We start from the raw sequence: 144,179 nt of genomic DNA, 5'->3' as shown, positions 1-144,179 counted from the left end.
TCACATTTCTTAATGTACTGATAAGGGGTAAGAATGGTAATCTATTCATGCCTTCCAATTATGATTTTACCTCTCTTATTCACACAATGGGATTTACACGACGGGATAATAGGTAAAATATATCAAATTGTCTTTTTATGTTTTTTTGGAGGATTTTTTTGGTGAGGAAGATTGGCCCTGAGCTAACATCCATTGCCAATCTTCATCTTTTCCTTGAGGAAGAGTGTCTTCAAGCCAACATCTGTGCCAACCTTCCTCTTATTTTGTATGTGGGACACGGCCACAGCATGGCTTGATAAGTGGTGTAAAGGTCTCTGCCCAGGACCTGAATCCATGAATTCCAGGCCACCAAAGTGGAGTGCACAAACTTAACCACTACACCACCAGGCTGGTCCCACAAATTGCCTTCTGTCTTTGCATTTGTGTATTCACAATTTGTATCTAGTCAATTTAAGGCATCTGTCTGCCCTCGGATGAGTAGAGAGCATTGGAAAGGGATAAGGATTGTTCTAGCAAGTTACAAAGAGAAGAGTTACAATTTCTGACATTCACAAAGAATATCTCAATTATGCAGAAATACAATAGGCTTTAAAACAGGATTTTTGAGATAAAATTCTTATTCTGATTTTTTACCACGTTGCAAAATATCACAAAACAAATTTGCCAGAAGATGAAAAGGGAATATCATGGAGATAAAATATAAAACCTCTAATCCATCATTTCTGGATTAGAGACTTGTGTCAGAGAGAAAGCAGAGACTGGTAGAGGAGGCAGGCCCTCACAGAGAAACCTCACAGAAGAAACTCCAAGTTTCTCCTTCCTATGTCCAAACTTGGTGGACTGTCACATAGATTTAGCTCAAGCTACTCTTTCTTTTATTATGTCATGGAAGGGATTTAAAAATTCCATATACCTGGAGAGTGATGCAGTAAATATCCAAATTGAGAGCATGGTGAGGGTCAAGTTAACTGAAGCCATGGTCCAAATGGACAATAAGGCAAAACTCAAGAAGTCTCAGAACCATATAGAGGTATGATGAGGCCAATCAGCCAGAGAGCACCATAGATCCAAGAAAAATGAGAGTCATCAAAACAGGTGTATATGTGTTACATCAGTCACAGATTTCAGCAGCAGATGCAAGGTGAATGCCCAAGGATGGGACTAGTTGCACATCAGAATTCTCCCTAAATAAAGATTCCACATCAGAGGCCAAAAGGATCTCTGGGTACATCACACAGATCCAGTGATGATGGGCCTCATAAATTGTTTAAATCCATACCCTTTCTCCAGACAAGGAGATACTTTTAGAAAGACTCATTTAAGAGACCTAAAATTTTTACCTAAAGAGATTGAGAATTCAGTCTGAAATCTCAACCTCTGATTGAAATTGAATCTGAAAAGACTGAGTTACTATACAGATAGGACTAAAATTCAGTTCTCCCCACTACCTAGAGGAAAGTGGCTCATGAAGCTGTTTATATCAATTTTAGAGAAAATAAAGCATGATTTTGCACATATAAAATTTTCTAAATATGTTATTCCATTATTGATACATTATCTTATTATTCTTCGCACTCTAGTATCTGTTTTTCTGTTGTTTTTACCATGTTATTTCCAGAGCTCAGCTACTTGCAAAGTTAGGGCACTTAACTTTGATGGCTTTTGTTGAATCTCTTAGAACAATGGTTTTCAAAGTGTGGCCTCTAGATGAGTAGTATCGGCATCACCTAGGAGCTGGGTGAACGTGCAAAATATTAGGCTGCCTTTTGTACCCCTGAGTCAGAAACTCGTTGTGGCAGGAACCCAGGTCTCTGCGTTTAATGTGTCCTCCAGACGATTCCCATAACTTTTCAAGTTTGAGAACCACGACCTTAGGAAAAGTGAAATTTCATTTCGGTACAGTATCTTCAAAGTTTCCACAATTATGGTCTCCTTCGGTGACTGTCATGTGTACCTGCTTTGCTAAAATATGAAAATTAACTTTTAACATTCACATTTTGGAGTTTCAAATGTGCTACTATCCCTTAGCTGATTTAATTAACATTCTTCAAATTAGCCTATGCTTGACTAATTTGGGAGAAAATGCCAAGCGGCTAATTTCTGTTTTCTCAGATGTCTCTTTCAGTTGCTGTTTTGCTCCTTTCCATATAACCCTGCTCAAGTTCTTTTCCTATTTGTTTTACACTGAGGCTTCTTAACAAATGGTAGCTTGTGTTTTCGTCCTATTTCTTTGTCCTATTATCTTTGTCCTATTTCTATCCTCTCCTAAACACCCTGAAATCCCAACTCTGACTCCATCATGCCACATAATCTTTTAAATTTTCCGGCGTCTTACTTAAATGATAAACCGACATAAAAATTTTTGCCCATATTTAATCAGCTCCTATATGGCATTTGATATTTTTCCCATATTGTTGAAAGGGGTACTTTTCCTAGCCTTTCCCTTACAGTTTGGGTCTCAGGGTCCCAGATGGGTTCTCTTTCTTGCTCCACTTATGAAATGGCATCTCTTCAGTCTATCTTCTTAGCTTCCTCGTTTTCTTCTTTTATACTAACACCACTGAGTCATCTCTTAAACCTATAGTTTTATATTTATGCAGCGATGACTCCAAAGTCTGTATTTCTGAAACTGATCTCACCTCTAAGATTCTAAGATTCAGATCCAAATATCCAAAGCCTACATTTTCTCGTGAAATATCCACAGATTTTCTCAGTCTAAAAATATTCATGTACTATTTCTGATTATAAGAGTATCTAATAGTTATTATAGAAATATATTTCTTAAAATAACACAAAAGTGAAAACATGTCACTCATAATACTACCACCCAGAAATAACCAGTATGTATACACACATCCCCCCTCCATATTCCTTGCTTTGAAAGCATAATGTTATATTTTCCTCACCTGAAATATGATTATTCAGAGTATTTTTTGTTACCTACATGCAAAATGCTGTAACTACTCATGCATAAGGTTTAAACCAAGTAAATTAGATCACTTTTGCATAAGAATCTAACTCTTTGACTGTCATACGCAGTTGGTTGCATTTCAATTACAAAGGGGAATGTGCAGCCTGATAGAGATCCTTCAGGTTAAAAGCCAGCACAACATTACCCTTGAATTACTGGGTATGGTTTTCCATAAATATATTTTTCTTCTGGGAACCAATATACTCACTCTAGAAAAACAACAGAGAGCTGCACTATGACATTTAGTGAAAATTCAGTTTTGAAATGGACATGTGGTTTCACTATTATGTGACTTCCATGCATCTTAGATCAAGACCATTGAAAAACTATTTGTTCAAAAGTCCAAATGTCAGCATAAAGTGTTCTGGGAGTAATGTTATACTGAGGGGTATGTGTGAGTGTGTGTGTGTGTCTGTGTGTTTATATTTTTTTAAAAACTGCAAAAATATTTTTTGACTATGAAGTAGGCATTTTTATTACTTCTAAATTTTTGACTTAGTAGAATATTTAGGTCCAAATATAAATCATCTCAATGTAATAAATGATTTCAAAAACAAAAAGCCAACATGTAACTAAATAACTTGAGATATGAAAGTAAATGACAAAAGAATCAGCTAAATGAAGTGTGAGTCATTGAAGAAGGAGAGGTGTTCTGGAGACCATTGTTTGTTTTAAAAAGCTTTGTAAAAGTAGGTACTTCTTAAAAGTATGTGCATAAGTAACTTCGATTTAAAATAAAAGTCATCCTCTAAATAGTGCAAAATTTTTTTTTTTTTTAAAGATTTTATTTTTTCCTTTTTCTCCCCAAAGCCCCCGGTACATAGTTGTATATTCTTTGTTGTGGGTTCTTCTAGTTGTGGTATGTGGGACGCTGCCTCAGCGTGGTTTGATGAGCAGTGCCATGTCCGCGCCCAGGATTCGAACCAACGAAACACTGGGCCGCCTGCAGCGGAGCGCGCGAACTTAACCACTCGGCCACGGGGCCAGCCCCCTAAATAGTGCAAAATTTTAAATAGGGAGCATTGATAGCATGTAATCTCTATGTCTCCTACCTAATTCAGTACAAAGTTGTTTTTTGCATGCTTCTTGAAGAGCAGGCAAAGTGCACAGCAGAAAGATAAATGTCTGCTCACTGTCCTAAAGAAGTTGAGTACTCTCTGAAGAAGTTGAGACAATGTGTAAGGCAAATACAGTGACAGATATATGATAGAATGTAAGCGACAAGAGAACAAGAGAAGCTCCTCTCTGTCCCATGACTCCATGTTGCATGAAGAGGCAGCCATCTGTGAGTGAAGTCTGGGTGTATAACTCTCCTGAATGCTGCTATTACGTAGGGTAAATCATTAGCACCCACAGAACCAGAGCTGACCACCCAGCTTCAATGGAGACCAGGCCTGATCCCAAGAAGTTGCATACTCCTGTTTCCCCATTCTTCAAGACGTTCGTTATGACCCCAGTTCTCGTCTCACAACTTTCCTCTACCTGCCCTAATCTGACCCAGTTCCTAATCCCTACCTCCTAAACTATGGTCTTTTGTTCTATGGAATTTAACATCAGTGATAAGCAAACTTCCTGGCATCCTGAAACTCTTCTCAGAATGTTTACTTTACCTCTTTGCCCTTAGAGAAACTTGAGCGTGCCCTGAATTCTCTACGTCTTTTGTGGCCATCTCAATCTGGTGGTGTTTATTTTATTTTCTTTCATGCCGCAATTCCATAGGAAACCATAGTAAAACCATTTTACTCAATTATAATTATCAGATGATTAAGTCCCTTCTATCTTCCAAAGCTAAAACATATTTGTTTCTTTAAGACATACACCCTTCAGACGAAGTACTTACTCATCTAATGTGTTTCAATGATATACCAATCTCTTGCCGACTTCATTCATTTGGTGAAAATTTAGCCCTTGATTCAAAGTTTTACTTTCCCACAGTTGCTGTTAGAATTCTTGGCAACATCAATCTCCACCTAGATAATTACCTCACATAACAGTTAATCTTTCTGTTTCTTCACTTTCTTGTCTCTCATAAAATTTTCTCCACCTATCTTTTCTTATAAAAACACTCAGAACAAATATAATCCTCAAAAGCTTGACCTCATTTTCAAAATTTTAAGCGCCAAAATCTAGCCTTCAAAAAAAACCCTCTTTCCTTTTAGTTTGCTGTTTCAAGTACTCTCGGTTCAGCTCTTCCATGGCTCTGCCGCAGTATATCCTTCCACCCATTATCATACCACTCGCTGATAATCCATTTCCTCACTTTACTTTCTTGATTGAGCAGCTTAGAGTATATGGTGCATAAATATAATTACTCCTGGATGAGTGTTTTGAATTGATCCCCTGTCCCCACCCCATCCTCCTGTCTTCATAATATTTGCCTTCCAAGATCCCAACTCTGAATGGACTTGAAAGAAACAAGAATATTTCACAAAACATGCCACTTTAGCATATTGATTATTCTAAATTAAAGGCAATGAAGAAACAGCAGTTGCAAGAAAGACACTCTGACCCTCCTTTTTTTTTCCTGAAAGCAGAAAATAAAAGTCCCATGTGAAAAGTACCCTCCTTCTACCAGGGGGAAGACATTCTTGTCACCAGAGATGGGGAATCTGGAGCCCAAAACTCTGTAAAAATACCTTGTTAAACTAACCCTTATCTTCCTAGTTACTTCATCATTTACTACTCCTAGCCTAAACCAATTTTTCTTATCAATTCATCACAAATTTATTGTTCCTTTTTCTAAAAATTACAAAAGCTTCCTGATCTGGTCACTTCTTCAGGTCTTCATTTGCTTGTGAAGGCTCCTATGTACATGTAAAAATTAATAAAATGTGTATGTTCTACTGTTAATCTGTCTTATGTCAGTTTAATTCGTAGGCCCAGCTGGAGACCTTAAAAGGGTGGAGGAGAATTTTTTCCCCCTCACATACTCAAAACATGCCTTCCCTGGGCCTAAGACAAAGCACCTGAATCCTACATCCAAGCAAACACACTGGTTTTATTTAACGTCCAATGTCTCCGGATTCAAACAGGCCGCAACACTGTCTGATCATTCTACTATTCCAGTAGTATACTCATTTTCTCACTCCTGAGATTATATCATATCTTCTTCTTTCTCCATGTACTTGTTATCCTACCATGCTCCTGCCATCTCAGCTGATGAGCTTGCCTCACACATGATTGAGAAAAGAGAAATTATTAGATACTAAACCTTTACCTTTTACCTACAAAAAACCATCCAGGCAAGGAAACCAGTGATTTTCCAGTTGCCAAATCCAGAGTTCTCCTTTCTCCCTACACATTACACAGATGCATTGTTCAATCTTGTTGACCAATTCCTCCTGAAAACATATCTTCTGTCTTGAATTCTGTACCAACAGACTCTCCTTGTTGTTCTTCTCTGAGTCTTTTCCCTCTCTTTTTATAAGCTTTATATATTAAAATTCTCTAGGGTTCTGTCCCATATCACAGCATACTTTTCATTTTCTTCATAGCACACAGTTTTCAAACATCCTTTGGATTTTGACCTGTTCGCTGTCTGTCACCATAATGTCAGACACTAGTGTTGCATGCACCTCACTTAAAGTGGTTCTCATGTTCTTATATTTTCTGATCACTTTGTTTCTATTTGCATTTCATTGCATAGGGCATTACTATAGAATATATATTTGTTTGTTAAATGCATGAATAAACAGAACTACTGTGACCTTATTACAACAGTAAAATTTGTATCTGCATGGGCAAAAGCATAGAGGAGAGGTCAATAATTTATCTCCTCCGTGTTTTCACAATTTTTAGAAACAGCAGGTTTTCAGCTGTTCCTTTCTCTCATCGAAAGTGATCATAACCTGCTATTACACTCTTGTTCCTGCTTGAAAGCTGTCACTGACAGCTTTTTCTTGTCTTTTTGAGATATTGTGCCTATGCTACAGCTAAAGAGGTCTTTACCTGCTTGCAGCTACAAGTGGGAGGCTCTGCTCCAAGGGAGAACCTGCTTTCACTTTGGTGCCTACAGGGCATCTGCCATCATTCATTTTGATCAGGCTACTTTCTACCTTATTAGTGATGCTACATGCTTCACGGTGCAGGTTAATTTCCTCTTACAAATCTGCATAAATTGTCAACGTTATCCTATATCTCAGCTACATATTCCTTCAGGGAATTGATCAGCATACCTTCTCCCTCTTGAATACTATATTTAAATTCCTCACATATCTGCATTGGAATATGCCCGAAAAAAAATACAGTATCTAGAGTATGTCTGATTATAGACATTACCTGAATTATAGTTAAGCAATGTGATTTGATATATCAACAGTTGAAATATTGACCTAGTTTATCTACTATTTTTGAAGAAAATGTTGACAGCTTTCTATTTATTTAGGCAGGATCTCCCTTTTCTATATCTTCGCTGTCACTTTTAAATACACCATGTAGAGTCAGAGACAGATAAATATGAATTAATTTAATTTAATTTATAATTTTATGTCCTAGACATTTGAGATTTTAGGCACTAAACTCTATGTTAATATAAAAAAGAATGTATCTGTTGTTTGGTAAGGCATGCAGAGTCTGGCATAACCACTCTCTAAGAAATGGAGAAAATAAAAGATGGATCAACTAAAATGAAATGATTCACTGCGATAAACAAGCTCCCAGATTCATAACTTAAACTAATTTCGCCTCCAGGTAGAACCACATTAAATGTGTTCTGTTTGTCTCTGTTATTGATCTTCATTTGAACTGGTGTGTGCGAATAGTTTACTCAAGGAATTGTTTACTAGGTCTTGGTTTACAGCAGTATACTGGGTTGAATTCATGTGGAAAACAGAAACCACTGTAAGTTATTTTAAGAAGAGAGTATTTTCATATGGATTATTATATGCTTATGAAACTGTTGGACGGGCTGGAAGAAATGATAGAAGAATAGCCTTCTCAGATGGACACTAAGGAAAGATCCTGCTTTCCAGGGGAGCTACAACCTCTGTCCAGGAAGAACATAGGTTATTAGGAAGTTGCCATTGGATTTACTGTTTTCCAAAGCACGTCTTCTATGTACTCATGGGGAAGCTGGGATCAGAAAGCCACTGACACCACAGCAGTGGTGTGGTGTCTCTTGACACACACAAGCTGGTGATAGACACTGGACACTGACTCTGGCCCACTGACACGATCACCTCTTAACACTGAAAACCTAGCCACAATACATTGGAAAACAACTTTAGACAAAACTAACTCCACATTCTTGCTTTCCAGGAGAAAATATCTAAGCTACAGGAAGATGGCTTCTGTTCCATTTCTGCCTTCCAAAGCCCAAGTGACAATGTTGGGTTTAACGTTACGACATTCAGAGTAGGAAATGTGAGTAGATTCTACGTGACATTGACCCATTCCACCTTAAATATTTTTGTGAAGAAAACCAATACTAAAAGGGAGAGGGTGTAAGAAATCCATTAAACAAGTTAATCACAAATATCCCACTTCACAGATAGTAGGATTTTGAAATAATTCATACACCATGCAAAGTAGAGAACTGGTTCTCTATTCTTTGAACTCCTCCTATACTGGAATATTTGAATTTCCTGAACTTCCTAGGCTTTCTCTTGTCTCTTACCTTGCACATTAAACTCTTAATACAGGCACCGTCATTCTCTCCCTACTTTCTGTTTATGGGCCTACCTATCTGCTTCAGAAAGCCTTATTTTATCTCCAGATTCACTTGCATTTACTCCCTACTATATGCTCCCAAAGCTCGTGATGCAAATCTTTATTATAAAATGATCATCTATTAACCTACCTATATATTCCAACAGATCATAAAGTTTTAAGGATAGTCTTCTTCTGTGCCCAATGTTCATAGCAGGTGCCCCATAAAGTTATTTGAATTTATGTTCAAATGGCATATTCCGGCTTCCTACTCTTTGAGGAAATTGCAACAAAATCATTTTACTTTGTATGTACTAAAACTCCAATGATTCGTTTTCTCATGATGAGATATTCTTAATAAAATTATAGACTGAAAAGTTTCTGATATGGATGGTAGGTTTTATAGGCTGAGTTTTCAAAGCAAAGATATTATTTATAGTGAACTGCTTATATTTAGGAATTACTTATCTCTATTTTTCCAAAAATTTAAATTCCAAAAACGGCAGAAGAAAATTTAAGAAGATCAGTAATATAGAGTTGGTATCTGGAGAAAGAGACACAATCATAATAATTATGATATTATCATTATGGTTTTGTATATTAAAATCTCAAAAATAAGTGTTGGTACAGGGAACCAAAATCAAGATGCGATAGCAAACATCCTTATAGCAGAGAATAGACCAAAAAATATACAACCATTCTATCAGCTACTTACATCTAAATATAGTGATTGTTAATAATTGAAGGGCATTAGGAAAGAGAAAAAAACTGTGAATTATCCCTCTGTCTGCTTTTAATAACCAAGTCATTAAAATAGCAAAAAGTTTTGTCCAGGTACTGAAAATGAGAAGTTGGCACGGGGGAGGGATGAGGAAAAGGAAAAGAAAACAGAATACGTATGGATGAAAGTCGGGTGGGAGTAAGTTTTTTTTAAGTAAATTCCAATAATTGCTTTCCAGTTTAAATAAATGAAAACGAGAACTTCATCATAAATAAAACAATGTCATTAAGTGGTCTAAATTATACAAAGGTTGTAAAAATTCCCGAAGTATACCTTCCAGAGTAAACGGACAGAGGCCAGCCTCCGGTAATTGGCACTGTGGACACATCACAAAAGTTCACTAGGATCCTCTTTGAAAAATGTAAACACAAATTTTTAAAAAAGAAATGCAGAGGGTCCCACGATAATTATGAATTTATGGTGTTATCTATACCGGCGATTGTTTTTTAAGTCACAGATTTCTTTGATTAAGACAAAAAAAGAGTGAGATTCCATGAACCTAAGTGTTGCACAACAAATTAACATCCCTTATATACAAATAAAATGGTCTTTAGGTATCTCACTTTTATTCTTTTTTTCTTCTCTTCCTAAAACTCCCTTCCCCACCTCTTTTCTTCCCTTTTTTATTATTAATCTGCATTAATAATGCAATGAAATAATGAAAGTAAACTGCATTTTTGAAGAAGTAAATGCTACTGATGCAAATTGCTGGTATTATACTTAATCTATATCCTAATTCCGCAGATTTCAGGAATTTGGATTATGTTTCCTATTCCCTTGCTTCCAGTACCAAGTGACAGCACTGTGCAACTGTGCCTCTCCTACTGCTTTCAATGAAACTTATTGATTGAATAAATGAGCATGTGTTCATCAAGAAACAACGGCCTCTTTTCCTTGTGAAGCTTTCTCACTGTATTCGTTTCTTTCTTTCTTTCTTTTTTTCTTTGCTGCCTTAGCAATTTCCCACAAATTGAGCATCTTAAAACAATGCAAATTTATTATCTTACAGGACTGGAGACCAGAAGTTCAACACAGGCCTCAATGGGCTAAAGTTAAGTTATTAGTAAGGCTGTATTTATTACTGGAGGCTTTGGGAAAAAAGTCTACTTCCAGACTCACTCAAGTTGTCTGACAAATCCAGTTCCTTGCAGTTGGAGGACTTAAGCCCTTGTTTTCTGAAGGGCTGTCAGCTGGCAGCTGTCCTTAGCTCCCGGAGGCCTCTCTCTGTCCTTGCGTGTGGACCCCTTCATCTCAAAGCCAGCAGCAGTGCACTGAATCCTTTTGTTCTACTGCATCTCTCTTCTGCTTGCAAATGGAGACGGTTACTTACTTTTAACAACTCATGTGATTATTCTGAACCCACTTGGATGATCCAGGGTAACCTCCCTATTTTAAGATCTGTAAGCTTAATTGCACAACAAAGTCCCGTTGCCATGTAATGCAACATATTCGCAGATTCCAGAGATTGGAGCATGCACATCTCTGAGGCGCTATTATTCTGCCAACCATACTCATGTTTTCTTTACTACTCATTTGATTATTTAAGTGACCAATGTCAAAACAATAAATAGCTCAAACTTTGTGTGTTTTAGAATATTTTAAACAAAGCCAAAATGACCCTTAGAATCTTGGGAGGAGCTTCTTTGCTCCTCAAGCATTTTATTTGCTGATAGGTACAGTAAATATCTATCTAACTTGCAGTAAGAAAATAAGTGCTTCACAGTCACTTCTTAAAGTCACATAAATGTGTCCCTTTGACATTGTTTTTCCCTGAAATTTTGTGGGAATACTACACAGAGAACTGGGAATAACCAAGCTCAAGTATCAGAATAGTCTACAAACAAGACTTAACGTTGATAAGACATAGCATGGAGCTCCCTGTGAAGAGTGGGTTTCAATAAATGGTGAATCAACTTGTGAGTAACTAGCAAGATCATCTCTAGTTGATTGATACATGATTGTTGTAGTCCATGGCTTGGTTTGCATACATTAAAGGGGATAAACATACCATCGTAAACATAAGAGACTAGTATAAACATTGTAATTTCATGAGCTTATGTTTAGTAAATACAACTTTAATAACAATGCCTTATATTTATACTGAGCTTTATAGTTCAGAAAAGGTTTTTCTTTATATTAACAAATATAGTCCTCACAACTCTCTAAATTTGTTATGACAAAGTATATAATCTCTATTCAATGACATGTTCACCATGTGGCCATGATCATAAACTGGATTTTTCAGTTTCTAATTTTTCGTGTGTTTGTATGTATGTGTTAGTAAAAATGTTATTCAAAGAGAAGATATAAGACTGCATCGTGATAAAAATAACATAAAATCCTCCTAAAAGCAAAAGGATGGTATAAATGGATTCTGGAAGGTCTCTCCCTCCAGCTCTGTTTTTCAGATCTCTATTGGGGGTTAGGGAGAGGCTAAGCGTATTTTAGGTAAGATGTTGGTCACTTCAAACTTTAGTTACTTAACACTATTAACAACATCTGACGATTTAAAAAGTTTTATTTGTTTTATTTCAAGGCAATGTTTATTTATTTGATGCCTATATCCACACAAGTTGTATAACTTCACCACAAAAACAGTTAAAATAATTAAAGTCAATAACATACTCAAAGGTAATCATTTGTCAGCCACTATATGTCATAGTCCTGTATATGAGTTATTGCTTATTTACTTACAGCAGCCTGAATTCCTTGAATTATGGCTACCCAAACTCTAAAAATTCTAATTATTTTTATTTGCTTAACCTAAGCAGCGAAAGAACAGTTAGATAAAAAAATAAAAATATCAAGAGCTCCTCAGAACATTCCTCTAACATAGAAGTGGTAGATCTATTCCAAATCTAAAAATCTTTAAATAATTTTGTGTCAACTGTATATCCTATTTTATTTTACAAAAATTAATCTCTTATGCCATTTAAATTTTAATTTATATTGCACAAATGAACTGTCTTAATAGTCCACTAAATATTTGAAATTTAATGTGATAATTATTTCCTATTGTATGTTTGTTTAGTAATTCGCAATCCTTGAGATTCTGATTGATATTGAACATGCATCCCATCATAATTTACTAGATCTTTTCAATAGCAAAGAATCGTGACAGCCCATAAAATTCTCTGCATAACCTTGTTTATTTCAAAAACGTTTTTCAGATTCAGAACAAAAGGAAATCAAATGAAGACAAGCCAAACTTTAGAGAGTGCTATTTGATTTTGTGAACTGCATTCTGTGAGAGGTGCAAATAAAATGACTGTCCAGAGTATAACAAATATAATGAATTAGAAAAGATGTCTGAGTCTTTAGGATTTCCTACCAAATAATTTCTTTAATCACTAAAGACTGACCTGGTCTAGGAAGGAAGTTAATGAAATGTAGCTGGAAATCTATTGCACCTGACCAAAATGGCCTTGACATTCCCCTGAGCTTGACTAAACTCTAGACAAGCTTCTTCCTGATTTTTAGCCCCTGACCTTCCTTTACTTAAAGCACTTACTAATTTAGAAAACTTGTAATTGTCAATCCTTTCTCTGCCCCTTTGTGATATAGATCTTTTTAAAAACCTCTTGCCAGTTTTACAACCCAGGACTGTATTTCTCACGGACCTGGGAGCCATTCTTTTGAAATATAAACTCACGGGAGGTAGCACCTCTATTTCTCTGATTCTGTGCGAGGACAGTGGCCTAAATTTTGGATGGATCTTAATCTATTACTTCAATTCATGACTACCTGTCAAGAAGACAGCAGAAAGTTTACTTTTCTTTTGGGTAAAGCCATTAGCAAGCATAGATGGCCTGTGACCCCATTCCCCACCCCAGTTCTTAAAATCTTTCCCACCTTTTGTTTTAGCAGGATTGTGTTCAGACTCAGCTCTGGCCTTACTCCCCTATTGCGATGGGCTTGAATAAAGTCTTCCTTCCCTGTTTAACTGTTTTCAGTGCAATGTTTGCTTTGAAACACTCTGGGAGAGAACTTATCCATGAACATCAGAAAATGAGAAAGGAAAATTCTCTTTGAGTTACAACATATAGCATTAAAATTAGGTATAGTAAAGCATTTTTAGCTGCTGGCAAAGGTTAAGCACATTTAAGCATACGTATTTGCCTTCCTACTTACTGAAAACTGCACTAAAATGAAATTTTAAGGTGTAGAAAGAAAGATATTACTAATCATGTAGAGAAGATATTGACTGGATGGGGGGGCGATGTTAGTCAACAATTTGAGAGAATTCAGCAAATTTCATGAAGAGTGTAGATGGCAGAGGGATGTGAAAAACTACAAAGCTGAGATTCCCAGTATATCCTTTGAGTATCCCTGGAGTATATGGCAGTACACATCAATGGGGCTCTGGCTCGCATCAGAAATGTCTTCAGAGCACTGAGCTGAGAAGCAGGGCTGCACAGTGAGAGCTCATGGAAGGATGCAAACCCAGGTAACTGAATCGTTCTGCTCTCCCATCCTTCCCTCGTCCCCAAGCAGAACAGAGGTTATATATGCAGACCAGGCAAAACTTAGATATCTTTTCTCCACACTGAAAAACAAAAAACAACAACTCTCCCGACAACCAAACAAGAGCAACAACAATCCAAGAGGCTTCGTTCCATACTAAGGTTCCTGAGAAAACTCTTCCCAGTCAAACATTCAGAGAGTCCTCAGTTCTGGAGGGAAGCCTGTCCTCTCCGGCCTTCCCTTTTTTAGACAGTGAATAGACAATTAAATATCACCAGATATACAAGAAGAACTAAAAGCATAAAAACTGAAACAATAAATAAATAATCTCCTTTAAAAAAATCTATATAAAACTCATGGTCCAAATATGAAACAAAACAATTGATAGACTGTAAGAGAAGAAAATCCATTGTCTACATTTCATGTTTAGTTCTTCTTTGTTACTTTTGCTGACTCTCGTGAAAATTCTGTATACCTGTTGGCATTAAATATGTTTTTAATTGTTCATCTGCTGGGTATGTTACTTTTTTTTATAAACTTTTTTTTTTTAAAGATTGGCACCTGGGCTAACAACTGTTGCCAATCATTTTTTTTTTTTTTTCTGCTTTACCTCCCCAAAGCCCCCATGTACACAGTTGTATATCTTAGTTGCCGGTCCTTCTAGTTGTGGGATGTGGGACACCGCCTCAACGTGGCCTGACGAGCGGTGCCATGTCTGCGCCCAGGATCCGAACCCTGGGCCACCACAGTGCAGTGCGTGAACTTAACCACTCGGCCACGGAGCCAGCCCCTATGTTAATTTTTTATGGAGTCCTACATGTACAGAACCGTTTAAAATTCTTAAGTGTCTGGAGTGAATTCACATTTGCCTCTGCCAAGAACTTTATTGTGTGGACAGAAACAAAGATCACCCAAATGAGAACAAGCAAAGGCTACGTACTCAGGGCTTGGTGTTGCAAAGGAGTCAGCCACCATCTCTTGCATTTGGCAAAGACTCAAAGGCAAACGGGAGAGTGGGAAAGCTTTAGAGTGAAAAAAGGCAAAGCTTCAGGTTTGCCCTGAGTGGACATTGTTTGCAGGGACAACCTGGAGGCTGGCCATCTCACATCATTGGTTTGGGGAATATATTTGGCTTGCTCTAGTTGGTTCTGAGTTGTAAACGGAGGAACAAAAATTCTGAAAGCTGGTAATTATTGACCAAATCTTGACTGTTTGGGGATGACTGGGATGGTTGCTGCAAATGTTGTGGGTGGAGTTCTAATTTTCTATTTGTTCTGGCCATGGTCCTTTTGTACACTCTGTCAAGGATTTTACTTCCCCCTCATGCACGAGTCTTGCAGTTTTGACACCACTCCCTCTCCCTAAGCACACACACACACACATGCAATGAAAGCATTAACACTCCGAAACACAAGATGGACTGCCTGTTGTGGTGTTGCCGTGGACTGATCAGTTTACTTGTGCTTACCATGCTGGCTTTGTGTTGTTATCGGTGTCTTCTCCTCCTCTGCCTCCTCTTCCTCCTCTTCCTCCTCTTCCTCCTCCTCCTCCTCCTCCCTCTTTTGCTTCTTTCCCTTTGATGTCTAAGGATTTTCATTTATTTTCTTTCTTATTTTTAAATTTTATTCTTTTATGCTCAGTTGTGTAGTTAATTTTCTTGTTACATTTCAAACTGCCTTTCTATGAATTTGGAGTAGAAGTACTTTGCATATTAGCTCATCCTTCCACTTTACCCAGAAGTGTTTGCTTATTATATTTTTGAAAATAAGAATTAAAAGATGAGGACACTTAGGAAGAAAGTAATTAAAAAAAAGAGGCATAGTCTGACACTGATGTTTAACTTTAAGAAGTGGGAAATCCGGGAAGTACTATGTCTCTGAAGAGCAGTATTAAGCTGCAATCTCTAAGTGTTAATTATGAAAGTGCAATTGATAGGGCTAGTGCTGTGGGAGAAATATGGTAAAGAGCTTTCTCTTTGGGACACCACATCCTCAGTTTTCTGTAATTATTCACCATTATGGGGATCTTTTAGCTCTAAAGTGTTCAGTTTTTAGATGTTGTCCTCTACGTAATTATGACCTCTTTCCACTGAACAGCTCATTCTGCCCCCTTCGAAAATCGTCTATTTACTACACTTGCTCACAAAAAAATACACAGTTTTTATTCAATATTGTTCTACTTTTCCTTTTTCAAAACTTACCCTGTAAGGGCGAATGCAAATTAAAAGTAAGAGGCTTAGCTTCCATGTTGAAAATAAAAAAAAAAAACCTCCCATTTTCTTAGAACATTTACATTAGAAAACTTTTGTCATTTGAAGTGCTTTCTCTCTTTGAAATATATGCAAGTATTTTTAAGAGCTAAATAAACCTCTTGCCAGGACCAAGAAATGTGTTTTTCAGGAACCCAAGAATCATCTCTTTCAAATGTGATTAATGGGAAGAATCTCCCCTTACCTGGAAGATTCTGTGGGAAGCTAGGAGCCTAACTTAGGTGGGCCTCTCCCTCAAGTTGTAAACTACCTATTATCATAAAGACATGAGAAGCTGATTTTTTCCTTTGAATGAAGACAGTTAACAGACATAGATAGGCACCTGAATAAGTAGGTGAATCTGGGATGGATATGTGTGACAAATGGTGCTGCCAATCCTCTTACTTGAGAAGTAGCTGTTATTTGAGAACATATGTGTAATGGCTTGTGTCTCCTTGGCTTTATAAAAGGGTGAGATTTCTTACTACCTGTGCAATCTCTTAGTGGATTGCCTGTGATGAGTGTCACATTCTGGCTGACTGATTATTCAGTAATGAAATTGTTTTCTTCCACCTTTGTGGAGCGTTTTCTGGATTGGCAGGAGATTTCTGTTTTTATCTCCTCAATAACTTCCTCTGGATTTAAGTTTCTACTTCTGGATGAAAAGTTTCAGAATATACATTATGTAAAACTCAGAAAATGTTGCAACTTGGGGCCGGCCCTGTGGCGCAGTGGTTAAGTTCACACGTTCCGCTCCTCAGCAGGCGGGGGGTTCGCCAGTTCGGATCCCGGGTGCAGACATGGCACTGCTTGGCAAGCCATGCTGTGGTAGACATCCCACGTATAAAGTAGAGAAAAATGGGCACTGATGTTAGCTCAGGGCCAGTCTTCTTCAGCAAAAAGAGAAGGATTGGCAGCAGATGTTAGCTCAGGGCTAATCTTCCTCAAAAAAAAAAAAAGAAAAAATATTTTATTTGGCTTTTTCATTGTATACTCTTTTAGTAATAATATTTGGTCAGAGTAACTAATATGTTGTCCCTATACATCCTTGGCATCATGATTGTTTTCTCATTCTGGCCGCTTGAGATTCAGATCTGTTGACTCAGAGGTTGGATAACACCTCAAAAAGAAATGCCTATTAAAAAGCTAGGGTTTGGGTGCCAGCCCAGTGGCATAGTAGTTAAGTTCACGTGCTTCACTTCAGCAGCCTGGGGTTCATGGGTTCAGATCCCAGGCAGAGACCTACACACTGCTTGTCAAACCATGCTGTGGCAGCATCACACACACAAAATAGAGGGAGATGGGCACAGATGTTAGCTCAGGACCAATCTTCCTCACCAAAAAAAAAGAAAGGGATTGATTTGGACTGGTAGACAAAGCTTCCTTTAGGGTTATTGGTAATGCTTTATCTTTTTACAAGGAGAAGATACTATGAATTAATTTTAGTGACTAAAATTAATTTTACATGTTATAGAAAAAATACATTTGTGACCAGTACAAATTTTGGGAACTCTTTATTTACCTTTTGCTTATCTCGCTTAACTTTGTGACAGGAAACGACCCTGAAGTCAAAGCACAGAACACTGAAACACTTAATTAGTGAGATAAGATTAACCCAGAAAACTGCCAGCCCCCTGATCCTCCAAAATAAAAAACAAAGCAAAAGAAAAAGAAACACAGACATTGTGTTGGATTATTTTGAAGAAACGCTTATTGTAATACAAAATCAAAAAGTTGATTTTAGTTTGCTTGTTTTTCATCTTTAAGCCTTTAAAGGATCAATTACTTTCATTGTAATTTTTATGGTAGCATGGTTATTTTTAAATGTATACGTGTAAGTAATGAAAATCCCAAATGTGCTGCCTAAGTAGGGTTATCGAGGGGCATCTTATCCAGAGCCTGCAACGATCAAATCTTCCGTTAATGATCGAGCCTTGCCTTTGAGGTCTGAGTCAGTCTCCCACAATCAAACAGGGGATGTTTAATTGCAATTTAGAAAGTCACCTCTAAGTTAAAAATATTTGTCATGCATCCTTCCTTCTCTTTCTAAATGTATTGCTCATATTTTTAATCCCTGTTTTGTCTAGTTTATAATTTAAACATATTACGCAGTACCTATTTTGTTTAAATCTATAAAATCAATTGAGAAACAGTTTTCATCCTTTTAGACTTGCTCTTTAGTCTCAAAAAGTGCAATATAGAGCTTGTGTTTGATTGCTGCCAGCCTGTTATATCAATGATTAACTCCTACAATTTATATTTTCATCCTCCCAAAGCTTTTCATTGTAAGGAAAATATCTGGGGGTAAAAAACACTCACAATTGTCTGCTGATTAGCAGTAGTGAAACTTGACATTAAAATGACAAGAGCATTTGTTGATGTGGAATAAAAATCTCATTTTGATGATATTATATCCTATCTTCCCCAAAGTGTTTCTTCTTTATATCACTGAATGAAAAAATAGGTCAAATTCATTCATATGAAGGTCTAAATAATAACTCCACTGTAATATGAATATATTATACATATCTGTATGAATATCTTCTAATCCCCATATCAACATATTCGTATGGCTATAGAATTCACATAATAAATTCAAAGTAATATAATTAATTCATATATACTATCCCTTGTACCATCTGCCCCAGCGCAAATTCTGAGTAAGAAACGTCATGGTTAACTTTCTGAATCTATTTCACCCACCACCCCAATTGGCTAGTGACAATGTGGTTTTTGGAACTGTACCCAGTTCCAGACTGACTCTGATTAGGTTAAGCCAGAAGTTAGCCAACTTCTTTTGTAAAGAACCAAGTAGTAAATATGTTAGGCTTTGTTAGCCACGTGGCAAAATCAAAGATATTACATAGGTACTTATAAAACAAGAGAGAAAACAATTTTTCATATATTTTATATTGCCAAAATTGAAAATTTTATTTGTGAATACTGAAATTTGAAGTTCCTACACTTTTAATGGGTCAAAAATATTATTCTCTTTTTGATTTTTCTTTGAAACATTTCAAAATATAAAATTAATTCCTAGCTCCTGAGGAGTGCGAATGCAGGTTGTGGGCCCGATTTGGTCTGAGGGTGCAGTTTCCTGAGCCTGGATTGAAGGAACCTTAACCCTTTTCCCCCTCGCTTACTGATTGCTGGGCGCTTAGGGAATCCAGGAGTAAACTAATCAGCACAGTTTTAAATTTCATCCAAATATATAAACTTCCTTGTTCACCTCCCATTTTAATCACAGTAGTCTCTCCTCTTTTTTCACTCTTTGGGTGTTTTGTCCATTTCAAATTACCACGGCTAAAATACTAGTTCTTATTATACGCGTAGGATTAACTCTGAACTTTCTGTTACAGACCACAGCACACTTTGCGTCGTCTTAACAACACCACCTGTAAGTCTTCTGCCCATTCCTCTCACCCCAGACAAATGTGTAATTCTTCCTCCTGACATCTCTCTCTTCAAAGGCCTCCTTTACTTATTTCTCATACTATACATCTATCGTTACACCTATTTGGAAAAAGAAAATCCCCCTCCTTTAAAGGAAAGCTTGTGATTGTATAAGATGAATTAAAGGGTAGGATTATATGGCCACAGAACTCTGAGTAGATCATGAGATGGCATAACTTCATGTTGAAATTATAGAAATTACTGCCATAGCTTTCTCTCTGAGCGCCTGAAAAAAAAATGCCAACACTGCGGTTCTCCCACAAGGCCCTCCGGCAACGATATTAACAACTGCTTGCTAGCACGGCAACTGTAAGCAGATAGCAGGGGAGAAAGAGAATTAAGATGTGGACACAGAGGAGTACCTGGTGAGTCAGGGGGTTTGATTACATAAAGAAATAGGGTAACCACTTATTTATATACTAACTTGCTGAAGATTGCCACATAAGGTAATTGTTTTGGAAGGAGACCTATTTTCATCAATAAGTTTTAAACAGAGAAGGAAAGATGCTCTTGTAAGTGTCTGTATGTGAAAAAGCCTGATTGTTCATAATCTTTTCTGAATTCGTTATTAAAATCACTACCTCTGTTTTCAGCACCCAAGGCTGATGTTAAATATAGAAACTCAAGTTAATATCCAGCCAAGATTAGAAACATCAAGAGGGATGCATCATGGGAAGAGAATTGAGAAGACATTGACCATCAGGGCAGGCTTATTCAGAGATGAACCCAAAAGTCCTTGAGTGAAATAAGTTGGGTTGAAAGTCTGGTTCATAGCTGAGCGAGCTGTGTGATCATGGACAAGTCACTTACCTTTCATGTGACTTAACTACTCATCTGTCAGGTAATGGACTTGTTTAGAGAATAATTGAGATAATTTATGTGTGTACCGTTCGAACATAATGCATGTATTTGTTCAATATATGTTCATTATATTGTTAGACAAGTCCTAGCTACTGAGTGCTCACAGTTTCTGAATTTCAGAAAGGGTAAGACAATAGCAAGAAAAATAGGCACTCATAATAAAGAAGCCCTTTCCTTTCACACCCATGGTTGGATTTGGCAGACAGGTTTAAGCAAACAAGCAACCTCCTCTAAAAGTCCTCCCCTCTTGATAACATGGGAGCTTTGCAATATGATTACAAATAAAGCCACATGTTTTTATTTAAATTGAGTTTAACTCTGATTTAAATTGCAACAAATGCCTAACACAAGGAGAAATCTAAATGAGGAAAATGATTATAGAATAACTTTTGTGGAGGCTGGCCCAGTGGCAGAGTGGTTAAGTTCTCACGTTCCACTTCAGGCAGCCCAGGGTTCACAGGTTTGGATCCCAGGTGCAGACCTAGCACCATTCATCAGGCCACGCTGTGGTGGCATCCCACACAAAGTAGAGGAAGATTGGCACACAAGTTAGCTCAGCAACAATCTTTCTCAAGCCAAAAGAAGAAGACTGGCAACAGATGTTAGCTCAGGGCCAATCGTCCTCCTAAAAAAATAAATAAATAAATAAAATAACTTCTGTATCTGTTTTTAGCTTTGAAAGTAACAGTTATTTATACTTGATTGAAAAGTTCCATGAGCAGAGAAAAAATGTCCCCTAATCAAGGAAATTAAATGACCTTTACAAATTTTCATAATCAGAATTTTTTCAGTTCTTCATTTGAAATTATTGTCTAATCGATAATGCATTTATCAAACTGTTTTGCTCAAAATATTTGTGTTCACTTAGTGAATGGTTCTCCAGCACACCCTGTTGTACAATGATTCTTCTTACATGTATGGCAGATTTTCTTGATAATTTCCTGCCATTGTCATTTGCCCTTCTCAATTGTCATCACTGCCGTGAGACATTTCCACTGCTTCTGAGCGTATTCCTCCAGGAAGAATCATTCCTCAATATTCACATCTAGAATTTAAAGTTCATTATGTTCATAGTAGGCCATTTTGTATCTTACATGCAGAAAGGTCTGTTTTTAATTGCAAAGTGTTTTGACAATTTAAGGGAAAGATAATTTAATTTTTTGCAGAAAAATTTAAATAGAGAGGGAGATAGAGAGGAGTCAGTGGAATGCTGTATTGTACAATTCATCATGATAATTAGGGAATATTTGGAAAATATACAGAAAGAGCTAAGAGCAACATTTTGTTTGTATTTTAAACCCTGTTTAATATTTTAAAAAACAAGTGTAAAATGTAAAATGAATAGTATTTTACCATTTGCAAGTTTTTGTTTGTTTATGTAAAAGCAACTTTTGAAAATTTAATTTTATGAAACCCAAAGTAGCCACTGCAGCTTTCTCAACATTATATAAGAGTGCGCAATAAGGCAAGGCCAATACTAGGAAACAGTGACATTTGTGATTCCTCGTCTGGGCATCTACAAATGTTAACTATTCCTGAGAGTACATTAATGCTGCTGCAGAGTGTGTCCTACTGATGGATTCATGGAATGACTTTCGCAGTTAGGTGTGCTATTTCTGATTTTGACTGTTTGTGCCAAAATGCATTAATTTTTGGAAAGATGCCTTTAAAAAATAAATTGTAAAATGTCTATCTGCAAAACCTATAAAAAAAGTAGAAAATTTGTATATTAAAATTAAGAGATGCTTGGTGTTGATCTTTGGAAAAACAAAATAAGAAGATAAATTTATATTTTAGTTATTTGGAACAACTTTCTATACTGATGCCAGGATTTGTTATAACATTGAGACATATGATTTCAAAGTTTCCTTGAAATATATACCCAGATTATACTGCAAAAAAAAAAGAAGACAATATATAACAAAGTTATTTATATTTAAAAATTGATTGATCTTTCTGTTCCTGCATGTTTATAGTTAAAAACCGTTTGAAATTATCCTGCTACTCTTAGGTCACATTTGGCACAGGTTTTGAATTGTGATACAAAAGAGCAGGAATAACTACTTTAGGAGAAAAGAAAAATATATAGATGCAAGGGGCAGAGATGATGGAGACGTGCTATTTTGGCAGAAAATTCTGACATTAATAGAACTGGGCTACATACTTACAAACACAGCATTCAGTAAGAAAAGCAAGTGTTAGCTCAAAGCAGTTAGAAATATTGGCATGGACAATTGTGTGAAAAAGTCGGATTACCTTTTAAAGAAGATTTAGAGTAACTAAGCAAAAGTCTATGTAAATTCAGACAATTCACTGAGATTAAGAAGAAGAAAATGAAGAAGAAGACTATCTTTATTTCAAAGGTGTGGAAGTCTCCTGTCTGTAACTTTGGAGCAGACAATGCACCTGTATAAACTACGACGTCAACTCACTCTTATGATCCATGTGACCTCGAAGAAGTTGGTTAAACTTGCTACCCTCAGCTTTTTCACCAGTCAGGTAAGAATTACATGAGATTTTATAAACCTGGTGCCTGGAACAGCATGTACTCAATGAATTAAAATCGTTATTCCTACTAGAGAATAGGCTAATTTAGCTACTCAAATATTCTGGCTAATTGGGAAATATCACATATCCCATACACAGGATTCATTTTTATGTAAAATAGATTTGAATGAGAAGTCACAAAATAAATTAGAAGAGAAGCACAAATAAAAATTCAGTGTTTCAGTTCAACATTATCATTATTAATATAAATTAACATTTTACTCTAGAGATTTAGATGTTTCATTTAATCATCTTTATGCTTTATTTTGGATATTATACTCTTTGTCTATATTTAGTAAATTATTAAATTCTTCCATGATATAATCCCTCTTTGGAAACGTGTTAATCAACATGTCAACTTGATCAATTTGTGTCTTGAACTTTCTGTACATATTATTCCATAACGCAATTAATAGGTAGAATGTACAGACATTAATTATTTTCCAGATTTATTAGAATTCCTACTGGAATGTAAGCTGCTTGTGGTCAGGCAGTGGATCTACATTATACTTTTTTGTACCTTCAATGACACAACACAATTTTGAAATATAAATGTTTAATACATAATTGACAACCTATCGCTGTATGTAAATATACATACATATTCATATGTATGATATGTTGTCAAATTGCAATCAAATCAAGGTTAATGTGAAAAAAAATCTTGCCTTTCTATGCCATTTTCTATTATTATCAGACTTTACCTTTCCTGTGTACCATTGGAAAACATGAAATTGAGGTGTTTGTGGGAGGTAATCCACATAGAGAATGAAGGGACTAGGGATCTGGAGCTTGTCCCAAATTTGTTAAATGCTGGAGATGAGGTGCCAGCAGGAAGGATTAATGGGATCTTTCCTTCAAATCTCTGGAAGGACATTCTTAAAGAATATGAGAATTCATTCGGAGCCAAGAAAGAGTGCAGCATAAGGACCAGATCCAAATATCTTTCAAGTGGGTAGTATTTTTCCTCTGAAAGAACTTCAAGATATTTATACTTTCCTTTTATAGAGAGCCATGAATCACTGTAACTGATAGGCCTGAGCTCACTAGCAGAAGTCTTCTATGAAAAGCACTTTGCATATAATATAGAATAAACTGGGGTAGCAATCACTGAATCATAGAGCTTATTTGTGAAGACTGAAGCTGATACGAAGATAAAGCTTGTGGGAATGGAAACTGTCTTCAGCAGATAAAATATAATTATAGGAAAGTCTTTTTACAAGAAGAACAGTGAGATCTTCAGTCCATCATACCATTGACATGTAAGACACGTTAGAGAGAAAAAGATAATCAGATACTCACTTTCCACATGATACCCGGAAAAAAGGACAAGAGCAATGATATTTCTCATTGAAAAAAGAGAATAAAATATCATGGCAGGGACACTAAGCAAAGCGAATGATCCAGAAACTGGAAGTAAGAGCCAGAGGCAGCTATATAGCCCCCAATCAAGACTTATTTTCTGATTTCAGTAAAGGAAATGGCAGCGGGAAACATCTTAATTACTGAACTGGCTGATAGGCCTGTATGTATGCTCTGCTTAGCCAGATGCTTTACATGAAGGTTTTTTCCATTTATTTTCTACAGGTTTAATATAGAAATAATGACGTTTGATGTATCTTCAATTTTAACTCAACTTCTCATTTCTCCACATGACCTTCTGAGGAAATTCGCTGCATTTTCAATTACCGTAACATTAGTTGTCAGTCAAATATACATATTTACATTTTTATACAGATGAAAAATAAAGTCCTTTCCTTTAAATGATAGCATTTCTTTGGCCTTTATCATCTCCCTCCTTTTTTTAAACAACCCATCGTTTGGATTTACTCTATATATGCCCTTTGATATCTCTTCTGTTTTAGCTCATAGGAAGGAAAGATGGGAGACAGTCTCTATAATATTAATAGGGTCTCTCTGGGCATAGCTATAACATACATTTTTTCTTCTTTTTTTCTATTTCTAATCAATAGGGAAAATATTATTGGCTTTAAGCATGAACTCAAGGTTGGTCATCATCATTTCTTTCTCTCTAACTTAAAGCCTTATTTCGAAATATGCTTTTCTCGATGATCTTTTTTACTTAACTGTTAAATTCCTTGGATAGGGGTTGTTTTTGCCAATATTCTTTCTTTTCCTTCTCTGAGTACATATTTCAAGCAATCATGGAAAACAATCTATTAAATATTTATTTTTCTCTCTGTTTTCCACAATTTTTTATTGAATAACCGTTATCCTAGATGGTTAAGAACCCAATAGATAAAATTTTAGGTAAAATTTCATGTTTAAAAAAAACCCCAGCAAACTCATACATTTGGCTTAATCAAAACATTTCTCTAAAATAATGTTTATTGAAACAGTCAGTTGACTAGGAAAAACATCACCAAATGTCTGTGAGGATTGCTTTGTTGTCAGTTTTCTGGAGACCTCAAACTCAACCAAGTTTGATTTAAATCATAACAAATCCAAAATGTGTGGATATCACCTGTCATAATAGATCATGTTAAACCAGTGATTTCTGGACAGCAAATGATTTGTAAATGATTTGAATGAACTTCTTAATATATCAGTATATACAGTCGGCCTACAGCCTCTAATGAAAGTGTAGCAGCTCTTCTAGATTTATATTCCCAGGAGAATGATTGAGAATTTTTTTAAATTTAATCAGTGAATATAATCAGTTGGCAGCCAGACTGTTTGGTTACCATTATTTCCCAATGTATTCACATTTATCTACATCTAAAAGAGGACTGAAAAAGGTTCATTTAAGTTAGTGATGTTAGCATGCCCCTCCTTTTGTAATTCAATTCTAAAAGTAGGCCAGAAATTTCACACTTGAGTAGATATATGAATTCTCTATTTTATTTAGGCAATATTTTTGTGGGTTGATTATGTTTTAGAAACTGTTATAAGTATTTAGGCCCAAACAAATAGCATGTTTTTAAATGGTCTCTTCACTTCCCTAAAAGAATTCACAGTACAGTAACATGTAACATGCTCTTCAAACTTGATATTGACATTTTCTGGAAAGTTTTAGAAACTACTGATGCCTGGGTTCCACTGCTAATGCCCAAGATTCTGATATAATTGGCATGGATATGGTCTCAGCTTCAAGCTTTTTAAAATCTCCAAATGATTCTAATGTGAAGGTAAGATTGAGAACCACTGATAATGAAAGATGTATAAGCAATACAGAGCTCTCATAGAAGTAATTACAATTGAAAAATAAGGCAATTTCTCCTGAGAGAATTGAAAAGGACTTCAGCAAAGAGGTTGATTTGGATCTCAAGAAAGGGGTAGTCACCACTAGTCAGCTTACAGTGGAAGATTGAGAGGATATTCCATGAGAGGAGACAGCAGATGCATTAAAGAGTGTGTTGCATTGAGTGTACTTGAACAGACTGTGTACTTGAACAGAGGGTAAACATGAAGTTGGAAAACCAGATTGAAATCAGATAATAGAGTCATATCAGAGTACATATCCTGATATGACAAGTAAAGGGCTTCTCATGTTTATATTTTCTTTGTAAAACTCGCCATATTAAAAGTAGGTCATCACATTTATATATTTTCTTTTAATAACAGCAAGCATGATAGCAGGTGAAATAGAGGAAAGAATCAGACAAAAGTAGTTAATCTAACCTGAAGTGACCTGCTAATTGCCTGAATATGGTCAGAGACAGAAAATGTTTCAGAAAATAAACCATTCATTGGTTTAATAACAAAATATTCATTGAAGGACGCTGTTCGCTGAGTAATGTGCCTGGAGATACACCAGCGAATAAAACACAGTATCTACTAATGAGGAAATTACTGTGTAATGGGAGAGATAGACTCCTTCAGTGCTGTGTGAAGACTTCTATGTTAGTTCATAAGAGGTGGATGGCTTTTTTAAGCTGTTTAAAAAGATTCAAAGTTACTGGTTGGAATAAAGGGCAGTGGAAATATAATAGCCAATATTCATTCAGTGTTGCTTATATTCTTACCCACTTACATGTCATGTTGACCATTTTGTTTGTTCTCAGATCCTTTCCTGTCGTTTCTTGCTCTCTCTGTATTGCAGTGGGCTGCCCCCTGACAATTACATTTCCCAGGCTCTCTTGTCAACTGGTTTCTAGTTAGATTCAGGTGAGGGAGACTTCAAGGGAGATGGAAGAGCCAGGAAAGGAGCCAAGTCAGTGCCTCTCCCCTCCTTTCCTTTTCTAATCTGGCAATATCTCTCTCTAGGGCAGGTTTAGCATACTCATATCAAATTCCTGCCTGGAATCTCCTCCCTCTGTGTTTCCAACTCCAGATAGGTAGTCCCAGCTCCTGAAGGACCACACCTACCCTCTGTCCTTTAGCTTTAGGGGAGATACTGTCTACCCTATATTGACCTCTGGGTTATTTTACCATCTTGTTTATCCCTTCAACTCTTATAACACTTTTGTAATCAGTGCACCATCTTAAATTCCTCCGTTGTTCTACTTGGGTTAGTTTTTATTTTTTTTCTAGAACTTCAAGTGATATACATGCACTAAGTAATTTGATTCCTGCAACAACCTTAAGAAATAGGTCCTATTCTATTTCCACTAATAGATGAGATAAGTGAGGTATAGAGAGTTAAGTAACTTGCCCAAGGTCACACCACTAGTAAGAGTGTTAATAATAGAACCCAGGTTGTATAGCTCCAAATTCTGGCTCTTCACTACTACTCTAAAGGCTTCTACTTTTTTACCAAGATCCTCAAAAAGAAATAGATTTTATATCATTCACCAGGACCACTGCACCCACCCGCACATACATACTTTTAAAATGAAAGTTTCACTAAAGAATATTTCTTCTTATGTGTAAGTCACTGTATGTGATACTAGATGCTGTAACAACTAGATTCCGTAACACAAGAAAGGTTTATTTTTTACTTTCATTATTCTGCTCCAAGTAGTCATTTAGGGCTCTAATAGCTGAACATCTTATAGGACCTCCATCCATCATTGGATCCTTCTAATCAATCCAGGGCCAAAGATAGACTACAGTATAAGGGCATACATATATTTTTAAGCTTTAGTTTGCAGGGAACAATTATTTCCACTTACATTCCACCAACCCAGAAGTAATTGCCATCCCACCTAAATGGCTGTTTTGTGTGCCCAGGGTGAAAATGAAATGGATTTGGGGCACTCATATATTGTCTTAGACAGAGTGGGCTCTGTTGATAACCTGTGTGGATTAAAGAGAACCATAAGTTCTTTGCCACTCCTCCACTTAAGAAGTGTAGTGTATTTTCCCATCTTTGTGTCTAAACTAGCCTTAGGGTTTGCTTTGACTAATAGAATGCAGGGGATTTGATTTCTTGCTATACAGTCTTTAAGAGGAAGTAAGGAGTTTATTCTTCTAGAGGGAAAGACCACATAGGGAACCCAAGGAAAATGAGACATCATGAGAAAGAAGAAAACACATGGAGCCCCAGCCTACAGCCAACACCAAGGACCCAGACATATGAAAAGCCACCTGAATGCAACTGAATTGGTGCAGTCCAGTTAATGTCATGTAGAATAGAACTGTCCTTTGAACCGATAGAATGATAAGTAATACATTGTTGCTTTTTAAGCCATAAAATTTAGAAATAGTCTGCTATGCGGCCACAGAAAACTGAAACATCACCAAATATGGATTTCACTTTTTTCCGCACACACAGAACATTCACTGCTTCCCTGAGGCAGAAAAAGCCCCATCCGAACATTGCCTCCAGCTAAAAGTCCATGATCTCCAGATAATACAGAACACTCTCCATCTTGTCCATATATGGCTCCTTGTGGTTCAGCATTGGTCTCCAAGACCCTGCATTTGCCATGAGTTTAGTAATTGTCTGCGCCGTGTTATCTTTTCTTCTACCCCATTATAGTCTATTAAATTTCATTTTATTAAAATTGTGGGTCACATGACCCACTAAATTGATTTCATGACCCACTAATATTAGATCATAAAGCTCAGCTTGAAAAACACTGCATAACACTACACTGCCTCTCATAAAACTAATTAGTTAAGTTTTGCATGTGTCTGGAAGGACAAGTGAATAGAAAGGTTACAGAATGATTTTAAGTGGGGGAATGACACAAACAGATTTTCATTTTGGAATAATCACTCTAGCAGCACTTTGGAGAACTGATCAGAAAGAAATAGGACTGGTAGAAGTTTTCTCAGGAAAGAGGCAACAGAGATGTTTAGGTGATAATTTTCATGAGAGTGAGGAAAAAGGCATAGATGTGGATGATTTCATAATTTTGAGGTCCTTTCTTGGATGTGTGCCATTAACCAGGAAGAAGAAGACAAACATATGACTGCTCTTACCAAAAGAAATGAAGGGATGCTGAAGAAATGCAGCACATCCTCTTTAGATATGTTTTTATGAGAAGACATAAACTATTTCTTATAATATTCTGAAGTACCTATATAGGCAATGGAGGCCCATGAAGATAATTCATAAAGGAATGATGATGACAAATATGAAATGAAAATAAGCAAACCAATAAACTGTCAAGTACATTTTGAGGTTGTAAGTGAAGCATCAAACAGTTGTGCGAGCCTTTAAAATCTGTGTATGCCTATATAGTAGGCTTTCAATAAGAAATCTGAGCTTATCAAAATCTTCGGAGAACTTCCTCTTTTCGTCTAGGTTATCCTTTTCGGAGAAAAAAACAAATGAAATAAATTCCTTGGGTTCTAGAGGATTTGGGTACAGTCTCCTTTACTTCGACCAAATACTCTGCTGTTCAATGAGAATTAGATTTCCTAATCCTGACTTTAGGGGCAAAATCACATAGTCACCAAAGAACTAAGAAATATGCCATCCACACTATATGTTTTTAAAGAAGGTGTGGCGCATAGTTATATTTTTAAAAAGATTTTTAACAAGGATTCTTTCCCCTAAACCTCCTTTACTCAAAGAATCATGCTTCTGGAATTTCATTTAATCAAGATTTTATGGTAGCATGATGAGAATAGCAGAATTTTATGAAGGGAAATGGGCTAGGCAATAATAACATTTTTAAATAGAATGCATCATTTAAGGTAGAATGAAAATGATGTGATTAATCCATTCAAACTCTGCACACTACGCTGAGCTACAGCGTACTTTCTGCGTAAGATAGTCAACATTATCATACCGCCTTGTTATTGCTATCATGATGATTTATGTACTGGCAACTGCTAGGCTTAGTTTGCTGTATTTGCTTTTCAAAAAGAGGTATGCTATGAATCATTTAAATACTCGGCAATGTATTTTACAATAAATGGTTGCCTTAATTCTTTTCTGTATTTTGAAGAGGCAGAAGATAGAAAGTTAAATTTTGTTAAGTTTTCCAAGATGATGGAGTGAATGACATGTCAATGAGTTGGTAGAAATGAGAAGTGGATCACATGTTATTTTAGCAATCTACTTGATGAGTGTGGAGATTTATTTTTGCTATGATTCCTTAAAGTGACTTCTTTTAGCTTTAATCCTTTTTCTCTCATGAAGTTTTCCACATTTACATGAGTCCTATATAAGTTTTACTTTAAATATCATTGTTATTAAGTGATTTAATTGAATGTATATTTCTATAAAACATCAAATACAATGCATACTTAATTTACTTATTTAATTTTGAATAGTTTGATTTCAGTCTTTTGCAAATTTCATGGCAGATACGATCTGGGATACTTGCTGATCCTGAGCGCAACCTGATACTATGATCAAAAGTTCAGTAACAATTTATTCTACATTTACAAAAAATCCTTTCTAAATTATCTCAAAACAGAAATCTATTGGGATTTATAACGAAATTCACGGACCTATTTCTTAATTTGGATATTATATGGAGTACAGAGATTGCAAAGAGGTCATACTCACCATTATTAAGTATCAGAAAATTGTGTAGAGAAATTAGAGTAATTTGAAGATGGAATTACAATCCAAACAGTCCATCTTTTACTGGGAGAGCTGAATATAAAGCATAGAGCCAAGAAAACTTGGAGATTCGAGAGATGTTAGTTTTAATTTGGGTTAGAAATAAGAAGGACTGAAAATGATAAAAGATATAAAAACTTGTTCCAAGTCTAATGAAAAATTTTGTTGCCATTAAACTTAAATAATATTCTTGGGATGATACGTACGTATGATATATATATTAAGAAGAATCATAACAGTTAACATTTATTGAGCACCGACCATATGGCTGATAGCACTGTAAGTACTTTTAATGTATTAAATTATTTAATCTTCACAAATACAACCTGAGATAAAGGCTATTATAATGCCTATTCTAGAAATGAATAGATGAAGGATCTAAGAAGTTATTCAGCAATCGCAGATATGACAGAAGGAAAGTAATAGGACCAGATGCAAATCCAGATATTCTGGCTCTCCAAATCACCTTTTAATAGTCCATCTTCAGTTGGCATGCATTAGGTTATAATAAGTCCAATGACCACAAATGACATTCGAAGCATGGCCTGATATTGTTTTTAATGATTTACAATCAAGTTTGAAAGAAAATGATTAACAAATATAGAAAAAAAATATCATGTATGTGTGTGTGTGTGTGTGTGTATGTGAGCATCTCAAGAGAAAAATAGACCTAGTTATTTTTCTCAATACACAAACTTTAGGAAAATTCAAGGGAGGAATAGATCAATGTTCTTCAGGCTAGGTGTGTGAAAACCAAGAGCATAACATACTTCCTATGTAAAAAGGAAACAATGTCCACAACCTGAATTCCAAATATATTCTTTCCTAAAAGTCATCTGCATGAAATTAAGCCTTCTGTTAAAGACTCATATTGATTCTCTTTTCCAGCCTCACCCTTAAAATTTATCTCCCAGTTGACATGCTGTAATACTTCTCAAAAACCAAAAAGAAGGGCACTATGGATTATTGGTATCCACATTAAGAAAGTGAATGATACTAATAACTGAGTAATAAATTCTTTTGAAAATCAGGTTGTTTCTAATTTTTTGATTCAAAAACATTGAAGGGTGACCTAATGGTTATAAATGATTAAAAAAATTTTTAAGTGTTGCTCACCTTGTGATCTTCAGCGTTAAAATTGAAAGAAGTTCCAAGAATTTAGTGACATTGAAAAAATAAAACATTTTCTCTTCCTATGTACTTATTTTTACAAATAAGCATCATCAAGTTTTATTTCACCAAGAATTAAAAATAAAATTATATTCTAATAATTTGGTAAAATTGTATCTCTTCTAATATGTCATAGTTCATATGGGTACACTAAATAATGGGGAAAGAAGCCTCATCCCTCTCATTTAAATAGGCATTTCTAATAGATCTCACTTATTATATTTAATAATTATTCATCAAAATCTGTAATGTGCTTATAAGTGGTTTTGATAAGTTGTGCATTAATAAAAATTTAACACTTGGGGTCTTGGAGTCTAATCAGATAAAGCATAATCTCAATGTGTACACTTATTTTACTGCAGATACACATATTTTAACCTAATTGAGGTAGACATCTCAGAAGAAAATACTCAGATGCCCACTCTTCCCATTGTCTCCAGGCTGATAACCAGAGTCTCAGAAGAGTCGGAGAGAAGTACAGATCCTGCTCTGTGAGGAAAAAATATACACAAAAGAGAATTACAGGATTTGACTATCAATGACCTTCAAGAACCAAGAGAACATTTCGTGAAGCTCAGTGGGGCCATATTCTGTTGTTTGGAGTTAACAGTGAGAGACGCTACACTTGAACTGGGCTTCCTACTATGTATAGGACTGATAGCATCGGTAGAGAATGCAGGGGAGCATCTAACTAACAGAGGCAGATGGGATGTAATTACAGAAATGGGAAGCAATGCTGAACTGGCTACCAGTGTTCTCTTGCAATGTAGACTGTAGAGGTCAAACTCTCTGATAGAAAGAGCAAGTTGAAAAATATAGAGAATGGAATGTGGAATGTAGGTGGAGAGTAAATGAGACTAACCAGCAGAGTGGACCACTCTGCTGTTTAGCATCTAATCCTGTCCTTTGGTTACAAGAAGAAACACACCCTAAACACAGGAGAAACACAAATTCCAGCCAGCCACCATTTTCCTGTGGCATGATGTCAATTCTTTTATGTGCCATTTGGAAACTATACTGTCTTATTAACCACCATCATGGCTCTTCATAGAAGGTAGCATGAAAAAGGGAGGAAAATAAGTATTAATTAACCTAAAACAGCATTTATAGTTGCCACTGTGGTAACAAGTTGTATATCTATATTGGATAATCTTTGCTTCCCTTTTGCATCACACAATTCATTTTCCCTTATCCTATGCTAGCACCCAAATTGGTATTTTCATTTAATTATATTTTTTATATCCTCGTAAGATTATCTAAATTGTCATTACCAGATCTGTTTCTATCTTTATAAAGTTGTTGTCATTTTTATTGGTATTACTGTTGAATATGGAGTACTAAGCTCCACTCCTGTGAATCCCTAAAATTCTAGCCTTAGTTCTCCTCGTCCCCACTGTGCAGCAGAAATCCCCATGGATTCCATAATACTGTTGAGTAGGGACAAATCCTCAACAGCTATAGAACCCTTGTCACATGGGACGAATTAAAGGAAGGCAACAGGGCTTCTCAGAGCACAGAGAACTAGAAAATAATTCATCAACAAATGTTCTCCCCACACCTTGACAATCCAATGTGAGAATATACTCATGACTTGAAAGGGGAAGGGAAAGGGAAAAAATGATACTGGAGTAGCCTGGGCAATATGTATTCTTTGCTTTGTTAGCAAATCTTTCCAAACAAAACTTTATTCCTAGAAGAATCTGCTGAGTGTTGAATCCAAAGTAAGCAGGATAGATACAATAGAGGGAAAAGAAAGAGGAGAGGAGGTGCCCAGAGGATGCAGATTTTTAAAGTAAAAGGAAATATATTTAACTGATCATAAAGGTAACAGAGAAGGAAGTCTGGCCCATAAACCTAGAAAAGCTTCCTAACCAATTGTCCTTTGCAAAAGTATAGAAAATCCAGATCATACAAACATGAGCAACAGAAAAGGGTTTCTGTCAAAGTGTATACAGAGTCTTATAAGAGGAAGAGAATAAGAAATATACTATCATCCCTACAGGCAATAAAATCACACCAAAAATATGCAGAAGAGGAGAAAACCATCACCTAATATTTCAAAGTGAGCTAAGATAATTTTAAAATAAAAATATATGAAAAACAGCATAAATCTGTTTTGGAACACCTGAGAAAAAATATAATTGAAGAAAATTAAATTTTGAAAAAAGAGATGAAAATTCAGTAAAGAATGAGAAATAAAAAAGGAAAATATCTCAAATGAAGAATAAAATGGAAGGAACACAAATGAATAAATATAGTAGATATTGCCTTAAGAGAAAAAGGAAGTGGACAGGACAACTTTTCTAATCAAAAGGCAATGAAGAGAGAAATTTTGAAAAATTTGAGAGAAAGAATAGATGTGAAGACAGACAAAAATCCAGCATACGTACTAGAGGACTTCCCAAAAAAGAGAACCAAAGTGATTCAGCAGTACGCATTCTAAACATTATGCTTCAAGAAAACTTTTCTGTAAAAGAAATAAGAAAGTACATATTGGAAAGACACATTGATTCCTCGGAAAATAAACCAGATAAACCAATAAATAATAAACTAATAAATATTAAACTAATAATAAACTAGAATGGCCAACATAAGAATGTATTCTAGTAAAATTATTAAATTTCAAAGAAAAAATATCTATTGGTTATTTAAGTGCAATAATAAAGCCATTTAAAAAGAAAATCAAATTGCCTTAGCTATTCGACAGCAGTGCTTTATGCCAGAAGACAAAGAAGTATCATACTTAAGAAACTCAAGGAAAAAAATATGAAGTAAAATGATCTTGAAATGCAAAAGCAACTATTATGAATATGCAAGAACTCAAGGAATGTTATTCCTGTGAACGACTCTTGAGTGGTCAACCTACAAATGAGATATTAGAACAAAAATAATTGGAGAGACAGTAACATAAGGACTGGGGAGAGCATTAAATACATATTTTTCAGGGGAACTAAAAATAAATGATGGCTACAAAACAGAAAGTATGGTCTACAATGGCCATATGATTTCCCAGTGTAGATGCAGTATATTCATCAAGAATATGCCAGGAGTTAGAATATGTAAAATACATTTCAATACCCAGGATATCGTTCCCAAAAGGAAAATATTTGTTCTTAGTGGACAAAAATATTTCACATATAACAATGTTGTTTGGCCCTCCAAAGGAGCACAGTACATAAACAGTTATACAGTGTATCAATGGTAACAAAATTTCATGGAGGGGGACACAGCTAGAAAAAAAATGCCTGAAAATTCTCCCTGAGGAGAGAGAATGCAAAACGTTTGAGATACCCTGCCCGATAGATATCAGTTGAGGAGAAAGAACTATTAGTTCAAATTACACGCTGAGAGAAAGCAAGAGGAAGGGGAAGAAGAACCCAACCACCGATTAGATATTTGAAGATATTAAGAAATTATTGTTAATTATTTTAGTGTGAAATAGTATTTTGGTCATGTTTACTTAAAAAGAAAGTACTGTTATACATGTATATCCAGAAATATTTATAGATGAAAGTAAATGCTGTCTGGGATGTTTTTAACTTAAACATAATTCATGATGTGAGAAGTGTTGTAGACATGATATACTATTGGCCATGATTTGATAATTGGTGAAGTTGTTTGATGGATCCATGGGGGATCCTTATGCTATTCTTTCTTATTTTGTATATGTTAGAAATGTACCATGAAAAAAAAGTACTAAAATTTAAATATATTACCATGGGGGACCAAGACCTACTATCACAGCTGATCCCTTGCCACCCACGGCAACCTCTGATGATGAGATTCAGTAAAATTAATGAAAATCAAATTATACTCCTTAATCCCTGTTATACCTTGTAGGCTATGAGTGAAAAGAGATCTCTCATCTCTACATTTTGGGGCGATATATTGAAGTTTATAACAGACAATTCTTTTTATTTTTTTTCCTTTTTTTTTTGCTGAGGAAGATTCACTCTGAACTAATATCTGTTGCCAATCTGCCTCTTTTTGTTTGAGGAACATTTGCCCTGAACTAACATCTGTGTTATGTGGGTTTCTGCCACAACATGGCTCCCAACGAATGGGGTGGGTGCAAGCCAGGAAACGAACCTGGAGGTGCAAGCAGAGGGTGCCAAACTTAACCACCAGGCCATGGGGCCAACCCTGGCAATTCATTTTTATCAATGTTTTATGTTGTGCATAGAAGTAAATATAGCAAGTGGTTAAGAAGATAGGCTGAAGACAATTTAATTCCTGATGATAATCATTACCAGCGTGCATCTTCATTTAGTTAAGCCTTCATTTACATTATGAAGTAAAGCCAGATGGCCCAAAATTTTTCTTAAATTTATTCCTTGATATTTTAAAATTTTATGATAGTCGTTACTGTATTACTTATTTTCAAGGTACTGCAAAGTGTTTTGCATGTATTATATTATTTAATTTCCAAGATATCCCTATGTATCCCTATTATTTTCAGTTTACTGATAATGTACCTGAGGCTGAGACAGGAAAGTAACTTGTCCAAAGATAACCTATCATGTGACAGAGTCCAATTTTGAGCATATATTAATTTAACTTTAAATATATGCTCTTAATGGCTATACTGTATTTAACTTCTCTAAATCTTTGTATCCTCTACTGAAAAAGCAGGGCATCAAGGTTATTGAAAGGAATAAATGAGGTTATGTACTTAGAGTAAGTCGTTAAATTAGTAACAATATGAAAATTATCTCCATCTGTTTCTGTTGCTATGGCATGTTCAGGTTTAGTAGGTATTACCAAATAGTTCTTTAAGGTGTTCTGTACTCTACATCCCCACCCACAGTGTAATAGGGTTCCCATTTCTCCACATCCTTATCAACTCTTGACAGATTCAGTGCTCTCATTTTTAGCTTTTCAATGGCCGTATAGTATTATACCTATATAGTTTTTATCTGTATTTGCCTGATAGATAACGGCATTACGTACCCTTCCTTTGCTTTTTGCTTATTGCTTATTTGAATATCTTCTTTTTGTGAAAGATCTGTTCACGTTTTTGCCCGTTTTCACAAAATTGGGTTGTTTGCATTTTTCTTACTGATTTGTAAGAATTCTTTATTTTCTGGATGCAAGATTCATATCACATATATATGAGTATGTGGGAGAAGAATCTACACATTCTCCTCACTCCTACCAAGTTTTAATGTGAAATGAACACGAAAAAGACATTTTATTGTGTTAATTTTTATTGTGTTTAACAGCAGTAATACTGAAACTGACTCATAGACTTTGGACAGATATGCCAGGCAGGTTGTCCACATCATTGCCCCCACAGTGCTGTCTGTTTCCCAGATCACGTGCTTACATCCTCTTTATTTATTCATCTGCACTGCTTAATAGATTGATGTCCTCAGTAGGTGTTCGCAGCATCTACATACTTCATTTGTTTTATTTTAGTATCTAGGACATAACAGCTACTGTATAAATAGTAGTTGGCTTAGTTAATTAAGTTCCCTGAAATTTGTGGTATACAAGGAACACACATCCTTAGCTTCCTGTTATTAGGACATTTTTGTTCCTGTTTATATATTTCATACTTCATTTTAAAGTACATTTGGGAAGGAACAGGATAGATATCATTGAAGTATCATTTTGCCCACGAAGCCTTCTGATCCTGACTTTCTTGTGTCCTTCATAATCTTTTTCTGCATACACTCTATATTCAAAAATGTTGACTCATTTCTAGTTCCTATTGCCAACCAGAAATCTCAATTATTAGCACCGTGTAACATATTCTCATAATCTGATCCCTGCTTATCTTTCACTAGAGTAACAAGGAAGTGATTAGAGTTTCTCTCCCATCCTGTGCTCTTTCCCACCTTCTTACTTTGGCACATCCTGCTTCCTTCAGGTGGGATGCTTTCCCCTTACCTTACTCAGTCGGCAAACCACTAATCAGAATTCACTTCCTAAGTGTCTCTTCTGTTTTACAACATTTTGCGATCTTTCTATAAAAAGAGGCCAAACCTTCCACTATGCCTTCAGAGGATTTGATATATGCCTTTATTATGGAACATATTGTGCTCAACAAATTGTTATTAAGTATATCAGTCAATTAATGAATGGCTTATAATAATACCTAAAATGTGTTTATCTCATATCTTCTAACTACTTCTCAAAATGAGGGATTTTAATCATTTAAAATATAAAAAACTAATTTTTTACACAGGGAAATTTATCATTATGACTATAATTCTTCAGAACGTTTTCGTAGGGATAGTATCATGGAATATGTGAAATTGTGAAAACATGCTAAGTTACTTTTATAGAACCTCTGTTCTTGAAAATATATACTCAGTACTCAATTTATATATCCATATATATTTTTAAGATTTTATGCTTTTCCTGCTTGTCCCCAAAGCCCCCTGATACATAGTTGTATATTTTTAGTTGTGACATGTGGGATGCTGCCTCAGCATGGCTTGACAAACAGTGCCATGTCTGCGCCCAGGATCCGAACTGGCGAAACCCTGGGCCGCCGAAGCAGAGCGTGTGAACTTAACCACTCGGTCACAGGGCTGGGCCCTCAATTTATTTTTTTAAACAATCTTTACATAAAGATGGATAATTACTCTCTGCACTTATCACTGTGATATCTTTAACACCAGCATTTTCTATGTAACCATGTATTAAAATACTGGCAGAGGTATCTTTCTATAGCTAGTATATAATGATTTTGCACATGTTGACATAGTGTCATTGTCTTCCTAATCTCAGAAAAAATATATATTGGTTAAGGTTATCTAGATTAAATGAAAAGATGGAAAGAAATCTATTCCTTTTCTTTGACTTACACTTTTGTATTATGTTTTAACTCACTAAAACACTGCCAGCACTGTTATTTTACATTTTTCTGGCAAATCCTGATTTCTCTTACTCCAAATCACTCCACAACTTTTATCTCTTCCACTTATTGCTTGAACAGCATGTTTCCACATTACTCCTTAAAAGATTAGAAACCATAGGTGGTTATAAATTAGGAACGACACCTTCTATCCAATTTACTGGTTTCATAGTTTATATCAAAGGCTATTTCTTCATAAAACCAGAGAAAAAAACTATTTCATGAACAAAATGACAGTATTGTAAATTAGAGTCCTAAAATCTGCACTGTTTTCTTCAGGCTCAATGGTCTTTTAAGGCAATGATGACTCCCTAAGGAATGCCCGTGTTTATGAGCCCCTGACAGTGTTTTTGAAGGGGAAATGCCTCTTTTACCATGGTAAAAATACTATCAACATGTACTGGAGGCAGCTCTCAACCAGCTCTAAACAGTTTCTTCGCTGACTCTCATTCGCTCTAGTTTAAGAACATTTGGCATTCTGTGAGATATGTGTGATTGCACACATTATTGATGTTGTGTTTTCAGTGACTCTGAGATACCCCATAACGCTTATTCACATTTTCATCTTCACAGATGCATGTGGTAAACCATTAAATATGCATTTATTTTGAACCAGTGAAAGGTTTCTCTAAATATTAATAATTTGTTTAGGTAGCAAAGCAAAAAACACTCATGTGCTTTCTTATTTATTTTACCTTGGCATAACCTGACATAGCTTACATTTTAGAATTTCTTATCCACATTACATAATCATACGTAAATTTGTTATTTTACTTATTTGAATATTTGTATTAAAATGGTCTTGAAATCATTTTATTTCTTTGTATATGTTTTGCATTATGAGAAAATATTAGTAATATTAACTTGCTTTAAATTTTGAATCCAATATGCTCTTATTTAACTTAACTGTCTGGTAATCAGAACTAGCCAAAATACAATATGGCACAACACAACCGATACAATAAAATGCCTTACCACATAGTACTGGTTTAATATAGATCTAGTGATAGAACAATGAAAACAATAATAATAATAATGGTAATAAATTAACTTTTAAATAAAAATTTGAACTTTATCTTATTTAAATAAGATTAGCCACAGTCCTCACCCCTCCCTATTGTATTTCAAGAGTCCCATTTTATTCATTTACAATGCTGTGTGACCTGTACTAGGTTATGTTCTTCAGCATACCCCTATGAAGCAACAACTTGGTAATGAAGATAGCATAAGTAAGCCCACTTTTATAAACAAATGAGACACTTTCAGAAGTTAAGAAAATTGTTCAAGATCATACATTTTGTATGTGAAGACGTACAGTTAGAATTTAGAAGTCATGTTTCTAACCATTTTTCATTATTGCCTCAATTTTGATGATAAAATTTCAGATGCCTACTTGAATAAATTTTTTCTGGCTTTAAAATATAAACAGGAAAATGTGTTTTTGTCACTGTAGATTATAGCTTCCACTAAAAGTACAAGACAATTATTTTGAATGAAAACAAAATGAGAAAAGTATGGTCTTTTAAAATTTTCACTTCCCCAGAATATTTTATTCATGAAAAGTATGTTTTTATGCTATAAGACAAGCCAACTGAAAGTATTTTTAAATTTAGACTTCCTTATTCAGCACACCCCTTTGATATGCAGTAATCTCCTTTATATTTCAATGAATGTTAATAATTGCATACATAACAATCTGACCAGATGTTTACATTAGATGCAAGGTAACAGAAAATAGCAAAATATGATAATAACACATTCATACAAAAATGACTTAAAATAAGCCACACTAGTCATTTATGAATGAAAAAATTTCTTTATGAAGTGAAGAAAAGGGGGATTGTGTATCTCTCCCTACCGGTTTGTTAGAGAATGTGAGTTTTGCAATCCAAATGGTTTAAGTTTTAGACATAGAGAAATTCTGAAAAGAGCAGGAATGAAAGTACTAAATGAGTATTAACAGGTGTACGTGTAACCGTGTATGTCAGTTTATACACCACACTCTTCCTTCAAAGCTATTGCTAGCATATGATAAAAAAAAATAATAAAGAACCAACAACAATCAACAGGAGAAAAGAGCTGTTAGAAAAGTCAAAAGGGCTTAAAACAAGAGAATATACAAGTCCAACAACTCTACTTTTATAAATGCCTATTTGGTTATGAAGAGTGCTGACATTAAAACTTTATCATTTTACAAAGAACAGTACAATTTCCTCTTTCATACAATCAGCCAGTATTTATTGATGTGAACCGTAAGCCAGGTTCTATGCTTGATGTTGAGACAAAGCTGAATAAAACATGACACTCTCCCTCAGAGAGCCCACAGTAAAATGAGAGGCAGGTGTGAACAAATTATTGTAAATAAAATATGGTGAGTCGAGGTACAAACCAAGATCTATAAAAACACTGAGTGAGGATATTCACAGAAAGATTCAGCAAGGAATAAGCATTTGAACTAACTTTTGAATTCGAGTAGAAGTTTATCATGCTGGTCAGGAAAGAGAGCAATTTCCAGGGAGAGAAAGCAGCATAGACAAGGATATATGAAAGAAAGGGTGAGGATGAGGAGAAGATTTCATTAAGCAGAGCACACTGTGCTTGGAGGAGGAAGAGAGGATGCATACAGAAAGATACGGCTGGACAAGGGACCGAATCAGACTGGGAAGTGCTGTGAGCATGAGCTTTATCTTTAGGCGATGAAAGCCAATAGAGGTTTTAAAAATGGAAGCAATAGTGCCAAATTTGCTTAATTAAGAAGATGCCTCTGGAATGGTAGTGGAATTCCTGCTTTTCTACCTTTACGCAAAAATTGCTTCTTAGCTCACTCTTTACATCCTTGGACAGACATAGCCGGCTCAATCACACCATTTCCAGAAGGGGCAGTAGAAAGATAGAAGGGAGTTTATGGGGTGTAATGTGTGGGGACAATGATATGGAGAGAGCACCCATTAGCCCTGTCCTTTTAGACCTCTGCTAACTTCCACATCACTGTTTCACTATCACTGAGGCAGGCTACAGGCACTCAGTCCCAGCTTTCCTCTCCTCCCTTGAATAATTCCAGCATCCTGGGTGACTTCAATCTTCTCATGGATGACTGAGACAGTCACACAGCCTGACAACACTTGACCTAAAGTCTCCGGAGACCTTCCTCCACACCATTCTTCGGGGACCATGTCTACGACCATGATAGGCACTGACAGCCCAGGGCTGGAAATCCCAGCAGCCTTCTCAGTGACAAACGCTTTATATGACATTTGCTTCTCCTCCTTAAGGAATAATCTCTCCATCCCCACTGATTATTGTCACTTTGATATTTTTCAGGGACACTGCGCTCAAGAGGATTAGTCTCATTGTGGAATAGCTACACAAATGAAAATTAAAATGTAAAAAGAAAATTCACATAATGGGAAATGATATAAAACTCAGTGGTGGCATTGATGAAAGAAGAACTTAATCTTCCCTTAAACTCAGGGAAGGCTCCATTAAAAAGACTTCGAATTGAAATTTTAGGAACAGTTTGCTGACAAACTATCTACTAGATCATCCTCAAGTCAAACTTCTAGAGATCATACATAACTCTTTCACTTATCACCCACACTTAATCACTTAACTGAAATCTACCATTTTATCTTTTAACTTTCTCTCAGCTCAAACCTTTCCTCTGTAACCTCAATAAAACTGCTTATTTTAGGGTTTCATTCTATCTTCCTTGACCAATCTCTGCTTTAAGTGTTTCTCATTACCACTGGAAGGCCCTTAATAAATACTGTAAGATGAATAACAAGCAAAGAATATGAGTAGAAATTTAATTAGTAATATCAGCCATTGTATACTCAAACCCTAACTATTTTCCTGATATGGACTAATCATAGGTAAATGCCTAAAGCAAATAAGTAAATTGACTAACTTTAGGATGGATGCTAGGAGTAGTTGAATAGAAACAGAACCGCCATTTGTAATATTCTTGGTTTTAGTAGTTTATGGTGATTTGATTTGATTTGATTTTTTTAAAGGTATGCTTTATTTTGGTGAAGAAGATTGGTGCTGAGCTAACATCTGTTGCCAATCTTCTTCTTTTTTTTTCCTCCTCAAAGCCCCAGTACATAGTTGTATATCCTAGTCGTAAGTCATTGCAGTTCTTCCCTGTGAGATGCCTCCACAGCATGGCTTGATGAGTGGCACGTAGGTCTGTGCCCAGTATCCAAACTGGTGAACCCCAAGCCGCCAAAGCAGAACATGCAAACTTAAGCACTTGACCATGGGGCCAGCCCCTATGATGATTTTAAATTGTAGTTTAAGTTGGAGAATCCATTGACTAAGTATACACTGTCTCAATATGCAAATGATTGCATATATTTATTTATGTATAACAATATATTTAACTGTATTTAATATATTTCCTATAAAATAATATGAGTAGGTAAAAAATTCATACAACTAAAACATGATTAAGTAATTGGGAAAAACTGAAATAAAAACTCCACTCTCATATTAAACAAGCACACAGAATATTCAAAGTAAATCTCACACATGTGATAAAATGGTAAATGACAAGTAATAATGCAAGAATAGATCTTTAGCTTGATTTCCTAAAGTCAATTCTGCCAGATGTAGACCAGAGAGATCTTGTAAGTGCCTCTGAAATTGTCTAGGAACAGAACACCTTTTCTGGCAACTTTACTGGATATATATTATAGAACTATATCCTTAAGAAAATTGTGTACAATATTCTGATTTTAATCCCTGATAAGGAAAAAAATCTTTTCTACGTTGCATAAACCTCTGAATATTAAAGTAGTAGATTAAACAAAATCACAAATGATGTTTTGAATTTCAGATTAAAATGCATATTTATTGTCTTATGGCCAAATAATAGAAATATTAACAGTGACCATACTCTGAACATACATATGAATACATAATATTTAAAGTCCCTTACAATCTCAACACATTGTTAGAGTTATTGGGGAAAAATTGTATGTCGTTTTTACTATTAAGGTTCTAAATGATGAAATAAATTAATATGAAATTAAAGAAGTAGAAAATATTAACATGTATAAAATATATGGAACAATATATATGAAGATGTCATATGTATATATGAAATCCTGTACATATATCATTTAATCCTTACAACTCTGTGAGGAATTACCCACATTTTCGTAGAGGAGAAAGGAATTCACACAAGTTAAGTGACTTGTATAAAATCAAAGAGGTAATAAATGCAGGATCTCAGATTCAAACTGATGTCTTACCGATTGCAAAGATTAGGTTCTTTCCAAGAGACTGCACAAAAAGCGGGAAACACTGATTTCTTAAAATTTGCTATCTCTGGGCATCATTGTAGATAACTTTTCGTATTATTTATCATATTTTACAAATTAACAAAGTCAGCGTTATAGGAAGAAAATAAAGCAGGGTTTGTCAAACTTGTTCTGCAAAATGCCAGATAGCAAATATTTTTGCCATTGCAGGCCATACGATCTCTATAGCAACTACTTGATTCTGTTGTAGCGTGAAAGCAGCCACAAAAATACATAAACAAATGAGTGTGGTTGTTTCCAATAAAACTTCATTTAGGGATACTGACCTTTGATTTTTCCAAATGAGTTTCACATGTCACAAAATATTTTTCTCCTATTTTTTCAGTCATTTAAAAATGTAAAAAGCATTCTCAGCTTGCAGGCCGTAGAAAAACAGGTGGTGGGCTGGATTCGGCACAAGGTCTGCCAAGCCCTGAAAGAAAAGATAGTTTAGCTAGACAATTTGTACAAGATATAGAACTAAAATAATATAATTGTCAAAATGCATTTTAGATTTTCATCTGTTAAAATTATCTTTATAGTTTGGCTCTCACCCCATGTAGGAAAGCAATGAGCAGAAATTTTTAGAAAACAATGCCTCCTGAAATCTTAATGTGCTTTTTTCACTGCATTTACTTGTTAATGTGGTTTCCCTTTCTACTCCCCACCACCTCCACCCATCTATTCTGCCATATAAAACTTCCACATCTGTGTCTTCTCTTATTATTATACTCACAAGGAACATTGTCATCTTTCAAATCACATTTAAGTTAACGTCCTGTGGACACACTTAGCATGTTAATACTTGCTACTTCTTTCATTTTTATATTAATTTATTTCATGGTTTAGTACCTTAATAGTAGAAACAACACACAATTTTTCCCCAATAACTCTCACAATGTGTTAAACTTGTAGTGGATTTTAAAACAATTCTTTTCTTTTAAAAAAATTTGTCACTATAAACAACAAAATTTAGAATCACAGAACTTAGAACTAGTAGACAGGATTCTCAAAATTTAAACTGTTCCAGCCTCCTTTGGCCACATAAAGCTTTGTTAGCCCAATTTCTCTAATAGTGAAACTAAAATCGAGTTATGTGGCTTGTGCAAGACCACATGGCTAATGGCAGAATGAGGGCTACGTCTTTTTCTGATACTAGCTAATCAATTAACTGATTGATCAGAAAATGTGTTACAATGGTTTTATCAGTATAATTAAAGACAACTAATGACGCAATCCCAAAATCTCAGGGGCATAATATAATAGATGTTTATTGTTCAGTCACACAGCAGTCTAATGCAATCAAACGTCTCTCTGGAGAGTTCTCCACAAAACAATGACTCAAAGATCCTCGCATCTTCCATGTTGTAGTTTCACCATCCTGTAGGATCAGATCTTCCACTGAATCTGGCAGGTCAAGTGAAGGAAGACAATGTGGTTTCTCATGTCGAGCATTTTATGGTCAAGCATGGAAATGTCATTCATCACTTCTACTCACACTCCTTTAGCCCAAACCTAAATAATTATATGGCTGATGAGTAATGTGATCTACCAAAGAAAAGAAAACAGGATTGAGGAAATTTTGAGAGTCTGCTGCTAAGGTGAAGAGTTTTCCCTAATCGAAGGCATAATTAATGTCAGTTGTAAGTCTTTTGTAAAAATTTCAAAATGCAAAACTTATTGTATTGAAATCTCATAAAATTTAAGAGAAAGGCATGTACCCTGTATTAAAGAAACAAAGGTCATTTGTTTTACTTTGAAAGGAAAAAAAGTAAGGATTTTGTTAGCTATCTATAATAAAGACATTTTTGCAACCATCTATACTATGCTATTATGTTTAGATCTTGAATGTAGTATGTTTTAAGGCCAAATCAGTAAATGACAGATCTTTGCTTCACTAGCTTTCAGCTCTGACAAAGTGTGAGATTCTAAGTTTTACCATCCATAACGACTGTAAGTAATGTACTAAGATTCCTTGAAAATAAGATCTGAAGCTCTTTTTTTCTTCTTTGTGGGAAAGTTTCAAACAGGAAGCCTTTGAAAGAAAACTTATATCTTTCACTCTTCTCGGCGATTGAGTCCTGATTTTCTTTCTGATTGTTTCTCTTTCTCATTAACACAAAACAAGATAAATCAGTTACTAGTATTCCTGAGAGGTACAAGATCCTTGATTGATTGAACTGTAAGGCTTTTTAACTTTAAAAGAATGCATTTTTAATTTTATGTCTAGTATCCTTAATAACATTTAACCAAATTTAAACATCATTATGTGTACTTTTAGATTTGCTTAAATACATAACTACTGGTTTTATGAATTTGCATAGCAAAGGTGTAGAATTGGCACTAGTGTTCAATCTTCCAGCAGTATAATGCAAAGTTTGTCTAGGATTTCTATAAATACTGAGTGTTGATTTCACTTCTGAGATATTCTTTATTATGTTACAAGCTTCTAATCCTATAAGCTGCACTGCACTGCTCTTGGAAAGGACAAATACAAATTCCTTTGAGAATGGCTTGTAAGAGCAGAGTGAACCCTATCTTCTATGACCCCAATTCTTCAGTGGCTTTCTGCTGCAGCTGAGGGCTGATCTCCTTTCTATTATGATTCAGTTAGAGGCCAGGACTCATTGAAAACTCTCCGAATGGTAGAATTTGGACATCTGACTGTGAGTTAAAACTTTGATGATCTTTCTTATAGCCTAGCATGGTCACTCAAATAATCTCACAATTTTTAAAAAGTCTACTGGGGTACTCTAGAAATACATTGTAGCATTCTGACTAAAATATATATCCATGAATCTCTTAAACCAAATTGTAAAACATCCTAATTTGAGTAGAAAAAAATTCCAAAATTTGGAAGAGATATTTAATATTTGAGGTGGAATTTGTCTTTAATTTCCTTCTAGTTTATCTTTACTTGTCAAAATTGTACCTGACATGCCATAGAAAATATCATATTCTTAATTTGTCTGACTTCTTTCAAGATTTTCTGTTTGTCTTTGGTTTTCTGCAGTCTGGATATGGTATGCCGAGGTGTGGTTTTTTAGTATTTACACTATTTGGCATTTTCTGAGTTTTATGGGCGTATGGTTTGATGTCTGTTATTAATTTTGGAAAACTCTCAGCCTTTGTTATTTCACATATTTCTTCTTCTCTATTCTCTTTTTCTTCTCGTCTGGTATTCCAATTATGAATATACTGCACCATTTGAAATTGTCTCACAATTTTTTAATGTTATTTTCTGTTTTTTTTTCATTACTTTTTTCTTGGTATTTTAGTTTTGTAAGTTTCTATTCACATATCTTCAAGCTCACTGATTCTGTCACTGGCCAGGTCCAGTCTACTGATGAGACCATCAAAGGTATTATTCATTTTTGTTGGAGTTTTTGATTTCTACCACTTCCTTTTGATTGCCATTTTAGAATGTCCATCTCTCTAATTACATTTCCCGTCTCTTCTTGCATGTTGTCTATTTTGCCATTCAAGCCTTGATACAGTTATTTAAAACTCCTCGTCTGGTAATTCCAAAATCTGTGTCATATATGAGTCTGGTTCTGATGCTTGCTTTTTCTCTTCAGAATATATTTCTCTTGCCTTTTAACATGCTTCTAATTTTAGATGGAAGTCAGATATGATATATCAGGTAATAGGAACTGAGGTAAAAGACCTTAAGTGTGAGGTTTTGTGTTAATCTGGCCAAAAATTGGGCTGTTGGTAATGTTTTCTTTCACTGTAGTTGCCAGATGCTTCAAAGTCCTCTAGTGTCCTGTTGGAGACAATAGATTCTATGCCTTACAGATTATTCAGCTATAATCTACTGTTATTAGACTGGAGTCTTGTTGATGTGGTGATAAGATATATGTATGGGGGAGAAGAAGATGCATTGTGTAAGGTTATGAATAATTCTCAGTATTTTAGTGGATATGTGTCCCGTGGCTGTGATCTTCACAATGTTTCTTAGTTGTTTTTTTTTTTTTTTTTTCTCATCATCGAGTATGGCAGGAAGGCTAGAGGGGGCTTGAGTTGGTTAAATGGCCCTCCCTCTAGGTACGATGAGGTTCTAGTAAAGTCTTTTCCCTCTGGTGAAGGATTTGAGCATATTTCAAGATGATTACTTTCCCCTCCTTTTACCAGATCCAGGGGTGGATTTTTCTTGTCTCACCATGAGAACATGGTGGGTTTCACAGAGGTAATAAGTAAGAAGTCTTGGGCTCCCTTTAAGACCAAGGCCTCCAGGAGTTTCTGACTCTTATATTAGTCCACACTCAACCTCCAGTAATTCGTCAAAATCATTATTTAAAGGTTTCTAACAGTATCAACTTCAGCAGTTTCTACTTTAAGTAAGCAGATCTTGATTGTGAGTCTCTGTATTTACTAGTCTCTCTGGTGAACCACCAAGTGGTGGTTAGCCTTGCAGCCTCAATTCTCAAATCTAAGAAAAGTCATTGATTTTCAGTTTGTTCCTATGTTTCCTTGTTGTAAAGATGGAAGTTATAACTTCCAAACTCTTATTGGAAATCAAAAAGGAAGTCTCATATTCTTAATTTAAGTAATACCTTTTGATATATTTTTTTCATTAGAACAAACAACTCTTCATATACTAACTTTACATTTCCATAACTTTATTTTTACACTCTATGTAAATAAAATTCAGCTAAAATGAATCACTTCATGTTCTAAGATTATGAGTGAATTTCATCACTAAGCAATAAAGAGTTAAAACTAATTACAATGGCAATAGCTGCTTTAAACTAGATTCAAAAGGAAGCCTAAAGCCTGTCATTTGAAATTAGACTGTATATAAAAGAGAGCACCTAGAAATATGAAGGATTTGAGTAGCATTGGGGTGAGTCTGTGATTACTGAGCTATTTAGAGGAAATTGATATGAAATGAAGTAGACTCGTGGTTTTATTTCAAATGGCAGATTCTTCCCATGGAATGCTTAAAAATGTCTTAAATTTTCACTATATTCTAGGGTTGTTGGTGGGCAGTAGGTGTCAAGAAGCAGTGACTATAATCCATAAAATAGAATCATAATATGGATGATGTTCCTTGGCAAAAGTTTAAGGAAGCAAAAAAACCCTTTCATTTCTTATTTTTAAGTGTTAAGCTGGATAATCCATGAAGAAAATTTCTTCATGTACTTAAGACCTTTCTTTTGTTCATTTGGAAGACTAGAGTCTTCTTTGGGAATCTGTATTTTGGTAGACCTCATATTGAGTAATTTTTGCTATTAGAACTTTTTGGTTCAGTTATATCTTCCACATTCTAATTTATCTGATTTATTCTCTGAAATGTATATTGCTATTAACTACAAATTAAAGTGGGAAATGAAGGGAGAAAAATCAAGGACAGTGTTCAATATAATGTAGAAACTGGAGGCCAAATAGTCTAAATGTATATGACTATTTTTTATGTATTGATATCTATTTTAAAATTCTCAGTGAAACTATTTTCATGACACGCTTTCTACAAGACCATTATATATTAACAGTGTAAATATTTTCTTTAATTTTAAAAATTATGCAATCAAAGTAAATAGAGAATATTTTTAAAGAGATCTTTCCTTTTAAAAGCTCAAAATGTGGTGTCCTGGTGTTGGTAAATAAAAAGAGGTTGTTTTCGCTCACAAAAATTAACTCAAAATGAATTTAAGACTTAAATGTCAGAGTTAAAACCACAAAACTCCTAGAAAAAAACATAGGGAAAAAGCTCCTTTACATTGATCTTGGCAATGATTTTATGGCTATGACACCAAAAGCATAAGCAATGAAAGCAAAAATAAACAAGCGGAACTACATCAAATTAAAAAGCTTTTGAAGAGCAAAAGAAACAATTAGAAAACTGAAACGGCAAGCTATGGAATGGAAGACAATATTTGCAAGCCATGTATCTTATAAGGGGTTAATATCCAAAATATATAAGAAACTCATACAACTCAATAGCAAAAAAACAAATAATTCAATTAAAAAATGAACAAAGGACCTGAATAGGCATTGTTTCAACGAAGATATTCAACTGACCAGTAGATAAATGAAAAGATTTTCAACATCACTGATAATCAGGAAAATTCAAATCAAAACCATAATGAGCTATCACCTCATGCATGTTAGAATGGCTATTATCAAAAAGATAAGTGAGAACAAGTGCTGGTGAGGATGTGGAGAAAAGGGAACCCTGTACACTATTGGTGAGAATGTAAATTGGCAGAGTCACCATGCAAAACAGTATAGAATGTCCTCAAAAAATTAAAAATAGAACTACCCTAAGATCTAGCAAGTCTACTTCTAGGTGTATATCCAAAGGAAATGAAACCACTGTTTCAAAGATCTGCACTCCTGTGTTCATTGCAGCATTATTTACAATAGCCAAGACATGGAAACAACCTAAGTGCCCATCAATGTATAATTGCATATACACATAATTTTAATATATACTATGTATATGTATATGTATAAGAGAGAGAGAATGGAATATTAGCCATAAAAAAGGAAATCCTGCCATTTGCAATGGTATAGATGAAACTTGAGGGCATTTTGCTAAGTGAAATATGTCAGACAGAGAAAGGTAAATACCTTACTACCTTACTTATTTGGAATATTAAAAAAAGCAAGCACACAGAAACAAAGAAAAGATTGGTGGTTGCCAGAGTTAGGTGGCAGGGGGTGAAAGAAATGGTTGACGGTAGTCAAAGGACACAAACTGCCAGTGATCAGATGAATAAGTTCTGGGCATGTAATGTACAGCATAGTGACTACAGTTAACAATATTGTATTGCATATTTGAAAGTTGCTAAGAAAATAGATCTTAAAGTTCTCACTACACACACACAAAAATTACAGCTACATGGGTGATGGATGTGTTAACCTTCTTTTTGCAATCATTTTGCAATATGTACACAAATAAAATCACTATGTTTTATACCTTAAACTTACACAATATTATAAGTCAATTGCATCTCTCTAAAACTGGAAAAAACTTTTAAAAGAAGTGGTTTAGTTAGGTAGGATTTATACAGCAGAGGGGAAGAGAAAAAGGGTTAGATATTAGAGAAGCATTCTAGATAAAAACTAAAAATAGATTGATTGCATGTGTTTTATGCTCTATATAATAGTTAGAGTGACATTAACAAGAAACAGTTTATCACTAACAATTAAGAAGCTTACAGGTACAATCATCTGCAATGGTCTTCCCAAGAGAAAAGCATTTTAAGTCAGATTTGAAAACAATAATGAGCTTAAATTAGTAGAGCTAGATATATAGAAAGAGTCAAATCTAAATTTGAGTTGAGGGGAATTACTTGAGAATAGGTACAGACAAGATTGAGCAATCACATGTTGGAAGAGACTGTTGAGCAAAATAGAGTAAGACATTAATATCAGTGAGTAAAGAGAAGTAATGTAGAGTGGATTTATATGACAAAAGGAACAAGATGAATGTTTAGATATTAGAGAAGCATATTAAACAAAGAACTAGAATGATTTTATCTATTAGACATAATAAATAGTTTACTAAAGAAATATTGACCACTTAATTCCAAGTATTTACCTAGTAGCTGATAATACATATATGATAATACATATAACAAGATTTCCAAAATTTAGTTGATTTTTAATTCTTAAACATCATTCTAAGAGAATATAAAACAAAAATATTCACAAATTTATAACAAAATAATTTATGAAAAAGTTAATACTGCAGTGCAGGGGATAAAAGATATACTTTCAATCATTGAGGCTTTGTCAACTGGCTATTCATTTTTTCAAAATTATGAATTTTGATCTATCACTCAATAGACAAAAAACAACTTCATATGGGTTGTAGATTCACATATGTGAAGTAAGAAAATAAAGTTCCCAGAAGGTGGAAGATAAGAAAATCGTTATAATTATGGAGCAGGCAGATATGTTTTAAAAGTGATGCAAAGTCTGTAATAAAAAAAAACTGATAAATTTTAATGCATTAATAGGAAGAACATCTTTTCCATTAAGTTACTAGTAAGGGGGCTGGCCCCATGGCCTAGTGGTTAAACTGGGCATGCTCCCCTTTGGCAGCCAAGGTTCGAGGGTTCAGTTCCTGAGCATGGCCATAAGCCACTCATCAGCCACGTTGTGCCAGTGACCTACATACAAAATAGAGGAAGAATGGCACAGATGTTAGTTCAGGGCTAACCTTTCTCAGAAAAAAAAAGTCTTCTAAATAAATAAGTGAAGAACTTTCTAAGTAAGTAAGCAAAAGTTATCCAAGATAAGAGGAAAATGGGGAAGAGACTTAAACAAGCACTTCACAACAGAAGATATCCAAACGACCAAGTAACATTAGGAAATGTGCCCAGCTTTATTAGCCATTAGAGAAAAGGAAAACCTAAAATGAAAATCTAAAATTGATACCACTACATAATCAGTAGAATACATAATATAAGAAAGAAAATGTCAAGTACCGGCCCATATATGGAGTACCTCAAATTCTCATATGCTGTTTGGGGTGGAATAAACTGGTAAAAGCATTTCGTCAAACTGTTTAGCAGACTCTGCTAACAATGAATATACTAAACTCTTGACTCAGCAATTCTGCACCTTAGTGTAGACCAAGTAGAAACGCATCCCAAAGTCCACACAATATAGGCATAAAAACCTTATAGAACTATTATAAATATCCAAATATGGAAAGAACACAAACATTCCTCAATATTGGAATGGGTAATTATGCTACAACATATTCATTTGCTGACTGAATAAATTCTACAGCAGCAAGAGTGAACAACTACAATTACGTGCAGCAACATAGATGAGTTTCACAAATAAAACGTTGAGCAAACTAAGACAGCCACAAAAAAGCAATACTGCATAATTTCATTTATCTAAAGCAAAAAGGAGAGAGAGGAAAACATAGATATCTGGCATAAGTTAGACTAGTGATTATCTTTGCTGAACTGTAGCCTTGGAGGGGACAGGGGGATTCTGGTGCCTGTCGATGTTCTACTTCTTATCTGGTTCCTGTTTACATGGACATGTTTACAAGAGCGAATGCATCAAAGCTCATGATTGTTGTTTGTGCACTTTTCTATATGTATATGTTACTTGAATAAAAACTTTTACTAAACAAATCCTTATTGGGCAGGGCCATAGACATAAATCCCTAGGATTGCCAATATAAACACTTGTTTTAAAAGTTTTGAAATCCACTGTTTCTTGTTTTTGATTTAAGTCAATCAAAGACAAATTTTGCTTTGTATACTAGTTAAAATAAATGAGTTTGAGGCCATGTCTGTCCAAGATAACTTTAGGGAAAAGAGGCACAGGGGCTGGATGATTTAGGGTATATTTGGGAGGGAGTGTGTAGACTGGTATGATTAACTCATGAGTTTCAGAAAGAAATGATGCAAGTGGTAAAGAGGTAAAAATGGAAAGATAATTTGGTTTCAAGTGATGAAAATGGAAACGTAATTTAGATTCAATAACTGACATCATTGAATACTATGCTAAAGATTTTGAATTGCAGCTTTTAGATAATGAGGCACCACAGAAGATTTTTGAAAAGGAAAATTACAGAATTTTACCTGTTTTCATGAAGATAACTCAGATGGCACTGTGAAGAACAGATTAAAAAGGTTAGAATCTGGAGACCTAGAGATTAGTTGGATAGATATTGCAACAGATAAAGCAGATGATGAAAACCTGAGCCAAGATATTAACAAGAAGAAACTTTAGAAGAGAAGGGCAGAAGATATTGCAAAATGTAGTGGTAAGAGAACTGACAGAATTTAGCTGGTGATTAGACATGGGAAATAAGAAGCAAAGGCATGAAGTAAAATTAGCTTTAATATTTCTAACCTGTGCAAAAAGGAAGTAAAGAATTTCATTAACAGAAATAATAAATAGAAAAGGAGGACCTTTAGAGAGAAACTAATGAATTCATCTTAGAATATTGGAGTTTGGTATAATGCCAGTATGAACTGGCAATGAAGAGTTAGAGTTTAGAAGTCAGGTTTGGATGAAGATGTATATTTGGTAGTTTTGGCACAAAGGTCATCTTTGAAACTGTATAAGTGATTTCCCAGAATCTACCTGTCAGATAGAATCTTTATCACCAGAGTCTCTCATTGTGTTGATGTGTAACTTTGTTTTATACCACTTTGCGTGTAGGTTTCTGAATTCTCTATATCGAAAGCAATATTTCATATTTATTTGTATATTCTACCACAAGACCCAATGTGGTGTTAGACTGAGTGTGATAATTTACTACTAATTTTTTGATAATTTGACCTTTTGAGTATCTAATTGCCTCATGCTGCTATGTCGTGAATATTACAACTTCAAATAGTAATACTATAAAATGTATCACTCTATTCTTTAGAATGTACAAAAAGAACGATCTACATTATATAATTTATTTTTGTAGTAGCAAATAGCTTTCAGTAATAACTATGAAAAAAAAATTAGATCCTGTACACGAATAAAATTTGGTTACCATCAATACTAGAGATACTGAATTAATTTATCCCTTATTTGTCACATAGATTATTGCAGTAGCATACAACTATATCTCCCTTTCTTCAATCTGATTCTATATTCCTTTTTCCACTCTGTAGCTAATAATTTCCCTGTCTATAATTTGTACTCCTGCTTCAGGGTAGCTTTGAAGAATTTTCTCTAGACATTCTTCTTGTGATTATTTCACATCAGTGCAGTTTCTTCAGAATCCTACTATTAGGATTTACTGAATCAATTGTAAAATAAGAAATGTGACTTTAATGCAGGGAAAGTGGCTGTATTAGGTTCTCTAGAGAAATAGAACCAATAGGAGATATATATATTTATGTACATGGATAAAGATAAATATATATAAAAAGATTTATTATAAGGAACTGTTTCACGCAATTATGGAGGCTGAGAAGTCCCATGATTGCCATCTGCAAGCTGGATACCAGGAAAGCTGGTGGTATGAATCAGTGTGAGTCCAAAAGCCTGAGAACCGGAAGTAATGAGGGCAGGAGATAGATGTCCCAGGTCAAGCAATCAGACAGAATGGGCCACGTTCTTCCTTCCTTCACCTTTTTGTTCTATTCAGGCTCTCAGTGAATTGGATGATGCCCACCCCATTGGGAGGGTAAACTGCTTCACTGAATCCACTGATTCAAATGCTAATTTCACCCAGAAACAGCCTCACAGCCACACTCAGAAATAATGTTTAGCCGAATATCTAGACACTGTAATCTAGTCAAGATGAGACATAAAATTGACCTCCACAGTGGCTGTGATCCAAGGAGCTCATTGTTAGGGATGTTGTTTTATTATTTGGAAATCCTCTTTTCTCATGATTATCAGATAATGTGCTAATCTGTGAAGTGATTTTTCTCGGAATAGAAACCTACCTTTTATGATTAAACATTTAAGGTGATAGATTTTACTATTTTAAAAGAAATCCTTCCAAAATGGATTATACATGTTCTTGTCTTTTAAATAACATGTGCTGAATATAATTTAACTTTTATGTAATGACTCAAGACCATTACTATGGACACTAGTTGGCTTTAACTTCAAAATTTTCAGTGTCTAACTCTTTACATCATCCTTACCACTACCCCTCTGGCCCACACAAATATCATGTATCATCTGGCTTACTCTAACGCCTGCTATCTGATTTCTCAACTTTTCCCCATGCCCAGTGCAGCCTGTTATCTCAGAAACCAGAATGATCTTTTTAAAGTTGAAGTCAGATCATAGACTTCTTAACTCAAAACATTCCAATAGGATCTATTGATTCTTACAATTGCCTACAAAGCCTGACATGACTTGGCTCCTCATTACAGTCATGTGTAGCTCAAATAGGAGAATGAGTCCTGAGAAATGTGTCCTTAGTCAATTTCATTGTTGTGCAAATGTCATAGAGTGTACATACAGAAACCTAGGTGGTATAGCTTACTACACATCCAGGCTATATGGTACGAATCTTATGGGACCACTGTCCTATATGCCATCAGTCATTGACCAAGATGTCATTATGCGGCACTTAACTGTACTGCTCTTATCCTCTTATCTCACTTCCTACTACTCTCTTTGCAGACATCAGTTACGTTCCTACCTTAGGGCCTTTGCACTAGCTGTATCTACTTACAATTTCTTCTTCCTTTAACAATGTTTTAATACATCTCCTAACCTTTGACACACTCACAGCTAGACATGCAAACACATTCACAAAGACACAAAGACTTCTAATGTGTTACAAACTCGAATAACAGCTAAAAAATCTCATTGAAATGAGGTATTAAATTAGCATGCATAGGCTCTGAATGGCAGCCAGAAAGACTTTTCTTTAAGGAAATTGTATAATTTTTTTGTATAATTGAATGGCAGAAGTTTATTGCTTTCATGTTTTTAACTGTTGTAAATATTTGACATTACTGGAAAAGTCATCTCAACATAAGTGTGGTACTATTTTTCATGACATATAATTGGCATTGATGAAAACCGTCAATATTAACGGATAGGAAGGAAAAAAGCCTCGTGTGTTGGTGATTTAATTTTCCAGTTACAATGTTTCCATTTTTATTTTAAAAGAAACAAGCTTGTTGAATGACTGAAGTAGGGATCTGAAGGGCTACTCAAAGCATTTAGTAGATTCCCAATGATTTAAAAAATGACATTGAGAAATAACAAAGGAAATGTTTATCTTTGCCTAAAGTATCAGAATCAATCGTATTTACAAAGATGAAAACCAAATTTTAAGACATATGGAGATATTTAAGACTTAAAGAGCTATGAAAAGATGGCTCTTGTCATAATGAACACTTTCACCTCATTCTCATATTAACAGTGTTAAATATGAAAATTAAATTAGTTATGTTCTTTTCATTGGAATTCTAATGAAGTATTAACTATACCAAAGTTGTACCGTGATAATTGTTACATGGTTTACTGTAAGCAACATTTTATTATTCTAACACACAATATTATAATAATCCATTATATTTGCAGAACTCCAACATCCAGGAGAAAATCTAATATAAGTGAGACGTGTTTAGAAAATCCTTCAATAGCTGTAGAAATAAAGACATATGATAACTGAAAATACTGTGGATTGACCAAAGATCAACACTGTATGTTCTTGCTCGAGTGGTTGACTGACTTAGTCTCATTTACAGAAACCTATTTAGATTGCTTTATAATAGGGAAACCCAGATGATAGCTAGTGAATTAAGACAAACATTGCATTTTATTGGATTCTAAGATAGAGATACAATCTTACAGTGCAAAGCTAACGCAAAGGACATTTTCACACGTAATGCTTGTTACTGAATGATGCCGTGACAGACATACTCCGTGAACAGAAACCAGGTCTCTGTAATAGCCATATGATATTAATCCATTGAGGCATTATGTAGGAACCACATTTATATATCACTCACTCTTGAGAGTAACTTATGGAAAGATGAAATGAAATTTATCTTCAGCTCCTCTGAGAGATTGACTGAGGCTGAGAAAATCTCATTTTTCAGAGTGTACCTATACTGAGTCAGAATTCATCACTGGAGCTAGGCTCCCATACTTAGAGATTATGGCATAAAGTCATATCCAAAATACAAAAATTAAATGCTATTTCTTGCTGTTATTTTCATACTAAAGTATGAGGACTAAGAAACAAGTAGAATGAAAATTTTCTCTATAAAAAAGATGACAGGATTTCCAAACTAGATGACTATAAACCTCCAATTGGTCCTCCTCACTCTTCCTATAAATCAGCGTGACGTTGAAATAACGGACACTCTACGGAATCTTCATCAAAATGGTCCTGAGTTAAGATTGTGGGCAGAAGCCCTTATGTCTCCTGGGTAGATTTTTAATATGACTTTGTGGGATGAAGGAAAAAGCTACGAGATTCTGATAAGGCCAGATGACATTAGACACTTCATTAAATATCTATGCTCAGTGCTGGTTAGGTGGGAATTGCTTCTATTGTGAAGATATTAAAAAAACCAAAACACAAACCATGATTGATTCCTATATCATCTTTCTCACCATCATAGTTAACATTTATTTTGTGTATGTATTAGGCTCTGTTTTATATATACTTAACAACTTAACATGTATTACCTCCATGACCTTTTATAATAACTATATAAAATAAATACTATTGTTATCCTCATTTATGATAAAGATCCTGAGGCATGTAGAGGTTAAGTTACATGTCTAATATTACATAACTAATCAATGGTGGAGTGGAATTTCCAACATACGCATCCTTTTAATTCCCGGAAAAGGATAAAGACCAAGATTTAGTTTATCTCATAAATGAGCAGGAAAATTCCAAATTTACATTTTTTTACAAATTTATTAACATGGCCAGTGTTTAATTCAATAATTATTTCTTAAAAATACCTTATAAATATAACAAAGTAAGTTGATTGCTAAATAACGTCACCATTTGTATTCTAACCTATGTCTTTCCTCCCTCTTTTTTTTACTAATTATTTGAATTTAACTTCAATGATGATATATTTTTCCATGTTGTCACTTTTTTTTGATTTAACTAATCTATGACCCTAATAGCATGATACTGTCATTTCTAGTTTTCTACCCAAAAGTATTTTAGCAGCACAAAAAAATTGGGAACTGTTATTATTTCACTCTAGATTTATTTAAATTTGGCTTTGATTTATTATGTTTGTATAGTGTTCAGTCTAGGTTTAAAACATTATTCCTTTCCACAGGTATTTCCTACAACACAGTTGTCTTCCATTGTTTTGAAAGATTTCATTTTTAGAGCAGTTCTAGCTTCAGAGCAAAATGGAGAGTAAGGTACAGAGATTTCCCAAATACTCCCCTACCAGCACACGTGAATGGCCTCACCCGTTATCATCAACATCCCTCCCCAGAGGGTACATTTGTTACAACTGATGAATCAACATTGATACATCATAATCACCCAAAGTCCATAGTTTACCTTAAAATTCATCCTTGCTGTTGTATGTTGTTTGGGTTTGCACAAATGCATAATGACATATTTCCATCATGATAGTATCATACAAAATATTCTCACTGCCTTAAAAATCCTCTATGCTCCACTTATCCAACTATCTTCTCTCCCCAAACCCTAATATCCACTGATCTTTTTACTGTCTCCATAGTTTTACCCTTTCCAGAAAGTCATATGATTGGAATTATACAGTATGTAGCCTTTTAAGATTGCTTTCTTTCATTTACTAATATGTGGTTAAGGTCCCTCCATGTCGTTTCATGGCTCAGTAGCTCATTTCTTTTTTAGCACTGAAAAACATTTCATTGTCTGGATGTACCACAGTTTTTCCATTCATTTACTAAGGATGCCTTAGCTGCTCCCAAATTTCAGCAGTTGTGAATAAAACTACTTTAAACATATGTGTGCAGGTGTATCTGTGAACATAAGTTTTTGACTCCTTTGGGTAAATATCAAGAAACATGATTGTTGGATCCTGTGGTAACAGTATGTTTAGTTTTGTAGGAAAGCATCAAACTGTATTCCAAAGTGGCTGTGCCGTTTTGCATTCTCACCATCAATAAATGAAAGTTCCTGTTGCTCCGCATCCTCATCAGCATTTGGGGTTGTCAGTGTTCCTGATTTTTGCCATAGTTGTACAGTGGTATCTCATCACTGTTTTAATTTGCATTTCCCTGATCACATATGATTTGGAGCATCTTTACATGTGCTTATTTGCCATCTGTATATCTTTCTTGATGAGATGTCTATTAATGTCTGAGGTCCATTTTTTAATTTGGTTTCATACTTTTTTATTGTTGAGTTTTAAGAATGCTTTTCATATTTTTGAAAATAGTCCTCTATCAAATGTGTTTCTTGCAAATACTTTTTCCCAGTCTATGACTTGTCTTCTCATTCCCTTGATGTTGTCTTTCATAGAGTAGAAGTTTTTGATTTTAATAAAGTCTAGTTTCTAAATTCTTTCTTTCATGGATTGTATCTTTGGTGTTGTATCTAAAAAGTCATCACCATACCCAAGGAAATCTAGATTTTCTCCTATGTTGTCTTGAAGGAATTTTACAGATTTTCACTTTACATTTAGGTCTATGATCTATTTTGAGTTAATTTTTATGAAGGCTGTAAGGTCTCTGTCTATATCCATTTTTTTCATGTGGATGTATAGTTGTTCCAGCACCATTTGTTGAAAAGATTATCTTTGCTCCTTTGTCAAAGATCAGTTGACTATATTTATATGGGTCTATTTCTGAGATATCTACTCAGTTTCATTGATCTATTAGTCTATTCTTTCACCTATACCACACTGTCTAGATTACTGTATCTTTATAGTAAGCCTTGACATTGTCAGTTCTCCAACTTTATTCTTCTCCTTTAATGTTGGGTTGGCTATTTTGGGTCTCTTGCCTCTCCACATAAACTTTAGAATCAATTTGTCAATATTATAAAATAATTTGCTGAAATTTTGTTTGGGACTTCATTGCATCTATAGATCAAGTTGGGAAGAGCTGACATGTTGAAAATATTGAGTCTTTCTTTCCATGAACACAGAATATCTCTCATTTATTTAGTTCTTGTTTGATTCCTCTCATCAGAGTTTTGTAATTTTCCTTTTATGGATCTTATATATATAGTGTTAGATATACACCTAAGTATTTCACTGGGGGAGAGGTGCTAACATTAATAGTATTGTGTTTTTAATTTCAAATTCCACTTGGTCATTGCTGGTATAGGAAAATGACTAACTTTTGTATATTAACTTTGCATCTTGCCACTTGGCTATAATCACTTTTTAGTTCCAGGAGGTTTGCTTTGTTGGTGCTTTCAGATATTCTGCATTGACAATCATTTCATCAATGAACAAATACAGTTTTATATCTTCCCTCCAATCTGTATATTTTTTATTTCCTTTTTTTTTGTCCTACTACATTAACAGGGACTTCTAGTATGCTGTTGAAAAGGAGTGGTAAGAGGGGACATCTTTTCCTTGTTCCTGATCATAATGGGAAAATTTCAAGCCTCCTCACCATTAAGAAGAACATTTAGGGGCCAGCCCCATGGCTGAGTGGTTAAGTTCGCCTGCTCTGCTTCAGCAGCCCAGTGTTTCTCCAGTTCGGATCCTGAGTGCAGCCATGGCACTGCTCATAGGGCCATGCTTGGGTGGCATCCCATATGCCACAACTAGAAGGTCCCACAATTAAAAATATACAACTGTGTACCAAGAGGCTTTGGGGAGAAAGAGGAAAAGATAAAATCTTAAAAAAAAAAAGAAGAACTTTTAGCTGTCATTTTTTTTTTTGTACTGTTCTTTGTCAAGTTGAGCAAATTCCTTCGTATTCCTGGTTTAGGGAGAGTTTTTATCATGGACGGGTGTTAGATCTGATCAAATGCATTTTCTTCATCTATTGATGTAATCATGTATTTTTTTCTCCTTTTACCTGTTGATGTGATGTACTACATTCATTGATTTTCAAATGTTGAACCAGTATTACATACCTGGAATATAGCCCACTTGTTTGTGTTGTATAATTCCTTTTATAAATTCTTGAAGTCAATTTATGAATATTTTATTGAGGACTTTTGCATCTATGTTCATGAGAAATATTGGTCTGTAGTTTACTTTTCTTGTAATGTCTTTGCCTCATTTTGGCATCTGGATAATACTGGCATCATAGAATTAGTTAGAAAGTATTCCTTCTACTTCTATCTTCTGAAAAATTGTTGCAAATTGGTATAATTTTTTCCTTAAATATTTGGTAAAATTCACCAATGAACCCATGTGGCCCTGGTGCTTTCTGTTTTGGCAGGGTTATTAACTATTGAATAAATTTCTTTAATAGATATAGCCCTATTTAGATTATCTATTTCTTCTTGTGTGAATCTTGGCAGTTTGTGTCTTTCAAGGAATCAGTCCATTTCACCTAGGTTATCAAATGTGTGGGCATAGTGTTTTCACAGTATTCGTTTTTTATCCTTTTAATGCTCATGGGATCTGCAGAAATGCCCCCTTTTTCGCTTCTGATGTTAATAATTTGATTATTTTATCTAAATAGAAGCTTATTTATTTTATTGATATTTTGAAAAAATGACTTTTTGATTTTGTTGACTTTGTTGATTTCCTATTTCTTATTTCATTGATTTCTACTCAAAATTTTATTTCTTTTCTTGTGCTTACTTTGGATTTAATTTTCTCTTCTTTTACAAGTTTCTTAAATGCGGAAACTTAGATTACGATTTTAGATCTTTTTTCCTTATAATACAGGCGTTCAATGCTATAAATGTCCCTCTGAGCACTGCTTTCACTACCTCCCACAAGTTTTGATAAGTTGAGTTTTCATTTTCATTTAGTTCCAAATGTTTTTTAACTTCTCTTGAAATTTCTTCTTTCATGTCTGTGTTGTTTAGAGGTGTCTCGTTTAATCTCCATGTATTTTGGAATTTTTCCAGTTATCTTCTCCTATGGATTTCTAGTTTGATTCCATTGTGGTCCAAGAGCAGTTATTGTATGATTTTTATTCTTTTAAATTTGTTAAAGCATGTTTTATGGTCCAGATTGTGATCTATCTTGGCAAATGTTCCATAGGAGCTTGAGAAGAATGTGGACTCTGCTGTTGTTGGATGAAGTAAGTACCTACAGTACATTTTTAAATTCTTATGAAAAAAAGTCAAGCATATACAATAGTAAGAAGTAGAGTATAATAAATCCCTATTTACCTACTGCTTAACTTCAATGGTTATCACCCCATGGCCAATCTTGTTTCTTCTATACACTACCCACTTCCCTCACTGTAAGATATGTTGAATCATACCCAAAACATCATTTCATCCCATCCATGACTTGGAAACAATTTAGCAAAACCAGAGGTAGCGTTTTTCAGGAACTTCTTTCAGCTATTAGGTAATAATTTATTTCAGATACTCTTATGACTAGTTCTTACAGAAATATAAATAAAGAATGAAAGCATACGTAACTGGGAATTATTAGCTATGTGAATTTCACAAAGTTACTTATTTATTCTATTGCCCTATTTACTTATCTGTGATGAGAAAAGTTTTATAAACATCACAATTTCTTGTGAAGGTAAAATGATAAAAGGTGTGTGAATGTCATACAAATAGTTGACTCAATGTAACTGAATTTGAAGTAAACGGGTGATGAAGAAATAGAGAATAATATCTTATGCTTATGCCTCTCTTCTATATATTACAGAAATATAGTCAATATATGTACAAATTAAAGCGCTGGTTCTTGGCTGACTTAACGCAGGGAGTTAAAACTTGCTAAAGAATTGCCCAAATCAAATTTCCCAAGAAGATAATATCAATGATTATGTTGTTAGTTTTAAATTTGAATTTTTTATCACAATCGTTTTGTTACCATACAGACTTTGAAGTGATCGTTTTGCCTTTCATTTTTCCTTCTGTGAGTTGCAATAACTTTTAGAGACAGTCAATCTAGTCTGCATGCTGCAATTTTCATTATCTTAGTAAAAACTTTGGTATCTACAAACAGCATCAACTAATTGTGAAATAGGATTCATCTATTGTGTCAGCTCTGCCATTTGAAATTTAATTTATTGCAAACAAATTAATTAAAACTAAAGTGTTCAAAATATAAAATAAGATCCAAATGAATAGAGCCATAAACACAAATTAGAAATAAACTTTCTTTATGAGAAAATTATTAAAACTAGATATTTGTTGTTCTGGACTCATTAATTTTTGTGGCATTAAAAACACATTTAAATTATTTTGCGTCATGCAAAAATCCACATGTAATCCTGAATATATTTATTTTTTAAAGTTAAGGTTATCTCTAATCTGTCCTTATAATTTCTCTTTGTGTGTATATGTTTCAATCTTGTATATATCATATATTATAAACAGGTACCCCAATAATACAGAATAGCTTTTTAGGATAAATGCATTTTAATATAAATATTACATTGGCATTAGTTAATTAGTCATAGAATAATGATGTAAGAAGTGATATTGTTTTCCAGTCGTATTTTGTAGTTCAAGAATCACAGAAAAGGTATTCTCCATAATGTATAGTGAACAAATCTGTTTAGTAGGAATACAATTGTGAGGAAAAAAAACTATGTAGAAATAAAACCTTTATTCTACTGTCTAAAAATAAAAATGTGATTCTCTTTTTTGGGAGTTCTTGTTGCAGAAAGAGCTATCCATCTTTAAATTATTATAACATTTTATCCAAATTCTTCCTTGCACTGAGCAATGCTGTCATCAAGAAAACAAATATTTAAGTAATCTCTACCACATTCCTTTTCTTACATACCTGCTGACTTGCTTTCCATAAATAATACCAGGAAGATACTTTTGTGGGTGTATTCATTATATTTGTGTTTTCGAAGGAGAAAAAGAGACAGGGAGATCTTAGCCAAATATCACTAATATTCTAATTACAGGATCATGGACACCTGTTATATATTTTATCCATAAGATATTGCATAATTTGACATAAAACCAATAGCAGTATTTTGCACAGGCTATTATGTTCTTGCACAGGTTATGCAAGAGTATTTTGCTTTAGACTGTTGTATCACTTCACAAACTGTGAATCTATATTTGCATAAAACATCATGCATATATAAACATGAAGAAATAATATCATTTACTAAATAAAGTGTGTTTTTCTAAACTCTATACACAATTTTTGTCCTTAGTCACTGTAATCCTCTATAGATATTTAATTTGTTTTATGTAAAATTAAAAATCAATATTTATGTCTGAAAAATATTTCTTTATATTTATACCTATTAGATTTGTACTAATTTGTAGAATTTCATTTGCTCAAACTAAGTAAATGCATAAATCTAAAACAGAATATCAAAGAAATCATTATATTTGTAAAAATTTGAAAATCAGTTTTGATATTTGGATTCTGTGTTCAAACATTAATCTTTTGTAATGAACTATAAATGGAATTTTGTTGCAAGGAATGTTCTTAGATGCTTTAGCACTTTGAAATTTTCACATCCCATATATTAATAATATTGTAAAATATTAACAGTTTTCAGTAAATGGAATGACCACTTTTTCATCTTTGAGGTCATTCAATCAATAAATTTTAATTTTCAAAGAGTAGGATGATTCTAATTTTTACCTGAAATAGCAAGTTTCAAATATAAAGATGGTCACTGCCTTTGTGATATTAGGTTGGTAGCTGTACCACAAGGTGCTAATTGCCGGGAGCTGCCCACCAGTCAGCTAAGCCTCTACCCAAGGGCAACGGGTCCGGGGGAGAGATGAGGGAACACACGGCGGACCCTCAGAAGATGGCGGTCGGCCGCTCCTGATCCTACTCATGCTACTAATCTTAGCAATATTGCTCTTGCTGGTTCTTTTTCTGTACATGGGATATCTTCGGGGAAATCTCTCCAAGTAGGGGAAAGAAGCTGATGTAACCTGGGTTTCTAGGGCAGGTTCAGGGGAACAACAGCCTGAAGGGAAAAACGTTCTGACCCCCTCCCGGAAGGGCGGTAAAGGAGCTTGGACAGCCCTCAAGGAGCAAGCCTTCTGATAATCAGCCTCTAAGGAGAACATTCCCTCCTCAGGTCCTTCTAGGAGGCAGATATTATCCTAGGCCTGTTAGGACAGGAGGTAAATGGTGACACCCACGCAGGAGCAGAGACTTACAAAAACTACCCCTTCGTAAGACAACCCATAACCCTGATAAAGTTGCAAAGAAATATCATAATATATTGACACAGAGAAATTGGGATTATGATGAAGATTGGGAACCCTATAAAATAGTTAATGATAAAAGAGAAACCCCAAGCACTGTGCCTGTGTGGCTTTCGATCAGACGGAGCTGGGAGCCTATGCGTATTTTGGTCCCCTTACACTTTGCAATACTTCTGCTTTCGTTATTACAGGAATAAAGATGGGGGCTTAGGGCCATTCGACCCATGGGGAACTGAATCTAGACGTTACACCCCGTTTTCCAATCAGTCTTAAACATCTAGACACCTAGTAGACATATAAAAAAGGTCAATATCTATATTTAATAAAAGTTGCTTACTTCTCACAAACATATTGTGCTAATATTATAAGAAAATATGCTTATGTACCCAGTTTGTTTGCCAAAATTATGTACTGGGACAATTCCATGAAATCATAAACGCGTGACCTGGACCCTATATAAGTGCTTGAATGCTTTGAGTAAATCAGACTTGGAAGCCTCACTTCCAGTTCCACCGTAACTTCTTTCTTTGCCGACACCGTTCATCCCTCAGGAAACCCTACCGCCTGGAGCTGGACTCCGGCAGCTAATGATGGAGAGAGAGAAAGAAACATGCATCAAAAAGTCCAGCATGTCCTTCAGATTCTATCACAGTCAATTTTCATCAAGTCAAAATAGTCACCAAACCAAGTTAAATTCTATAAAAGCTCTGGTGGCATCAAAATCTACCAAGGTCTGAGTTATACGTATGATTCACATGGCTTGAATACAAAACAGAATTATGAACAGAAAGGAGGCCAGAGCTTTTTGTTCAAGAGCAGAATGATGATGTCTCACAAAACAGCGTTCTGCTCTGCAAGGGGAGTGCACAGCATTAATAACTTCAAAACACTTCCAATAAATTGAAGTGGAATAATTATTACCAGTAAATTGGATTAAAAAGTAAACCTTTAAACAGTTTTCTATTCCAATAAACTTGGAAGAAAGTACAGAAACAACCAGATCCGACAATTTAACAGCCTTTTGTGCTCAAGTTTTCTTGCAAACAAGGATGAAAACATATAGAAATTTATCACGAAGTGCCACCTAAGGGTTTCTATTCATCAATGTATAACATACAATTTCAATCTAATGGAGGAGAACAACCAATTTCTTCTTTCTTGGATCATACAGAAGACATTCAATGCCATATTTGAGTAGCCCTTTTGTCCTAACTCATTAGTATATCACTTGCCTTCGGTATACAAAAAAGTAGAAAATTCCGGATTTGCATTAGGGAACTTATTTATAGGCAATCTTCATCTGATAAATCATTTTAACACTTAAAAATAAATTCTCTTGAGCAATTTTATTTCTTTGACTTGCATCCACTAAAAATAATAATGACGAAGTCGTTTAATTGTAAGCACGCGAAGCATAAAGTATTATTGTGTTAGGAAATCCTTTGATTTTGACTTAAAAGGGAGAGTTCTTGTTTTCTTTTATTGATTTCTGAGTCACTATAAATGATGCCAACACAATTATTCAATCAATCAAAAAATATGTAGCTAAATCAGTTCACGGCACACATGAACATTGGGCCAAAATTTTGTAACAAGTGTTTTATACATAGAAATTTATTATACGTATATGGCCTTGAGCAAAAAAAGAAATTTAAAATTTAACTACTCCTTTAGGAGAAAGTAAAACAGTCAACAAAGTCTATCATTGCTCTGAGATGAGGCTATTATGATGGCAGTACCCAAAATCAGGCTTTTATTCAAAATTTGACATAAAAGAGGAAGCTTTACATTAGATAAGTAAATATTCCAGAAGAAAGAGAAGACATGAAGTATATGGAAAATCTATTTTTGTGCAGTAATTCAATTCCTTACTTCAGTTTGATTTGTCTTAAAACAGCATGTGAACTGTATTGTGCTAGTATCTACAGATCTAAACTGCAGATTTCTAGTTGTCTTCATATCTCAAATTTTGGCTTCTGCAATATTTGATGTGTTTAATATAACATAACATTTAATGTAGTATGTATGTAAGAAAATGATTCTTTTTACACTTAAGAGATGTTGAGTCCAAGGTGATCAGCATCAATTAAATGTATCATTTATTAATGAATATAGCCTTCAATATGAGAGTGTGGATTTTACAGTTAGATAAACTTGGGTTGAAAGCTAGTGTCCACCAATGACAGCTGTGTGAATTAGACCAGTGTCTCAGATAGCAGTTACCTCATGGATGTAAAGAAGTGCTAGTAAGAATGCCATGTATCCACTAAGCTCAAATTTTTTTTATTTACATGCACATATACGTAAACACAGAATTCAACATTTTGGAATTGATTAAAGCTTGGAAAACAGTGAAATGTTTAAGCAAAAGAATTTTGAATAAAACTACTTGTCTTTGAGGTAAAGGAGGCCTAATTTTTCAACGTTATGCTCGTTTCTTAATACAGACATATATTGAAAAATCAAAAGGCATAAGCAATTGCAGAAGGGTATAACATTGATGTAATAATAAACTAACATATTCTGTTGCATTTTTATGATTACAATGAAGTAATTTAGTAGAGAAGTAAAGGACATTTGGAGAAACTATTCTGATGTGATTATCACCACAGCTCTTTATGGACTTCTATTTCTCCATCATCTAGATGTAAAGCATCTATTTACTGGATACAAGTTAATGAGGACTTTGGTAAAGTGCTTATTTATGGCTTTAAAAATGTAATGGAAACTTACTATGTCAAGGAGTAACACACAGTCCTTTTCAAATAGTATGCAATTTTTGGTTTATATGACAAACACAGAACTCCCCATGAGCTTTGTTATTCAGTGATAAAAATTTTATATCAAATGTAAAATATGGAACATTTTTCTGGTAATATTTCTGTAAAGAAACAATAGTATTTAGGTTTAGTTACTGAACTCATTGAACTTATGACATAATAGTGTTTCAAAACCGTAATGGTTAAGATTTTTGTTCATAATAGTATATACCAGGGATATAATATGCCGTGTGTAGCAAAATTAACATTGTGTGAAGAAAGACAAGATCACAGAACTCTGCATGTGTGTGTCTGAGACAGACAGAGAGATTGAGGAATCAAGAAACCTTATAGTCTAATACTAAGCTCCAAGGTTTTGAATAGCATTAAAACTATGAGGATTTTTAAAATCATTTCAAGATTAAATAAAATACACACACACACATACAGATACATATATATATGCACACAAATATTACTCATTCTTCATGATACACAAGAATCTTCCAGTCTTTCAGTGATTCAACTTTAGATAACTAAAGCTTATCTATTAGAAAGGGATTCATCACAACTGTACTTAGCAACATCAAAAGTAGAAACAGCATTTTTTTGTGTTCCTAACTTGTTTACAAATACATAATTACTACCTACTCTGTGCTAGACACTTTCGTAAGTACTGAGGATTCTGTGTTCAATGAAAAGATGTGGCTCATGTTACCCTCATAAAACTTTAAAACTTTGGAGAAAGGAAAAGTATCTACAATAGTCACAAAAAGAGACTATGTAATAGTTTTAAAAAGAGAAATTGCTTTGAAAGAAAAATATGGGGCAAAATAAGAAATTATAACAACTAGACATGATTAATGTGGGGGGATAGTGGGTGAGCGGTCACAGAAGGACTGTCGGAGGAAGTAATACTTCAATTAGAGAATTGTTTCAAGGCAAAAAGAATAGCATGTGGAATGGCTCTAAACCTGGATAGAGCTTAATTCTTTGGGGGAAAGAGGTCAACGTGGCTGCTCCAGAGTGACCACAGCCATGATGAGATTGCAGAGCTAAGTAAACAGGGGCCAGATCATCAGGCACGTTGAGGAGGAAATCGTGATAAGGATTTGAAGGCTTAGCCAATATACCATGGGAAGCTGTTAAAGGGTTCTGAGTAGGGGAGTAATATATTTTGACAAGCATATTTTAAAGATCATCTCAACAGCCAGTGAAGAATCATTTACTGTTTTCAATACTCTACAATGATTCAACAGGTCTAAAAGTGAAAGAAGCAAATATTCTTCAATGATCACTGAAACTGATCAATACATTCTTCATGTCTATTTTCCTTACAAGCAAAAACCCCATTAAAGTGAAATTTTAAAACCCTGAAATTATAAACTCACAACATTGAAGAGGATTGGTAAGGTAAAATCATCAGAAAAGAGTTTTTAACAAAATTCCAAAAGCTGAAAGCAAATAAAGAAATGATAAGTGATGAAACAGGGCAGCAATAACTGGGGCTTAAAGGACAAATGGAAGGAGAAATGGCAAAGACTTGTCATAGGAAAACCCTAGGGAAAGAAGAAACTTGAGAATCCTGCATACAATAGTGTGAGATTGATATATGGTTCCAAACAAGAGGATTCATTACATATCTCTATATGAACCATAATATTCCATCACCTCTTCTTTTGTACCAGCTCACAAAGTTCTGAAAGCTAGGCACTCATGCAAAGAATTAAAGAATTCTTCTCTGAAGCAATCAAATGCCAAGGATATATCCTTGTTTTCATTCTATTCATCCTGTGACAAAGCCCACCACTGACAAAATCACACAAGTATATAAAGTTCCAAACCAACTTTTTATTGTCTCATTTTTAAATAAGAAAGGATATCTTAGGATCAGTGAAGCAATCAAAGATTGAGATTTTAAAAATGATGCTAGAGCAAGGTTTCTCAATTATGACACTATTGACATTTTGTTTTTCTTTCTTTCTTTTATTTTTGCTGAAAAAGATTCACCCTGAGCTAATATCTGTTGACAATCCTCCTCTTTTTTTTTTTGCTTGAGGAAGATTAGTCCTGAGCTAACATCTATGCCAAGCTTCCTCTAATTTTTGGTATGTGAGACACCTCCACAGTGTGGTAGGTGAGTGGAGTAGTTAGGTGCCCAGGATCCGAACCTGTGAACCCCAGCCGCTGAAGCTGAGCATAGGGAACTTTCACCACTTGGCCATGGGGCAGGACCCACTATTGACATTTTGGACATGACGCAGAGATGCGTAGTAGAAGTCAACTGCACTTCTCTCCTAGTTGTGATAACCAAAAATGTCTTCACACATTGCCAATGTCCCAAGGGGACTAAATCATCTCCAGTTGAGAACCACTGCTCTACAGGAAACAGAGTGAGAAAAATAAGAGAATTTTACAATTACTGTACTTCACTTAAATATTACAGTCACAGTACGAGAAAGATATACATAAAAAGCAAATAGGAAATAAGCTCTTGAAATCAAAAATATTATTTCTGAAATTAAATAAAAAATAATTGACAGCTTAGAAAAGTCTATATACCAAAGAAATAGAACAAAAGGATAAAATGAGGAAAAACCAATTTGTGAGATCCAATTGACAACTGAATACGAGCTCTAGATAAAGAGGGCAAAGAAAATAAAAGCTAATAGAAAGAAATTTCCCTGAAAGACAAGTGTCTCTGCTGCATAGGCTTGGCAAGTGCTCAAAAGAGTAAGTGACAAAAAACTGTGAAAGATCAAGAGTGGATTCGAAGCTCTTCCCTAGAGAAAGAGTTTACATACAAATTAATGAGAGTTACATTTGAGTCACAATTATCATAAACAATGAAGTACTTGAGATCAAAGACATTTTAACTTTATAGGTCTAATGGAAAATGAACTCAGAGGAATGACTGAAGTAAAAGAAAGAATATAAGCAAGAAATTGTATACATACGAGCAAGTCAAAGAAACAAAAAATCAAACATAAATTATCTTCTTAAACTGAACTACAGAAACACGTAATCTGTGAAGGCTGATAGAAGTTAAAGTATTCTAAAGCTTTTGTATTGTTAAAGATGAAGATAATTAAATAATTTCAGTTTAGATTTTTTAACCTCATTAACATAAGTATGTGTGGTAAAGTTTCAAGCATAACCATTAAAAGTGTAAAAATAGACTGAATAAATTCTAACGTGCCAAATGGAAAAGTCAGAATTAGAGAAAAACGCCCTATCAAAACAAGACAATAAAAGATAAAAAGCATATGAAAAGAAGGGTGAATGGAAAGGCAAAATATCTAAGTAGAAATAAATTCAAATATATCAGGAATGATGATGAATGAAAACAATAAGTTTGCCAGTTAAGATATAAAAATTGGCTGCTATGCCATTTCCAAAAGCCGTAACTAATACATGAGAAAACAGAGAAGATAAGAGTAAAAGATGACAACAAATATATACCAATCAAATACTCACCAAGAGAAAGCAGGATTATTTATATTAATATCAAACAAAATAGATTAACTTCTGATAAACATAAATATATGAGCAAAAAGTAATCTAATTTTAATGAAATTTTTGAAAATTCATCATCGTATTATAATGCATTAACGTGCTTACATCAAATATTTGTGCATTCAAGTAGACAAAATTATAGAAAATAAAATATCTGGACAATTGTATGTAACATCAAATGTTTAGAAGAAAGATGTTCTTAAATGTTAGTAAGGGTTACTGTTAATTAATGTTAAATGTTAATAAATAAGTTAATATGTATTACAACTGATCAGGTACTAGACTTTAAAGCTAGTGTAACACTTTTAAAGTATGATTGTGAAACATCATATGCTTGAACCACAATGCAATTTAGGTCAGAAATCAACATCAAATACAAAGAGTGTGTGTGGAAATTTTAAAATGCACTTCTAAATATCTCCAGATGGACTTACATATAACATAAAAATGGAAGTCAATGAAAATACTACATATAAAAACAGTGGACAAGGATATATTAAAGAAAAATTATGGATTTAATATATATATTAGAAGAGAATAAAAGGATGAAAACAGTGAGCAATAATGGCTAACTTAAGTCAAGAAAGAACACTAAATATACCCAAGGAAAGTAGAAACTACTTAACTCTCATGTTAGTAAGAAATTAACAAATCAGATAACAAAGATATAATAGAGAAGATAAAAACAAAAATGTGGGAATGAAGGAGGAAAAAACACTGTTTGAAAAGAGTAAAAAAAAGGCATTTTTCTTGATGATTAATCAAGAAAAAATAAACACATATAAGTGTATGTTAAAATGAAAAATAAAATAAACACAAATATCCATTAGACACAGTTTATTAACTATAATATTCTTGAATCTGTTTCAAAGTTTATATGTTTTTCGAATATATATATAAAAACATATATACATATATATATATTCAGGACAAACTCTCAAGCAAAGGACAAATGGTTTTATTATTCATTAAAATCTGGACAGTAGTAAGTTTTATACCATCTGAAGCTCTACCAGGGAGATCATGGAATATCTCTGACTTCACCAATCTGTACTTACCAAAGTGTAAAAGCAAGCCATTGGATAAGAACTATTGTCCTTTCTTTATCAGCGTAAAAATCTGAAGTGTTTTCTTTTTTTGTATCTTATATTTCTTTATTGAGATATATTTGCATAAGTTTAAGGTACACAAAGTGTTAATGTGATATATTTATATATCACAATATGAGTATCACTGTGGCATTAGTTAACACCTCTAATACATCACATAATCATCATTTCTTTTTTGTGGTGAAAATATTTAAGATGTGGTCTCTTAGCGACTTTGAAGTGTTTAATTCAGTATTATTGACTATAATCACTATGCTGTGCGTTATCAGATCCCCAGAACTTATTCATCTTCTAACTCCACGTTTGTATACTTTGACCAACATCTCTTCAATTTCCCACCCACCAGTGCCTGGAAACCACCATTCCACTCTCTGTTCCTATGAGATGGGACTTTTTAGATTCCACATATAAGTGATATCATACAGTATTTGTCTCTTTCTGTCTGACTTATCTCACTTAGCATAATGCCCTCGAGGTCCTCAAGTGTTTTACTTCAAGAATTCTACAGCTAATGACAACTCACAAATATAGATCTTTCTATAACAATAAGGCTAGTTTTCTAAGTAAAAGTGGCTCAGAAAACAGTGTCGTTTTCACATAAAAAACAAAATGCAATGTAAAAAGGTAAGCAATTATCAGTGATCATTAATTTGAAAGACCAAAAAAAAGGAAGTCTTTGAGGAAAAGTGAGTAGGTAATAATGTCTCTCCCTTTACATCCTGAAAGTCTACGATGCGGGTGACATGCTCTGTGGATCTCTGTGGCTGCCTCACCCTTTCTCCCTGGCTTTAATTAGACACATGCTTCTGTGGCCAAATCAGTAGTTTTTTCACCTGACAAGGGAATGTTTTTCCTTGTATTTAAATAGTTACCATTTTATATAAACTATGGATCTGTTATTATTGTGTTGCTGCTGAAATAAATCCTATATTCTAAAATTTAATTGTACATGATACACTATCATATAGGCTGTACAAACTAAGCTTATTTTTAGAATTGTCGTCATAAATTACTGTAAAACTAAAATTTCCCATATCAGCATGCTTTATTGCTAGTAATTTCTGCTAGTTTTCTATTGTCTTTATTTGATATTGCTTGTCCCTTAGTTTTAAAGTTGAATGAATGAATTAATGAATTAATGAATGAATGAAAAATATTAGAAATGTTATAAGGCTTCCAGTAGGATTTTATATGTACTTGCATAGAACGATATGAATATTTATAGGCAAATATTCAAAATTCTCCTCAATGAAATTAAGAGTTGCACATGCTGTGGTGTCCTGCTGAGGGCAGCAAAATATTCAGGCTGGTTTTAAAAGGAGATACTGTTCTATGCAAACTAGAAGTCCTTACAAGATCCAAAGTGCAGCTCTTCAGTCCCAGAGGCAGTGTTCAAAGAGAAAACAACTAATATGCTTTTCATCAAAGCAATCCCTATATCATCAATGTTTTGTACATCACAGTAGCTATATTCTTGTACTTCTTCATCCATTCATTCATTCTTCACCAATACACATCTATCAAAATTACAGACCGCCGCAGATCTTAGGAATCACGCAGCATAACCTCAGAAGACGTAAATATGTCTGTAATTGAGAACCGAGAGGAAGGCACACTCTTAGTAGTTATGACTCAATTACAATTGTCCATATGCAGCCTACATTTTTCAAATTTACTTTTACTTTAATGATTTGTTTAGAGTGTGAGACACCTTAAAATGTATTTTGTGATATATTCAAATGGGTAAATGTAATAGCATTTTTTGGTGACTAACTTGAAGGTAGACTCAGAAAAGTGATTTAAATGTTTTTAAAATTTCAATATATTAAAGCTAAATAGAAATACTGTGTTTTTGATGGACTATAAACATGTTAAGTAGCTGAATCAATATCATTTATCGAGTCAATACTGCATTGTTTTAACAAATATTTACATAACTGTCTCATGCACTGTAAAAAGGAAAAACTGTGTAAATATTATTTAGAAATCCTGGAATATTTTATCGACTTAAAGATTGCTTAGGAAATCAGTGTATATGTGAGTGGGTTTTTTTTAGTTACGTACTTTAACTGAAAAGCAAGTTGGTAGGATAGAAACAGTAGTAGTGAAGAAAGGGGGGGTGGGATGGGCATGAAGGTGTGAAGGAAGCTGTATGAGTTCAAATGTGCTTTATTGGAGTCTTTGACAAAAATAGAAATGACTCTAGAAACATGAAATGGAATCTTACAATTTTTAGTCTTTTCAGTGAGATGCTCTATGCTTCCAATTACATCAATGGTAAAAGCATTTTGTGGAAAACACCCCTCTAACTGAAAATATTCCAGAATACTAATTAGCTCAGAGCGCATGTCTCATCTCTCCTGGTATCTTCCTACATTTTGTTTTAGAAAGTGATTTCCATATATGTTTAATTGATGCTATAATTTCAAACTTAAATACACACTTCTAGATGCTGAAGCTCAGAAATTACAGATTTGTTTTATAGTCTAAGCATTGAAGGAAAAATGAATGAGCGATGCTCTCTCTTATTTGACACATAGAATTACAGATTGGATGTTGTTTTTATTTTTATCATGAGAAATCAAAAAATGGGGCCTGGCCCGGTGGCACAGCGGTTAAGTGCACACGTTCTGCTTCGGCAGCCCAGAGTTCGCCAGTTCAGATCCCGGGTGCAGACATGGCACCACTTGGCAAGCCATGCTGTGGTAGGTGTTCCACATATAAAGTGGAGGAAGATGGGCACGATGTTAGCTCAGGGCCAGTCTTCCTCAGCAAAAAGAGGAGGATTGGCAGCAGATGTTAGCTCAGGGCTAATCTTCCTCAAAAAACAAACAAACAAATAAATAAATATTTCTCTGAACCTGCTATAAGTGAGTGTAAAACATAGCTCTATTTCAAAGTATATATAGCCTAGGCAAGAAAATCAAGCATGGTATGTTATACATTAAAGAAAAATAGCATATGAGATGAAATAAGTCTGATATAAGGAAGTTTGTAATTTGCAGCCAAATGAGGAGCAAAAACATACAGTGAAAGTATTCAGAGGACTTAATTTTAAGTTGCAATTGTTGTTCATCTATTTATTTGAAAATTTGCCTTGAGTATCTAGTCTGTTTATTCTTGTTCCCCATAGGCAATGTCTGGGGAAGATATATAGTGGTAAGAATCTGGTTTGATGAGCATGAAATCATAATGAAAGGATGTAAGTGGATACACTTTCCAGGGCTCAATCTTCCCCTTAACATTCTTGGATGGCCTTTGCCAACGTATTCCTTTGTGATACTCTTTTGTGATTCTAAGGCTTTTCTCTTGTTTTTAAGTTTCTCGCTGTAATCCTATTCTAATGGTATCAGTTGTCTTTATCCAATGAGCTAGTCTTTAGGGTGAGGTAGCATGTGTAAATAGTAATAAGTTATATACCTATATGAAAGTATAACTTCCAGGGAACAATTAGTGAAGAAGCCTTCTTATTGCCAACCACACCACTGTACCAGCAATATTATTTTGACACTAGTATTTAAGATATATATACATTCCACATATATGCATACATATATATATACATACACACATAAATTCAAACAGTTTACAATTTATAATAGGAGATAGGACATGCCTAAAATATAAACTAGACTATCATGAAGCAGATATGGAAATATACCAAATGAATTCTACTACTAAGTTTATGCTTATATTTATTGGAAAGTAAGCATAAAAAAAGAACCGTCATTTTCCAGGCTTTTCAATGTGTCTTGTATTTGGCTTTTACATTCTTCTAATATGTTTTTCCCCATGGCTTTACTGAGTTATAATTAGTGTATAAAAATCCATACATAATATATACAATTTAATGAGTTTGGACATATGTATATAATCATATTACTATCACCACAAACAGAGAAATGGGGTAATAAACATATGCATCACTTCCAAAAGCTTCTTTGTATCCCTTTGGGTTTTTTTTTTGCTTTTTTAGGTGGATAAAAATACTTAATGTGAGATCTACCGTCTTAAATTTTCAAGTTTACAATACCTTACTATTAACTATAGACACGATGTCTTCATCATAATTTCAGCAATCATCAATTCTTTATGATGAACGACACCGTTTGGGAGAATCCGATGGCGCTTCTAGGTATGCATCTGAGTTTTACTTAGCAACTTCACATAGTTATTAATTTAAAAATATTTTACGAAAAGTAAAAAGCAAGTAAAATAATGGTCACCTAGATAACTAAGACACAGTGATCTACAGTTTCCAGTGTTCCTTTGCACCCACCCCTCTCAATCCTCAGAGCATAGACATGAAATGGGCAGGGCAGATATTATCGCACAGCTGATGACTAAAGTAAATTGTGAGTCTTGTATTTTTATAGTTGAGCATTAATTAGTATCCTTTGGGATCTAATTGCTTTTCCACCTCTTTTGATTATTTTTGGCATTTTTTAATAACTTTTTACCATCTTTAGCTTTAATAGTGTTTTATACTTCACAGCTCAATAGTTGGCTGATATTGAAAACTGCTCCTTCTCCTTTCTATTCATATCCTCCTTTTAATTTACTGAGACATGCAAATATTTTGAAATCTATAAGAAAAAGAGAAATAATGGCACTCAGTACTTGATTAATATTAGAAAATCTCCCTTTCTCTTTTTCTTCTTGCTCCCCTCATTTATCAATACATATGTATGCTTCAACATATAGAATAATGAGAAATAACAATGGTCCACGTGAAAACATTGCTTCACATAAGTAAAAGGATAAATTTTGTCTTTAAAGTATTATTTTTGAAGGCATTGGCATGTGTGTTTTTCACCTAGTTCTTGAAATAATTCAAATTTACCATCATTCACTGTACAGTTACAAGCGTTTTTTTAAGTTTCTTAACCTTTTACAAAAAGCAGACTGACACACTATAATGTTACTTGGAAGGAGTTTATGAAGCATATGGAGTCCATTTATCTTTGCAGACTATTACAGATTTAAACACAGATTAGGCCATACAATCAAGGAGTTTTTTATGTAGATTATTCAGTCTCGGTACCCTGTCAGATTATTTGAGTACAGTGGTGTTGTTTCACCAAAAGATATTGTAGGAACACCCTTAAAAGCTCATTCCTGTAGTCACTCTAAGAATTTTAGGTCATCCATAATATTGACATTACTCAGTGTCTTCTATATGAAAACCTGCATTGAAAATATGTTAAATTCAATACTTAATTAATACTTAAATACATATTTAGACACTTAAATTCAATATTTCTGAAAAGATTTGGTTCTCTTGAGGAAACCATAGTTTCCTCCCCATATTGTAAATAACTTCCAATATAGTATTTACTTTCAGAATTTGGCCACCCACTAAAGGATATTAAGAAATATCCCACACCCAGTGCACCTATTTATAAATGGAAGTAGACTATTGAAAAGTAAGAGATATTTGGATAAAAGGACAGGGCATGAGCTGTGATGATTAATAACATATAGGCACACTTTTTTTATGCTATCCTCATGGCAGAGTGTGGAAAGAGAAAACATCACAGCAATTCTGAGTTTGACATCCCATGAGGAATTTTGCAAATGTGAAATACACCTTACCTGTAAGAATGCCCTCATAAACTAGCAAAAATCTTATTACCCATTTTGTTTTGGACACCGTAATGCTCAGGAGAAAATGTTTAACCAAATTTAAATGGCTCTGAGGATATTATGGTCTGCAGGTTGGGTCCTGATGGCCTTTTCCAATTTGTATTCTCCCTAAAAGTATATTTAGATCTATATTTTATTATTTTACTGTATATATTTCCAGTAAACTACCACAAATCCTTTGCGAAACCAGACATGCTATTAATTAATTGCTTAATTCTGTGCAGCTGCACTGTGCCAGGCCCTCTGCCAGATGCTGGGAATACGAAGATAAACATGACACAATCCCTTTTTTCCGGGAGTTGAAATTTCAGCCAAAGTAGCTCCCATTTTCATGGCACTTTGGAAAGTAGCAAGCTCTTCCACATTATCATATTTGATATACACACATGGGAAATTTAAAAAGTGCATTAGAAGTATGTTTACTTTTCCTGGGCACTGAACTGAAACAATTATTTTGTTCAATAATAGATCCACTGGGAAGATGTAGCTAATGTGTGAAAACTCAAATCTGAATAGATGTATTATCCTGGGAGAATAACTAGAATTTTGGTGAAGCTGCCTTTGATTTTGTACTGTGTCATTGTATTTTCATTTTCATGAAGCAAAATGTTTCCATTGTTATCAAAATCTGAGAATCTGATATTTATGTTATAGACAATGCCAATTGTGTACTACTTCCGCATAGCTTCAGAAAAGGCAATGACATGACCTCAAATGGAGTAGAATGTCAAGGATCCAGAAGCAAGGATCAAAGTGAAACTTCATACCATATTAAGAAAAACCTCTAATTCATTTATATTTTTGAGTCTTTAAATATTTTAAATATAGAAAGCAAATCGATTTGATGAACATTCACTAAATATTGGCGATATATATGTATTCATAATATAATTATTCATTTTTTATTTTACTATGCAAAATAGAAGCTATGACTACTTACATTTATATTTTACTATTTATATTTTACTGCTATCCATGGTTTTGTATTCAATTTGGTTGGAATTTGAAAATAGATTTTAAAACAAGGCTATTTACTCTTCCAATGTTTTCCTCCTCTCTTCTTCATCCCGTTGGTGAGGGAGGGAGTGGGGCTCTAGGGTGGTCGGGATGGACAAACGCACAACACCTGACACTGGACAACTGAGACTGACAGCAGGGGAAGCCCACGGCAGCCAAGCATTTCCCAGAGGCATCAGGTGTGCTGATTCTAGTTGTGATATGCCTAAAATGAAAAACAAAAGAAATTGATGTCTCCTCTTCACGCATAGTTTGGGAGAGCAATTTCAACATGTCTTTTGACTGACGTGTTTGCAGATGTTTAAATACCATGAGCTGAACTATAATTTATGGAAACAAGATTTTGCATCTGGTTGATTTCCCTTAGAAACATCCCATTGAGATATGACATTTGATTTTGATTTTTCAAGAGCACCTCAGAGACAAGGTGTTACTTGCTATCTCCTAATGCTTGGCAAATTTTATGTGCTGGTAGTGACTCTTTCAGCAAGTCTTCCTTCAACAATACCACGAATTGTAAATACGTTACTAAACCTGTGGTAAAATCTGTGGGAATAGATCATACATTTTCAGTGAGGATGACGTCACCCGCAAGGGAAAAAAATTGGTTTGGCGTGGCAGAATATTAGATAATACAATGGTTTGTGGACCTCCAAAGGGCCACAGGGTATATATGATAGACAGTATATCTCTGTTGTGAAAATTTCATAGGTGGAGGATTAGGAAAACAAAAGCCTGAAAAGGCTCATGGGGTAGAAAGTAATTATGAAAAAAATAAAATGTTTGGGAAACAGTGGTATAAATTCAGTCATTTAGAGTTTGAAGCCATAAACTTGGTTTACCTAGAATTAGCTGATCAAGAAAAAGAAAAACTTAGCTGAACTGATAAAATAGCAAATAAAATAGTAATAATACTGCAGTAAATAATCATCTTCTAGAGAATTTCCTACTGTTGTCCTTTCAGTGTAAGAGAACTGCAAACAATAACAGCTATGAAAATTTCAAATATGTTATCATCACTACTTATTTTTAGATTACTTTAGAAGAAGTAGACAAAGGATTAAAAATATGAACAAAATTACAGGTTTTTAGCATTTTATGGTTTAATTAATATATTTCTTTTCAATTTCAGAAAGAGTGGAATATTTGAGAATTATTAATAAAATATTTTCAAATTCAAATTAGTAAAAAATTGTGGAAGGGCATATTACAATAGTATATCTTCTCAAACAAAGTACTAAAGGTGAGAAGCATTAAAGTGTAAGGAACTTTCTATTGTATATTTGTTTTAATTGTTGTTTCCACTTAACATTTAAATCAAAGTAACGATATTTACAGTTTATGGTAGCCATATCTCTCAGTGACAGCTTTATGCAGGTTGTACGCTAACAAATAAACAATTTGAAGTAGTGAAATTCATAAACATTACAAATAAGCTAGCCAATTAAACTAAATTCAACTAGATTCAAGCATTCTGAGGTCAATTAGAAGACATGTAAAACTCAGTTGCTGTGTTCAGAGGCATTTTAGAAAGTTACTGTAAAATAAACTTTTGCTAAATTTGCCCCCTTTAATTAAAATATATTACATAAAAAGCTCATTTAAGAAAACAGCAAATTACTATATGAATTTTAGAATGCAAATCTATTATCTATTTAAAACAATTATTTTTAACATAGCTATTAAAGTAGTGAATTTTCTTTACAAGATATTATTCAAGAGTTTTCATTACATTTGACATATTCCATGCAGATATATTTTCTAGGCCAGTCAATGCACTTTTTTTATAGGGTGACAATTTCAAGCTGTGGCATATTGGAAAGAGGAGGAGTAAGTAAAAAATATATGGCAGGCAGAGAATATAAATAAAGACATAGACAAAGAATAGAAATTGTCCATTATTATGTACATAGAACCTTATGTTCTCAAAAATGTTAGTATCCCAATTTTACTGAAAAACAGTTGAAAATAAAGAAGATTTAGCCCCTTTTCCAAAAATCATACTAATGGGAAACAACCGTTGAGACAGAAAACTACATTTCAGAAAACACATATACGCACACACATATGCATGTACATCTATATATATGTGTGTATATATGTATAAGTACATATATTTGTTTGTTTATTAACTTATGTAAATTAACTACTGGATATGAGATCACACTGTAAGCTTCATGGTAACTATTAAAAGGAGAAACATGGCCAGCCCTGTGGCCGAGTGGTTAAGTTCGTGCGCTCCACTTCAGCGGCCCAGGGTTTTGCCAGTTTGGATCCTGGGCGCGGACCTTGCACAGCTCATCAAGCTGTGCTGAGGTGGCATCCCACAGAGCAGAGCCAGAAGGACCTAGATCTAAAATATACAACTATGTACTGGGTGGCTTTGGGGAGAAGAAGAAAAAGAAGGAACATTGGCAACAGGTGTTAGCTCAGCTGCCAATTTTTAAAAAGAAAAGAAGAAAGGCTTCGGACAAAGCAAAACATTTCAGGAAAAGAATACATCACTGATTTAGATATGAGCTCCAGTTTGAAATAATTGGGAGCTGAGTATAAGCGTTGTACTTTTAATATAAGCACATGTACCATGCTATATTTTCAAAGAAATAAGTGGAGGTGCTTGTCCAAGAAGAAACAGGAATGTAGCTAGTTGGCCTAGCTGCAGGGACACAAGTAAAACGAGAAATGATAACAAAATTCTCTCAAGGGAATTATGCAAGCCATGCCGCCTACTATGCTAACCCTTTCAGCTTACCTCCAAGGATGCTCCTGGAGATAGAATGGTTGAATATGTGACTGAATAGCACCAAAGGGAAAACTGAACTGATCTACTGGCTGTAAAGCCTTACTTCTCAATGCCACCCTCAAAGTGACACTGTGGGTTTTCAAACATGATTAGAAAATCTGAATTTGTGTTCTGCTGTGTATTCACTACAATATACTGAAAGACTGAATCATCTTTGTCTCAGAAGTAGCCCCAAATTACCTACCATCTTGAACAATTCTCTTTGATAAACCAGCATTAGAAAAAACATTGGTAGAGTTTTGGAGAATGGTGGGAATTTTCATCTGAGAAATTGTTCCTGTGGTGCATTAGGTATCACTTGGTTCTTTCACTGCCTCATGGAGAATTACTCCTTCAATAACACCATTGTGAGGTCAGTTTCTGAGATAAACCCTGTGATGGGGGCGACGTTCAATTGCTAACTATCCTGTGCATCATAATTCCCAAATCTAAAACTCAGTCTAAAATAATACTTCATTTAAGAAGCTCCATACACAAAGGTTGACTTGAGTCCCCTTACATTTTGATGAGGAGAATAGAAAAATAAATCCTCAGACTACATGTGCAGACTTTAACAAGTTGGAGACGTACACTGTTTAACAAAAAGTCATTGACTATTGTACTGAGAGCTTGCATTACGTTAGGCCTTTGTAGGCCCTTAAGTCCCTTACAACTTCGTGTAAAAAATTGCTGCTTAACTGAATCTACACCGAAATCTTTTCTTTCCTAATTCTCTTTTCCTTCCTTGATTTCTAGAATCTCTCTTTAAAATATTAATTAATTAATGTTCTAATACTCGGCTTGTTGAAGCTTATATACACTTATTTCAGCAATAACGATAATCAGCAAGAGAGCTTAAATATGCTATACCCTTTAATTCTTATCCTAGACATGAATGCTGCCCGACTTATACCTACTGTGGGGCAGGAGATCTGTTCATTGTACAGCAGCAAGCATGAATGATTCATGTCTGTATATGTTATAGGAAAAGGCATAATCAGAATCTGTAAACATAAAATTTGGTTTTTTATCCTACTGTTAAATCTGCCTAGAATGTACTGGTTAATGCACTATTCATGTCATCTTAATTTACATATTCCTAATGGGAGAAATGATTTTTTCTTTAGGTTGACCGTATAACTTATTTTATGAATTAGGACACTTTTGAAAGTGAGATTGTATGTTACTCGTATTGACTACTAAAACAACCAGTGTAAACCAGGACTCTGCTGGGGAAAATGGAATGTGTGGTCAGTCCCCTTACTCACATTTCAGATCAGCCAGATTTATTTATTTATTCAAGCAGAAAGGACATTTAGAGAAAGGAAACTGGGTAGTTCCCAGCATCTCTGGAAAGACCTGAGAACCAGGTTGGGTACATGGACAGGAACAAAAGTAGCCTCATAATCAGAATCGGTTGAAATTGTGCCACAACACTTCTCTCCTATGGATGGCACAGCCAATGTGGCAAAACAGCTTGCAACAACTCCATCCTCAGCCCTGGACCCTGTTCAGAAGTCTCCTGCCACAGCTGTGCTAGATGCTCCTCACTACTCCCATTGCTACCACAGCCAGAGGTCATCCTTCCATTCCTCTTCCCACGTCACTAGGTCTAATTTCAAAATCCAGCCATGTGAGTCTAATTGGCCAAGCCAAGTCATGTGATCTGCCCTAGCCACAAGAAGATCTGGGAAAACAGGTATCCAATATTTTTATCTTTTATGATAGGGATGTGGTTTATATCCAAACAAGACTTAAAAGGTGGGAAATTGATCTATATTAGGAATGGAGTAAGATTCCCCCATAAGCACCATGTATAGCGAAGGATGATTTCCTTATTTGATACCAAAGCCCATGATATTTTCACTGCTTCAGGCAACTGCTCATGTGAGATAATGCTTTTTCACAGCCTAATATTTACCATAAATGTAAGAACTACCAATTCCAACTGATTAGAAAATAGCATGTTTTCTACTTTAATAAGTAATTTTTAATCCTTTTCCCTTGGGCAATTCAAAATGCTCTATAGGATTTCCATTTTTCATGATATCGAAATCATAATTAGTTATTAGTACATAGCGCTTGAGCAGAAATCTAAAAGAGACGGTATTGACCTTTTTCATCAGCCAATTAGACACTAACCATGTGGAGGGTGCAATTTAATGGCCATCACAAAAAAAATCCACCTCTGTTAAGGGCATCTCTTTACTTGGCCTCCAGTAGTGCATGTGATTCTACCTTTGGAGAATTCTTCCTCTGTATCAAAATACTGTACATTCAAAAATCAAGAGTGAAAACACAAGTGGTGGCATTGTCCATCTTACATTTTTGCATTCTGGTGTCTCACATATGGTAGGTATTATACGACATATTATGTAATGCTTGCAGTGTATGAGTGTTTGTATGTGGCTTGTGTGCACATGTATGTGTAAACAAGAATAAATAAATGATTTGAACACCTTCCTTTCTTGAAAACTGCTGGAACAGAATATGGGTATAATACATTCTCAAATAGCGCATCATATTGACGTCATATGAACACTCACAAGATAGACAAATTTTGAGCTGAAATAAGTCCCAAGGAAGACATAGTAATATATATAAAAAATATAATGACATAACTAGGGGACATGGAGAAGACTTAAAAAAAAAAGAAGAGATTTTAATAAAAGAAAAAGGAGGAATAAACACAATTTAGCCTCTTTTAAAATTTTCCACAGTCTTGAAAAAACTAACAAAATAATAAGTAATATTTTTGCTTTTGCACATTTTCAAAGTCCAATCAATAATCTCACTCAGTCTTCAGATTTTCATCATATTTTAATGTTTATCTTCACAACAGTTAATTTCACAACCCACTTCCTCTTGGAAAAGCTGCAGTGTGTCCCCACCATTAGCATCACACACATTTATTGATTGTTCACCAGGTGCACGGTACTGTACTAACTCTTATGGGATACACAAAATGTAGGTTAGGAACTCATTTTCCGGAGAAAAAAGAATTTCATAAATATATGCATGATAATACAGGGGAAAATATGTCGAGTGCACATAATGCATAGAAAACATGAAACCTAAAAGTCTACCTAAATAATTCATAGACTGTATCACTTTCCCAAGTCCCTAGTTTGTGAATTAATCTTCTCTCTGAGCTTTCTCACTCTTTGATCTGTCCCACTCAGTTTATCACTGATTCACATACTGCCTTATTTCACTGGTGGAGTGTACGTGTCACACCGTATTATGTGCCTAGTACTCTGTTATGTGACAGAAATAAAAAGATAAAAGGATTTGACCTCTGCCCTCAAGAATGTTACATTCTAGTGAGGAATCAATGCTTCAAACAAATAATTTTAAAAAAGAAAAATATATGATTTATTAATTATTCTACTGAATATTTTAAGGTGAAAGAGAGTGAGATGCATAGGTGGTTTGGTCTGGAAAGGATTCATAGAAGTAATTTTAAGCTAAAATATATCTTAAAAGTTGAACAGGAAGGAATGAAGAAGACAACAATGTACTCAATAAATAATTTCAAATTCAAAAGAATTTGCTCAAGTAAATGGGTCAGCATTGACTTCACTTCAAAAGTTCTGAGCTGAGTGGAAAATATTTTAAATGATAATAAATAGTGTTGGCAGGGGTTTAGAGAAATGGCAAATTTCATCTACTGCTGGTAGAGTATAAATTGGCAAACATTTTGAGTATGCAATTTGGCAATTTGAATCAAACATCTTCATATTTTTCTTACACTTTGACCTGGCAATTCTACTTCTAGGAATCCATAATAAGATGATAAATAATGATGTTCACAGTGATTTATGCACAAGGTTGTTCTTTGTGGCATTATTTATGAAAGCAAAAATTTTAGTGAGAAGTAAACATCCAGCAACGTGGAATTAGCTCAATGAATTATTTTATGTTGTACAACGGAATTCAGCCTCTAATATAATACAGTAGTGTATGTTTTACAATATGAAATTTTTTACAAATAAATGTTAAGTGCAAAAAGCATATTACAAAATATATGCGTTTGTGTTTACAATAAAAATTTCTGGGGGTTGGGATTCTGTGGATTTTAATTGTTTTGCTATTGTTTTCAATGTTCTCCAAAATATATACAAATAATATGAATTTCTTTATCTTAAAAATATAATACATACTTTGTAGAAAACAAAAACAGAACTCTTTTTCTATAAGTGATTATCTGAAAGATCTTGTAAGACATATGAAAAAGTAGAATAAGTTTGTAGCAGTATCTACATAAGTGCCAACTAATATAATAAAAAATTGTACAAATATATGTTCTCATTGTATTGTAGTATTGTATGGTATGGTATGGTGTGGTGTAATATAGTATAGTATAGTATAGACCTAAGAGTAGCACCTTTTCCGGGCAAACCTTTGGTTGCCTCATTTATGTTAAATTTTAAAAAAGTAATGAATTAGGATTTTCTTACATAGAAATTTATATTTTTGATACATGTCTCCCCAAAAAGTCCAAAATAGTGATTCATATGAGTTTTATTAAACAAATGAGACTTTATGAGAAAATTAGTTCTACCCCAAGATGGCCAAAGTATGATGCAAAGTAATATAAATTTAAAGTGATATAAACAAGAGAAAACGACACATCAGGGCACAAAGTAAACGTGTAAAAGTATTTTGATATGTTCTACTTAGTTTGCTGTTTATTTGATGATAAATAAAAGTAGTTATTTTGAAAAACAATTTACCATAAAAGAGATATTCCAAAAATATTTTATGGTTTTGCCTGCAGAAGTCATGTGATGTGGTAATTATCTCAGCATTCCATTCCTAGAACATTACTTAAAATCTACAAAAACGAAAATGAAGAAATGGGGAAAATTTTACTTTCTTAGCATAATAGTTTATAGGTGTAATTGATTTATGTTCTTGTCCCTTAGTTTACAATAGTTATCACAGAAGGAAGAATTCCAACCACCCCTTTGTCTCGTGAAAGGTAGGAAACCATGGTAGGAGACTAAACTTGTAACTAGTGAATTCTGTTCTACAGTAGTTACTACATTTATTCTTGGCTTCAAGCCATAGTGAATATGCAGATATACTAACAAAACATCTTAAGTCCAAATATGAAAAGTCTAAGAAGGCAAGAGACACTGGGCCTTTTCTGAAATTATTATTTTTTTTTTTTTAAAGATTTTATTTTTTCCTTTTTCTCCCCAAAGCCCCCGGTACATAGTTGTATATTCTTCGTTGTGTGTCCATCTAGTTGTGGCATGTGGGACGCTGCCTCAGCGTGGTTTGATGAGCAGTGCCATGTCTGCGCCCAGGATTCGAACCAACGAAACACTGGGCCGCCTGCAGCGGAGCGCGCGAACTTCACCGCTCGGCCACGGGGCCAGCCCCTCTGAAATTATTTTTAAAGAGTTTTGGATTCAGAAAAAAAAGCTTGAAAAGGCCAAAAATCCAATGACTTAATTTACTAATAAGGAAACTGACCCCAGAGAGAGCTTAATTAAGCTTAAGCATATTAGAACATTTAGAACTTATTTAGAACATTGTATACTTAAAACAAATAGGGACTTACGTACAAGAAAAAGTTTAGCTCCTGAATGTGTTCCTTTGTTATTTTCGGCAAAGTCAACTGATATTACTCGATCTGGTAAATTACTCAACATTCCTCAGTTTCTCTTTCCACATCTGTAAAATAAGACAATAACATCAAAATCACTATACGGTACACCAATAAGTTATCAGTAGGTCTCTCTGGAATAAAAGTAGTATGGATGACAGAAGACTAAAGATAGACTTTCTATATAAAGTTTTATATTTCTTAAATAAAAAAGTATTGCTTTTATTAAAAAAACCCCAAACTGAATACTTTTAAAAATTATTGTGAGGATTAAATAAAGAATAATAATATATTAAATTAATGTAACCATAGGCTCATTTAGAGCCAGTTCAAACAGATGCCTTCTCTTATCAACAAAGTGATTAAGAATTGTCTTTCAGAAAATTTGCAAAGTCGCATAGCCAGAGCATGTGCAGAAGAAGAAATCTTGACATGAAACGGCTACAGAACTAAAGACTCTCCTCCCTGTGACACCAAAGGACTGGGGCACAACTGGAACTTAAAAGCACACTCTTATCAGAAGTGAGGGGTTGATCATTCAGGAAGATCCAGTGTTAAAATTATTTCCCCAGGGCCGACCCCGTTGCCAGTGGTTAAGTTCAGCATGCTCCACTTTGGAGGCCTGGGTTTGCATGTTCAGATCCCAGGCACGGACCTACACTGCTCCTCAGCCATGCTGTGGCAGTGAACCCACATATAAATAGAGGAAGACTGTCACAGATGTTAGCTTAGGGATAATCTTCCTCAGCAAAAAAAAAAAAAAAATCCTTTCCCATCTTGCCAGAAACGTTTAGAATCCAATTGTAAATGTTTAGAATCTCATCATAAATGTTTAGAACCTCACCATAAATGTGTGAAGCCCATCAATTAAAGGCTTTCCTGCCAGTGTTTCCATGTACCAGCCCTTTCTCCCTAACCTCTTAAATTTCACCCCAAATCCTGAATCAAGGAGAAGATCTGCGGACTCACGCCCCTCTGTCTTCCTGCAGATAGATCTCACAGAATAAAGCTGATCTCTTTTCCCAAAAGCTAATGCTGTAACTAATTGGCTTGTTTATGCTCATTGGGCAAGAGAACTCCAATTTTATGCGGTAGCATTATTGTTTTTTATAAATTCTACTTTTTCATTTTAAATATGTAGTGCACATATGGAAACATCTGGAAATCTGATGCCATTTTCAAGAAAAACAGATAATTTATAATTTTTTCTTAATCTGAATGATTTTGTGTTGTGTACATCTAGCTTTTGCCACTTGAAAGATGAACCTGTATGAGGAAGAATAAGAAAAGACAAACCTTTAATGGTATAATTGAAATCTTTCTGGCCACAGCCCAGAAATGAAACTACAGCCCTGAGCAAATATTATCAATTCTCATCATCACCTGAAGTGTCCTTTATCTCTGGCTCCTGAGATCATCTGTTATGAGAGGCAAAGCAATTGAAATAGTTCACCTGAGCTCAAATAGATATAGTAGAACCCTTTTAAGATGAGTTCATGCTAAGAAATGTTCCCTTAAGACATTTAGATCACACACATTCCCATATATATATTTTTTATTTCCCGTGAAAAAATTTACTGTTATACTTGAAGAGTTAGCCTATGGAGGGATGGAAGTGCTTTGCTAGACTGCCTTATTTCTCAGAAATATATTTATTATGAAAACAATTACTTTAAAAAGAATTGTGTTAGCTCATGAATGTGGGTACATTTTTTTATGCTTATATTTCTAGGGTTAATATTTTTTAACTTTTTATTGAGATTATGATAGTTGTGAAATTTCAGTTGTACATTATTGTTTGTCAGTAGTGTTGTAGGTGCACCACTTCACTCTTTGTGCCCACTCCCACCCCTCTTTCCCCGGGTAACCACTAATGTGTTTTCTTTGTCTGCATGTTTAACTTCTACATGAGTGGAGTCATACAGATTGTCTTTCTCTATCTGGCTTATTTCACTTAACATAATATGTGGGTGCCTTTTTAATAGAACTATATATGTGTCTCTATTCTCTGCTTGCAGTTGTGTAGTGAACATCTTCATAGAGGTCATGTAACCTTAATATTTTCTTCCAAGGTTGGGTTGCTCATCTGCGCTCCACCACACTCCTTTTAGAGTGAAGAGATAATAAACTATTTGAGCAGGGTAGAATTGGGGAAAAAATATGTAACATATCTAAATAGGAAAATCCTAACTGCAAATTTTCTGTGATTGGTGTTTTGAGAGGAAAGAAGCAATCAGGAGAGAGAGACATACAGAGTTTAATGGGTGAGGGAGGGGGACAAAATCTGAATATCAATTGCTTGTTACCTCAATTCTGTTCATTTAAAATCAACTTAAATATGTTCTTTGGGTCTCTTCACATAAAGTATTCATTCAGTAAGTTGAATAAACAAGTAACCAATTAAGTTTAAAAGTGTGATTTTAGATGATTACCATCAATATTTTTCTTCCCAAACAGCCAGTATTTTTCTGTTTCTCCTTCAGAGTCTTGCCTACCCCTATCAATCACAGACACTGCATGAGCTGCCCTCCTTTCTCAGCATGGCTTCAGAGGCCAAGAAGTTTCAGATCTGAGTCCTGTTACAAAGAAACAGAAATATCCTTTCCTTTGGTGTAACTCCTCCTCCACATCTGCAGCTCTCAACTGCGTAGCATTTTTTTAGTGAAATGTTTTCATTTTGATTAAGCTCTTTTCTCTCTTTCTATATGTGGTAATGGGTTAAGTTAAATAAGGGGGAATTGTTTTAGAAGTGTAATAGGTTGTCTGAAAAAGGCTTCTCAACCTCTTTCCCTCTGTCTCTTTCTCTCACACTAATACACACACACACACACACACACATTCCACACACTCCAGACTGAGCTGAACCATAATCCACCTCTAATGAATTTCACCAGAAGACAACATAACATTGATTATATGAAAATAATATATAGACATATGAAAACTGCCCCCCCCCCCCCGCCCCCAAGAATTAGGTTCTGGACCTGGAAAAAAAAATCTCCTCTACATTTTCCTTAATTTCCCCAATCCTAGGCCTTTCCCCAAATTTTTCACTCCCCAGCCTTTTCAAAATGCACACATCCTTGAATATTTGATCTTTTATGCAGATTATTAGCAGCCTTGTAACAGCTGTCCAACTTGTTTAAGACCTAATTAAAAGGGAAACTGAAGCAAGTGAATCATTTCTGCTTCTATTGAAGAAAGGACCAAGCAACAACAAAAAAAGAAAAGAAAAAAAAAACACCCTGTAAATTCCAACCCCTAAAATGGTGCGCACAATTTTCAGAATATATTGATGGAAAAGGTCTCGACTCTGATAAGAAAAGTCGGCCAAACAGCTGACTTTTCCGAGAAGCAGCATTCTCACGTTCTCTCCCCTCCCAGACGTTTGTAGAACTTGGTTTTTGTAAGCTCCATCTGAGTTTGAGGAACCCGGCGATTCCTTCCCTGGGAAAAGCCTGAGCACCGGTGCTACAGCAGCACCAGTGACCCAGCGAAGAACTGGCCGCTACCTGCAGATCAGGTTCGCACAGAGCCTCAGAGACCCAAGATTTCTATCTCTCTCTTTCAAAATGCAACTGGTTATTTACTTGTATGCATTTCAAATTTGTCCGAACAGATGCGGAAACTTTGTGAGTGTGTGTGAGTGTCTGTGTGTGGTGTGCGCGCGCCAGGCGGCCAGTGCGTTTTCAAGAGCACTTACGAATCGTATTGGGATTTCTCCCTGCCCCCTCCCTCCTTTTCCGGTTCTCAGTGAAAGCTTTCGGGTCTGGAATCAAAGACGCAAGTGTGCATTGTGTTTTCACCTCGCAGACTTAAATAACGTTCAAGAAATATCTTCAGAGAAAGCTAACACTCAGCGACCAAATTGACTAAAATTCTATACCAAGTTTAAAAAAGAAAACCATGTACCTGAATTATATACCTTGCAGCAAAAAATTCATACCCAATCATGATATTATAGGAAATATGTTTGATGTGAATATATGTTCCAAATAGCCACTTTCACCATGCGAAAAGACAAAAAAAGCTTTCAAAGACAGCAAATAGCATAAAACACTGTACTGCAGAGACGGAAGATATGCATTTAAAGCACCGATGAAAATGGCGTGCAGTATAATTACCTCAAATTGCTGTTCGCTTGACACCCTGACACTAATTTTATTCAAGCCATTGGGAAATAAATGATTTAAAAGCACTCCTTTCCAAAAGCTAGAGCGAGTGGGGGCTGTGAGGTCGTTCAGGAAAGGAAAGGGTAAAGTTTCCAGCACGCAGAAAGAATTAAATAATCCATTTAAAATAAGCGTCTGTGTGGATCGACAGCCTTTAAAGCCCACATTTTTAACGCTTGCCCTGTACGTGGATTGATTTTTTTTTTTCCTTCAGCATTCCCTCACCAGATGGATTTTTGCTACTGCAGATCAGCAGAGGGTGTCAGATCTTTCAGAGTGCACCAGGCTGGAACGAGCAGAGCTTCTTAGCAACTCTCTTCTAGCCCCCCCTCCCCGTTCTCGCGCTCTGTCCCTCCCTCAGACAACTCGCCCCCCACCCTCCGCCCCCATCCACGTAATTCCGAAAGAGCAGGAGAAGGAGAAGGAGAACAAGAAAAGAAGAGCTAGTAACCGAGAGCTGGCGCCCAGAAAAAAGGCTGAAAAGGACCAAAGGAGAGGAAAGGAAAAGGATGGACAGCCACAAAACGCAGCGATTGCGGAAATTTTCCAGCGCCATTGGCTCGGCAGCGTGAGTCCTTCGAGCGGGCGTGATTTCAGCACCGGGGGGACTGGACAGCACCTCTGGGGGCCTTCTGGGCAACCCGCAGCCACGGCAAGAACTCCATCAGCAACCTCAACAGCAGAAGCCGAAAACCCTGCTTTGTATCAGAGAGGCAAGGTCAGTCCGACGCACAGCCATGCACAGGCAGTGCGCCTGTACTACGCTGCAAACCCTCTGCTTGTTTCTCTAACATGCACTTGCTTCTAATTACTAGCATTGTTCCCTTCCTGATTAGTGAGGACCACTATACGAGATTCTGTAAGGGTGTATTTTCTAACTTATGTGTATATATTTAACTTCTTTTTGGTTATTTTTAAGGGGTTGAGGGGGAGCGGGATTATTTTTTTTTCTACTTTTTTTATTTTTTTTTTTTTGCTTGCCTTGCACTACGTGCCTGGATAGTTTGTAGATATATTAATTGACTGGCGCCTGGGTTGTTGCAGTGCGGGGGGGTTAGGGAGGAAGGAATCCACCCCCGCCCCCCCAAACCCTTTTCTTCTCCTTCCCTGGGTTCGGACGCTGGAGCACTAAATGAACTTGAATTGTGTCTGTGGCGAGCAGGATGGTCGCTGTTACTTTGTGATGAGATCGGGGATGAATTGCTCGCTTTAAAAATGCTGCTTTGGATTCTGTTGCTGGAGACGTCTCTTTGTTTTGCCGCTGGAAACGTTACAGGGGATGTTTGCAAAGAGAAGATCTGTTCTTGCAATGAGATAGAAGGGGACCTACACGTAGACTGTGAAAAAAAGGGCTTTACAAGTCTGCAGCGTTTCACCGCCCCGACTTCCCAGTTTTACCATCTATTTCTGCATGGCAATTCCCTCACTCGACTTTTCCCTAATGAGTTCGCTAACTTTTATAATGCGGTTAGTTTGCACATGGAAAACAATGGCTTGCATGAAATCGTTCCTGGGGCTTTTCTGGGGCTGCAGCTGGTGAAAAGACTGCACATCAACAACAACAAGATCAAGTCTTTTCGAAAGCAGACTTTTCTGGGGCTCGACGATCTGGAATACCTCCAGGCTGATTTTAATTTATTACGGGATATAGACCCGGGGGCCTTCCAGGACTTGAACAAGCTGGAGGTACTCATTTTAAATGACAACCTCATCAGCACCCTACCTGCCAACGTGTTCCAGTATGTGCCCATCACCCACCTCGACCTCCGGGGAAACAGGCTGAAAACGCTGCCCTATGAGGAGGTCTTGGAGCAAATCCCCGGCATTGCCGAGATCCTGCTAGAGGATAACCCATGGGACTGCACCTGTGATCTGCTCTCCCTGAAAGAATGGCTGGAAAACATTCCCAAAAATGCCCTGATCGGCCGAGTGGTCTGCGAAGCCCCCACCAGACTGCAGGGGAAAGACCTCAATGAAACCACCGAACAGGACTTGTGTCCTTTGAAAAACAGAGTGGATTCTAGTCTCCCAGCGCCCCCTGCCCAAGAAGAGACCTTCGCTCCTGGTCCCCTGCCAACTCCTTTCAAGACAAATGGACAAGAGGACCATGCCACCCCAGGGTCTGCTCCAAACGGAGGTACAAAGATCCCAGGCAACTGGCAGATCAAAATCAGACCCACGGCAGCGATAGCGACTGGCAGCGCCAGAAACAAACCCCCAGCCAACGGCTTGCCCTGCCCTGGGGGCTGCAGCTGCGACCACATCCCAGGGTCGGGTTTAAAGATAAACTGCAACAACCGGAACGTGAGCAGCTTGGCTGATTTGAAACCTAAGCTCTCCAACGTGCAGGAGCTTTTCCTGCGAGATAACAAGATCCATAGCATCAGAAAATCGCACTTTGTGGATTACAAGAATCTCATCCTGTTGGATCTGGGCAATAATAACATCGCCACCGTAGAGAACAACACTTTTAAGAACCTTTTGGACCTCAGGTGGCTGTATATGGATAGTAACTACTTGGACACGCTGTCCCGGGAGAAATTCGCCGGGCTGCAAAACCTCGAGTATCTGAACGTGGAGTACAATGCGATCCAGCTCATCCTTCCTGGAACCTTCAATGCCATGCCCAAACTGAGGATCCTCATTCTCAACAACAACTTACTGAGGTCCCTACCCGTAGACGTGTTCGCTGGGGTCTCGCTCTCTAAGCTCAGCCTGCACAACAATTACTTCATGTACCTCCCAGTGGCAGGGGTGCTGGACCAGTTAACCTCCATCATCCAGATAGACCTACACGGAAACCCTTGGGAGTGCTCCTGCACTATTGTGCCTTTCAAACAGTGGGCAGAACGCCTGGGTTCCGAAGTGCTGATGAGCGACCTCAAGTGTGAGACGCCGGTGAACTTCTTTAGGAAAGATTTCATGCTTCTCTCCAATGACGAGATCTGCCCCCAGCTGTACGCGAGGATCTCGCCCACGTTAACTTCGCACAGTAAAAACAGCACTGGGTTGGCGGAGACCGGGACGCACTCCAACTCCTACCTAGACACCAGCAGGGTGTCCATCTCCGTGTTGGTCCCGGGACTGCTGCTGGTGTTCGTCACCTCCGCCTTCACCGTGGTGGGCATGCTCGTGTTTATCCTGAGGAACCGAAAGCGGTCTAAGAGAAGGGATGCCAACTCCTCGGCGTCCGAAATTAATTCCCTACAGACAGTCTGTGACTCTTCCTACTGGCACAATGGGCCTTACAACGCAGATGGGGCCCACAGAGTGTATGACTGTGGCTCCCACTCGCTCTCAGACTAAGACCCCAATCCGGGTAGAGCAGGGGAGCGGGAAGGTGAAGCCCCCCACCCTCCACCCCCGCCGGCATGCCAGGGGTTAGAGGAGCCCGGATGCAAGTCCGCGTGCCCCAACTCTTGATGGACATAAGTAAATAAATAACTGAACTCGCTCAACTGAGAGGGTCTGACCCCTTAGCTCCCTTCTGGAAACAAAGAGCGGACTGTGTCTGGGAGAGCGCAGCCAGCTCGCTCTTTGCTGCGAGCCCCTTTTGAAAAGCCCAGCAGGGGCTCTGCTCAAAGAACTGACAGTGCCCTTGCCCATGGCAGAGGGGCTGGTGGGGATGGCTGCCGCGGTCCTATACATATATACATATACCTACATCTATATAGAGAGATAGATATCTATTTTTTCCCCTGTGGATTAGCCCCGTGAGCAGGGGGGCGTGATGGCTTCCTGTTGGCTACGCAGGGATGGGCAGTTGCACGAAGGCATGAATGTATTGTAAATAAATAACTTTGACTTCTGACTAAAACAAAAAGTGCTGCATGGCTCGCATGGAATCCACGCGCTTCAGGGACGCTGCCCTCCCCGGCGACTGGAGACGGCGTCACTTCACAGCACCCACTCTCTTACCTGATAAGTCCCATCGTATCAAACTTTCTCTAAACAAAATACAGTATAATCAGAAAGTGCCATTTCGCCATTATTTGTGATCGGTAGGCAGTTCAGAGCGTACGTTTACTGTGAAAAAAAAATGTAAAGGTTTTATTTAAGACATTTGCATGGCTAGTCATCAGTCCATTTTATGAGTTAAAAATGTATTTTGTTGAGCAAAGTTTTTACGGGTTGTTTTGGGTTCTTTTATTTTGATGGTGATGTTTTAGTTTTTAGGTTTTTTTTTTTTTTTTTTTGATGGGGAATATTTTTCTATACATATCCAATAATGCCTTCCATCTGAATGTAAAATAAGTACCCATGATTTCTATTATAGTATCAGTGTAATTATTTAAAAAAAAAGATTTTCAGGCAGTTAAGCATGACCAATTAATGTCACTCTAGTGCTTAGGCTGCGATCCTATGGTAGCAATTTTGTGCTGGTGTAAATCTTACTTATATAGTAGGAAAAGAGAACCGAGGAAGCACGTGAAACTTACTAATTCTATTCGAGGATTTTATAATGGCATATTTTTTCAGTATTAAAGTGAAAATGTTTTCAACTCTGGGTCCTTACATTTTTCCAGCTTCATATTTGCATCTGGTAAATTGGATTTGCGGTGGAAGGGGGAAGGTTGGGGGTGGATGCCTTCTAGATCTACATTGAGGCTCTTTCTCTAATCGTTTTACTTAGCTTTTCACCCTTTACCTAGAGCCCCTCCCCCTCCTCCCTCCCCGCCCGGACATTTCCAGCCTTCCCCTGCCGGTATAGTAAGGTCTTCCCTCAACACTACCTCCACCCCCCCCCCCTTTTTTTTCCTCTCCTAACGCGGCAGTGAATCCTTTTATTAACATGGAAATGCCCCCTCCTGCTGCTGCTACTGCTGCCGCGCACACCGCAGATACAGTATTAAGGATGTTAGTAGAGATTTGATTTAATTGACTTTGCCTAGATCGGTCTCATTAAACAGAGTGGAGATTTCATTGGTCAGCACCCTTCGATGAAAGACAGCCCTAATGACTGGCATTTGAGATGCTGCTGGCGTTTTGAATTCAACATCTGCTGAAAACGGTAAAACTAATTAGTGCCCACCCACCCTCCCCGCCCCAGCAACTGCATATTGAAATTTGTTAAAGCACTCATCTTCATGGAAATCAGTCATTATCCTAAGAAGGATTTCTCTCCCACCATTTGGATTTCTGGTTGGGGCCCAGTAATTAACAAGCAGAGCTTTTAACTGTTTGAAGTTTATGAGCCAATGTAACTCTGGCCTCAATCATATTCCTCTGGGATTTCTAAGCAGCCTATTTTATCAACAGGGGAGAAAAAGCAAACAAAACTACACATTTTGATGGGGTCTGCATTCCACCACATATCCACCCTTGAGAAGTGTGTTACAAGACTGCAGACCACAGATTTTAAAAAAACAAAAAAACAAAGTTATAGGATTGTAAATCCGTTAATGAAATCCCCCAGAGCAGTTGTAAGAAGATTTGCCTTCTAGAACTCATATTCTAAAGAGAGTAATTTCCCAGAACAATGATGTTCTGGAGTATGTATTATTTATTTTAACGCTTTTTTAATAAAATCTTTATTATAAACCATGACTATTCCTAAGGCCATTCATCATTTTCTCTCTTGATTCTTTTGTTTGTGGACTGCATTTTATAGAGGTAAAATTGTAGCCTACTATCCTCTGACAAATATTATGAATTGTTTATTTTTTATTTATTTTTCATATGAAGGCCTTAATTCTTTTTATGGAAAGTACACCTGGGCTCCTGGTAAACAACCAACGGATTTATTCATGATGGAGAAGTTGGGGGAGGGGAAGAGTCACATATTCAGCAATATTATGACCTTAAGAAGGAAAAGAAAAGCTGGCAGATGTTCTACGTCTCTGGTGGAAAGTGACACTTAACGAAAGCTACCTAGTGAGGCCTGGTAGTAATATTTAAAGTTGATACATGATTAGTCTAAGTAAGGAAACTGGAACTTCTCATAGAAGGCAAGAACTTTTCTTCATACTAATTAAAAATTACAGTATAGAAGCCAAGGTTGAAGGAGTAAAATTATTTTTAAAATATTAGCTTCAATGGTTTCTGAGTGGTCCTTGTGTGCCAGCAGTGTGCTAAATGATTTACATAATTATTTAATTTAAGCCTTACAACCACAGAGTAATTTAACACCATTGCTATTTCCACTATACCTATGAGTAAATTGAGGATTGAGGAGAGTCTGTAATAACTCAGATCATACCTGGTAAATAGTGGAGTTGAATTTAAACCTAATTTCTCTCATACTCCAAAACCTCATTGTTTGAATTGAGTAGTCATATGTATTTACCAGATAACATCTTAAAGAAGACTATTCTCTTTTTAAAAAAAAAATATATATATATATATATCTCCATAAAAATGCTATATAATGTATTAAGGACCTAGGTGTATCTTTTTGAGTATGTATTGGTGGTCCTTTATATTTCCAGTATGTCTTGCAACCAAAAAAAATTGTCCTACCTTTTAGAAGAGATATCTTTAGTGTGTTCTACAAGAGTGTATGAGAAGAAAACATATAAGAGAAAAGATGCATTGCTATATGAACTTAGGAATTATCGAAATTCAAATTATTAAAACTAATTTATCTATATATTTATTTGAAAAATATTAGGATCATTCGATGACTTCATGTAAAAGAACATTTATTATTTAGACAGATTGTTTATTCATTTTGATAAAGTATGTCTGTCATAGTTACATATATGTAAATCAATATATATATCATATACTTATTTTAGTTTGGTTTGCAGAATACAGTAATCTCACCATATAACTCATTTAGCAGTGCTTAGCTTCTTATTTTCACTTTGTCTTTACATAAAATGCTCACATAACTGTTGTTGCCATGTGCATTAGTTGAGATATCCTGTTTCCAGTTAAATCATCCTTTAATTCATTGAAGTAAAAGAAATTTTAGTTGTGCCAGATGGAAAAGGAGGAAAGAAGGAGATGTCTTGTTTAGTTCCATTGCTTTAAAGAAAGTAGTAGCTTCTGGGACTGCTGCTGTAACTAAGAATATCCTAGAATTTAAGTTGTTGCCATAGAAATTTATCGTTTAACCATTTTTGCATGTTTACCCGGAAGAAAGCTGGAATAGTTGATCTTAACATTACCATAGCAGGATTCTTTTTCTTAACAGTATTTATATCAGATGTAATTAGAATTGTCAGGCATTTTAATAAGTGTTAAAATTATATTGGCGATTCCAAAGACAGTTTGTTAAATTAGCTTTTCCCAGGTTGCTAATAAATGCTATTTGGTATATAGAGAGAAATGGATGAATTTGCAAGGGTGAACATGGAAGTGTGTTTTTTTAATGTGTTGGTGGAATATTAAGTAGAGTGGTTTCTAATTCAGCTCTTTTGCTAGCTAATTTTTAAATACGTTTTTCATCGGCAAGCTTATTTGAAGGAAAAATGGAAATATAAAATGTGCTAAAGATTTAATTTTAGCATGTATTAACTTTTGGTTCATTCTCTCTCATTTCAGTCTATTCCAAATGCAACTTATTATTTAATTTTTAAAAGATGAATTGTGTATCATATTGATAGATATAGTAGATGCATACTTAAGATTTAACACACATGATTTGTTTCAATGTGCTCCTGAACTATAAAAAAAGAAGGCTAAATCAAATGTTTCTTATAAGCCCCTGGCAATTTCTTTCATCTATAAATTCACCAAAAGTATTATTATAAAAAGTGAGATACAGGACATTAAGGACTTTGGAACTTAAAGAAATGCAACTGAATGGTTCCATGAAAGCATATGTTACAGCAGAACAATCCTGAAACCTGAAACAATGTTGACTCTGTTGTGACCTATCAAACTTTGATTGGGTTTCAAAAAGAGTAGAATAATTAAGAGAACAGATTAAGTCTTTAAGGACTACAATTTTATGATGACACAGACAACTGAAGAAATCATCTTAGATTGATGAAGCCCAGTATAACCTTTCGGCCTCAATTGATTGGTAATTTCAGCATAATGGCTTAGACTTCAATTGTCTAATTAATTACTCTTCTCCTTCCATTTACTTGCTAAATATATACTATATTACATGCTTGAAATATAATTATATTTCCTACTTGAACTTTGCACAAAAGTTTACAGGAGAAGAATTGTGTAATAGTTTTAAGAATTTTGAATGAGTTAGAACTTAAATATTCAATTCGCAACATTAAAATTAGGCACTTGCTACATGAAAAATGTTATAGGAGCTCTCTGGGGAAAGAAAATAAAGTAGTCCTGGGGGCCAGCCCGGTGGGGCAATGGTTAGGTTTGCACATTCTGCTTCTCAGCGGCCCAGGGTTCGCCAGTTCAGATCCTGGGTGTGGACATGACAGCACTTGTCCACATGTTGTGACCCACATGCCATGCTGTGGTAGGCGTCCCAAGTATAAAGTAGAGGAAGATGGGCAAGGATGTTAGCTCAGGGCCAGTCTTCCTCAACAAAAAGAGGAGGATTGGCAATAGTTAGCTCAGGGCTAATCTTCCTCAAAAAAAAAAAGAAAAAGAAAAAGAAAAGAAGAGAAAAAGAAAATAAAGTGGTTCTAACCTCAGGGAGTTTACAACCTACAAAGATAAGATATATACTCTATTTTAATTGTAGAAAAATAGGACATCATTGGCAGTTTTTAAAGAATGCCACTAGAAAATTTGGGGGTTTCTTTTAAAGTAATTTAAGTTTGGGGCCATTTGGAAAAATGCAGTCATCATATGTGTTTCGTTGGCTGTTATGCAAATAGTTGAAAATCTTAAAACAAAATTTTAAAATATTGGAGTATTGAATCTGAAAGAGGTATTTTAATTACCTTGCTGGTTTTGTTTCTTTTTCTGTAAAATGAGAATAATGTCTGAAATTTTGTAACTTCTGTAGTTTTTTGACTAACCATTCTAAAAGGAAACAATCAAATCAGTTTTTATTTTCAGTGAATCATAATTTTTCAATTTTAGTTATGTGAGATATCAAATATAAGTTTAGAAAATTGAAAAAGACATTTTATGGTATCATAAAAATTTCAGAATTGTTGTCTCTGGGTACTTCTCTTTGATTTGTGTTTATATACATAAAGTAGATTACAGCAGCTTTAATATAACATTACATATAGTTTTATAATTTTACTGTAAAGCTAACAATCCCATAGCCATTTCTTATGTAGTAAAACCTAATATTCAATTACTCAGTAGTTTGGTTCAAATGCACAAGTCCAAAGTTTTAACAAGCAGAGAGCAGTGAGCAAAGCCATGCATTTACTCACTTCTATGCTTTATTCTCTTTGCCTCTAACTCTATTTCTTTTCTTGGCAGAAGAATACAGGAAGAAATCATATTCCACTGCAGCATAACAATAGAAAGAGTCAATACATAGTGAAAAATGAGAAGTGGCTCAAATGTAGATGATAAATGACCAATCCATTGTAGTATCAGAGAAACAGTCTCTGCCTCCCAAGAAAGGGGGATGAGTGGAAAAGGGCCAGTGTTACTGTAAACAATAATGGCGTTTACCAGATTCCGTGATATTTATTGCACACTTTTTTATGTCAATATCTTCTTAACATTTCCAAACTGAATACCATATGAGAAAGTAATGCTCATTATTATGATAGTGATATGATTTGAATAATATTAGATATATGTACATAGAACTTTTTACCACTTCCATAAAATAACAGGATTATAAAATAGTGACTGAATTGAAGCAATATCATTGCCTATACACTACAGTAGAATCCTCATGTTTTAGTCTAGGCATGTTTATTTATTAAAATAATTGTTTTATATAATTATGAGTAATCCTACATGACTAAATTATTCTATCCAAAATATTATGAATTTATATCATATAGTAATTATTTGCTAATTTCTTTTGGGTTCGATCATTTTTGTAGCTAACCTAATTCAATTGTGTCTAGTTAAGGTTACTTAATTAGAGTTATTAAGAACCAGTTTGCATTTTGGTAGCTTGTATAGCAAAGAGTTTAGTATGGCTCTGTCATAGCCGAGTTGGAAATTAATGTTAGTGACCTTTTCAAGGTTCCTAAATAATAGATCTAATTTGGTTTAACTCATTATCAGATGGATCTAAAGGGAGTGAAATTATGAAAGCACTAAACGTTTTCCAGTGTCTCAATACGTGCTTTAATGAGAGAGTTTAACCTTACTATTATTATTGGTCGGAAAGGGTTACGCTTTTATCCTTCAGCAAAACTTTGATTTTATGACACTTGTATTTTTCACTAGAATGGTCAGCTCTCCAACTATCGGATTTCATGTTACAGATGGTATTTGGTATAACTAGACATTAAGACATAACAAATGGAGTATTCCAGGAGGGCATTACATCTTAGGGTATAATGTTATGAGCGTTAAGACTTGAAGCCAAGAAACTAACAACTGGAAACAGCAATAATCCCCAAGAAATGAGTGACATGGAATGTCATGTTACTATTATACCTTAAAATTTGCAATATCAAATTAAGAAGAGAGTCAGATCAGAGCATTTTTGAACATTATTTGCATACACATGACATCACTTATAGTCAGCCAAAACTATGTCTCCCACAAGCTTTTTATAATGTAGAATTTTTTTCATCATTTTCGCATAGATGATTAATGTGGTGCCTATTAAATTTTCATCCCTTCAAGCCCAATTGACTCACTTGATGAGTAACCAAGTGCATAGACTGGAAACAGAATTATTTTCTTTTATAAATGTGGGGTTTTTTAGTTCATAATATCTTAAACTAGTATGATATATTTCAAGAAGAGAAATTTCAGTCCATATTTACGCTGGCTTTTTAAAACATGATTGAGGAATATTTTGACTACAGCCTTTATAATAGTGTAAAATTTAAGACTAATACAATTGTCAGTGGTGTATGTATCACACAGCTCAAGGCCTTTCAAGGAGGCAACCTCGCAATGGTGTCAGGGAGATACATCTTAATCATGCCAAGTTCAAAGAGAAAAACAAACAAAACCAACCGAGGATGATAAAAATTTTACTTTGTTTGATTCAACATGTAATTATTGGTCACCTACTATGTGCCAGGCAGCTGTGCAAAAATTCTAACGCCAAACGAAACAGACTAGATTTCTGCTCATCTGAATTTACATTCTATAAGAGATTACAGAAAACAAAACAAAAATAATGGTTAAAATAAACTGGAATAATGAAGAGCTATGAAGAAATAAAGTGGGGAAGGGGCTGATCACTTTTTTTAGGGTGCTCATGGAAGTCCTCTCTGAGGAGATGATGCTTGAACTGAGTGAAAAATGATGAGACAATCATTTGAAAATTAGGAGCAAGAGAGATCCTGGTAAATAAATCATTTATATTTTATATATATGACAAAACATCCTGATTTATAAATGTGCATGGAATGTTTAAGGACTAGAAAGAAGGCCTGAATTTCTGGTATCTAACCACAGGTAGAGACGAAAATGGAGAGGCAGAACGAAGCCAGTTAATGCCCTGTAAGACATAGCAAAGAATTTAGATTTTATTTCAAGTATAACAGAGAGCTTTAAGCAGGCAAGTGATCCAAGTGACATGTTTAAACAGCCATTTTGGCTTCGTTAGTGAGAATGAATTACTGGGGGCAATAGCGGAAGGCAAGGAGCTGCTCTTGCAGAGTTTGGGAAATACGTGATGGTATCTTGGGCAGTAGCGGTAGTAGTGGAGATGGACAGAAGTGGAGAATGAGTGGTAAATTTTTGGTGTCCAAGAAAGATCTGTATTGGAGCAGATGTGGGAGTGAAGGAAAGAAAAATAGTTGTGTGTGCGTGTGATTTTTAATCAATCAACATGATGGTGGTATCTTTTATTGAGAAGGGAAGGCAGGAGGAAGTAGGTTTTAGAGTTGGATTTTGAACTTGGTAACTTTGAGATACCGATTTGCATATTCTAGGTGGGCTGATGGACATGGAAATATGGAGCTCAGAGAGAGGTTAGGGAGGAAAATATAGACTTGGAGTTCATCCTCAGTCTTTTATGGATAGCTCCACTTTATAGAATTGAAAACTAAGCCTATGGTTGCATTTAACTGGTGTACTCTACCTGCAGGGCAGATTTATTGAAAATTGCTTGTAAACTTGATTTTAGAAACCAGGGATGTAGGAAAGGTATGAAATGTGTACTCTCTCTAATATCTGAACATTTTTCCCTTAAATCAGAAGACTATGTATGAAACCCAGCAAAATAATCATTTATGAAAATCAATTGAAAACAGAAAAAAGTGTGGCAAAGGATAAAAACAGCTTGTGCCATAAAGCTACAATGTAAGCTATAAATTGAAATGCTTAAGCTCTTTGCTTTAAAAAGCATATTTCTGAATGAGAGCGGAACAATTAATCTTATTCATCACTAATAACAAAAGACAACTTCTTTTTCTTCCCCAAAGAGGAAAGATTTCTGGCAAAGGGAGATTAGTTTTAGTAATCAATAATAAGACAAGAATGAGGATGAGGCTTTTCTTACTTGGGAGTTCCTCAAAGGTTGGACTCTGTTTTATTTTACCCTTGCTTGTAGGCACCTCTGGGGTCTGGTTAGCTTTTAAGAAGCATACACCACATTTGGTATTTAGTCCAACATTTGACTAGACAGCACAATAAAAAATATATCATATTTTCTTCATGCAACCATTTGTTTGCACCATTCGGCTCACCATCAATAACCGTCTCTAATCCCAAAAAATCTAAGTGTAATTGAACTTAATCTTTTAAGTAGATTATGATTACTTTTCATTTTCTTTTAGTCCGGCTGCAATTCAAATATTAGTATTCAACGTTGTGTTGCATAAGGATAGTTTTCCCTTTTCATGAGGCTCTGAGTGGCTTCAGTTCTTTCCATATTTGTGTGTGATGCCATGTGGTAAATACTCAGCTTATTTTTAAATGGAAAGTTAAAGGCTGGCTGATAGCTCTGCTTAGCTTCTCACAACACAGCCTCATGGTGCTATAGAGTTATAGTCTTTGGGATCATTTATGGGGGCCGCAGCAATGACGCAACAGTTGGAAAGCCTTGATGCTGGATTAGCTTCTTTAACTAGCTCTGTGATCCTAGGCATGGCTCTTAATTCCAGTGAATCTCAATTTTCGTACCTAAAATGAAACTGCTGGACTAAAATTAAGAGCTCAGAAAATTTCTGTAATAGGCCAGATAGTAAGTATTTTAGATTCTGTGGACTAAGATGCAAAATCTACGATGTTATGTAGATACTATGTGCATATGGATATTATGTAGATATTATGTATAAAACAAGAGAGAAAACAAATTTACAAAAATTTGTATTGGCAAAATTTAAAACTCTATTTGAGACCCTGAAATTTAAATTTTATATAATTTTTACTTGTCACAAAATGTTGTTCTTTTGATTTTTTTCAATCGTTGAAAAATGTAAAAACTATTCTTAGCTCACAGGTGGCATAAAAACAAACAACAGGACTGACATGGCTTGTGGGAGGTAGTTCACCAATCCCTGGGCCAGATTAACTCTAAATTCCTCTAACAAAGGTCAAATAGAATCTTTATTATATAGTCATTAAAATATCTCAAAATATTTTGACTCATGAAAATTACATAGAATTTTCAAAACTATACAGGATATTTGTCTAAATTTTTTCCATTTAGTTATAGATATTTTAAGTTATGCCTGGGAATTTTATCAGAATATAGTTATAAACGTGTATAAAGTAAGCCAGGGATAAAATAATGATTGAAGAGGACTGACAATAAACTAATCATGTTTGATCAAGAATTATCGGAGTGGTTAAGGGTCACATCTTTAGAATCAGATTGCATCAATTCTAATCCCTGCTCAGGCTAGCTGTGTGAATTTGATCAAGTTATTAACCTTTTAGGTCCTTGATTTTCTCACCTGTAAAATATAAATGACTACCTCATAGCAAGGTCGTAAATATTAAATGAGTTAATACGGTTACAATGATTAAAAGAGGTTTTGATACATTACGTACTAGAAAGTATTAGATATCAATAGTAGCTCTCTATTTTGTAAATAACTTTACGTAACTCTCAAAACAATTATTTCTGTTATGTAATTTTTTTAAATCACTATTTTACAAATAAAGAATCCGAGGATTAGAAAGCAACTTGTCTGCGAGTGCTCTGCTCAGTGGCAGAGCCAAAATGCAAAACCAGATTGAAGGGACTTTAAAACAAATGCATTTTATCTGCAGAACTGGGTATTTGATGAGAGATTATCAGTATCTGTCCAGCCCACCCTTCTGTGACATTTTTCTGACATCCGTTTTGTTGTTTTCCCTGGGATTGCAGGTACATAATGCAATCTTTGTTATATTTCTCCTTTCCATACCCACTTCGAACTAAACACATGATGGTTTTTTTATTTGACACAATTAAATTTACCCCCTCTACCTAACTTGTTCTAGTACTGGACAGTAAGTGACACTCTAAAATTTCTCTTCTCTTCCTTCCATGATTACACTTCCTAAGCTTCATTTAAATCTCTACATTGTAGCTGATTTTAGCTAACCAACAGAAGAAAAAGGAAAAAAAAAAACCCTCAAACTAAATAGCACTAGGATGTGACAAAATGGCTTAATTCAACAATATTCTGCAAGGAGTGGAGTATTTAAAAATTTTAATAGCAGTATTGTAACAAATAGATGCCTTTTTAATGCTAGCATTTCAGTAGGATTGTTTGGCAGGAAGAATGTCTCTTAGTGCTTCAAATTACATATAAATAAGATATGCTGTGGAGCTAATCCACTTTTTTTTTTTAAAAAATAAGGAAATCAGAGAGATTGCTTCTCCATCATCTCAGAAAATGAGAATGGAGAATTTTGCCTTTTTGCTGCTTACAATGTAACCAATAAAATTGGTAAAGCAATTCAGACTCTTACCTGTATAAGATAAATTCTTCTCCACCAAAATCAGTTATAGAATTGGGGTAACTATTATACTTGATTTTGAAGACTCTGTATTACTTGTATACCAAGAATCACATTTCTTTTTATTTGGCACAGAACCTGTGAATTAATCTATAATATAGTATTGTTGCTACTGTAAGAGTACTAATAATCCATGCTATTATTTTGGAGGGCAATTCATTTTGCCTTTCAATGCCAAAAGTGAAGAAGGCTAAGATATCAGAATACTTTTGCTTAGGATAGGAAACATGATTTCCTCCCATGAAATACTTCCAATATAATCTGTGTTGACTCTGCTTTTTATAGAACTATATTCCATGATTCCAAAGGTCCAAGAGATATAAAAATCAGTGCCTTCCAAAGATGATTTCTTGACTTTAAAATTTAGATGAATACTTCATTAAATAGCAAGTAATAGTTCTTACCATAGGATTTCACTGATTTCAAGAAATATTCTGAATCTCAGTGAGAAATGCATGATATATATCCCACACTTACTGATCTCAGAAGCCACTATCCTCCTGTGACTCACACCACCTTTTGTTTATTTGTTTGTTTTTCCAGAACACTTATTTGGAGACTTGCAGGGCAGAAGAGAGAATTGCCTGATGCACCTAATTTAGGAGGGGAAAAAGCAAAACAGAACAAGCACATATCTTAGAGAACTGAACTCATAGTAGTCTAAAGTGATAGACATAGAGTTAATTACTTCTCAAAGAAAACTAACAATTCAGAAAAATAATAACATTAAAGCAAAAAGAGAATCCATTGCCTTATTTCCCATCATTTTCCGGCATTTCTAAGTCCAATTGTGTGCCATTTACCATGAAGAGCTTGGCCTTTCTTCAATTGTGCCATCTGTTGAAGCAGAGGATAGATGACTACTTCATGACCTGGTGGTTCAAAATAGCTCACGTTTCAAGAAATATAGAACACTCCATCACACAAATTTTCTCTATTAATCTGAGTCTGGAAGCTTCATCCATTTAGCCCAGTTTCATGAGAATAAGATTAATTGGTCAGAATAGAGTATATTTTAAAACAGTGTACAATTCAGTTACCCCAATCCCACTTGTCTGCAATGAGTTGTCTTTTTCATACATGGACTTTGAAGCCTAACAAATAAAGTATTATTAGTAAACTGATAGTCCACAGCAGATTTGTATGCAGTTCCTTAAATCTGTGACTGGGTGACTTTCTCACCCAACTTTATAAGCAAGTTTATTGCCTCTAATTTGCTGGGTTAAAATGCTGATTGATTTTCCGTCTGAACTTATCACTTAGGACCAAACTTAATGAAATAAAAGGTCAATTGAGTCTTACTTGCCACTGTTTTGTTAAATCAGGAAGCAATTTCTGTGTTAAAGAATTCACCTCTCACTTTCTTTTAAAATAATTTATACCTGTGTTCACAGTGATAAATAGGTATTATTAAACATTAGAAAATCTGTAGTCTTTAGATTCTATCGACACTGTGAGTTGTTCCTGAGCAGGGCTTACGTCTTGGTATCTTTTATCTTCTTTGCTTATTTGTAGAATAATAGATGATTAATGTCAGTTGATTGAATGAACATTTATAAAAATATATATCTTTATGCTTTAAGTATGTTTGCAGAATGGCAACTCAAAACCATTATTTTCAGTACATTTTCAGAATCCACACTCTTCCCAAATCAAATATTTTCCAAACCACAAGGCATGATATTTGTCAATAAATATTTCCATTTCTAAGCCTATTATAGAGATAAAGCTTTCAAAGGGGACATAGAGCTTTATCTTTTTGATAAGTTAATCATAACATATTTGATATGTAGAGCTAGAAATAAATTTATATACAATTAGCTTTATTTAAAAAGCAAATAAGCCACTGTGCTATAATTCAGGAAAAGAAATGTGACCACAAAGAGATTAAAAAAAAATCTTTCAGGAGTCTTTCAGGAAAAAATTTCTTCTGTCAAGCACACACACACACACACACACACACACACACAATGGTCTAATAAAGAGGCACAACCTCTGGAACACTAACTCATGGAGGGTGGAATAGAACAGAGCAACACTCAATGTAAGTCTATTTTGAAAACTAGGGAAATGCATATTTTTTCTTCTAATGTAAAAGTCTAATAGAATTATGAGAAGTAAAATGGTGCATTTGCATAGTTTGTTAAATAAATAAAGCAAAGCTTTATGATAGAGTACTAAAACTATTTGTTAATAATATGACTGGTACAAATGTTTTACCCATGTTAAATTTGCCAAATGCATGTCACACAGTGCTAAAGTAAGGGTCAAGTATGTTTGCAAATAAGATTTGAGTTTCCTAGATGATTTTGAAATTTAAGCTTTCATTAAAAATACTTACTAGGAATTGTTAGTTTCTTTTTTTTTCTGCTTTTTCTCCCCAAATACCCCCAGTACATAGTTGTATATATTTTAGTTGTGGGTCCTTCTAGTTGTGGCATGTAGGACGCTGCCTCAGCATGGCCTGATGAGCAGAGCCATGTCTGCGCCCAGGATCCGAACCAGCGAAACCCCGGGCCGCTGGAGCAGAGCACGTGAACTTAACCACTCGGCCACAGGGTTGGCCCCAGTTGCCATTAAACTCAATCATATCTTGTCCCAATTTGCTTTAGGCCAAAGAGGATTAGTTATTTAACATTAATTTTCTTTTCTTGGTAATATTTTATAATTCTTGTAATCTTTTTTTTTTTTTAAAGATTTTATTTTTTCCTTTTTCTCCCCAAAGCACCCCGGTACATAGTTGTACATTCTTAGTTGTGGGTACCTCTAGTTGTGGCATGTGGGACGCCACCTCAGCGTGGCTTGATGAGCAGTGCCACGTCCGCGCCCGGTATTTGAACTGACGAAACACTGGGCCGCCTGCAGCGGAGCGTGCGAACTTAACCACTCGGCCACGGGGCCAGCCCCTCTTGTAATCTTTTTTTATTGTAAAACAATAGTCACATTCATGGGCAACTATTAAGTATCTCTGAAAAATTACAAAGTTTATTATTTTAAAAAGCTTTCATTTGTCAAAACAATTTGACATTTATTGTTTTTGTAAATCAACTAGTTTGGCATCTCGGAAATTTATTTCATAATTTGGGGCTATAAAATAAAGATTTGTATCTCTAAATGTTAGAGCAATAACCATATCATAAACCTTATAACACTGTACTGAAATCTTAAATTTCTATGGATTCTCTATAAGGAATCCTGTTTTATCTTATTTTGTTAGTGGCCTTAAAAAATTTTAATGGATTCACATGAGCAACTAAAATTAAGATTTGGTGTATCTTTCATGATCACTGTACAGATTTCCCTTTTTTTGACAGAAAAAAAATCTCTTTGAGTCACAATTTTCTTAAAAATTCAAGCAGATATAATAAAAATGTTTACTTTTTCTTGCTAAATTATTTAATCATGTTTAGAGGCATCAAAAATTTGTTGATTTACTGAAGGAGAGCTCCTAACTAAACCATGAATGTTTAGGGAAAATTAAAAAAAAACCCAAAAGTTTAGGGAAGAAATATACACCCCAGTTGCTCATTACTCCTCTGGACAAGAAGTGGAGAAACTCTCCAAAGTGTGCAGTAGGGATGAAAGGAGTTGATAGGAATCAAATAATGGAACTCCATTGCCTTTGTGTTGTACACACTTGCATCTTTCCGCTCCCGTGATGCAACATGGTTGACATCACTTTGAGATAAAATTAAATGTAATTTTGATGCTAGCTGTGCAGCATGAGTGCAGCTGCACAGAGGATTTCTCCCTTTCCATATGTATGTTCTGGGGGTGTGGCAAAAATGACAGGGAGCATAGTCATTTTGGCCTTCTGAACTGAGGAAGCTTTGAGACTCATCCTACCGATTATGCAGAAAAGAAAGAATCCTGTCATTTAGATGCAAGAAGATATTTTGTAAATTTGGCTGTTTGATTCTATGGGACTAGACATGATTATGAGTGACATTATTTCAGGAGATAATATTATGACATAAGTACTTTACCATTAGAAGTTTTCTGTGTTAACGAAAGTGCAACTCATTTGCAAAGGTTATTCGTTCCATTGATTTAGTTATGCAGTAAAATGTATGTCTGAGTTGTGTTTCACTTATATTAAGGATGATTTAGTTTTGTATTGTATTTTTGAGTTATGAAATTGCTTGAAGAATATTTCTTATGCATTCTCATGTTTATCCATTGTTTACGATTAACCTGAAGACAAGAAGATTTTTTTCAGAATATGGCTCCACGTATTCTATCATATTAAGAGTAATTTTATAATTGATTACAATCCTTCTTTTAAGCCAACTGTAAAATTGTACTCTTTAAATTTGTATGAACAGATAAACAAGTTTTAATTTACCTATCATATCACTCATATTGAAAACCAACCTAGAGAATGAAAAAATTATTGTTTAAGGAGAGACAGTGCCAAATAGAAAATACTTACGATGGTACTCTAAAAATGTGCCCAGGGTTAAAATATATCACCCAGAGACATTATTCATGAAACCTGCACAGTTAATGGAATCCCTCAGTTTGACTAATTGTTGGCATTAAGAAGGAAATTTCAAGGTCTGTTAAGAAGGAAAATGAAAACCCAAGTGCATATGTGGTTTGGAGTGTATAGCGGAGTCTGGCAAGGACATGGACAAAAAGTAATGAACAAAAATAATAGGAAAGTTACAAAGAGGGCTACGAAAGTCAAATGCTATAAGAGAGGCAGGAATGCCAGGGCCGATCCAGATAGCATCTTGATCTGTGGTTGAAGAATGATTACTCCCCAGAATGGCAGTATATACTGCAGCTGTAGGTGTGTGTCTCTTAACTCAAGCTGATTATTTAGGAACAAATATTAACGTTTGATAGATTTTTAAAAATTAGCTACCTATCAAGAATAAGAAAAGTGAGCACCTTCTACCTGAATAGAAATAATTTTAGTTAATAGATATGAGTTTATTTTAAAATCTTATTTCCTTGAAGACTTCTGTAGTAAACAATTTTAGGTACTTATTTAGATTTAATCAAAAAAATATTCTATAATACTCCCAAACTTTTGGGTTATAAACTAAGACAAATAATTTTCTATGTGATTTTAGTGAATCAAACAAGTGAGAAGAATGTCTAGGGCGATGAGGCAACTGAAATCAAGAGTGCTGAAATAGCTATTTACCTTTTAATTAGCCAATTTAAATCTCTCTCAAGTGGGAATATGTTCCATTTCTAAGCTGAGAAACATAATAGTTTTATGTGTGGTTTCCCAAAGCACAATGAAATGTATTAGTTTGAAAATAGTGTACGTGGTTGGTCAATAGAATTATTGAATGGCCAATATGTACAGAGTGCTGTCTTGACATTCATAGATATTCATAGATAATTAGTTCTAATTATGAGCAAATAAATACTACCTTTGAGTAAATAGGCATTATACTACTGCTTTAGATAGATCTTTGTGTACAACAGTTCAAGACAGACAAAGCACTCAACACTCATATTTTTGTTCAGTAGAAATAATGCTAACCAACTTCTATACTGAGAGTTTGCCAGACTGAGCCAAGGTACAGAGATGACGCCTCACAGCTAAGCTGTGTTTTATTAAATTGACCTCATGACCTGCAAGGATAGCTGCTTCTCCCAAGTGCTGAAAGACACTTGTGTTAACAAGTATTTATTGAACAAAAGGCAATGTGCTAGGTGTTGGGTACAATATGATAAATAATACAGCCCAGACTCTCAAGGAGCTCACATTCTAAAGACATTTCCCATCAAAATGTGCTTGCTGGATTGCCTGTGTCAAAACCATCAGAGGTGCTTGTTTCAAGTGCAGATTTTTGAGCCCTGTCTTAAACTTACTGATTCACAATCTCTGAAGTTCTGTTAAGCCTTATTTTAAAAATAACATCCTACATACTTCTTCAGCATTTGTGCTTATAATATTGTTGAATCATAGATTCTTCAGCAGAAATTTATTTATTTTTTTGTGAGGAAGATTGTTGCTGAGCTAACATCTGTGCCAATCTTCCTCTATTTTGTTCGTGGGATGCCACCACAGTGTGGCTTGATGAGTGGCGCTACGTCTGCACTCAGGATCCGAACCTGCGAACCCTGGGCTGCCAAAGCAGAGCACACAAACTCAACCGCTATGCCAATAGGCCAGTCCCTTTTTAGCAGAAATGTATTTTTAAAGTGATGTAGTAATAGATATGCTAGGGAATTGCAAGTGTGGATGAGGGACTTGTAACCCAGCTTGGAGGGGTGGGAAGGCCCTCTGTAAGAAGGAACAACTAAGGCTGACTGTCACATGAGGCCACCCACTAGTACATGTCCTGTTTGGAATGGGGAACCTTCTGGGGATTTTCAGCTAATTCATAAACCAAAGGAAAGAGGTTAGAAAGAGACTGGTATAGATTGGGAAATACAGGGAGTTTGTTTAGGGGGAGAATAAAGGACACAAAAAAAGGAATATCAAGATGATTAGGCACCAAATCATCAAGGACTTTGAATGTTATGTTAAAGAAATTGGATTGTATCTTGTGTTTCAGTGGTTTTGATATTCAAATGCAAATAAAATTAATTAGTAAAAAAACAAGTCCAGAAAGGGAGACAATGCAGAATGTTTAACACTAAAGCTGCTCTGCTCCAGCCAGTCGTTGCCATGGGGAAGTGTGGCATGGAATTGCCAGCTTGTCCAGTCTTTCAAAAGTAGCCAAAAAATCTAGTGTATTCGTGAGGTTTAGGTTCAGCTGAAAATAACAGGATATCCTAAAATAAGTGTTTAAGCAAGAATAAAATTATTTACTGCTCACAGATTAGTCTGGAAAAATGCAGTCCTAGGCTAGACTGTCAGTTTTGTTCTGCCAAAACTATTGGGGGCCAGATTCTGGCTAGCTCCCTCCTCCAACATCCCTTGGCTACAACTCTTTTTCTGATTCAACATGTCCAGGCAGCAGAGAAAATGACCAAGATAATAGGGGAGGAGAGTGTTCTCCTTTAGATAAAGTTACTGGAAATTGCCACGGGATTCTGCTCTGTCTACATGTTCAGATGCAAGGAGGACTGTGAAATAGATTTTTTATTCTGAGCAACCATTGCTCACCAAACATTTTATTACAGTGGAGAAAATGCAGAATGGATATTGGGAGAATAGAAGCGTTTTGTACTAGATTCAATTACTTATGAAACATTAAGTATCAATCATCCATCTATCATTTGTCTATCTATCTATCTGCCTATCACTGTGTATGATCAGTACTAATATTATTAGAAAACAAAAATGTTTGAGTCATACATAGCCTCTAAGCTACCAGTTTGTTTATGGGAGTCTTTGGTTTACGGGAGTCTTTGGATATTATTAAGGAGCAGATTAAGCTATTCAATAGGTAGAGAAGGGATGTGTTCATAAACTATTTAAGTGGTCAAATTGTCTGGACTTGATGACTAGGTTGTTGGGTAAAAGACAGAGAGAGAATTAAGGAATTATTCCTAGGGCTCCATATTGACTTATTCAAAGGATTAAGATGCCACTAATTTGGACAAAAAAAAATACCAAAAGGATCATTGGTTTAGGGGGGAAGATGAGTCCATTTTGCACATGCTAAGTGATAACTCTGCCTTGACATACTGCACGCTTTTTAATATCAATACCAAAGGTACAGGAGAGGTTTGAATTACAGATTTAGGACTTACAGGATATGAAAAATGAAACATCATTATAGAAGAAAGCATCGAGATAACCTGGAAACAGGTGTAGATTGAAAAGAGCAATGATAATAGGACAGAATACTGGCAAAAATACTTATTCAAGGGCTGATGAAAGAGGTGAAAGACTAGACTCATCATGAAAGTAAATGGGTTAGAATTGAAGGAAGTTTGAATGTTAACTCAGCAGATGTGCTGTAGATAGAAGTCCACTGTGTTTGTAATTAGCAGTATGCCAAACTCAGGGAAAGGAGGTTTCTTGGGAAGGAAGACGAATGCCAGTGCATTGATGAATGAATGGTAGGCATGGAAGTTGATGTAAGTGATTATTCTAAATATAAATCTTTTGGGAAAATTGGGTATGAAGGTATTAGACACAGCTTGGGGGCAAAATAAGATCAAGGGAAAATCATTTGTTTGTTTAGAATGGGATAAATATGATCATATTTATTGGATTAGAAAAAGAGACAGTATGGAGGAAGACTTTGAGGGTATCTAAGTTGAATGTGATGACTAGTTGACCAGGATCAGAGGAAGAAGGGATTTAAGGCATAGGAGCATGGATTACTCTTTAAAGGATAAGAGGATATGGGTGATGTGGCTGTATATAAGCTTTAGTTTTGGGGACAGGAATTTATGGATGAGTATTCTTCACCGATAAAATGTTCATAATTAACTTCTTTGCTGTGAATAAAAGTGGAAAGTGCAGATGGAAAGAATTCACAGAGAGAACAGAGGCTCCAGCTAAGTCAGGAAAAAATGATATTGTAATGATGCTGATTAGCAGAAGAATGTGTGTCAGTGTGTGTGTGTGTGTATGTGTGTGTGCATGTGTGTGTGTTTTTAAGTGATGCTTAGCTAATTGGATGAAAGGATATAAATGACACTGACCCAGATATGACTTTGCTGGACCTATTTGGTAGGAGCATAATGATGAAAATGCTTTAGATAATCTCAGTAGAGAACTACTCAATGAATAAAAAACTGGGTCCAAACTCAAGAGGAAAGAGAGGAAGAGTAGTTCTAATAGACAGGAACAAATTGGAAGAATTAAGACAATGATAATCTCTAAGACTTTGAAGAGCAGATTTGGCAGAAATGAGCTTTTGAAAGAACTGAAGAAATGGAGTTTGTAGTCAAAATGGAGGATGCTATGGATTAGATTTCTAAGCTGGAATGCTCCCTGTTAGTAGAAGTGGCTGGTTGAATTGAAATAAAGGTGAAAGTCTTGGATATTATACTCTCCAGACAGGTCAAAAGCTGTTAGTTGTTAGCTGGGTATATATCATTACTTTATAGAAACATATTATGCATATTACAAAGATCAGGTTAAGATTCTGACACAAAGGCCTAGGAGTTAAAATGAATCCTCTGCTTCTGTCAATTATTTAACTTCTAACTACGAAAGGGTCATCTAAATTTTCTGTTTTAAATACTGTAATCATGAAATGGAAATAGAGCTAATTTACCTTCTACAGTAAGGAATGAATTTTTTTTTTCTTTTTTTTTTTTGCTGGGAAAGATTTGCCCTAAGCTAACGTCTGTTGCCAATCTTCTTCTGTTTTTCTTTTCTTTTTTTCCTCCACAAAGGCCCAGTACATAGTTGTGTCTTCTAGTTATAAGTCCTTCTAGTTCTTCTATATGAGCCATGGCCATGGCATGGCTACTAACAGATGAGTGGTGTGGTTCCGTGACCAGGAATCAAACCTGGGCCACTGAAAAAGAACACATGGAACTTTAACCACTAGGCTGGTAAGGGCTGGCTCAAATTTTTTTTTTTAATCAGAAATCAACTGTAGCATTTTAAAGAAAATGTTATAAACAGAAAGATAGAGAGAGAAGTCTATTCTCCCTTGCCCAATTGTAGCTCACTGAATAAATTGCCTTCTCCAGTCTCCTTCTATGTCTTAATCTACAGGACAATTGACACACTAAGACAACTACAGCAGGAGTAGTTGTAGATGTTCACATCGATTTCACCTAGAGGTCATAGTGATCTTTCTGAAGGTCCTCATGCACTGAAATCTGAAGAGAATTTGGGAAACATTACAAATAGGACACCACCCATCAACATAATCTCTCAACCACAACTGGGAAATCCTCTGAACAAAGAGGGAAACACAAGATTCTTTTATTATTTTTAAGGAAGAAGTTGTTTCAACACTAAAAGATAATAAGTAAATTGACAGTATTTCTCAAAATAGTTCTCAAGAGACATAGGATATTGCTTGCACATTTAAAGAAACACTTGTATCGATTTTAAGATGAACACAGTCTAATTTTTTATACTTCCAAGAGAGATGAATATCATAAAAGCAGAATTCAGGCAATACCCTCAAAGCATGTGAATGGAAGTAAACTTCTTATTCTAAAAGAGTAACAAAAATTTCTTGTATATCAACCAATGGCAGGGATTTATTTCTATCATGAGTTAGTTTTGATGAAGGTGTGAAAAACTAAAACTATGAATGATGTCAGGAATTTTAGCTCAAGAGGTGCCTTAAAAACAAAAACAAAAACAAAACACCACCAAGTGTTTTGGCCATAATCTGAAGATATTTTGGAGCCAATCATATATAAAAAACATGGTCATGATTTTACAGCCAAACGTTTTATAAAGAATTAACATCTAAATAAGCAAAGACTATGAACAATTATATTCTTTTTAAGATTTTTAAATTTCTCTAAGAAAATATTTTCAGCTCTGAAAAATATAACAAGATAAACTTGTTTTCATTTCCTTCTCATCAACAATTATTTTCCTAAATTAGCTTGGAGTTTTCTTTGAGTTGTTCAGCATTTTGTGGTATGGGTTGTGTTTCCTTGTAGACCACAATTATACCAAGTGGCAATTTGCCTAATAATCATTCTGTTTTTTGCAGGATTAAATTACAGTTATAGATTTGGAAGACACCTTAGAGATCAGTCTAAACCAACTTCTCCATCTTTAGATTTTAAATAGAGAAATTGTTTGTAAACGACCCAAATACTTGATTCTTTCCTAGCTTCTAGTTTGAAATTCTTATTATAGCCAGAGCCTGCTTCTCTGAAATGTAGGTGAAGAAATAATAAGAGGATTGGGAGAACAAATCAGGGAGAATGTTCACTCTCTGGTTTTCCAAATTGTTATTTACCGTTAAGGTAATTCATTGGTTTAGCTAAAAATACTTTGTATGCGTTTCATGTGTAGCTAATAAGGTTGTGAGATGACATTTTGGATTCTCAGTAGAACAAAGAGGAGACTTCAGCCATATTTCATTGGTATTGAAAATGGAAAGTATAGTAGGCACAATTATTCCTGTCATTGGCAGGTGGAGAAAAAGGCTGGGTGACTGGAATTGGGGTTTGAATTCTAGGAGAAGAGGGTTGCATTGGCAGAGGGCCATAGTTTTTGTTCCTTTTTGCTCCTGTCATTTACAGCCGTTTTTCTCACCCTCTGTTTCACATTCTGCTAGACTCAAAGTCAACATTGGTGGTTTACGTTTGGAAAATGTGTTCTCATTATGTGGCAGGTGGAAAGGTCAGGTGTAGAGAAAACCCCAATCTTACTGAAGTGGCAGAAACATGCTTCTGAAATATTACAGTTCTAATTTAATTTCTCCATAATAATAATTGCTTAATTGACATATTTCAAGTGGGTCAATTATTCTCAGGTGTCATGTTTATTTGGCAGCAAGCAAGACATAATAACGTGATACAACGATAGATAGGACTATACATGTTGATCGGTGACTATAGAGTTACTGGTACAGACCCAGACGTAAGTTGTATTAAGGTCTTTTGTGGAGCTTTGTGAGTGGACCTAACTCCCTACCGTTTTTAAACTTTATTGATTCTTTGCAAAAGTTCACCTTTGTACTAAATAAGATGAATTCACAAATTGCTTTTTGAGAGAGTGTTCATATACAAGTTATGGTTTTTTATTCATTCATGTATTTATTCAACAGAAACTGTTCTGGGAGCTAGAGATAATACCATGGTCTTTTGCTCAAGGATCTTAACTGACCAGTAAATAAACTTGTTCTTATTTTCTCTATTATTTATGTCATATTATTTATATATCATCAAATAAACTTTATAGATAGACTCCTGCAACAATAATTGCATATAATTGTATAATTTGTAAATATATTTTTTAAAGTCAACGTACTAATTTTCTTATCTATATTGAGCTGGAGTTGTTTTTGTTAGAGAAGATGATAGGGATGGTGGTATTGTTACTTTTTTTAAAAGTGATATTAATTGGAGAGTTTTTGGAGTTTCAATCATCTCTCAAATATTGCTGAAAGCCTAAGATATAACTTACATGGAACATATTTGTGTGTAAGTTGTATAAAGATGTATCTCCACACAAACATAAAGTCATCAGCATAGTCTCCATCTGAAAGATAACAGAATGGGAGAAGATGAGTGACAGATTTTTCTAGTAGGTGAGAGAGGAATCAAGAGTCATTCCATTCTTGGGGAAACACAGATAAGCATCCAGTTCCCCTCAAGGATTACTCTGGGTCCAGCATGTTGCATTTTCCTCTATTTGATGGAAAGTAACACATTCCAGGCTCTCTTGATGTATTCTAGGAAATATAACTTTTAAAACAATGCTAATATTTGTATTCTTCAGTGATAATTATATTATTTGCAAAAAATGGCAGATGTGTAGAATATCTTGAGATCATGTTGATGAGTCACAAATTTTACTAAAAGGACAGCAAGACAACTTTCCCCATGCACTTTCCCAAATAAAATTAGCCCAAAGTTAAATATCTGTTTCAAGTTGGCAATCTATGTTGTGGATGGGAATGTAGAGCTCTATTCCTTAAGAGTTTTCTTCCTGATATAGAGTGCTACCAAGTTTTCCTTCTTTAAACACCAATGTTTTTCTCTTCATATTTCTCTATGCTCTTTCATGGAACAATGTAACTGCCTTTTTACAATCCACAGTGATTGGCTTTATCTATGGTGATCCCCATTATTTTACAGCATTCCAGGTTATTTTCCATAGTTCAGGATTCATTTGTATTTGTCCTTTGCAAGTTATCTCATTAAATTTTTTATTTCTCTTATAATAACAAAATGGAATCAAGTGAATTTTCAGTGGAGCTATGAATGATTTTAAGGATAGTGACATTCTTTAACACTTCTCAATGACATATATCATGTGATGGAAAATATTTCAGCTAGTAAATGTGAATATAACACAACTTATTTTTACTATTACAATATGTATTTCTATTTTCCCTAAATCTGTCAAGAGGAAAATTCAGATGCTTCAGTTTAACTTATCTGCTAATAAATTTAAATTAGCACATTTTAATATGAGTCAACTAATCATAAATTTAGATTGAACTTAAAAACTAAAATGACATATGCGGCAACAGTTTGTCCTGGTCACAAAGACTGAATTTCTAGGTAAGGCTACCACGGAGAAAATATATCAGGGTTCATATTTTGTAAAGTAACCTGAGCTATTTTCACTTTTCCTAGAATATGTTCGATAGGGGAGTGACAGAAGAATCCTACCATTCAGAGAATTTCTCATTGGTGTTAGAAAACATTAGATTAGTCCCTGTCTGGGAAAAAATACTTTGCTGATTATATATTTTATAAGATTTTGCCCCTTTAGGACAGATACAAATAAACAAATCTTTTAAAATGTCAAAAACACTATTAGTCATTTTCTAAATAGATTAATGTATGAATAGTCCTAGTGATTGTACGCCAAAGGGAATTATGAAATTGCTGGAGAAAAACTGGAAACCATAATGGTTATTCTAAACATCAATATGCCTTACAATATGCTATCCCAAACAAGTACATATACATCACAATATGTGGTTCTGTTCTTGCAAGCATCTTCCAATATTCATAGTCCAACCGTTGGTTGCTACACTCAACTAGGAAACCAATTCTCTACCTAACAATCTCTCATAAATGATAGCTATGATGGAAATTGAAGCCAATTTCAAAAATATAAACTTCAGACATACGGATTTATGCAGAAATGATGCATTTTCCAACATAAGGTATTATGTATAGAATATTGTTAATGCTATTTTAAAGCATTTCTTGTAGATGTTACTTGATTTTTAAGAAATAAGACTATATATATGTATTCCAGAAATCTTACTGCTGTATATAATTGATTTTTCATTGGGTATTGACTGCTATGTAATTCTATATATTTGTTTTAAACTTTTTAAATATTTAAGCATCTCTTCCTGTGGCTTAGTTACCAAAATGTTTTGAAAGAAGGAAGAGATTATTTCTCATTAGTGTGTATTAGTGTTTGTGAGGATATGTTTAAAATCTTTTAAATGTAACTTGGGTGAGGTCAAATTATTTTTTGTCTGATTTTGAAAAGGAACTCCTTTACATAAAGTGAGTTTAGGTTTTATGGTTTTGTGAACTGATTAGTACTTTATAATATTATAGCTCCAGTATTTAATTTTAATTATTCCACATTAAAAATAAGTCATATTATGTATAAAAATAAAAATATTTTTACATGTTTCAATACGAGGACAAATAAGAAATGAATTTTCATATTTCAGCAAGATATTACACCTGTTTCTGTATCAATGCTAGGGAAGACCATATACATATATTGGGTAAAATATACACCTAAAAGTTCAATTATTTAGAATTCAGAGTCTTTGTAATTCATTATGGACTAATAGAGATATTCAAATGAGTAATCAATTAGGTAAATCTGATCTTGAACATGCATCAGATAGAACTTGAGCTTAGAGAGACTTATGGTCATCATCAGGGTACCCCTAAATTCTACCTTCTTATTGATTTAAATTTTACCATTATTTTCGTTTGACTATCACTATTTTATTCTTTACATATTCCCTCCAAATTATCACAAAGTCTCAGAAAATTTAAAAAGCAACTTTTCGTTAGAAAACAGTCATCTTGCCATGATGGATAAAGATTGGAGTGTCATGTATTGGAGGGGTGGTTGTGGATGATCTAGGCATTCCTAATGTAAGAGTTGGTCTTTAAAGACTTTTATGAGTCAGATAATGTAATTTGGGGAAGGTACTGATTGCAGACCATAGAAATATCATTCTTTTAGTAATAGTGGAAAGAAATAAAGAGTAACTGGGGGTCAGGAAGTGGGCTTCCTTGGCGGTAGAGAACATCCCAAGTCACAGTGCTTTCTTTGTATAATTGGAGTGAAAGCAATCTAGATAAAAAGAAGTAAAGTATTGAAAAGCATCATATGCTTTGATTGGGTGTTAAAATGTGATCACTCTATTGTTTTTATAAGTAGAGTGCATGATAGAGTAAAAATTTGTGAAAATATATTCTGGAATAAATGGAGAAAAGGAGGAAAATAAGGAAGCTATTATAGAGATTTCAGCTAAAATTTATGTAATTTTAGGCTAGAGTTCTACTAGGATATAGCAAAAAAGTATGTCCAGATAAGAAGATTAAATTTATAAGCCTTCTCGAAATGTGGCATTTCTGTATTTTACCAACGTGATTCAGCGTATGTTTTGGACCCTCTATATATTGTATCGATAGCCAAGGTACACCTGTTTTTTATTGTTTGAACAAAGTGATTCTCAATTTAATACGTACCTTATTTTAGAATCACTAATTAATTAAATGAAAAGTTTTCTTTTGAGATCACCAATACATGCCAACATTCCCGGTTTGTCCTGGACTGAGGAATTTCCAGGGATGTGGGACCTTCAGTGTTTTTAAACCGGGAAAGGCTGGGATGAACTGGGATAAATGTCTCTCCAGAGAACACACATACACGTGCTTTAAAAACTATTAATATTAGAATTGACTTTGGAAAGTGAATGGTTTCTGTATTTGCTTCACATTGTGAAGGATACAAATTTCTAAGAAGTACACTGTCTTGTTCTTTACTTTACTAAAATTAATGGCTGCTTTTTTCTTCAATCTCTGAAGTGACCTCTCTACCCGGATCTGAATCTCTCTCTCTTTTTTTTTAGGTTAAGGAACTTGGTCCTAAAATAATCACCTTAACTCTCTTCTCTGTTCTAAAGGGATCTAGCAACATGATGACCATGTTTTCTAAATCAAAAATCAAAACAAATGATTTAGCTCTTATTAGTACAGTATAACATAATATGTGACATCAGAAATGTTCCAAATAAATCTACATATATGGCTGTGCAATTAAAAAAACCTGCAAGTTTAGGATTTGAAGTTGTCAAACAGAAATCCAAATAAAATGAGTTGACTTCATAAAGAATACGTGCAGTACATTATTTTAGGCTATAAATATTCAATGCACATTTCTTCTAACACCCAGAATGTGTGTGGTCTGGCAAAGTTACTTAAAATATTTCTTGAATTTCTTTTATTCATTAAGTTAATAGAACTGCATTATTCTTATCCCATGCTTCCCATAAGTTGACTAGCTTAATCTATATAGTAATTTGACATACATTGCCTTATGGAGAGATTTTTTTTGATGCTCAATCTCAATCACAAGGTTAAATAAGAAATAGCAGTAAATACACGGGTTCATAAGTTTACTGAAACTATAGCTTTCTAGGTCATACTCTTGTGAAATAAAGGAGTGATTTGTTAGTAACAAGCTCTTACATTTATAGACTATATTTCCTTAGCCACTTCTTGGAACTGAATAATTCTAACATAATTGTCCTCTTTAAATCAGATTTACTATAGTTATTTCCTTTACAGCATTTCAAGAATAACCATATTATTCTCCAAGGGAATATCTAATGGAGTCTTTTAGCTTGGATCTTTCCTTCAGGCCTCACTTGAGGAGATCATCTGAGAAAATAATATTAGTCCCTCTCCAAATGTCTTCATGATAGGCCATCCTCCACGATGAAGGGTGGAGGATGGAGCACAGAGGTAGAAGGGAATCTATCAAATTGTTTGCAAGCTTTCATTCTTATTGAGTCATCTTTCCACTATCTCATTAAGTGGTTGATGTATACTCAATTTTTAGATAGGATATAAAGATTTTTGTTTCCTTACTCTATTTAATTTTCTCCAGTAAAAAAGTGTCAAAGTAACTGGATACTAATAAGTTAGATATGTGCAATGAGGTTTACTAACTCTTAAAGTTTCCCAATGTAGTATCCTCGAAACCAGTGCTTAGAAAGATAAATATTTGCCCCCAGATCTCCCCTTCTTACTACGGGAATGATAACTGGTTGTTAGAGGTAATGGGGAAAAGCTCTCTTTATTTTTTTCTCCACTAAAAGTTTTGTTTTGAAAATTTACTATTTCTTTTAAGTGTGCCATATATTGCTGTGATTTTAATTGATAAGAAAGAATCCGAACAACTGTAAATTCTCAATAGATTAGAAATTACTATCCATGCTTTTTTTGTACTGCTTCTCTTTATAATCCATTCACTAGTTTATAAAAATATGAGAAACTATAACACTTGGGCTATATATCACGATAACACCTTCCTGCATCCTGATTACTTAATTTTGAATTATCAACGTATATTGTTAAATATGACTTTCCAGTCTATTCATTCACCACATAGATATCTAGACTACGATTTACTTTTCGATCAATAGATATTTCTTGATCAATATTTTCTTAAAGAAAATTTCTAAGTTAAACATGTAATAGTCCTACTAGTCCTCTACGTTTTTAGTGTGACTGTTTGCTAAACAGAAAGTTATCATTAGAATAATTTTCTATTATTTTTTTATGTGTATCTTGACCTAGTTGTTGCTATTTAAGAATGTAAATATAACACATATGGAATATCTGAAAATGAGGAGATACTTGTTTTTGTATGTTTGCCTATTCTTTTTCTTGTTTACCTTGAGGAAGATTTGCCCTGAGCTCACATCTGTTGTCTGTCTTCCTCTTTGTGTGTGTGTGTGTGTGAGGAGGAGTGACCCTGAGCTAATATCTGTTGCTAATCTTCCTCTTTTTGCTTGAGGAAGATTGTCACTGAGCTAACATCTGCGCCAATCTTCCTCTGTTTTATGCAGGATGCTGCCACAATGTGGCTTGGAGAGCAGTGGTAGGTCAGTGCCTGGGGTCTGAAACTGCAAACATTGGGCTTCTGAAGTGGAGCATGCAAACTCAACCACTATGCCATCAAACTGGCCCCAACCGATCTTTCTCTTTTTGCTTGAGGAAGATTCACCTTGAGCTAACATCTGTGCCAATCTTCTTCCACTTTATTTGTGGGTCACCACCACAGCATGGCTGTTGACGAGTGATGTAGATCCATGCCCGGGAATTGAACCCGGGCTCTGAAGCAGAGCACGCCCACCTTAACCACCAGGCCATGGGGCTCGCCTCCCATATTCTTTTAAAAATAGTACCCTTCTCTTTTTCTCTTGCCCATATCTCTACCATTGTACTACTACATTTCTCTGTTGCCCTCAGAAACAGAACATCTTCTGGGTTTTGATACTTGCTGTCTTCGATTTCTCTTTCTTTATTTTCTCTTTAAACCCCTCCATCAGGCTTTTGTCTTTACCACTCCTCCGCAACTGCTCTTTTTAAGGTTACTGGTGACCATGACCGTCACGATGTAAATTTTACCTTACTTTATTTGCTTTTCTCAGTCCTATCTTACTTGAGTTCTCGATAGCATTTGAAATAGATCATCATTTTTCTCTTCTTCAAACACTTTTTTTCACTTATCTTCCAGTTTACTTTCTCCCTCACTGACTGCTTTCTCTCAGTCCCTTGGTTCATTTTTCCTTGTCTGCTTAAGCTCTTCACCTTTGAGCACCCCCAGCACGTACTTCTTGCCCTTCTCTTTTCTGTATACAGTCACTGATTTGGTGTTCTTATCTGGTCCCACAAAATTGAATACCATCTGAACAGTGATGACTGCTAAATTTATATCTCCAGCCCAGACCTCTTTCTCAAACACTGGACTCGTACATTTATCTGCAGAATTGCATTTCCACTTGGATATCTAGTAGACATCCCAACATACTATATACACAACTGGCCTCATGGTACTTCCCCTCAAACCAACTTGTTTTACAACCTCCAGCACTGTAGAAATTGACAACTCAAGTTGCTCAGGCCAAAGTTTTTGATATCATTCCTAATTCCTTTCTTTCTGGCACATGCCATGTCCAATACGTTAGCAAATTTTGTTGGCTCTACTGAAAAAACAAGTCTAGATTCTCTTCTCCCAGTTCCACAGTTTTCACCCTGGGAACACTCTCATATGTCCTGTCTCATTTACATTACTGCAGTAGCCTCCTGATTGGTCTTCCCACTTCTGCCTTCCCTCTCCAGTCTGCCACTCCTGTTCACCTAACCTCCACATACTCATGTAGCAGCCAAGGAATCCTTTGGAATGCAATTTAGATCATACCATAGCTCTGCTCCAAACTTTTAATTACTTCTCATCTTATGCAGAGGCAAGGCAAAGTCCTTAGAAAGGCCCACTGGCATTCCGTGATTTGTATTATGACCTTCTCTGACCCCATTTCTAATTGCTGAATCCATGTCTTATTCTGTTACCAAATGCAGGCCTTCCTGCTCTTCCTCAGAAGTGTTAGGTATGTACCTGTTCTGCTTCAGGTCGTCTGCACTTCCTTCACCCTCTGCCAGGAATTCTCAGTCGTAGAATACCTCCGTGGCTGGCTCCCTCACATCCTCAAGGTCTTTGTTCAAATAGACATCTGTTCAGGGAGGTTTGCCATACTGCATTTAAAATTGTAGTTTCTGACTGCCGCATACCCTATCTCTTTCCCTTGTCTAATTAGTTTTATGCCATAGCATCATCACCATATTAATAATTTATGTATCTATATCTTCTGCCTTTTAAAAATTTTTCTTTTTATTGAGATAAAGTTGACATATAACATTGTATTGTATTAGTTTTAGGTGTACAATGTAATGATTTAATATATGCATAGATGGTGAAATGAAAACCACAATAAGTGGTTTAGTCAACATTCATCAGCATACATAGACAAAAGATTTTTTCTTGTGATGAGAACTTTTAAGTTTAACTCTCTTAGAAACTTTCAAATACATGGTATGGTATTATTAGCAATAGTCACCATGCTGTACATTTTATCCTCAAAATTATTTATCTTGTATTTGAAAGTTTGTAACTTTTGTATCTCATATTTGAAAGTTTGTAACACCGTCATTCATTTTGCACTCCCACCCCCACTTCCCGTCTCTGGCAACTACCAATCTGTTCTCTGTATTTTTGTTTGTTTGTTTGTTTTTCTGTTTGTTTAGATTCCACATATAAGTGAGATCCTACAGATTTATCTTTCTCTGTCTGACTTATTTCAGTTAGCATAATGCCCTCAAGGTCCATCTGTTATGTCACAAATGGGAGGATTTCATTCCTTTTTATGGCCAAATAATATTCCATTGTATGTATATATATCTATATATCTATATATCACATTTTCTTTATTATTCTTTTATATTTCCCATTGCTGTGACCTAAGTTTTATGAGGGAATTTTTTTCTACTTTGTTAGTATATCTCCAGTGTCTAGAATAGTGCCAGTTGGACCAAAAGCACTTAAACAGTTATTGAATGTATTCATTTATTTATTGACATAATTTTCCCAAGTCTTTAAAGATTTAAGATTGTCTTTAAGATTTAAGTTGTCAATTTAAAAAAATCCACATGCATCCAATTCATTCAAAAAAATATTTTTTCCCACACTTTCTATGTGCCAAGCCTTTTGTCAGACATGTTGGTTAAAGAGAACAAAACTCAGGATCCTCATTCTAGGAGCTCCCTTCTGATTGAGATTCAGTCATGTTAATAAACCTTTGGGGTCACTCTGTGGAAGTTGTAGAGCAAGGAGAAGCCATGTATAAGGTGGTATGAAAATAGGAGTGGACTTGAAATCTCTGTGCACCTATTTAACTTCCTAAACATCACTTTATCCTAGGTCCTCACTTGTAAAATAAGGATAAAACCTTCCTTGTGGTATTTTACGGGGAAAAACTCTGGAAATGAATATAGACCAGCTAGCTCTGGTTTGGCATATGGTAAACACAAAATTAAACTTAGTCTATTTCCTCTGCATTATTAGCTTCTACCACATGATGGTATACATAATTTCTCAGCATTAATGCATCAAATGGTAAAAATAATAGTCACATGTAATTATAAAATTTCAAGGTTGGAGTAATACTGTAGATACCCAAAATCTCATAAGTAATGAGAGTAATTGAAGTCTTTTGAATCAATTAAAATTAATTTTTTCGAGTAGGATATACAATAGATCAGACAGGAGGAAATGAAAGAAGGGATACCAGTTAGGTTATGCTAATATTTCACAAGAATATTAGTGCTAGTTTTAAGAGGTCAAAAAAACCCCCATGAACATGTGAGACAGATATTGTGGGTGTAGAATCTGCTGGACTTGGAAAATTATTACATATGTTAATAGGGAAGACATAAGATTAGTCAGAAATGACACCATGGCCTTGATCCTAAGGCAAGACCTCAACAAAGACAGAGAAGATTAAAAATATTAGCTGGTTATGGGGTGAATGGTGAAGAGACATGATGAATATAATTTGAAATAATTGTAAATATAATGAATTTGACAAACACAGTAGACTGTTATTTCACACAGGTCAAAAAAAAAAAGATTAGAGGCCACACATAGGACTTTGGGGGTATACTGGAAGAAAGGAGAGATTTAAAAGCATGAATAAGAATTGCCAAGAATAAACACATTTATAGAATTATCAAGAAGGCCATAGGCAGAGGACAACAGGGGTAATCGGTAATTCTACAGGAACAAATTTAAAAATGGAGGGATTTTTTCCAAATAGGATTTCTTCAGAGATAGGAAGGAAGTAAGCAAGGGATGGAGGAAGGAAAAGGAAAGGTAAGGCTATAAACATTGTGCACAGGAAGGAAGCCAAATATAAAGGGAAAACTTATCTTGGAATCTTTGAATACTTTGATGATGGAAAATTGTCTGCAGAGAATAGGGAGCCAGGAAAAAACTGGGAGCTTGAAGAAGGTGGATAAGATTATGGATTACTACTAGTAGAATGATTGACAAGGGTATTGCGAGTTCAGGACAGGCCTTGTGAAGCCCCAAATAAGTTATTTAACACACATTTACAGTGATGTCAATCAGCTGAGCTTGACTGGTTGAAAGCACAAAGATGTATGGTTGGTAGTCTTTCAGGAAAACAGGATTGGCAAGGAATGAATTAAATGTCTGCCAGGGTGGTGAGGCTATTGAGTAAGAGCAAGCTTAGGTATTTGAAGGAGTAGTGAAGAATTTGAGGACCAAAAGACACCATCATGGGATGTATTGAAATCGCAACTTTTCCTCAGCATAAAAGTAGCCATGAAATTTTCTATTCCATTTACTTCTCAGACTTCTATAAAAGGCAAGCACTTTACCTCAGACAAAGGGATATACCCTCTGCATACAAAGGGAAGCAAGGAGAACTGGTATCATTAATAATTTTTATGGACATCATTCATTCACAGGGTCACCAGGAGTTGAAGCTAACTTGACAGCAGGTGACAACAACAACAACAACAATGATTGATTCAGAGTCTTTTGGGGGTAGGCAGATGTATGAAATGATGGCATACCCACCAAACATCAAGGCAGTATAAAGCTTGTGTAAAAGAAGCAAAAGATAGAGAATTTAAAATAGGTAAAGAGGCAGGATTGCACCATTGGAAATGACCAATTTTAACTTACAGGACACTAATTTTTAATTAATTATGGCTTTTATATATCCCATTGACAAATTTTAAAGCAACTCAAACAGTTTACATTATTATTTATTTATTATTAAAAATAGAATATATTTTATTGTATATTTATATTTTATTTTTCTCAATTAATTCTCACATCACTATTTTCACCTTGGTTCTATTTCCTACATTAAAAAATTCCACTATGTAAATTCGGAAAATGTGAAAATAAAAAGGAATAAAACGTTCCCTAAATGTTTACCTAAAGGTATTTTCCCTATTTTCTAAAAATCTTTATATAGGTCATTTACATTTTAAAAATCTGGTTGTAATCATACTATATACAGAATCCTTAACATATTTTTTCTTTCCCTATTGTCAGTTACATTTTGTTTATAATTATAGAATAATTATATTATTTGTTAATAGTTATACAATTTTCAAAATTACAATTTATCATTACTATATAATAAACAATCTAGTGAATATATTGACTTCTTTTTTCATATTCATTGCTAGCTTTGGGATTGTCTTAATTCTCATAGAAGATAAAAAAGAACCAGGAAAGAAATCTCTGCAGCAGACTATTCCAGTTGCTTCAGACCCCAACCAATTTACTTAGGACCCCAGAATGACAAACATCTATTCTGTCATTGTCCCAAATTCCTTCTAGGCAACAACGCAAATATATGGAATGGAAAAAATATAAATATGCAAATACGTGATTCATTTGATTACTGCCATCATTATTAATTTAGGCATATCACTTTTATTGCACTTCTGGTTGCTTAGGACTATTTGTACTTAAGTGTTTCTTCTTGGTGAATATCTTTTTGTAATTCAGAGTTTTAGTTTTTTTCAATCAGTAATTTGACCTAGATTCTAAGAAGTAGAATTCATTAGCCAGAAGATACATAAAACTTTAAAAATGATATGGCCTGTTCAGAGTGAGACAAAACTGAATACAGGACTTCTTATGGGGAAAAACAAGTGAATTTTTCTCAACTGCCTCTTTTATTTTCTGGATGAAGAAGTTTCTCAAACAAAATGGATACTCAGAAAATGTTGGTATTTTTATTCAAATTTGTCTTTAATGGCATTCGTCGAGCAGAATCTATACTGAGAAAGATCTAAAAAGATTAAGAACAGAAACAATTCATCAAACATAGGAGAAAGATAACTTTCTTTCTTCTATATCACAAGCTAAGTGAGCTCTTCCTAAGCGGTGTCCATATTGCTATGAATTCTTTAGGAGATTTTATTGATGTAAGTCAGTCAACAAGCATTTCCTGAAGACGTCTTTGGGATGTGGTGTTTTCCTAGGAAACCATATCTTTTCTACTGATAAATCTGACAAATAATTTAGTGAGAAATGCAAATTCATAACTAGCTTCACACTCATTTTTCACTGCACAAGGTGGAGAGAGAAGAGAACTGTCAGTGGATTAGCCTATATTAGGTCAAAAATCAGGACAGTTACAACAGACAGCTTTGGGCCAGAGCTGCTCTATTTCTTTCATGAGTCCTAAGCACTTGTGCCTTTGTGGTCCCCCTTCTCCATTAAAAAACTATTGAAAATTATATGTTATGTTTGTGTGTTTTAAAGACAAATATATTAATGATATATATTAAAACATTTTCTTCTATTTAAAAGTTCAAATTTTCTTGAGTTCAAAAGAAATTAAAACAGCTCATGGGTTGTTACAAGTGGTTTGGGCCCTCAGCACTGTGCCTAATGGGTCAATTTTCTTTGCTTTAGTACATGTAACAAAGAAATTTGGCTTCCTGCCTTTCTCTTCAAAATCAGGTAATACTTCCGCATATTAAAGATGTGGGGTCTATTGAAGCTGTCAATGCTGGCTGCATTTGCCTAATCTACTAGGGTGATTCTATTTTTCGTTTGTTTTGTTTTGTTTTTTAATTTTATTTTCTTAAAGTGGAGTGAAGTAGACATGAAATAGGCTGCAGAAGTCACCTAGAGGTGCAAAATAGATATATTTAAAGATGTATATGCAAACTTAAACTTGCTAACGATTGTTCTTTTCCACCTTCTTTGCAAATTACATCAATTGACTGTGTTGTGAAAGCATTTTACGGGTATGAGAATCATTGTTCAGACCTATAAAATGTGCTCCGTGGACCACTGGAATCCCAGTTACACCTGGGATGTTATATACAATATAGATTCCCCCCATCAAATCAGAATTTCTCAGGGTGGAATCCAGGAAATTCATTTTAACAATATCTCCAGGTGGTTCTCATGGATTTAAAATGTGAGACCCAGAAGTCTAATTGTAAAATTTCTTGAGAATCTGAGATTTTATGATTTTAGAAGCAATACCTTTAAAAAAATGAAGTGTGTGGGCTGGTGGCGCAGTGGTTAAGTTGTTCACTTCAGTGGCCCGGGGTTCACCAGTTCGGATCCCGGGTTGGCATTGGATGTTAGCCCAGGGCTAATCTTCTTCAAAGAAAAAAAAATGAAGTGTGCACCAAGGCAATATATGAGAAATAAAGTGGTCCAGACTATGCTCTTTGAGACTTATTTTACCAACTGAGTACAAAAGGAAGGTAACTTCCTTTGTCCCTCCTTTATTTTTGCTATTGAAGTCAGGAGAATTGCTCCTCAGTCACATATGTAGCCTAATCGCTGCTGTCAGAGAAGTTTGCTAAGCTTGTTTAAGTGTGCACAGGGATGCTACTTAATAGATTCCTGTGGAGTTGATGGCCCGCTTGCTGCCTTGATCTAGGGCCTCTGGGGTTCATTCAACACTTTGATGGTGCATTAAATGGCACCTGACTCTCTGTAAGAGTTCAAGAATCTTTCTTGTTGTTTAATTCATTCCCAGGAAGCAACTTTGGAATACGGGAGACTAGAGTTTATATCTCTGGTGTAGTTACTTCACTTGTGCAAATAGATGTATTTTAAAAAATACTATCTCCCACATGAGACCAGATAATGAGAAGGCCTGCTGAGAGATTTTTATTCTTTACAAAAAAGGACAGAATTTTTTCTGTTTCTAAAGATAGATTTGTTTTCTGCTTATTATCATAATATATGCCTGTAGAAAATTTGGAAGCACGTAAGCGGATAGAGGTGATATCAGAAACCTCTACAATCTTACTGCTTAGATCTACCCACTGTTAACACTGGACTGTTCTTCTCTCTGAAGGTCTTTGCTGCATTACACGCACACATATATTCATACAGTTGAGACACACTGTATTTACGATACTGTCCTTTTAAGATAATATAAAATTATTTTAAAATATTTTTATCAGTCATGTATTTTATCAGTTACTCTATATTTTGGATTCATAGTATAATTATAGATTGTTACTGAGAATTCAGGGTCTTTCTAACTCTGCTTCATAACGGATACATATTTAATTGTATTTCTCACTATTTCCTTAGGAAAATAAAGTAATTAAAGTATACTTGTTGAAAATAAGGGTATTTTTCCAACTACCAATACGTTCTGTAAAATCGGTTTTCATAATCTTACATTTTTATTGCAAAACTAACACACACAAGTCCTGAGAGGAAACACTTGTCTCTTGACATTCGGAGATATTTGATTCAATGACTGAAAAAAATTCTATGCTAGTGGAATCTATAGCAACTATTAAATTGACATATTGAGAAGTAAGAGAAAGAGTGGTATTTCAAAATGCTCACTATATGGTTAATATCATGTCATGGCTTTAGAAAGCCTTATAGTAAAGAAAATCATTAGATTACTAAATATTAAGCAGCTAGTGGTAAGTATAAATACTGCATGTGACAGAACTTTACATAAATAGGGAAGACAAGCATAAACAATAGAAAATTAAGACACAGATTTGAAAAGAAAGGAGCTTTATAAATCTTAAGGCAGTAGAAAGAGATTTGAATTTGTCACATATTGCTAAGGTGGATACATATTTTGTTGATGCAGAGTGATAAAGAATCTTGGATAACTATGAGTTACATATGGTATGATCATAAAAAGATTCAAAGATAAAACTGAGAAGAGAATTTAAGACTCCACCCCCAATCTCACCCACGAAAGGCAAAAGAAAAAAGTCTTTTTAATGAGGTGCTTATGTGTTCTAAAATAGATGAAAAAGAAAGAGGAAATTTTAAGAAGGGAAAGGATCCATAAAAAGTGATCAATATTAGGAAGCTAGCTATGTCCAAGGGTTTCTTTTTGTCTTCTTCTCCCCAAAGCCCCCCAGTACATAGTTGTGTACTCTAGTTGGAGATCCTTCTGTCTCTGACATGTGGGATGCCACCTCAGCATGGCTTGATAGGCAGTGCTAGATCTGCACCCAGGATCCGAACCAGATCAAAATCCTGAGCCACCGAAGTAGAGTGTGTGAACTTAACCACTGGGTCACAGGGCCGGCCCCAAGAGTTTCTAAAATTTGGTTTTCTGAAAGGCCGAATAAAGGGGATAGGTGTACTTTACCATTGCCCAGAGGGAGATAATTTTTAGTCTGCTTTGTATTAAGCGCCAGTCCTTGTTCTATGAGGAGAATGCCTCGTTAGTTGGTCCTAGGGATTCAGGTCCTTGAACCCAGTTAGTTTAGTAAACTGGACAATTTCAGCACAGCCACCCAGGATCCTTCCTAGCTGGGGCCAACTCAAAAATGAGCATATTGATCTTACAAACTGGGCTGGACTGTCCAGTATGTCTTCCTATTCAGAATCACATGCCTCTGACAGCAAAACATGTCTTAGATCTAGTTTTCAGCTCAGTCACTATCAACATTGCCTTTTCATAAGAAAAGAAAACATAAGACCAGCATATAAATAGAATATGAGCTTCTCAGATCTGAGTTCTCTGAAAACAAAGTGGTCTAGCATTTCAATATATCAAAAATGTAAGCAGCCTAGTCAAGATTGTCAAAGTGAAGTGGAAAGTTCACATTTATTTTAAGATTCAATTATGTAGACATTTGATCTCATAATTGTGTTCTCAATCGGGTACAGAATGAGATTCATGTTTTTCAGAGAAGTGTTAGTATACAATAAATTGTATGGTTACAAAACATAGTCTCAAGATAGATATTCAGTCAGGTTTCTTAAACAGTTCATCATCTGTTCCTAGAAGCAGTATTCAGCACTCATTGTCCAAGTTGAATTGTGAACAAAGGAGCCTGGAATGTAACTATTTCACCTGCATAGAAATGATACTTACTGCAATGGCTCTGCCCTGGGCAGGGCCTGGCTTGGGGTTGGATAGTGACATAAGGGCAGGAAAGCTGCTGAAGCCTTCAAAGACTGCAAAATAAGCAAAGGAAGTGCTTTAAGGAGAAAGTAAAGCAGAATGTTAAGTGATTCCACAGAGCTTTATGATGCCTGAAAATTCCTGGGGCAGACTCAGGAATCTGACATAGAATGGAGATAGGGTGTTTTTGTATGATGGAAAGGATATAGCAACAGATCCTGCAAGAGTAGTTGCTATTAGAATCCAGAGAAGCCTCTTTGCCTGTTTGCATGTGGTTTTTGATTTTTAAAAATTTAATTCAATGATATCAGATATACCTCCTTCAACTTAAAGATATAGTAACAAATAATAGCTTACCCAGCATTCACCAAATCCAGCCCTAAGACACGGTCCCTGCTCAGATGTATCACATAGGGTAAACCAACAAACTAGAAACAAGTACTCCAGATTACAGAGAGAACAAATTAAGTGTGTTCCAACATTACTTTCCAAACAATAAAATCTGCTAGCCCATGGAGTCGTCACCTAAAGGAGGTAAGTGAGGTACATCACTAAAATCACTTACAATTTGTCGAGCAAAATAATAGGAGAACACTTTGGAGGACATAAGCAGGAAGATGAAAAGTTCTCATCTTCTACTTCAAACCCATGTCATCTTAATTTGATTCTTCATATTGCTCTCTTTATATGCTCTTTTTTCACCTCCAGTTGAAATATAAATATATGGAAGTACTTTTTATTTTCCATGTACACATGATTATATTTTGCCTGTTTTTTGAGGTAGGATATATGATACAATAGGCTAAAGACTAATATATATGTTTTAGCTTTTTATATTTTTTTATCAGTCATTTTCAGACATTAACACATGCTCATCACGCTAATACATTTGATTTTTGTAACAGTCTCATTCCTTTGAAATCAGTCATCCTCACTATGGCTCGTTAGCAAAAAGTAACTGCTAAGGGAATTTTCCTTACACATTGGAAGTGGAGAATCATTCTCTGTCAATGCAATTGTCTTCAATTCTGATAGTTTTAAAGTGGGCTTACATAGTTACCACAATTGCGATTCTCGTACCGAATAGTTCAAAGTTATGATTCTTGTGAAGTTGCACATTAGGATAATCTGACCAGTGTCGTTTGAGAAAGTGCATGGATATTGAGATGTTTTAAGAACATTAGAATATAATATGACTTGGCAGTGGTCCACATCAACATATAAGAGATGAGAAAAAAATTAACAGTTTGTAATCCTTTAAATGAGATTTCTTAGGATGCAATTCTCAAGTTGATGGAAATTTACCTGTAATTTGATGAAGACTAAACTATTTTTAAAGCCCCACTGATGAAAAAAGAAAATTGCATTGGAGAAATTTAGGAATGTAAAAATCTCAGAAATTTGCAATTTTACGTCTTTAGAAAAAGTTTATTATAACCTGTATCCAAGCTTTCAATAATATTTCTATTAATCCTTTATATATTATTTTATACAAAGTACAATCACATATATTATGCCATGAAGTTTTCCCAACATTATGAGTTATTATCACCATTCGGTAGATAAGAAGCTGAACCTTAGTGATATTAAATTACTCAGTTAGTAAATGGTACAACTAGGATTAGAACCCAAACTTGCCACTCCTTGATGTCCTGTCCTTTTCTGTATTGTAAATAAACATTTTGATCTTGTCAATCTACAAAAACAGAAACCAGTTTCAGAGTCAACCCATTTATTCGGGTTCAAAGAATTGCAATTCAGGGAGCGCACATGCGCGGATGCAGGAAGAAACTCTAATAGCGTCCCACTAGGGAGTAAAAGTCAGAGGCTTTTAAAGGCAAAGAAGGGAGTTTGTGTTACAAAGAATTTTACCTGAACTTGGAGGCAGAGAGCCAGTCTTGGCTAAACATTGATTGGCTATTGATTCTATCTTCAAAAAGTCCTCAATCCTCAGTCTTCGTGATCAGGATGTCCGTTCTCCTGCTGAGTTCTCAAAGAATTGCTTATAAAACAATTCCCATTTGGGCCCAGTCCAAAGGTTTGGCCAGTTCAAGGTTCTAGACAGCACAGCAGTTTCTCTGGAAAGGCAGCTCCGACTCCATTTTAAAACGTCTCCAGAATAGTCAATTTTGAGAATCTGATGAGATCAGCCTTAGTTGGTTCACATGTATAGAAAATCAGAGGACTCTCTAGTACGTTTTGAACTTGTACCTATTATTGAAATATATGCAATTTGGCCCCATTCCTACTCTTCCATTCCAAACTTCCACTTTACTCTCATAGACATCTTACTTTTTAAAAACAATGAAAAAGCTCGAGCTGTTGTCTGCTGGTAATACCTTTCCTCATTACAGCCTCAGCAGATGACTTGTAATTTAGCCCTATTTTGAAATCTTCATATTACAAATAGTCCTTTTACTTGAAGGAGAGTTTATTCAGTCAAAGGTAGAAGGTCCAATATACAAATGAGGTGAAGTTTCCTGACATACTCCTATAGAGAGATTTTTTTAAATAATAAAATAACAAGAACCCTATCATTTTCTGAAGCTAAAATTAAAATGGATGGCTTGAAAATCTTGGCATATGATAAACATGGTCATTGTGTCAGGGCAGCTTTTGCTGACCTACACTCTGCTGGATTTCCTTATAATAAATATTCAGCTCCTTCCTTTTCTTTAAAGTGTACCATAACAATAGTAATTTACAAAAATGAAATGTGTTAATTTGCATAAGAGCAAGAATTGTATTTAGAATCTATCATGTTCAACACAGTGTATCTGTTATATAATAGGCATTCAGGTTCAATATATGAATGAATCATCATGTGAATAGAAGAATGAATGAAAAACTCAGCTGTTCTAGATCCTAATTCTAACCCAGGTGCATATTTGAACAAGTGACTTCTAGAACACTCTCCTTCACCACCTAAAAACATGTCCCAATTAACAATGTCCTTGCAAAGATCAAGTGAAATGAGATAGAAGTCTACGTAAAGCTGTATGTACATTTTAGGTTATATTGAAAATACACTAGAAGTTCTTTGAGATTATTTCAATTCCACAGTTTTAGGTCAAATGCTAACATTATTAGCAGTGCTCAGAATATCTTCTTTGAAAGGAATATATGCACATTCATTTTTTATTTTAAAAATTTCTATATTGGTACACATGTTTATTTGTGGTTTTACTTTTAAGCATTTTAAATATTTCTTCCTTAGAACTGTTTCCTCTGTATTTCTACAGTATAAAATATGTTAGGTTTTTAAAGGTCAAATCGATCCATTAGTTAAATTATAAACCTAGTTGTTTAATCTACCTGCCTCATTCTTCATAGATTTCAACTAGGTCATTGCAATGATTATTCCCATGATTTGGATCAGGAAACTTGGAGGCTAAACACAGTGTCTATTATCCTGAGCCAACAATATCTATTAGTACCACAATCTATTTAAATTTTTATACTTGTATTTATATATACATATTTTTTATTCATTGTATGAAATTTATGCAAGAAGATTTTTATTTTAGGAAAAACAGTGAGTTTTATAGGAACCAAACTAAAATGAAGTGAAATATTTGTGGTACAAGGAAATTTGAAATACATGATACTTCACATTGTGCTGTTAGTAAGTCCCAGCTAAACTGGGTTTAAAATATTAGAAAGAAATGTATTTTACTTTTCTTTTTCACACAGAGAATGATTTGCAATAGGCAATATATGCAAAACTGATATTGACCCAAATACTTACCTTTTATAGAAAATGCTTTACAGGCTTTTTTCAAAGGCTATTTTCTTCTGCAATACTGCCAAAATCAATGTGATCTTAATTTGGCCAAAGTATTCCAGTCATCATATTAGGAAAAACTGCACAGTTGCATGCTCTTTACCAAATTTCAAGAAATTACCAGAATTTGTATGCTGTATTTCTGCCATTCTGTGCAGAAAGCTCATTTGTTAAAAGACAAAAAATGTTGCACTCTTTTTTTTTTAATGTAGAGTATTTGCTTTATGAGGGCAGTAAAAGGGATAAGAAAGTAAAGCCCACTAAATTTATCATGGCAAATTAGAAAGATTTTATATATTCTATTAGCTTACTAAGTCAAACTTTACCTATTCTAATCCTAAATAGATTACTTTCAAGATAATAAATTAGCAGTATTTAAGAAATAATGTGGGGCTGCCCTTGTGGCCGAGTGGTTAAGTTCGAGTGCTCTGCTTCAGTGGCCCAGGGTGCGGATCATGGGCGTGGACATGGCACTGCTCATTAGGCCACATTGAGGTGGTGTCCCACATGCCACAACTAGAAGGACCCACAACTAAAAAAATATATATATACAACTGTGTACTGGGGAGATCTGGGGGAAAAAAAGCAGGGGAAAAAAAAAGATTGGTAACAGTAGTTAAGTGAGGGGCCAATCTTTAAAAAAAAAACAAAGAATGAATGTGTGCTAATGAGCTGATAACAGTTTGTTTGATGAAGATGATTTTGGAACTTCCCTAGCACTTCCTCCAATGAGTTGATGGAGAAATTTACTAAAAATTATATGGCAGATCATTAATTCACTTTGATTTTATTGGAAGATAAGAAATCAAAATGTTTAGATCTTTAAACTGCATATTTAGAGATGGCTTTCATTTAAACATTTTATAACTTCTTTGTTTCTGTTCAACTTTTTCCCCATAATTTACAAAAAGAAAAGTAAATATTGAAGTCCATAAAGTGCAAATTGATCTGCCATTCAATTACATACCCATTTTTAACCTACTTGTCTCCTTCCTAAAACTTTTGGGGATTGTATTTGAGATATTTATTCCCAGGACATCCATAGAGATGTTCCAAAAGACACGCCTGAAACAGAAACCGTAACCAAGGGTTGTTCCTCTTCCTCCTCTGTCTTCTCCCATTCCTCTTCTTCCTTCTCCTTTCATTACTACTTTTGGGATTGAGCTGACTTCACAGTCAGGTCAGAGGCACATTCTCAAGAAACCGCTGTTCCTTCAATCCATTTATTTATTCATTCAAATGTTTTTTTGAGCCATATTATTTGTGAGGCATGATTCTAGGGACTGCAGATATTAGAATGAAGACAATGTTCAAACTCTCTGCTTTCATGAAATTAACTTTTAAGCCAATAAAAAACTTAAAAACAATAGTAAATTTCATTTAATATAACACGATTTGACAGTGTTATAGAAAGATAATAAATTGAATAAAAGGATAGAATGTGATAGAGGTGAGGTGTGCGTGTATGCAAGAATGGTGCTATTTCAGCCAGAATGCTCAGAGAAGGTCTCTTGTTGAAAGTGATAACTATGCAGAAACCTGAAAGGTGAAGAGAAGGAGCTAGTGTGGCCAGCTGTTTGCTAGCAGGATTTTAGACAACACCCTAAGAGGGGAAAGTGGAAAACTAAGAAACCCAGTGTAGCTGATCAGTAAGGGAGTGTGCAAGTGGATGAGGTCAGAAAGAGGCAGGAGCCTGCAGGTCGTGGTGAGCAGTTGTACAAGACGAGTTAAAAGTAAAAGATCTTTTCTGTATAAAATGGAATTGATACTTACTAAATTCTTCACAAGTGCATCAACGGATATCATGAAAACCATATGGAGATGGACAGCTGACATCTTGTAGATTCATTTTGATTATTAATCAAACGGGAAGTATCAGAAAGATGGGACCTTTTCCTTCGGCAGCTGTGCTAGTCTGGTTAATGTTTAACTCAGTATTTCATGATCAAGGTAACTATCCCTGAGCTAGCAAATATAAACTATTTGGCGTGTGTCTAAGAGAGAACACCCATGGAACTCATACTCTGTAACTTCACCTGGATTGTTTATCAGGGTACGCCATATTTGTCCCTGGTCCTCTCCGTCTCTCATTCTTCGTAATGACTGTTTAATTTACATTCTCCATGGATGCCTATTCTACCTCCAGCTCACTTTATCTCTGCTGAAGACAGTCTTTCAAATAATCAAGAAAAATATAGATCGTCAGTCAGAGTTCCTTCAACTTACTTTCCTCTCTGCCTTTGGAATCAATACAATATTTATGTTCTTCCCTCTGGGCTTAAAGCAAGAATTTCCTTCCTTTTCCTTTCTTTCCAGAACAATCTGTTCACCTGCATTCTGAATCCCATCCCACAATGCCTTATCTGAGAGTTTAATTCTTAGCTCAGTTTCTCTCATAAACCATCAGTGCCCATCCCTGCCTCCCTCACTCTTTGCCTCTCTTTTCTCCTCCCTCCCACTTTCTTTCTTTCCCTGTTACCTCTGGTTTTTATTTGAAGAGGTGACTCTTGTTTAAATCTTTCTCAGCATAAAACAAAATAACCAAATAGTGAAAATCTTTCTAATCTACTGCCCTTCCCTCAAAACCTACTGTGCTGTTTGCTCTTTCCTTTTACTGTGCAAACCTCTTGATATAATGGTCTACTTTACCTACCTTTATTTCCACAAACCTGATTTACTTTCATCATATAATATGAAGGTTCTGCTTTTATCTCATTTTTAAAATGCCTTCACTAAATTTATCACTTTTCCATATTCTTTTAGAAAGCTTTACTACTTTTTGCTAAATCCAGTGGCCCATTTTGATTCTCATTCTTTAGACTTCTTCTAATATGTGACATTGCTGACCATCTTTATGGGAAATATTTTTTAGCAGCTTTATAGAAGGATAATTGATATACAAAGAACTGCACTGTACAATTTGGTGAGTTTGGACATATGCAAACACCTTTGAAACCATCACCACAAACAAGGTAATAGACGTATCCAACTCCTCCCAAAGTTTCCTGTGTCTCTTTTTTGTTTGTTTGTTTTGCCATAAGAATACTTTACATAAGATCTACCCTCTTAAATTTTGAAACGCACAATACCATGTTGTTAACTATAGGCACAGTATTGCACAGCGGATATCTAGAACTTATCCATGGAACATAACTGAAATTTTATACCCATTCAGTGGAAGAAGAGTAGACCCTGGAGAACATGCATGCTTAAGCTGAGAGCAGAGGAGGAGAAACTATCCTTCACTTCTAAGAAGTTTCTTAGAAACTTAGAAGTTTCTTTGTTTCTTCCTGCCTTATCTTAGTCTCTTTTGATAGTTTCTCCTCTTTTGCTCTCAGCTTAAGTGTTTATGTTCTTCAGGGTCTACTATTCTTCCACTTCTCTTTTACTTTACATGTGCTCTATGGCAATCACAAAGCATGGCTCAAACTGATTTGATAATTTTATCTTCCCTTCACGTCCTTCTTAAATTCGTATTGCAATAATGATGACACCATTCATTCAACCCCGCAGGTAAGAACCTTAGCATCTTCAATTTCTCTTACCTTCAATACCCACACCCAAGAAGGGAGTAAATCCTTCAGATCAGTGCTTCTCCAACCATCTGTCGTGAAAGAAACATGATTTAACATCTCTGTGTCACTCCACCTTTTCTGTTGCTGCCCTAATTGCAGCCTACTTTAACAGTTAACTGATGATACCACTCCTGGCTTCTCCCTAATCTTGGTCTTTATTAATTCTTAAGTTTTAAAACAAAACAAAACAAAACCCTTCCACTCTCATTCCTATATCAAAACAAAACAATCTCAACCACGTCTGGCATGCCCTGTCAAGTCCTTACACAACAAGTCTTCACAAATTCACTTCAGACCATAACTATAACTACACAGAACTCACTGATCCACAAATATGTCACTTATTTTCTTTGCATAAGCTGTTCCCATAGCCTGGAATGTCTTTTGACACCTTAATCATCTGGCAAAATCCTAGTTATCCTCGAGGCCTGGATTACACATCATCTCACACATCATGTTTTTTGCCAAGTCTTTTGTGAACATTCCAGGCCTACTTAGCTTTCAAGTATAATGAAAAAAACATGAGTTTTGGAATGACTCAGTTTAGATTCAACCACTGGTAGTTAAGAATCATATTTCAATTTTATAAAGTTCTCTGAGTCTCAATATCTTTCGTCAAGCACCAAAATAGTAATATCAGTATTATTAGGTTGTGTTGCTGATTAAAGGAAAGATGCGCAGATTACAAAGTGACCTGTGTAGATTTGGGTACATAGAAAGCAGATAATAAATAATTTGTTCCCTCCTTTATAAGGCCTTTCAGTATTTTTATTATTGAATTTTTATAATTTAGTTATAATTGCATTACTATATATCTGCCACCTTCTTAATACTATGTTCTATCTTTTAATTCCTGGGTATAGTACTGGGATGGGAGCAAAGCAGATTCTCCATCTATGTTTGACAGATGCATGAAGTAATAGATTCTAAGAGGCAACAATAGAAGGGAATCATTTGCTTCTCTTCAACACCCATTATTTCTTTATGCTTTAAATTAAGATCTAATTTCTACTGGCTGTCTATATTTATTATATGGACATTTGTACTGATGTTTTAATGACAAACATTCTTTTAAAGAAACTAAAGTGACTGTATTATAGAACTTACTTCCATCATAAAAACAAAACAACAATACAAGCTACTTTAATTGAAAGATATTTTAGATACAGATCTCTGCAGAGCAAATAATATCATCACTTAGTCATGACCTTTACTCCAAATCCTAAACCGAGAGCTCCAGCATCCCCAAAGCCAGTCAACCCAGATGTAAGGAGACGACCACATTATCATTGAAGGACACGATTCAGGAAAAGATCTAAATGTTGCCTACAGTAATTTAGTCCTGATTTTTTAGGGGCAATTTTGGATAATACTTGTCTAGTACAAATTTCTAATCAGAGAAATGTGCGTGTGTGTGTGTATTCTCTGTAGGAAAAATAGGACATCCTATTTTTGTTCATTTTATTTTACTCTTGCAGAAAAGTTTTGCTCTAGGAGTTTTTGATTTGAGGCAGCAGACACTGAAACACATAGAGGTCAAGAGAAATAAGAAAAAGAATCAATGAGATGTGGTAGATTCACGTTTTGCATTTATATTACTCATAAAGAAATGCTGTAGAATATGGTAATATATTTAATAGGGAGGATCTTGAATTAATGTTCTGTTTTCTAAGAGGAAAAATTAAAAGGTTATTTTCTCCAAAACACAGAGAGAATGGATAATGTTAAATTACCATTTAAAAATTGAATTTTCATAAGCAAGAAGAGGATATAGAAAAAAATGAAGCTTA

General features: G+C 35.0%; 1 protein-coding gene and 1 long non-coding RNA gene across 2 annotated transcripts; one reads left to right on the top strand and one right to left on the bottom strand.

The window, feature by feature from the left end:
- Positions 1 to 75,452: 75,452 nt before the first annotated feature.
- On the bottom strand, positions 75,453 to 140,731 carry LOC138918548 (uncharacterized). The gene is made up of 7 exons (XR_011428038.1): positions 140,588 to 140,731; positions 136,903 to 137,167; positions 135,001 to 135,083; positions 119,454 to 119,528; positions 107,945 to 108,060; positions 88,321 to 88,429; positions 75,453 to 80,167 (listed from the first exon to the last, which is right to left on the bottom strand). It is a non-coding gene; the product is annotated as an uncharacterized lncRNA (long non-coding RNA).
- Positions 93,589 to 96,345, top strand: SLITRK1 (SLIT and NTRK like family member 1). Its single transcript, NM_001256907.1, has one exon. It carries the CDS (start codon positions 93,749 to 93,751, stop codon positions 95,837 to 95,839), a length of 2,091 nt encoding a protein of 696 aa, NP_001243836.1. The 5' UTR covers positions 93,589 to 93,748; the 3' UTR covers positions 95,840 to 96,345.
- Positions 140,732 to 144,179: the final 3,448 nt, after the last annotated feature.

Source organism: Equus caballus, chromosome 17 (assembly GCF_041296265.1).
Source record: "Equus caballus isolate H_3958 breed thoroughbred chromosome 17, TB-T2T, whole genome shotgun sequence".
NCBI lineage: Eukaryota > Metazoa > Chordata > Mammalia > Perissodactyla > Equidae > Equus > Equus caballus.
Note: the sequence above shows the minus strand (reverse complement) of the source record. Positions and strands in the feature narration are given on the sequence as shown.

Excerpts from the sequence above, each read along its gene's own strand:
- SLITRK1 (NM_001256907.1), top strand. The coding sequence starts at position 93,749 with ATGCTGCTTTGGATTCTGTTGCTGGAGACGTCTCTTTGTTTTGCCGCT.